The 144,179-nt window shown below is 43.5% G+C and overlaps 6 protein-coding genes across 8 annotated transcripts in view; 5 read left to right on the top strand and 1 right to left on the bottom strand.

The window, feature by feature from the left end:
• Nucleotides 1–15,452, top strand: part of doc2g (double C2-like domains, gamma) — a gene marked incomplete at its 5' end in the record, with an annotated part of 68,754 nt that extends 53,302 nt beyond the window's left edge. Inside the window, 3 exons of the mRNA XM_083765511.1 lie at nucleotides 9,840–9,921; nucleotides 11,229–11,325; nucleotides 14,855–15,452. Coding sequence (XP_083621637.1) covers nucleotides 9,840–9,921; nucleotides 11,229–11,325; nucleotides 14,855–14,994 — 319 coding nt within the window. The 3' untranslated portion in view covers nucleotides 14,995–15,452. The remainder of the gene's footprint in view (nucleotides 1–9,839; nucleotides 9,922–11,228; nucleotides 11,326–14,854) is intronic.
• An 8,437-nt stretch (nucleotides 15,453–23,889) lies between these two features.
• serping1 (serpin peptidase inhibitor, clade G (C1 inhibitor), member 1) lies at nucleotides 23,890–40,502 on the bottom strand. 3 transcript variants are annotated; one of them, XM_083765025.1, is made up of 11 exons: nucleotides 40,392–40,502; nucleotides 37,522–37,572; nucleotides 34,662–34,770; nucleotides 33,924–34,082; nucleotides 33,048–33,368; nucleotides 31,010–31,225; nucleotides 29,973–30,116; nucleotides 29,179–29,382; nucleotides 27,304–27,443; nucleotides 25,088–25,310; nucleotides 23,890–24,218 (listed from the first exon to the last, which is right to left on the bottom strand). In XM_083765025.1, the coding sequence occupies exons 2-11, from the start codon at nucleotides 37,570–37,572 to the stop codon at nucleotides 23,965–23,967; spliced, it is 1,821 nt and encodes a 606-aa protein (XP_083621151.1). In that variant the 5' UTR covers nucleotides 40,392–40,502; the 3' UTR covers nucleotides 23,890–23,964. The 3 variants fall into 3 exon arrangements, with proteins under 3 accessions (XP_083621151.1, XP_083621150.1, XP_083621152.1); XM_083765024.1 differs by lacking the exon at nucleotides 40,392–40,502 and adding an exon at nucleotides 37,652–37,773; XM_083765026.1 differs by lacking the exon at nucleotides 34,662–34,770 and having other exon boundaries at nucleotides 40,392–40,450.
• Nucleotides 40,022–49,918, top strand: tmem134 (transmembrane protein 134). The gene is made up of 8 exons (XM_083765027.1): nucleotides 40,022–40,185; nucleotides 41,282–41,586; nucleotides 42,945–43,012; nucleotides 43,126–43,212; nucleotides 43,946–44,022; nucleotides 44,781–44,825; nucleotides 48,048–48,101; nucleotides 48,577–49,918. Exons 2-8 carry the CDS (start codon nucleotides 41,344–41,346, stop codon nucleotides 48,657–48,659), a joined length of 657 nt encoding a protein of 218 aa, XP_083621153.1. The 5' UTR covers nucleotides 40,022–40,185; nucleotides 41,282–41,343; the 3' UTR covers nucleotides 48,660–49,918.
• Nucleotides 49,919–71,997: 22,079 nt separating this feature from the next.
• LOC310859062 (calmodulin-regulated spectrin-associated protein 3-like) lies at nucleotides 71,998–111,092 on the top strand (the record flags this gene model as incomplete). Its single annotated transcript, XM_083765426.1, has 19 exons — nucleotides 71,998–72,130; nucleotides 77,756–78,075; nucleotides 82,443–82,583; nucleotides 82,948–83,034; nucleotides 83,194–83,229; nucleotides 86,358–86,405; nucleotides 88,190–88,328; nucleotides 89,743–89,882; nucleotides 100,466–100,559; nucleotides 100,680–100,731; nucleotides 101,742–101,803; nucleotides 102,717–102,747; nucleotides 103,255–105,823; nucleotides 106,470–106,591; nucleotides 106,782–107,095; nucleotides 108,116–108,215; nucleotides 108,669–108,781; nucleotides 109,578–109,696; nucleotides 110,333–111,092. The coding sequence occupies 19 exons, from the start codon at nucleotides 71,998–72,000 to the stop codon at nucleotides 110,669–110,671; spliced, it is 4,959 nt and encodes a 1,652-aa protein (XP_083621552.1). The 3' UTR covers nucleotides 110,672–111,092.
• A 9,322-nt stretch (nucleotides 111,093–120,414) lies between these two features.
• gpr108 (G protein-coupled receptor 108) lies at nucleotides 120,415–140,853 on the top strand. The gene is made up of 18 exons (XM_083766131.1): nucleotides 120,415–120,844; nucleotides 121,538–121,645; nucleotides 122,761–122,811; nucleotides 124,622–124,710; nucleotides 124,858–124,928; nucleotides 126,202–126,410; nucleotides 127,556–127,618; nucleotides 127,839–127,940; nucleotides 128,035–128,168; nucleotides 129,013–129,088; nucleotides 132,191–132,264; nucleotides 132,366–132,483; nucleotides 132,827–132,957; nucleotides 133,747–133,790; nucleotides 135,612–135,661; nucleotides 136,631–136,714; nucleotides 136,848–136,969; nucleotides 138,439–140,853. The coding sequence occupies exons 1-18, from the start codon at nucleotides 120,740–120,742 to the stop codon at nucleotides 138,524–138,526; spliced, it is 1,719 nt and encodes a 572-aa protein (XP_083622257.1). The 5' UTR covers nucleotides 120,415–120,739; the 3' UTR covers nucleotides 138,527–140,853.
• A 2,751-nt stretch (nucleotides 140,854–143,604) lies between these two features.
• LOC310859119 (uncharacterized protein) overlaps nucleotides 143,605–144,179 on the top strand; it is a 10,436-nt gene continuing 9,861 nt past the window's right edge. The window contains exon 1 of the mRNA XM_083765510.1: nucleotides 143,605–143,714. Coding sequence (XP_083621636.1) covers nucleotides 143,710–143,714 — 5 coding nt within the window. The 5' untranslated portion in view covers nucleotides 143,605–143,709. The remainder of the gene's footprint in view (nucleotides 143,715–144,179) is intronic.

Below are 144,179 nucleotides of genomic sequence, written 5' to 3'. Positions count from 1 at the left end.
CAAATTATATATATTCTCCTCTGGTGAAAAGCTGGAATTTGCGCGATGGCAGGCTCTCAGTCAAATCTGGTCACATATTGTTCTGATTTATGCTGAGGAAGGCCTGCCCTCCGGGCCGAGACGTCTGTGTGTTGTCTGTTGCTTGCAGCATGCCGGTGGGGAAAAATCCCATTGGATACAGTGCCTTCGGAAAGTATTCACACCCTTTCACTTTTACCACATTTTGTTTTGTTACAGCCTCATTTCAAAATGGACTAAATTCGTTTTTTTCCTCATCAATCTACACACAATACCCCATAATGATGAAGTGAAAAAGGTTTTCTCAAATATAGTATTCACACTCTTGACTTAGTACCAAGTTGAGGCACCTTTGGCAGCAATTACAGCCTTAAGACTTTTTGGGAATGATCCTACAAGCTTGGCACACTTGAATTTGGGGTATTTTCCCACTTTTTCTCTGCAGATCCTCTGCAGATCCTCTCAAGCTCTGTCAGGTTAGACAGGGAGCGTCGCTGAACAGCTATTTTCAGGTCCTTCCAGAGATGTTCAATGGGGTTCAAGTCTGGGCTCTGGCTGGGCCACTCAAGGACTTTCACAGAGTTGTCCTAAAACCAATCCTTCGTTATCTTAGCTGTGTGCTTGGGGTCGTTGTCCTGTTGGAAGGTGAATCGTTGACCAAGTCGGAGGTCCTGAGCACTCTGGAGCAGGTTTTCATCCAGGATGTCTCTGTACACTGCTCCATTCATCTTTCCCTCTATCCTGACAAGTCTCCCAGTTCCTGCCGTTGAAAAACATCCCCACAGCATGATGCTGCCACCACCATGCTTCACCGTAGGGATGGTATTTGCCAGGTGATGAGCGGTGCCTGGTTTCCTCCAGACCGAAGCCTCTCCTCAATAAAAGGCACATGACAGCCGGGCGTCACAGTGCACTTGGAGTTTGCCAAAAGGCACCTAAACGACTCTCAGACCATTATTAACAAGATTCTCTTGTCTGATGAAACCAAAATAGAGCTTTTTGGCCTGAATGCCAAGCGTTACGTCTGGAGGAAACCAGGCACCGCTCATCACCTGGCAAATACCATCCCTACGGTGAAGCATGGTGGTGGCAGCATCATGCTGTGGGGATGTTTTTCAACGGCAGGAACTGGGAGACTTGTCAGGATAGAGGGAAAGATGAATGGAGCAGTGTACAGAGACATCCTGGATGAAAACCTGCTCCAGAGCGCTCAGGACCTCCGACTTGGTCAACGATTCACCTTCCAACAGGACAACGACCCCAAGCACACAGCTAAGATAACGAAGGATTGGTTTTAGGACAACTCTGTGAAAGTCCTTGAGTGGCCCAGCCAGAGGCCAGACTTGAACCCCATTGAGCATCTCTGGAAGGACCTGAAAATAGCTGTTCAGCGACGCTCCCCGTCTAACCTGACAGAGCTTGTGAGGATCTGCAGAGAAAAAGGGGGAAAATACCCCAAATTCAAGTGTGCCAAGCTTGTAGCATCATTCCCAAAAAGTCTTAAGGTTGTAATTGCTTCCAAAGGTGCCTCAACTTAGTACTAAGTCAAGAGTGTGAATACTTATGTACATGTGTTTTTCCAGCTTCTTATTTTTTTTATAAATTAACAAAATATTTGAGAAAACTTTTTTCACTTCATCATTATGGGGTATTGTGTGTAGATTGATGAGGAAAAAAACGAATTTAATCCATTTTGAAATGAGGCTGTAACAAAACAAAATGTGGTAAAAGTGAAGGGGTGTGAATACTTTCCGAAGGCACTGTATGTGTGTGTAGGTATCTACCTGAACTGAACTGTTGCACCCGTGACTTTATTACTTTTGGATTACTCAATGGAGTGCTTCTCTTCTCTTCCTTTCTTCAAGTGCCCAGTAATCCAGTAATAGCCACTTTCTGAGGATATAATTGGTTCTCCAGAGTCCAGACAACTGGAAAGGGATATCCAGCCAGATTGCTGTTTAGCATATATTAGGTTGCTCTTATGAGACAAGGGGTGCCATTTTGAAGATCCGTTTTACAATGGGTTAATACATAAATTGCCCTCGCTCTGCGCACAATCGTATTATGAAAGGCATATCGGCCCGTGTTGAACGCACACACATATGGCATACGGCGTTCCTGAATATTTTAGCATTGTGGGAGTGTCCATATGTTAATTATTTTCGCTTTGCGCAATTTGCTATTAAGCCCCTTGACCTAAAAACACTCGGCGCATAACGATTAGACGTGTGTCTGACCACCTCATAAACGCAAAAAGCACTGTTTGATTTTACACTTGAGCGGCTCTGGGAGGCTGCTGGAGTGTTGCCATGTCTGTTTATTATAAGCGGCTTCTTTTTCTGTGAAGTTGCTTGTAAATATTGGTAGTTGTAGCCTACTAGTTGTGGTTGCTTTTCTTGTTTCTAAAGTGGTTATTTGGGCTTTTCTCCTAATGTTGTTTAAACCAGTGATCCTCACACAGCACATTCCCATGTCAAGGATCCCCAGATGAATGCATTTGCCCAACTAAGGACGGCTAATCCAAAAATTAAATTAAATTTTTCCAAGATTACTTTAGAAAATAGCAGATCTATATATATACCAGCTCACAATGCATCACATTCATTCATTAAAACTATGAACTCTGACTGCAGGGGGATATATATAATGATCATTATAACAATGTGCAAGAACATATTTAAAAAGAACTTCATATTTGTGGACAATCAAAATGTTTTTTTTATTTTAATGTGGTGTCATTAAAATTAATCTGGATATGGCAGACTCACTATCTAGAAAATAAAAACATGGCACTTCATTTAAAATAGGTTACAGACCCCTGTTATATGCGCTTATTTTTATAGACCTATTTACTTGTTTCTATGAGACATGGCAACAGCCTCTTTTTGCGTCTTTTTTTTGTAAAATGTTGAAATTAGAAACGGCCATAATTCTTTCATTTCTCAACCTTAAAAATAAATAAAAACATCTCTTCTTCAATAAAATGCTACGAGCGAAGACCATATACCATCGGGGCCACAGGCACAGCATTAAGCAGCAGCATTCAACTCATTCCTTCATCATGACTTGAATGAAATAAAATATAATAAACGTTATTTTACTGGTGTTTTTCAATAGAAACAAATTATTTTGAGGCATAAAGGTGACAGCATGCAGTGCAATAGGAATAATTAACCCAAATGTGACAAAGTCATGTCATGTCTTCTATGGTGCCAGCCTGAAGAAATGTAATACCACGATCCCCAAAGTGCGCATTCCGTATGTGACATCAGCTGACTGGTAAAGAGAATAGTACGGACATGTTGATTGGGTACGTCTCAAACACTCCTTAAACAGACCCATGACTAATTCAAGGCCGTTTTGCGCAATCCACGGGGTGTCGAAAGCGCTTCTTAACATGCCCAAAATTGCAATATGACATACAACACGCCCCCAGCTCATAAATCTGTAATATTATATGTCATATTATATTAATTGCTTAATGGAGCCCAAGGGGCTGTATTTTGCGTGTCTTAAGTACCAGGTCTTATTCCCTAACTTGAGTAAACTAAAGACCTGGAGGCGTGATCAATGCCATTTGGCTATTCTGAGTGGCCAAAGAGCATTGATCACGCCTCCAGGTCTTTAGTTTACTCAAGTTAGGGAATAAGACCTGGTACTTAAGACATGCAAAATACAACCCATAGGCCCTTGATCCTCCCCACCAAAAACACATGCCTAATAGCAGGTATATATATGGTGGCTGCCAAAAAAATGTGTCAAGAGATGTCACAACAAAATGCTCTCTAAGCTCCAACAAAATGCTCTCTAAGCTTGAACAAATCCGTCAAGACGGACAGAATACACGAGCTAAGTTCCAAAAACATGTTAAATTAATGCCATTCCTGGCAGTGCTTGTTCTGTATATCTTGTTGCTATGGTGCAACTGTGTGCATCTTTCACTAATGGACTCATAACTATATGTCTAGGTCGTCCTCAGACGAGCCCTCCATCGTTGCTTCCACCCGTCATCTCGGTTCTCCGTATACATCTGGCCAGTTCGTTGGTGCTTCTTTGTGCTCCTGCATCGTTCCTGAGTACATCCATTGGGACGTCCTCGTGACCGTGTGTTGGTTCCCACAGCACCAATTTAGCTGGCTGGCACTCTGGCAGCTCTGGGTGTCTTTGGCAGTGTCCTGCTATAGTCTCATTCTCCTGGCTGCTATTCTCTGGCTCACCCCGTGGTATTCCCTCATACAGAGTCTTGTTGGTAACATGTGTATTCTCACCCGTGGTATTCCCTCATACAGAGTCTTGTTGGTAACATGTGTATTCTCACCCGTGGTATTCCCTCATACAGAGTCTTGTTGGTAACATGTGTATTCTCACCCGTGGTATTCCCTCATACAGAGTCTTGTTGGTAACATGTGTATTCTCACCCCGTGGTATTCCCTCATACAGAGTCTTGTTGGTAACATGTGTATTCTCACCCGTGGTATTCCCTCATACAGAGTCTTGTTGGTAACATGTGTATTCTCACCCGTGGTATTCCCTCATACAGAGTCTTGTTGGTAACATGTGTATTCTTGCTGATGTTAAGTACTGCACGCAGCATACTGGTGTAGCACCGGTCTATAGCATTGTTGTTTTTGGCAGCAAATTTTGATTTTAGTTTTAGTAATATAGTCTCTTCAATAGTTTTCATTTAGTTTCAGTCGCCTGGAATGTTAGTCTAGTTTTAGTTGACTAAATACCATAAGATTTTAGTCGACTAAATCTACAGTTGATTTAGTCGACTAAATGTATTTTGGGGGGCCTTGATGCCGTCGTAATGACTGATTTTACACTTGCTGAAAATAGCCGATCTACAAGGTCACAACGTGCCGCAGCGTGACGCGTTGTGAGCTTGTAGATCTGTTATTTTCAGCATGCAACCAAGTGTAAAATGACTTATACTGGATCTCTTGTCCACTAGTCCCTTCCTAACATTTTAGTCTTGTTTTTATTTGTTGACGAAATTGTCAATATATTTGGTCTTAGTTTTAGTCGTCATAGCTTAGTATTCGAACATTTTTCGTCATAGTTTTAGTCGACAAAATCTGACCACTGACCATGCCCTCCATGCAAGTGCCTTCCTCACTTTTAAGATCTTACTTGCGTTGACCCATGAGCCCACGTACTTGAAGTCCTTGACCTTCTTCAGCTCATAACTATCCCTGCTTTCATAGTCATCCGTGTGTGTGTGTGTGTGTGTGTGTGTGTGTGTGTGTGTGTGTGTGTGTGTGTGTGTGTGTGTGTGTGTGTGTGTTGGGCTTGCTTTTCTGTAATTTGATGTCTTGTATTGTTGTGGTGTGTCTTGTATTTGATGAAAAATCTAAATAACGTATGTACTGTAGTATATATATATATAGTCTTATAGTGGCTGAGTTATTCATTTTTGCATTTTAGCAGCCAGGGAGCCTTCAATATTTATTTGAGACAACATACAGCTGTCAAATATTTCCTGCTGACTAAACAGGCTTTCGTATTTCATTTCGGCACTCTCTCTGCCTGCGTGCGTGCGCGCGTGTGCAAAGCCTGGGTTTGCAAAGTAAGCAGTTATTAAAAAAACAAAAAGAACAACTAAATGTATCTCTGCTGTTGGAACATATATCCAACATGTCTATCCAACTTTACACAACTTTACACCACATTCAGTTTTTCCTCTAGCATACCATGCGGTTTGTTGTCTGCTCCCTTCATGCAACGCTCTCTCCTGTCTGCCCGGCCCCGTCGGTTATTATGACTCCCATGCCTCTTTTTAATTGCACCTTCATTATCCATCCTCTTTAACCCATTTCGACCGAGACTGATTCTACAAAGTGCCAACACTCCCCACTGACGGGTAGTTGCCCCCCCCTTTTGATTTACATCAACAGGGCATGTGAGCTCAAACCCACAATTCAACATTTTGGTTTTAAGATGTTGATATACATTTTGTATTCATCCTTAGGACACCAAATCACACCTTGGAGAGCATGAGTGTCTATTTCAAACAAAGTGTTTTTTGACTGGGGGGGGGGGGGGGGGGGGTCATATTTTGACAGCAGGAATGTCATAATTTGACCCCCCAGTATTAGGATGTATCAGGATGTTGATATTCATTCATCAGCCAACACTCCCCACTGACAGATAGTACGAGAGAACATCAACCGGTCAAGACATCACACACAGCAGTTTGTCACAACATGCGATTACGGATATTTGGCTCTTCAAAGGAAGTGTTACGCGCGATAAAACCCTCGCAGCACGCTATTAATTAATGGCGGCGGATTAAGAGTTAATTCTAATGTGGGTATTTTAGTAGCTCCAATCAAACGTATTTTTTTCACGAGTCGTCCATTAATAGTGTCCTGGTACTCACACATGCACCGTTTGTCACCCTCGATCTGCATTTTCAAAAAAGTGTACAGTATTTGTTAAAATGTTGTGGGCAGTGAGCACGCCCACCAGTTCATTAAGTATGCCTGGTTTGCCTGGTGGGTGATCCACCTGAACTGAAGCCGCACCCACAGCTGTAGTTGTATGATAAAGGGGGAGGGGTTAGGGGAGGGGCTGATAGTGTGGTGTCACTATATTACTGTTTATTTCATTGGCCTGTTTGACTGTCAAGGGTTTAGCCTCCAGGAAGAAACCCTAAATACAAAGTTAATACACCATTGCACATAAAAACGACTCCAGGGTGTCAGGGTGTAATGAAGTACTGTCTCCTCATAGACACATGACAAATACAAAAATTGTGGCACTCCATCTTCAAGGCCATTAGGCCAACATGTACTGTATGTTGGGACAGGATTCTAGGCTGATTCATGGGTAGCCTACATGTGCTTTGGTCTGGATTTCTCCTTTAATTGGGAGGTGCCTTGTACCACACATGGGGTGTCACAGGGTATCTGAAGGTGGGGGTGAGATGAGCGTGTGCCGAATTTGGCGTTTTATAAATTTTTGAGTGGTGCAGCCACTCCATTACGGAGCTATGTTTGTCCCTGGGTCCCTGTTGGTCCCTGTGGGTCCCTGCCCGGGTCCGTCTGTCCGAGCACGAAAATAGCTTGGTTGGTTTTCACCACCACATCTCGCTGTTGTGCAGCCTAACACATGCACGCACGCCAGTAAACCTAGACCACTGGGTACTTGGTGCGTCTTGGAAAGTCTGGTGACGCGAGGTTGATTAGGTGCGTCTTCTATTCAATCTAGGGGGACGCGTTCTAGCGTGCACGCACATGCACCGTTCCGTTCCGTCCCTGCGCGTGCACGTCAAAAAATGACTGGTACCACGTAGGGTTGGGATTCGTTAGGATTTTAACGGTTCCGGATCCTTCCCGGATCCCTCTTAACGGTTCCGGTTCCTAACGGTTCCCTTAACGGATCCTAATATTATTTTTTCCCCTTTTTTTCTGACATAAATGATGCTTATATTATACCTAACCTAACCAAGTACATAATAAAAACAAATTAATTAATGAAATTATTGAAAATGCACTTTACAAGTATGAGGTGGCACTATTATTTAAACTTCACCACCACCACCACCAGCTAGCCACCACAACAATATCATTTTTACTCTATATATTGCAATTTGCTGTATATTAAATACAGTACACATTGCAATAATGATATTGTTGTGGTGACAAATGTTGTCTTTAATGTTCAGATTAATTTAATATGAAGGACCCCTTACCCTAATGGAAACAAATTGTGCTTTCTTGGAATAAAAAAATCCTTTTAGCAGACCTTGTATTGAACTGTAGGCTACGTTCCTGTGCTTTTTTCTGCAAACTGTTTATAAAGTAGGCTAATCAATCTATGGAGGTATATGCACCTAAACGCTGGGCTCTCAACAGTCACGCGATTAATTTAAAGCCAAATCAAAAGCAGTTGAGTTGCTTATAAGTTGTAAAAAATAAGTGCAGAAAATTGATTTGGCATGATTCATAAAATATCAGACAGAAAGACGTCGAGACATTGGCGTTCTAAATTAACACCATTAACAGTTGTACAATACACCTAATGAAAAGCTCTGTAGACATTAGTAGTTTTTATTTTCTATTACGTTACTAGCCTGGGGAAAGTGAACCAGCCTTGCATCATCCTCATCCCCCGCCGGCTGTGGTGGAGCTGCGGGGAGTGTGAGCTTTCCGCATGGCTCTCAAACGCGATTTGCCTAGATTATTCTCGTGAGTTGTGGACTCGTGTAGGCGTATTGATTTTGAGTTGTTTCATCAATGTGGACGTGCAACTGGTACAAGTTGCAACAACCTTTGCAGGGAACTATAGCATAACATTTATTCCACTTTGCGTGCTCAGCCTCAGAGTCATTTCCCTCTCTGTTAACCACACTTTGGAGATCTCTTCGACATCACTCGCTCCGTGGCGGTGAGCGGTCGCTGAATGCACAGAACAGTGGGCGTATCCTCCCCGACCCCACACACTCCTTTAGGTGGGGTGACGTCACCTCAGGCTCTGCTTGCATGCATGCACATTGCACAGACACAGCGGAGCTAAATGACGACTGATGAGAACCGTTTGGGGAACCGTTAATAAAAAAACGATGGAACCGGCTCCGGATCCGCAATGTCGGAACCGGGTCTGAAATGGACCCGGTTCCGAATCCCAACCCTAGTACCACGGCGTGGTACTGCGTTCTACGAGCATGACACCACTGCCTGTAACCACACCCCCCACCCACCCTCTCATTCTCCCTTCCTCTTCCCTCCTCTTCTTCATTCTCTCCAACTAGTCCTCTGTCCTCATACACCCCCCTGCATCACTCATTCCTATCCTGGTGATGAGACAGCCCCGAGCCTAGCCCAGAATCAGCTGTCCTAGTGAGGATTTGTCACTGCTCTGAGGGGTGAAGTTGGGGGAGTGAGATATCTCTCACTGCCGGAACATCTTGACGTGGAATTTATGCTGATGATGACAGTCATTGCCCTCCGGGAAACCTTCTGTCGCCTCATTGCTAGATAATATTGTGGAAAATAACAGCATGGCTTTTCTCTCTCTTCACCCTCGCCTGATAAGAAGTCATATTCATTCTGGTGACTTTGTCTGTCAGGTTGCTGTGAATACAAAGTTGTAGTTTTGTTTGGAACAACTTTTCTCTCAACTCTCAACTTTACTGAGTATTTATTATTACTAGTTATTAGTGCTGTTTGTTCATTCTGGTGACTTTGTGTGTCAGGTTACTGTGAATACAAAGTTGTGGTTTTGTTTGCCTAGATCTACGTAACAAGAATTACTGGCAGCTTTGGCACTGCATGTGTGAGAGGATTGAAGACCTTTCTCATGCCTTCTCCCACTGCAGTTCTTGCTGTATCCAATACGTTACATTTTGCAACCTGTAGGCTGCCAGCCTACAGCCATAGTGCATCATATCAAAATCATTACGTTGTGTGTATCTTATATGATAATTTACCAGTTCATACATGGGCAACTGGCGGCCTGGGGGCATATAGTGGCCCTCTGGAGTGAGTGTGACTGTGGAACTATAGTGGCCCTCTGGAGTGAGTGTGGAACTATAGTGGCCCTCTGGAGTGAGTGTGGAACTATAGTGGCCCTCTGGAGTGAGTGTGGAACTATAGTGTCTCTCTCTCTTCATCATCAAAGTTGCCCATCCCTGAACCAGTTGACTCTGTATACTTGCTTTGCCCTTAATTAGTTCTCTGAAAATAGGAGATCTACAATGACGACGTATTGCGTTGCGACTCGCGGCGCGTGGTGTTAGATCAGCTATTGTCAGCGAACGTTCCGCCCAGAACAGGTTCAAGTGGTCAACTGTCTCTTTTGGTTCCTTGTTTTTTCAGTCTCCTGGGGCCTGAAATGGGGAAGAAGTCCAAGTACAAGACCACCGTAAAGAAGAAGACTCTCAACCCAGAGTTCAACGAGGTAGGTATACGTCCCAACCCAAGTCTCTGCACAAACCAGCTATTTATTGGCCAAATTATCCTTTGAATTAGTGACCCATTATTCAGGCCTAGTACTTCTGCACACTTCAGTGTCTAAACTAACCAGATGTTATATTATGTTGTACTTAAAGAATATTAATAATAATGGTGCATTAATATAGCGCCTTTATCCAAGGCTGTTTACAGAGATTGTGCATTAATACATTCACCCATTCACACATGCATTCACACACCAGGAGGAAACCATGCAAGGCACCAACCTGCAAATCGGGAGCAATTAGGGGTTCAGTCAGAGTCTTGCTCAAGGACACTTCAACACTAACTCTGGGGGAGCCCGGGTTCGAACTGGGAACCTTGCGGTTACCATCGGCATCCGGTCACTTTACCTCTGAGCCACGTATACTTTATATATTTCCCATACAATTGTGAGCATAGCCCACGGGAAAGCCCCCTTTTAATCTTTACCGTATAGACAGCATCCAACAGAATATTCTGAACTATATGAATATGGCATTTTTAAAGCAAACAATATATACTTTTAAAGAATAAGTTTGTATTTGAATCAATCTGTGCGGTAAAGTATGTAAAATCTGCAGTGGCTGGAGGTGGTCAACCTGCTCTACTGTTGCAAAATGTCAACCTTTTATTTATTTTATTTATTTGACAGGGACAAAGCTCAGATACCGTGGTATCTGGAAGAACACCTAATGGTCATCTATCTCTCCATCAGAATGAAGCAATGCTTAATGTTTAAACTTTAGCATTGCGTGCATGTTTCGCCTATACTGTATAAGTGGTTCCCAAAGTGGGGGTCCGAGGACCCCCAGGGGTCCTTGAGGGAGTTCCAGGGGGTCCCCAGCTAACTGATAGTTAGGAACCAAATGGACCCTTGTGGCTCTAGTCTGAGAGTGTACAAATGGTACAAATTTGGTTCCATTTCTACACTCTGAGTTAAATTAACATTGATGTTACAATATCAATTGGGGTCTCAGAGATAGAAATGCCATTAGATGGGGGTCCGTTGCATATCAAACCGGGGGGCCCTTGAAATGAAAATGGTTGAAAATCACTGCTAGAGCCGTAACAATCTTCTCTTATGGGGGTCCCTGGCATATATTTTCAAATGGGGCGACCACAGGCCAATGAGTATCAGTTTGGGGGTCCTTGGCATGAAAAGGTTAGGGAACCACTGGTATATACATAGTGACCTGCCCAAAAATACCAGGGACACCAGGTTTAACGCTGAGGCCTCATGGTGTGTTACTGTGTGTACTTGCCTCTGTACAGGAGTTTGCGTATGAAGTTTCCCTGGACCAGCTGGCAAAGAAGTCCCTGGAGATCTCAGTGTGGGACTATGACCTCGGAATGAGCAACGACTTCATAGGTAGGCTGCGAGGGCACGCACACACGCCAAGAACACGGGAAGGAGAGAGGGAGAGAGAGAATTGTGAAGAGGGTGATTGAACATGAGTCTTTTGAATGAACACAGACAAAAGGAGTGACACGGTTGGGAGAGATGGGCTTTGGTATAATTAAGAGAAATAAGGGCCTAAATGATGAGGCTTGAGAGAGGAGAGCGCTTGAGTTGAACAAATTAAGGAGAGCCATGCATGCAAGGGTGAGTGAGTGAGAGAGGACAAGTGGACACGCAGGCATTAGAAATCAAAAGGGAAAGCCCTTGCTTTTCCCTTTGGGCTCCTAGCTCGGCACACCAGAAAGATGCAGCTCTGACTGACTGGCATGCACGATGCACGGCCTGCCTGGTGTGTGTGTGTGTGTATCACAGTCACATGCACAGTCACATGCACGGCCTGCCTGGTGTATGTATCACAGTCACAGAAATGTAGAGCAGAGCAGTGCAGCGCAGCGCAGCACGGGGGAGCGGGGGGAGTGGGGGAGGGAGTGCAGGCGCTGTGAGGTACAGAGAGAATGGATTACCGCCCTGGGAAGCTCCAAGGCCCTGAGATCAAAGTGGGTTCCCTCTCGATCTGGCTCTGCGCGCGTCTGTGAGGGTTGCGTGTGTGTGTGTGTGTGTGTGTGTGTGGGGGGGGGGGGGGGGTGCTGATATATGGGTTGAGTTGAGTGAGTTATTCGTCTTGCTTGGATAAAAGGCTGGTCTAACTTATACAGCCCCGGCGCTCCCCAAGGCCATTATCATTTTACAGAAGCTACGACACGAGGGCCATGATTTCTTAATTGTAGCAGGGAGAAAAAAAGGCAGTTTACCTGTACATGAGAGAGACGGAAGGTATAAGGCAATTCAAGGGAGTAATAAAGAGTAAGTGTGCGTGTGTGCGTGCATGCGTGGTGTGCGCGTGGTAGACGGTATGTCTGTACATCTTCCCCATCTGTTCCGTCGTGTCCATCAGGAGTGGCTCATCGCTCTTCCGTCCCCCGTGTCTGTCACACTCAGCGACCATTCATCACCGTAGCGAGCGCCCGCAGCGGCGCAGCCTCACCAGAACACCGTATCGATCTAGTCCAGCTATAGGTGCGGAGGCAGCAAGAGAAGACATGCAGGGGGCGGGGGTTAGGAGGAGGGAAGTGTTGTATTCAGACAGCTTATCCAAGAGAGAGAGAGAGAGAGTGGCAAAGAGAGAGAGTTTAGTCCAAGGATAGAATATATCTAGGCGCTAAAGCACAGTTAGCCTCGGGGGACAGCTATAGGCCACGCCCACACATCCCATACTGAGTCCTTTTTGGTCTAGAGTTGTTCCGATACTCGGGCCGATACCACCCTCAAGTACTCAGGTAACTGAGTACTTGATAAAAAGAAAATGCAGATCTACAAGCTCATAGTGCACCACCGAGTGGCACGCTATGAGCTTGTAGATCTGCTATTTTCCAATAGCTAAAGTATAACATAATGCTTAGTTAAAACACCAAAAGAGGTTCCCGCCCAGAATGGGTTAAAAAATCAAGACCCTGCGTGTTCTCTCCTCTGCGTCATCAGTGCCCATACCCTATAGGTGGGGTTGGTGAAAGGGCCTTTCTGTGTCCCCTATAGGCCTATTGGTTATAGGTACCCTTACAGAGAACATGCAGTAATCCTGGTCTCTATACTGCCTCCCCCTGGCCAGGGGAAAGGAACTGGTTGGATTAAACATGTTCCTTCCACACGCTATGTCCAACCAGGGGGAAACTCCCTCCCCTGTCAGGTGAAAAGAAGCAGCTTGGACTCCTCATGCATTGAAGGAAGCATGAGGTCAGTCCGTTGCTCTCCACCAGGTTGGCGGAGGGAGTGTATATTGATTGATTGATTGAAATATTTATTAACAGTTTGCAGAATTACAGTACATTTCAAGCACAAACTCAATACAAAGACTGTTAACTGTGAGTGGACGACCCAATTAAGCATTACACTTGTTTACAAGAGGGTCCACCTTGTTCAATTCATCAAAACATTTAGAGACACTTCTATATAGTCAAAGAACAGAACGGGAATTCATCATATTAAAGGGAGGTAAAAAGGGAAAAGAAACGTATACAGTGAGGGGAAAAAGGGGGGGGGCGGTGGGGGGGGGGGATTCAGATTTTACGGATATAGCGCTCAGAATTACATTAGACACTGGGTGAAAGAAAGAAGTGTGATAAAAAGATCCGTTGACTGTGCAAGTCATAGCCCGGAGAACAGCTCTGTAATGATGTGTGCGGTGTGTCTGCCTCCCCCACCTGCACTTCAGCCCTCGTCTCTGTCACACACTGCCATTTCCCATTTCTCTGCTGTCCGTCAAAAGATTTTTTCTCATCTCTGTTTCGATGTTTGTGTTGTTTGTAGTGATTCCTTCTTCTGTCTGTTTTGCCTCCTCTGCCTGCCAGCCGCTACCCGACATAAAGGGACACTTCACCCTTTTTGCAAAAAAAATAAATAATATACTGTATGTTAATGACGTTGAGAAGATTTAGAACACTTTCCTGGGGGTCTTTATGTGTGTAATGTGTGGTTTTAGCTATACTTCCTGGACTACATGTTGTCTCAGTAAGACAGCCCTCCCCCTATCCACAAGGAGGAGCAGTGCACCAAAGCATTATGGGAATTGTAGTCCAGGAAGGAAGTGAGACCAGTGTCGATGACATCAGAGACACTGGGCTCAGTGGCGGAAGGTTCCTATAACGGCAGTGGGTGCCATTTGACCAATTTATTACCAATCTCGTACACCATTGCTCACGAAAGCAAGATCCTTGACCCAATTACAGCCACTGCATCTCAATTAAAAGGTAGGCACCTTTTAATTAAAGTAAAAGTAGTCTAGGAAAGAAACCCCGGACATTGTTTTGGGATATTTTGGCTGAGATGGAGTCTGTTTGTCAAGTCTCAAGTCAGTGTGGATATTACCCAGCGGCCGGCGGTGTTGCTGCCCCTCCCCTCCCTCCCGGCTCATGGCTCTTTACAGACGGGCCGACGGCACACAGACAGCAGCCTCTCCGCTGACCGTGTTAGTGTTGTGTTGCTGCAGGAGACGGAGTGTGAATGAACCGTGCGGTCACTGGAACAAAGCCACTGTATTAGCATTTGAATACCTGTTCTGTGAACACTGTAAAGGTGTGTGCCTATACGTGACAAAATGACCAGGGGGAGGGGAGCTTCAGCCTTCAGTCAGTGGGTGCTTTTCGGCTTATTATTTTGTCAGTGGGTGCCCTCAAGCACTCCCGGAGTTGACGCCGTTGACTGGGCTCACTGCTAAAATCTAAAATATCTAAAACCACACATTACACACATAAAGACCCCCAACATGTTCTAGATTTTCTAAGCGTCATTAACATGTGTCCCTTTAACTTTCCCATTGCCGGGAGGTTTTCTGACAATGTCCTGTGACTTTCACACTCCCCTGTCCTCTCTCCACCTGTCTTTATCTGTTAATTGCACCTCCTCCCCCCCCCCCCCCCCCCCTGTCTCTCTCTCTCTCGTTCAGGTGGAGTGGAGCTGAGTATAAATGCAAGTGGACAAAGACTCAGACACTGGTTTGAATGTCTCAAAAACAAAGGGAAGAAAGTCGAGTACTGGCACACACTCACACAACAATGTGCCCCGAGCAATGACAAGCCAGACTAAATCAATCACGCGGAATCTAACATTTCAATACGCAAACAAACAAACACCACACATGCACACTCACACGCACACACGGATAAACATACATGTGAGTCATTTACACTGCACATGCACTCTCACATGAAACACTTATCACTGACAGGATTGAAGTATAAAGTCTGGTTTATTCTTTGCTTCATGGTGCTGTCGTTACTCATCGAAAATAACCTGATTTCAATCAACGCCGACACCTTCATCGCTTGGACGACGAGTGACACCGCCCTGCGGCAAAGCATGACTCGGGATTAAGGTCGTAACAGGAGCAAGGGAAAAAAAGAATGATGCAATAACGATGTTGATGTGTAATACCAATAATAACAGCAACATACTACTAATAATATCATCTGAATTCTCCTTCCTTCAAGATGAGCTAAATGCGAGAAAATGTCTCTCATTAAAGTATGTTGACGATGAAAACAACTCACACATTCATCCTTTAATGTTTGACATTGTGGAATCACACACACGTTGTCATTCAGATTTTCACCCCCCCCAAAAAAAAACTAAAAACAAGGTTCAGATTGCTTAAAGGACGACTTCGCCCATTTTCAACCTTTCTTCGTATGATTGCGTTAATAAAAGTCGAAACTAGAAAACTACCAAATTCCTACAAAATCTTAATTTAATAATAATAATAAAACTTTTATTTGTATAGCACCTTTCATGACATGAAATCCAGCTCAAAGGGCTTTAATGAGCAATGGAGAAAGAAACAAAAGAAAAGCAAGGCATGAACATTAAAAAGAATAATAGCAGTAATGCAATACAGTGTACAATTCAAAGTGTAGAAGTGAGTCTTGAGCTGTGCTTTAACCCATTTTGGGCGGGAACCCCCTTTTGGTGTTTTAAACATTATGTTATAATTTAGCTATTGAAAAATAGCAGATCTACAAGCTCGTAGCTCGAGCTTGTAGATCTGCTAATTTTGAAAAATCGTGAAAATATTTATTTCAGAAAACTGGAGGATGTAGAAGAATTTCTTTAAATTCTGAGGTCAGGCCTAAATGGGTTTTAAATATGTCTACAGAGGCTGCCTGTCGAAGGTACGTGGGAGTTTGTTCCATGCCGTCGGCCCATAGAAGCAAAAAGAGTGCAGTAGAAACAGTATTTTGTATTAGTGAGGCCCAATTATATGAAGATAGGTCTAAAGTGGGCGAAGTCATCCTTTTCACTGTAACCTATACAGGGTCAGACCATGCAGTGTGTACTGTACCCTGTTGACTCATAAAGTGGTATTATGTTGTACAGTAAGTTAACTGTCAGGAAGTGATCGCATAACAGAGTGATTCTGTTCTCCCGTGTTCGGTCGGGGGAATCTTTTTATTTCCCTATAGTGGTTCTTGATCTAATGCAAAACAAACAAACAAATTCTCTTTAAAGCACAAAAATGATCCATTTTTGTGGATTTGTACCTTTACGTGTGTGTGTGTGTGTGTGTGTGTGTGTGTGTGTGTGTACTCTTTTCAATGTTGTTCCAGTGTCTGTCAGTGACGGTGGTTGTCTAATTACACGCCATCATATCAGCAAATTAAACAAAGTGTGACTTTGAAACGTGTTGTGTGTATGTGTGTGTGCTGTATGTTAGCATGCGCGGCGCGCTCGCTAGCTCGCACATGGTGCATGCAGTACGCGCGCGTGAACATTTTCCCTCTGTGAAGTATGTCTCTCTGTAATCACAGCACGGTCCACTTGATTTTTCTTCATTTATTTTTTATTTTTAGCCCATATGAACTCCCAACAAGAATATGAAAGGACATAGAGGAAACAGAAAATCTATCATTTCAGAATGTTAAGTGACCCTTGCTGAAGGATGCCAGACAGGCGATCAGTCATGTGTGGCAAACTGTGGCTGTCCCTGCGTTGCCCACTGTCAGACGCCATGGGGACCCCCATGGGACCCCCTTCCCTCCTCCCTGCTGCTTCCGGGGACCCTCTTCACTTCTCACCCCCCGTGCAGCCCAAAACGACACGACGTACCGTATATATATATATATATATATATATATATATATATATATATATATATATAGCAGTGGGGGTTTGTTTCTACCTTTATGGAGTTATCGTTTGGGAAGCTGTCAAGCCCACATCATTCACAGAACAACCACAACCCAAGTGGATTCATTCTGATTCAATACTGAGTTAACTTTATAGTCCTTTTGGTTGAGACTAAAACCTTTTTTTGATTGTGAACTATAAAAAACAGGGCTGGGGGGGGGCGAAATGTAAATATAGCGCCCAAAATGATACTGGTGGTGTAACTCAACTGCAGCCATCAGATGAAGTCACTGTCATGTTTTCCCCAGACCCATACAAATGTGGTGTAGTGGAAGGTGTATGACAGTATATAGGGCACTGGGCCTATGAGAGATTAGACCACGGGACAATTGTTCTCTATTTTTGTGAGATAACAGGATTGCCTTTTGGAGAAAAACACAGCACTCTGGCTGGTCCACGCAGAAAGGACCTCTGGACAATGAAGCATCCCCATCATTGGATGGGATTGTCCAAAAGGATTATAACCTTCACTGAATCCCTCTGGAATGCAACGGACAATGAGACATTATAGGATATACACCGGGGGGGGGGGGAGGACACTGACTTATAGGGGGGTGTGTGTGTGTGTGGGGTGGGTGTCTATGTTCTCTCTCTGTGTGTCTCTCTCTCTGTGTCTGTATCTCTGCTGACTGACTGTGTGTGTGCGTGTGTATTTGTTAGCTCCTGAACCTCTCTATATGTAAATGAGGTTCATGGGGTACTGTGTTGCTGAGTAGTCATCATGGCTCCTCCCAGGGTGATGAGTGATGCCTCCTTCCTCCAGATGGGACTACAACTCCCAGAGTTGTAGTCCATCATAGGACTACAACTCTGGCCCCACGGACTGCCCCCCCCCCCCCCCTCCCCCTCAAAAAAAAACCCTTCAAGCTCTTGTTTTCTACACATTTTCAGAACTAATCTAATCCGTTCATATTCTTGTTGAACTTTGACAACTTTGTGAATGTTTAATCATTAACTGGGGAAAAAACAACGAAAAAAAACAACTAAACTTTAAAATTTAAACTTCAGTGTTTTATATGTCAAGATATTGGATTATAGGAATTGGTTGGTTAAAATGTTAAAAAGGTTGGTTAAAATGCAGTGGATTTGAAGTTGAATGGATTCAGAGAGAGAACTGGGTCAGCCTAAAGATGGGGAGCTGTTCTGTAGAGAACTGGGTCAGCCTAAAGATGGGGAGCTGTTCTGTAGAGAACTGGGTCAGCCTAAAGATGGGGAGCTGTTCTGTAGAACTGGGTCAGCCTAAAGATGGGGAGCTGTTCTGTAGAACTGGGTCAGTCTAAAGATGGGGAGCTGTTCTGTAGAACTGGGTCAGCCTAAAGATGGGGAGCTGTTCTGTAGAACTGGGTCAGTCTAAAGATGGGGAGCTGTTCTGTAGAACTGGGTCAGCCTAAAGATGGGGAGCTGTTCTGTAGAACTGGGTCAGCCTAAAGATGGGGAGCTGTTCTGTAGAACTGGGTCAGCCTAAAGATGGGGAGCTGTTCTGTAGAACTGGGTCAGCCTAAAGATGGGGAGCTGTTCTGTAGAACTGGGTCAGCCTAAAGATGGGGAGCTGTTCTGTAGAACTGGGTCAGCCTAAAGATGGGGAGCTGTTCTGTAGAACTGGGTCAGTCTAAAGATGGGGAGCTGTTCTGTAGAACTGGGTCAGTCTAAAGATGGGGAGCTGTTCTGTAGAACTGGGTCAGTCTAAAGATGGGGAGCTGTTCTGTAGAACTGGGTCAGCCTAAAGATGGGGAGCTGTTCTGTAGAGAACTGGGTCAGCCTAAAGATGGGGAGCTGTTCTGTAGAACTGGGTCAGCCTAAAGATGGGGAGCTGTTCTGTAGAACTGGGTCAGCCTAAAGATGGGGAGCTGTTCTGTAGAACTGGGTCAGCCTAAAGATGGGGAGCTGTTCTGTAGAACTGGGTCAGCCTAAAGATGGGGAGCTGTTCTGTAGAGAACTGGGTCAGCCTAAAGATGGGGAGCTGTTCTGTAGAGAACTGGGTCAGCCTAAAGATGGGGAGCTGTTCTGTAGAGAACTGGGTCAGCCTAAAGATGGGGAGCTGTTCTGTAGAACTGGGTCAGCCTAAAGATGGGGAGCTGTTCTGTAGAACTGGGTCAGTCTAAAGATGGGGAGCTGTTCTGTAGAACTGGGTCAGCCTAAAGATGGGGAGCTGTTCTGTAGAACTGGGTCAGCCTAAAGATGGGGAGCTGTTCTGTAGAACTGGGTCAGCCTAAAGATGGGGAGCTGTTCTGTAGAACTGGGTCAGCCTAAAGATGGGGAGCTGTTCTGTAGAACTGGGTCAGTCTAAAGATGGGGAGCTGTTCTGTAGAACTGGGTCAGTCTAAAGATGGGGAGCTGTTCTGTAGAACTGGGTCAGTCTAAAGATGGGGAGCTGTTCTGTAGAACTGGGTCAGCCTAAAGATGGGGAGCTGTTCTGTAGAACTGGGTCAGCCTAAAGATGGGGAGCTGTTCTGTAGAACTGGGTCAGCCTAAAGATGGGGAGCTGTTCTGTAGAGAACTGGGTCAGTCTAAAGATGGGGAGCTGTTCTGAAGAACTGGGTCAGTCTAAAGATGGGGAGCTGTTCTGTAGAACTGGGTCAGCCTAAAGATGGGGAGCTGTTCTGTAGAACTGGGTCAGTCTAAAGATGGGGAGCTGTTCTGTAGAACTGGGTCAGCCTAAAGATGGGGAGCTGTTCTGTAGAGAACTGGGTCAGCCTAAAGATGGGGAGCTGTTCTGTAGAACTGGGTCAGTCTAAAGATGGGGAGCTGTTCTGTAGAACTGGGTCAGTCTAAAGATGGGGAGCTGTTCTGTAGAACTGGGTCAGCCTAAAGATGGGGAGCTGTTCTGTAGAGAACTGGGTCAGCCTAAAGATGGGGAGCTGTTCTGTAGAACTGGGTCAGTCTAAAGATGGGGAGCTGTTCTGTAGAACTGGGTCAGCCTAAAGATGGGGAGCTGTTCTGTAGAACTGGGTCAGCCTAAAGATGGGGAGCTGTTCTGTAGAGAACTGGGTCAGCCTAAAGATGGGGAGCTGTTCTGTAGAACTGGGTCAGTCTAAAGATGGGGAGCTGTTCTGTAGAACTGGGTCAGTCTAAAGATGGGGAGCTGTTCTGTAGAGAACTGGGTCAGCCTAAAGATGGGGAGCTGTTCTGTAGAACTGGGTCAGCCTAAAGATGGGGAGCTGTTCTGTAGAGAACTGGGTCAGCCTAAAGATGGGGAGCTGTTCTGTAGAGAACTGGGTCAGTCTAAAGATGGGGAGCTGTTCTGTAGAACTGGGTCAGCCTAAAGATGGGGAGCTGTTCTGTAGAGAACTGGGTCAGCCTAAAGATGGGGAGCTGTTCTGTAGAACTGGGTCAGTCTAAAGATGGGGAGCTGTTCTGTAGAACTTGGTCAGTCTAAAGATGGGGAGCTGTTCTGTAGAGAACTGGGTCAGCCTAAAGATGGGGAGCTGTTCTGTAGAACTGGGTCAGCCTAAAGATGGGGAGCTGTTCTGTAGAGAACTGGGTCAGCCTAAAGATGGGGAGCTGTTCTGTAGAGAACTGGGTCAGCCTAAAGATGGGGAGCTGTTCTGTAGAGAACTGGGTCAGTCTAAAGATGGGGAGCTGTTCTGTAGAACTGGGTCAGCCTAAAGATGGGGAGCTGTTCTGTAGAGAACTGGGTCAGCCTAAAGATGGGGAGCTGTTCTGTAGAACTGGGTCAGCCTAAAGATGGGGAGCTGTTCTGTAGAACTGGGTCAGCCTAAAGATGGGGAGCTGTTCTGTAGAACTGGGTCAGCCTAAAGATGGGGAGCTGTTCTGTAGAACTGGGTCAGCCTAAAGATGGGGAGCTGTTCTGTAGAACTGGGTCAGCCTAAAGATGGGGAGCTGTTCTGTAGAGAACTGGGTCAGTCTAAAGATGGGGAGCTGTTCTGTAGAACTGGGTCAGCCTAAAGATGGGGAGCTGTTATGTAGAGAACTGGGTCAGCCTAAAGATGGGGAGCTGTTCTGTAGAGAACTGGGTCAGTCTAAAGATGGGGAGCTGTTCTGTAGAACTGGGTCAGCCTAAAGATGGGGAGCTGTTCTGTAGAACTGGGTCAGCCTAAAGATGGGGAGCTGTTCTGTAGAACTGGGTCAGCCTAAAGATGGGGAGCTGTTCTGTAGAACTGGGTCAGCCTAAAGATGGGGAGCTGTTCTGTAGAGAACTGGGTCAGTCTAAAGATGGGGAGCTGTTCTGTAGAACTGGGTCAGCCTAAAGATGGGGAGCTGTTCTGTAGAACTGGGTCAGCCTAAAGATGGGGAGCTGTTCTGTAGAGAACTGGGTCAGCCTAAAGATGGGGAGCTGTTCTGTAGAACTGGGTCAGCCTAAAGATGGGGAGCTGTTCTGTAGAGAACTGGGTCAGTCTAAAGATGGGGAGCTGTTCTGTAGAACTGGGTCAGCCTAAAGATGGGGAGCTGTTATGTAGAGAACTGGGTCAGCCTAAAGATGGGGAGCTGTTCTGTAGAGAACTGGGTCAGTCTAAAGATGGGGAGCTGTTCTGTAGAACTGGGTCAGCCTAAAGATGGGGAGCTGTTCTGTAGAACTGGGTCAGCCTAAAGATGGGGAGCTGTTCTGTAGAACTGGGTCAGCCTAAAGATGGGGAGCTGTTCTGTAGAACTGGGTCAGCCTAAAGATGGGGAGCTGTTCTGTAGAGAACTGGGTCAGTCTAAAGATGGGGAGCTGTTCTGTAGAACTGGGTCAGCCTAAAGATGGGGAGCTGTTCTGTAGAACTGGGTCAGCCTAAAGATGGGGAGCTGTTCTGTAGAACTGGGTCAGCCTAAAGATGGGGAGCTGTTCTGTAGAACTGGGTCAGCCTAAAGATGGGGAGCTGTTCTGTAGAACTGGGTCAGCCTAAAGATGGGGAGCTGTTCTGTAGAACTGGGTCAGTCTAAAGATGGGGAGCTGTTCTGTAGAACTGGGTCAGCCTAAAGATGGGGAGCTGTTCTGTAGAGAACTGGGTCAGCCTAAAGATGGGGAGCTGTTCTGTATGCACATTGAATTCCCTGACATATCAGTCAGTATAGTGAGATAATCAGCCCAAAACATTAACACATTCAAAAGTGACCAATGCTTTATGCTTCAAAGATTGATTTTGGGAGGAATTTTGCAAAAGGTAGTGGTTCCTGAACTGGCAGAATCATATATACCCACACTTCTTGCCGTCAGAGTTACGTGCACTGAACTAAATTCAGGTCATATTGAAAGGGATGTGTTTAGACATTACGTTAGAGAGGGTTAGACGAGCTACGTTATATTCTTTGGTTAGAATGAGTGTTAAAAAGCTCTATATTGTGATAGTAGTCATTGCTATTATAGAGTGTTTGATCAGTAACAGGAGTCTCCCAGCACCGTTTAGATAAGAGAGATGTGACAACTCCGTTCACTTCATGGGGCCAGTCCAATGGCGTCTCTTTTACATAGACGTCTATTGGCGAAGAGCATGGCGAAGTGTGACAAAGTCCTGTCCCTTTATTTTAGATTGTTTTTAGTAATAGTAGCCTACATCATTAACATTAGAGATTTTAGTTTTCACTGTACAACACTTTACAACAGTTGTCATGTTGCACCCATGCCTAAAATTGCTGATATTTGCGCCGCCCTCCAATCCAATGGATATAAAAGTCCAGCTTGTCACACTTTCTGACCCCTCAATGACGCCACTCTCTAGTCTACACCACACTGGAGTCTCCATGTCTCTCCAGTAATATACAATAGTAATCAATAAAGCAATGACTTAACCTTTTAACAGAAACCTTTTTGTTTTAACCATAGAATGTCACTTAGGCCTACCCTACCTTTAAGTTCAGCCATGTGTTTGTGTGGGCACAAACCCACACCTGCCCATGATCTGGGCAGGCGGATAGCCAATGGGATTGCGTGATCTTAAATTCCCGGTTTCTGAGCTTTTTAGAAAACGGGTATAGAGGCCTATAGTTCAGGTACCACAACCTTCAAGTCTGTCCTTTTTTAATGGAGGTCATGTCAACATCTTACCTACAACTAAGCTGCATGTTTAGCAGTTATGAATATGAATGACATGCTCCTGAGTTTAACATTCTGAATGCTGACTTGTTTACAGATTGTTTGTCACCACTGCCGCTAAGTATAATTGTATGTCTGTGGAAAAAAAGGGATAATTCAGGGTATTTTTGCTCAGTTGATGTGCTTTACCACAGTGGTTCCCAAAGTGGGGTCCGGGGATAAATGATAGTTTGCAACCAAGTGGACCCTTATGGGTCTGTAACACTGAGAGTGTACAAATGTACACTGAGTTAAATTAACATTGATTTTACAATATAAATTGGGGGTCCCAGAGATAGAAATGCTATTCAATGGGGGGTCCGTAGACTAATGCATGTCAAACTGGGGGTCCTCGAAATTAAACTGGTTGAGAATCACTGCTAGAGCCGTGAAATTCTTCTCTTATGGAGGGTCTCTGGCATATCTCTTCAAACAGTGGTCCGTGGGTTAATTAGTGTCAATTTGGGGGGTCCTTGGCGTGAAAACGTTTGGGAACCACTGCTTTACCAAGTTGAGCTAGTGCTTTAAAACCTTTAATGTCACATACTGTATATGGAGATTATTAAGAGGGATTTCTTTGAGGGTGAATGACATGAGAAGTCACTACTGGCATCCCTATGTGTATTACTCACTGTCAATGCGGTTCATTACAGTGTGGCTGCTGCCATCATGTGGTGGATTTGTGTAACTTCTTCAGCAAATAAAATGAAGTGGTTTCCATGGTCTTAATTCTGTTTTTATTTGTTTTAGTTTAGTAATATTATATGATCGGGCCGGGATCTTTGTCTGTCTGTGTGTGTCTCTCTCTCTCTCTCTCTCTCTCTGCCTCTCTCTCTCAATCTGTCTCTCTCTATGTCTCTCTATCCCTCTGGCTCAGTGACTCTGCCCACAAACAGGGGGACGTTGGCCCGGTCGCTCCACAGCAGCAGGATGAAAGGCCGCAGGGCGGAGAAGGACGCCAGCGAGCGGGAGAAGGAGACGGAGGTGGCGGCGCCCGCCTCCACGCCTTCCTCGTCCAGCGTGAGGAAGGCCCTGTGGCGCGAGTCGCTGAGAGAGAGCCTGTCCTCCGAGTACAGACCGCACAGGTTGGGCTCGTGGAACAGCGACGACAGGCCTGTGTGTCGGGGGACAAAGGAGAGGTTTGGACTGGAGCAGTGTTGTTTTTGGCAGCAAAATGAGATTTTAGTTCTTGATTTAAGTCTCTCGAATAGTTTTCATTTAGTTTCAGTCACATTTTAGTCACCTGGAATGTTTTAGTGTTAGTGTAGTTTTAGTCGACTAAATATACGGTTGATTTAGTCGACTAAAATGTATTTTGGCGGGCCTTGATGCCATTGTAATGACAGCTGAAAATAGCTGATCTGCTATTTGCAGCATGCAACTAAATGTAAAATGACTTTCTAGTTTTTATTTGTTGACGAAATTGTCAGTATATTTAGTCTTAGTTTTAGTCATCATAGCTTAGTTTTCATTGAGTTTCCATTCGTCAGTGGAAAAAGGTAGTCGACGAACATTTTTCGCGTGCCGCTGACACACATTGACAATAGGTACAAGCTTGTAGATCTGCTATTTTCGGTGCGTGACATCATGGCACGCAACAAAGTGAGAGTGAGTGAGAGAAGGCAGGATTGAAGGACGGGATCCAAAAGACAATGTGGAGCCATAGCAGACTAGAGAGGATGACAGACGTGAAAGAGGAGTTAACGGGCAATTATGGGCACTAGATTTGCCCGTAAACTTCAGGTTTAACAGGCATATATATATACAGTAATATACGGTAATATACAGGTGTGATGGTACAATTCGTTAGTTTACCAGAGTTTGTTGGAAAGTTTAACAGGAGTTTCCTGAAATATAGGCCTACACATCCGTAATCCATGCTTTTTACACAGTGAACGCTGGGCAGACTGACACTTGTCAAAATTAGAAGAACTTGAAGAAGTGAAAGCGCAAAAAAAAGAAAGAAACAAATGTTAAACAAACCTAATTTCCTGAGAAGAGAGTTCATTTCCAATTGGACGTCCAGTTTGAGTTTGGGCAAGGTGACCTCGATGGTCTGGGGAGTGGCGGCAGTCAGCTGTGCTATCATGTGACGCACGGCGGTGTCCGTCAGCCTGTCCTCCACCCGCTGCAGGTCGGCCAGCGTGTGGGTGCGAGGCAGCAGGATGTAGAGGCTGCTGTCGCCAGTCAGAGACAACTTGACAACCTGTTGGCCAGAAAGAGATAGTTTGTGTGTGTGTTGTTTTTAGCAGCAAGTTTCTATTTTAGTTTAGTCGGAATGAAACTCCATTCAGTTTTAGTCATATTTTAGTCACCTGGAATGTTTTAGTGTTTAGTCGACTAAATATCATAAGATTTTAGTCGACTAATTCTGCAGTTGTTTTAGTCGACTAAAATGTATTTTGTCGGGCCTTGATGCCGTCGAAATTACTGATTTTACACTTGCTGAAAATAGCAGATCTATAGCTCACAAAGCGTAGCAGCGTGACGTGTTGTGAGCTTATAGATCTGCTATTTTCAGCATGCAACAAAGTGTAAAATGACTTGTCTTTTACTTATACTGGATCTCTTGTCCACTGTAGTTCCTTCCTAACATTTTAGTCTAGTTTTTATTTGTTGAGGAAATTGTCTCTACATTTAGTCTTAGTTTTTGTCACCATAGCTTAGATAGATACACGTAGATCTTTATTTGTCATTGCAACGTGTACAACGAAATTGAAGTGCCAACCAATCAGTGCATCATATCTCAAAACAACATACAAGCTAAAACAAAACACACATGACTTCTTGTTATTGCACAACCCCTGTAGCACTAATGCACAAACATGTAATTTTAGCTGTTATCGCACAACAAACCCTTATTGCACTTAAAGGTGAGACATGGTAGGTGAATAGGGAAAATAAGTTAAATATTAGCTATCACAATGAAACTTCTCCAGTTGATTACTTATATTAAAACTAAGATTTTTTGTATTACAAGTTTTCTGAAATGATATGTTTAAATATGCAAATTAGGCATTATATGCGCTAATTTGCATACATTTCGGGACGATAAATCTGAAGATCGGATAAAGCCAGGTTCAAAATTATCGTTTCATTTTGTTGACACATTAGAGACAAAGAAAATTACAGATGGGATTTTAGATATCTCTAATTATCACTCCACAAATCAGAAAATAGTGTCAACAGGCATAAAAAAACCCAATTTTCGGCATGTTTTTAGGTATAAAATGTGATGTAAATCAGGCTGTGAATGATATATCAATAAATCCCTCTGTAAATTTCTGCAGAATATAGTTATGAATAAGACTGGAACGTTTGGTGTATGTGAGTTCAACTGAAGTGGAGATTCTTTGTCCCAGGTATGAGGGAGAAGAAAATAGAAAAAAACTCATTTTGAGAAAACGGCCTTTAAAGAGTTGTATTGTAAAATTCCAAAACGTTTTATTTGAAGCCACTATTTTGAGACAAAATATCTCATCCAAACCTTGGCAACAACATATAATGGCATATATCATTGGAAAGGTCTGGACCTCGAGCTGACTGTGGTCCGATCCAAATATGGTCACTTCCTTTGTACCAACAACCAATCATGAAAATAGAGATGGTGGATTTTCACCCAGAAAAACGAGCTATCATTGTCTAAAATCAAATCAAAATAAACATATAAATTTGTATTTTTAATGTTTATTTTGCTTTAGTTTGAAAGAAAACATGTTTAGGAAGCAAAATAGCAAAAATAAATAAAAATGTAAAATCATGATTTCACCTGCCATGTCTCACCGATAGCAGAAAAACAAAACATGTGTCTCAGCAACAGATTTTTAGCAGCATTGAGTGCAACTACCGCTGTGGGATAGATGCTGTTACTGAATCTGTTGGTCCCTGACTTGATCACTCTGTACCGTCTGCCTGATGGCAACAGTTCAAACAGTGAGTGAGCGGGGTGGGAAGTGTCTTTCATAATGATCTGAGTTTTTTTAAGACAGCGGTCTCTGTGTAGTTCTTCCAGTGTGGGGAGAGGGCAGCCAACGATCTTCTGTGCTGTATTTATGACTCCCTGGAGCTTTTTCCTCTGCGTTTTCATTTAGTTTCCATTTAGTTTTCTGCATTGAAAAAAGGTAGTCGACGAACATTTTTCGCAATAGTTTTAATCGACGAAATCAACACTGGTGCGTGCGTGTGTGCGTGCGTGCTACCTTTGCCATGATGTCAGGCACATACGCCATGGGTAATGCGTATGTGGAGCTGTAGAGAGCAGGAGCCATCACTACATCACCATTCAGTTTAGTAAACTGTGTCTTCTTGGACATCGAGTCAAACTTGACCATCCACTGACCTGAAACACAGATGTACACACAGTTGTGCAGAATGTGCACACACACACACACACACACACACACACACACACACACACACACACACACAGGCTATAGCATCTGATTAATCCACTTGACAAGGCCACCCCAGTCAAGTGAATTGATCGTGCCTGCAGGCCCTTTGCAGCGTGGGCCCTTATTGGTGAGTGAAGAGGCAGGAGAACTGGCAGGAGGTGATTAGAAAGTTTCCATATAGGATGGTTTGAGCCATTTAAAAAGCGCATAACGTGGAGTTTGCATGTTCTCCCCGTGTCCCCTATAGGGTAGGTACCAGGGGGGCAGTCAGCCAGATATTTCGTGAAGCCTCATTTGAAATCGGTAGTTCATATAATGGCCTGTTGTGGCGCTGGACTGGACCCAAAAAGCCCCATAGCTCCATAGAGGCCCATGTATTTTGGCCCAACTTCACCTAGACTGTATTACCTTAATAAACATGGTCATGAATACTTTCTTCTTCCAGTCACTAGTTTAAAGTCTCATTTCTAATGTCATAATATTCTTTTTGGAAAATTATGGTCCCATTAATTAAAAAAAATGACCATAAAGTCGCGTATGTTCTGAGGGGTGTGGCTACCGTTACAGTCTATGATCGGGATTCCCCACCCACTCGAGTCAAAATAAAAACCAACGGAGAAGAAGGGGGGAAGTCCCGCCTCGTTGTCTGGGCAGCCAATGACCAGCTGGTATACAAAACGGAGCCAGCCAATGGCCAGCTGGTACCAAAGATGGCGACTTACATCAGGAATTAGCATATTATTACAGGCTTCATTTTACGTTCATGTTAGACCCGGGGAACGCTTTGTCCATATTTTTTACAGTCTATGGTAGGTACCCTCACATATTCTCCCCATGTCACCTATAGGGTAGGTACCCTCACATGTTCTCCCCCTGTCCCCTAGGGTAGGTACCCTCACAAAAAAACATGCAGTAATCCTGGTCTCTATACTGTTTTTAGATCGTTTAGAATTTTGACGTAGCTTTTTATTTGTAAACCATGTAATTCACATGTATAACTTTAGTTTTTCTTTTCCTGATCTTCTGATGTATTCTTGTGATGTTTTTCTATATGATATTGTATTACTCGACGACACTGAAAATGAGTTTGATTACTCAGTGTAATTTCGAGAATAAATAAAACTTGAATGAATACTGCCTCCCCCTGGCCAGCCGGGGCGCCTGATGGTGGGGAAAGGAACTGGTCGGAATAACATGTTCCTTCCACGTGCTACGTCCGCCCGGGGAAACTCTCCCCTGTCAGGTGAAAAGAAGCAGCTTGTACTCCTCATGCATAGAAGGAAGCATTAGGTCAGTCCAGTGACAACCCCCAACCCCCCCCCCCCCCCCCCCCGTTGCAAAATCGTGGGAATTCAGTTTTTTTTTTAAGACCAAAAAAGCAAAACAAAGAAAAACGAGCAAACCGTGTTTAAGAAGCAGCAGTGGGAGGCAGGCTGAGGCTTTGTTGGTGTCTCCCCCCCCCCCAAGATGAGACAGATGAGAGAAGAATACATGTTGATGTATTTTCAAAGCTCTAACATCATAATATTACTTGATGGATTCATGGCACCCTGACCTATATTAATGTAGTAAATACAAATGTCAATAAGGCAGCATGAGAAAACTATGCACATAGGCGCACGCGCACGCACGCGCACGCACACACACACACACACACACACACACACACACACACCTGACCTTTGAAGGAGACCGCGTTGAGGAGTATCAACTGCGTGTGAGCGGGTACTGACTGGACGAGCTGTGTGATCTTGTTGCCGGTCTTCTCGGCCACCCAGCCGTTGATCATGGCCGTGTTGGCTTGGTCGGTGTCCAGCAGCCTGCTGGGCTCAGCGTCATAGAACTGGACTGACTGGTCGGCGAAGGCCTCGCTCAGGTTCATGTCTGATGAGGGGAAACACACAGTGTCAGGCAGGAAATGGTGTCTGCTTAAGTAAAAGTATCCAATACTGCAGTGTAGAACTACTCCGTTACAAGTAAAAGTCCGGAATTCAAAATGTACTTGAGTAAAAAGTACAAGAGTATTGGCATAAAAACTTACCAAAAGTAGAAAGTACTCACTATATATTTTGAAAATATTAGATGTAATATATAAATGTAATATTATTACATTTAGTTTGACTCAGTTCCACAGATAAATATTGTGAAAATAGCCAAACTGCAAGGCATTGTGAGCAGCTTGTAGATCGGCTATGTTCACAATGTTTGCCTCTTTCTTTCGTATAATTTGGTAATGAAAAGGTCTTAAAGGTCTTTACATTGTCTCTTTAGGAATGCACAGATACCCTAGTGTACACTAATAAGATACCCTAGTGTACTGTACACTAATAAGATACCCTAGTGTACACTAATAAGTATGTTGTATAGTACTGTTGAGTGAGAAAACGACGTTGCACATGAAGCTAATCGTCTGGGGACACACCCAAATGAGGTTTGGGGACCACTGTGGCATAGTAGTACCGTACGTCACGTACGTGGATTATAGTAGATCTGAGATGCAATCTGCAAAGAGTCAAGAAGTCTCTCTCTCAGCCTTTTCATCTGGAGGTGAATACAGCTGAAGTCGTGACCCACTCTGAGGGCTGCTTCCATGTCTCTGCGAGTATCTCCCCTCGCACCTAGTGAAGACAGAGGATGGGACAGAAATGGGGGGGGAATGACGCAGAAATGAGTGGAACACGCAAATTCATGGAAGAAGGTTACTGTGACATTTCAGAGTGGAGGACTGGGGTTGTAAATTAGCCTTGGCTACAAACCCATATACAATGCAACGTTTCATGTTTTTACAACTTGATACATTGTTTTTTTGTATATTTTCCCTGTTAAATAAGCATATAAATAAAATGTGTAACTTATTTGAGATCATGTACTATAAGCGTGACCACTGACAACCACACTTTTTAAAAGCTGCAATCCATAATTTGTGTTAATAATAATAATAATAATATACACTCTCTGCCTGAGGTTGTGACCAGGCTTTTCTCTGTGCAGATGAGTAAGGCTGGGACCGAGGCTAGGTTTAACTGGTTTGTTGAACTCCCCCTGGTGTTGTGAGGAAGTATTTAGACAGGTACAACATGGGTATCTTAGTGGTGTAGCGAATCTTATAGACCAGGCCCATTGCAAGTTGCTGTACTCTGACCCATCTCATTCACCGGCTCATTGTGAAATCGATTTGATGACACAGACAGACAGTCTAGATTCTAGACTAGACTCTATAGAGCGTCGCAGTCCCACCCCCTACCAGGGCCCAGGAAATGATTCCCCGTTCATTTTCCTCATAGACAATCCAAAAAGTATTTATTTAAAGACCTTTTAAGCCTTGTACAAAGCCAACTCGAGTTGTGACAACTCATGACAACAAGCACAATGTCTATGGGAAAAGAAAGCATTGGGAGTCTAGACTAGACTATACTCTGTCTATAGAGTCTAGTCTAGTCTCGACTCTAGACTGTCTGTCTATAGACAGTCTAGAATCTAGACTAGACTAGTGAGAAATAAGTGTTCTTACCCAGCAACAGATGGGAGAGGACCATGCTGATGCTGATTGGAGAATACAGCAGGTTCTTGGAGGGCTGTGATTGGCGGAGGTAGGAATACAGCTTCTGTGAGAACTCGGCCATGGATTCCTCCAGCATGGGGGCCCAGGACCGGCTGCTCTGGTCCTGGCAGGACTCCCATGCTGTGGTGAAGCCGCTGCAGGAGTGAGGACGGACGGTAGGAGCAACTAGAAGAAACGTTCAAAGGCACTGGTGTAAAACAGTATAGTTCCCAAACTTGTTCATGCCAAGGACCCCCAAACTGACACTAATTAGCCCCGCGGACCCCCATTAGAAAATATATGCCACGGACCCCCATAAGAGAATATTTTTACGGCTCCATCAGTGATTTTCAACCATTTTCATTTCAAGGACCCCCAGGTTTGACCTGAATTAGGCATTTAATGGCATTTCGATCTCTGGGACCCCAATTTATAATTGTAAAAGCAATGTTAATTTAACTCTGAGAGTACTACAAATGGGTCCATTTGGTTCCATTTGTACACACTCTGACCCCTTTTCCACCGGTTGGTTCCCAGTGGGAACCGGTTCAGTTCTTTTTGGTTTTTAGTCCATGAGCCAGAGCTCCAAAATTGGTGGGCAAACTATACCCTATATGAAATTGTTTATAGGATCAATACAAGTAAATTAATAAATGATAACCCTTCCACAGTAGTAGCTTTTTCATGTTTTTGATTATTTTGCATATTTTCCTACATAATGCCTAATTTGCATATTTAAAAATGTAAAATTTGTAATACAATAAATCATTGTCTTCGTGTAAGTACTCAATTGGGAGAGTTTAATGGTGATAACAATCTAATATAGGTATGGTTTTGCCCACTCAATTCATAATTCACGTTTCAATTTTGGAGCTCTGGCTCATGGACTAAAAACCAAAAAGAACTGAACCGGTTCCCACTGGGAACCAACCGGTGGAAAAGGGGCCTCTGAGTTACAGACCCATAAGGGTCCATTTGGTTCCTAATTATCATTTAGATGGGGACCCCCTGGATGGACCCCACTTTGGGAACCACTAGTGTAAAAACGTAATCTCATTCTTTACTAAAAACGCCTTCTAAATCCTGAAAAACTTCAAATATTTATATGGCAGCATCAACCTTTTGTAATTTTTTAATACTGTACAGTACACATACTGTGTACAGAACCCCAAAATGGGTTCCCGTCCAGAATGGGTTAAGTATCAATGCTGCAATGCAGAAATACTCTGTTACATACAAGTAAAAGTCCATAATATAAAATTGTCTTTAAAAGTACAAAAGTATTGTCCTCAAAATGTACTTAAAGTACACACAAAGTAACGCATTGTGCGGAATGTCCCATTTCACAATTTCCAAATGTTACGCTCTCAAGAGTTAAATTATTGTTAAACCTCTCCATTACTTAATTTACAAGAAGTCTACACAATTAGAGATTGAGAATGTAGAAGAATTGTTACTTAATTTGATCAAAGTATGCCTGCATCTCTGGTACCAACATCAATACACAGCATGGAATTGTGGACAAAATCGTATCGAACCATATAACTAAATATTCAACGTTTTGGTTCTGAAAGGCTAAATGTCATCAGATGGTGGGTCCGTGGCTCCAATGCTGAATTAATAATGGGCAAGGCCCATTATTTTATTCTTTTAGACCTGAGACTAAAGAATATTTTGTTGTTGGTTATTGTATGGTCCACAATTTCATGCTATGTTGAAACATTGATCAAAATAACAATTATTTTTACATTGTTCTAATTGTGTAGACTTCTTGTAAATTACATGTAAGTAATGCAGATGCTTAACAATAATTTAACTCTTGAGAGCGTAAAATGAAACGGGTCCATTTGGTTTAATTTTACACTCTCAAGAGTTAAAGATCTATAGTAATAAGGGTCCATTTGGTTACCAACTCTCCATTTATTTAGCTGCATGGGGACCACCTGGAACCCCCTCCTCAAGTGGTCCCTGAACCACGTTGAAAAACCACTTCTCTAAATCCATATACCTGCCACGATCAGCTGGATGGTGTTGAAGTTGTCCCCCTCTGCAGATTCACAGTGGTACACTCCGCTGTCCTCCGCCACCAGCTCCTTCAGGGTGATGGTCTGATCGGCGTCCAGCGGGTCCACGTAGAGCCATTCCAGTCTCTCACCAGGCGTCGGAAGCTCTACGGGAAACAGCTGCCTCCGCTCGTCATCCCCGGGTTTTCCTTTGAGCCAACGTGCATAGGTCTCAGTCTGGTTGGATGATGATGATGATGGCCGACGATGGCAGGGCAGGTTAATAGTGGATCCCTCGTATGCTTTAAGAGTGTAACCAGTGGAAACTGGGGAGAGAACAAATTAAACGTCCTGTCAGAAGGGCCTTTCTCGGCCCCACCCCTCTCACATTGTTTATATTGTTTTTTTGTTTCCAAGATGGCCGCAGCACCAGGAGGGAGTGGGGCGGGGTTGACATATGCCCTTACTGGGCTGCATTCAAGACACTTACTTGCCTTGTGTCTGACACCTGACTTGTGTCTGAACACAGCTTTGATGGATGTGTTCTGCCCCCCTCTCCCCATCAAACAAAATGTTTGGTCAAACCATAATGGGCTTCCACTGGAAATGCATTGGAGCGGCCATTATATACAGACACAAGACAGACACAAGACAGGTGTCTTGAATGTGTGAACACAGCCCAGTAAGGCCACCCCCTCCTGGTGCTGTGGCCATCTTGGAACCTAAAACACAATATAAACAATGGGAGAGAGGTGTGGCCGAGAAAGGCCCTTATTGACGTGGTGCATTTATAACAGGATATCACAAAACCCTCTTCCAAAAACGCTCCACCACATCACCATTAAGTATACAGAGCAAATACAGCTTTGCAATTTCCTCACCATCAACTTTGACAGTGTACGTCTTCATCCACTCCATGTTGTTTTCCTCCAGCGTACAGACATACTCTCCCTCATTGGCAGCGGTGACATGTGAGATGGACAGATAGAAGTCATCCTTGATCGTAACAGACCCAGAGGACTCGGCAGGAACTGTGACACCTACCATAATGTTTATGAAGAAAAGTCTTTTCCTATTACATTACAGTATGACAGCTTAAAAGCATCAAGCATATTTATCTTCCAATTAAATCTCAAGTATATAGACTATATACTCGTATATAGACTATATATACTCGTATATAGACTATATACTGTATACTCGTATATAGACTCAGTCTATATAATCGTTTAAAAAACAGATAATCAATGTCTAAGCTAAGCCTTTAGACCACTAAAAGACATTCACTTTTAGACCAGACCATGCAGTTATAGCCCGATTTTAGACAGGTAGTTACCCCCCCTTTTGATTTACATCAACAGGGCATGTGAGCTCAAACCCACAATTCAACATTTTGGTTTTGATGTTGATATACATTTTGTATTCATCCTTAGGACCCCAAATCACACCTTGGAAAGCATGAGTGTCTATTTCAAACAAAGTATTTTTTGACTGGGGGGGGGGGTCATATTGACAGCAGGAATTGCCTGTCATAATTTGACCCCCCAATATTCTAATAGCCTCCTTTTGCTCAGTGGGATGCTGTGGTACAGTACGTGGTAACAGGAGTTTGACTGGACCTTTATACTTCCATGTGACGACAGCCCCGGTGAAGTCTCTCTGGACCGGCAGACAGGGGAGGATCAGTGTGGAGCCATGTACAACCCAGACATGTAAGGCAGAGGAAACCTGGCCGGCCGCAAAGGTTGGAGTAGTGTGACTAAATGACACATTGTGATCTTGTAGATGTGCTATTTTCAGAGGATTTTTACACATTTGAAAAGTTGTGAAATAGGACATACTGCAAAATGTGTACTTTTACTTTTGTACTTTAGAACCAAGAAGTTTGTACTTTTACTCAAGTAAAGTTTTAATTTCTCTCCTACACTTTTACTTGTAACAGAGTATTTCATACATTGCAGTATTGATACTTTTACCCAAGTAAAACATTTGAGTAGGCTACTTTATCCACCAGAATAACATATTATTACGGCATTAGACTTATCCCAGCAAGCACGGTCAGGACCTGGACGAATTAGTGACGGAGCGTAGCAGTCCCGCCCCAGTCTCGAGTCCCCGCACAGGAAATGATTCTCCGTTCATTTTCCTCATAGACGTTTCAAAAAGTATTTATTTAAAGACCTTCTAAGCGTCGTACAAAGCCAACTCTTGTCGTGACAAATAATGACAACAAACACAGTTTTTCGGGCCGAACAAATAATTAGAAAGAAGAAGAAAACGGCAAGTTACAACACTTTTTTTGTTGTTTTTCTTCTTTGTAATTATTTTGAAAAATGGATTGGGAATTATTTCCTGGGCCTGGCGTCGTCATGAAAGGGGGCGGGACTGCAACGCTCTATTGGGGCCAGATCAAGTCAAACCAAGACTATAGTCAGATCTGGCCTAGGATATCACCTGATTTCAACCAACATAAATTCTGCCCACTAAGACAGACGTCCCTGGATGAATCAGAGAGAGTCCGATCGGGGCCAGATCAACTTAAGTCCTATCACAAGTAAGACGCGAGAACGCGGGAAGCGAACGCAGATCGTAAATTGCAATAACAATTGTCGTTGTGACAGTATTATTTTTATGTTGGGCCTAGTACAGCAAGTTACAGACAGTGTCGTTGTTAAGCAGCGGCGGGTGGTGTAACAGCGAGCAAGTTACAGACAGTGTCGTTGTTAAGCAGCGGCGGGTGGTGTAACAGCGGGACACACAGACATTCAGTGTCGTTGTTAAGCAGCGGCGGGTGGTGTAACAGCGGGACACACAGACATTCAGCCCTTGCTGTCTAGCTGCGCCCTCTGGTGTGTCGTTGTTGAGCAGCAGTAAACAGGACTGTGACTGCTTAGCTAACGTTAGCCCATATGCACACACTAGTACACATAGCCTAGTTACAGACAGTGTCGTAACTAGTCGTATTATTTTTATGTTGGGCCTAGTACAGCAAGTTACAGACAGTGTCGTTGTTAAGCAGCGGCGGGTGGTGTAACAGCGGGACACACAGACATTCAGCCCTTGCTGTCTAGCTGTCAGCCCTTGCTGTCTAGCTGCGCCCTCTGGTGGCGGGCGGGTGGTGTAACAGCGTGACACACAGACATTCAGGCCTTGCTGTCATACTAAGTGGCTCACTGCGTTCGCAATAACTAGTCAGATCTGGCCCAGAATAAGCTATATTATTTCAACTGGTGAAGACGTCTTGGAAATGACGTAAAGATCATCCCCATATAGGCTGTGATCTGGCCTAGTCCTGAACATAAAGATCATCCCCATATGGGCTGTGATCTGGCCTACTCCTGAACATAAAGATCATCCCCATATAGGCTGTGATCTGGCCTACTCCTGAACGTAAAGATCATCCCCATATAGGCTGTGATCTGGCCTAGTCCTGAACGTAAAGATCATCCCCATATAGGCTGTGATCTGGCCTAGTCCTGAACGTAAAGATCATCCCCATATAGGCTGTGATCTGGCCTAGTCCTGAATGTAAAGATCATCCCCATATAGGCTGTGATCTGGCCTAGTACTGAACACCACTGGAGGACGTTGTCATAACGTCATCATCATGACGTCATTTGGCTTGCTGGGATTGAAACCAGTGTTATTTTCACCATGTCCGGCCTGTGATTTTTAAAATACTGTGCTGTAATTTTTCTTTTTCTTTCTTCCTGATGATTTATAGCTACCAGTATGCACATTTTAATATGTTTTCTTATTGCTAGATGTTTGTGTTTTTTATATGACTTGATGTATTCTTGTTGTAAAGTGAACAGAGACCTCTTTGGGGTGAATTTGTACTATAAATACAAATAAAGTGAAACTGAAAATAAACCGATATATATATATATAGCACTGGTTCTCAAGTGGGGACTGTGGGGTCCACGCAGGAAGTTCCAGGGGTCACATTACAATTAAAACAGTACTGTTTAAAGTCCTATTTTCTTTTCTGCTATTCAAAATTTGCATGTCTACATGCAGGTCTACACATTATATGAGCTTTAAATGTTTTGGAAAATGACAAATGTTGACAAATCTACTCTTATGGGGGCCCCAGCCGCCACATGTTACATTTTACTGTCCTTAATTGGCATGAAAATGTGGTATAGACAGTTAATAATAAATAATCTAACAATAGCCTAATAAAAAGATAAAGCGATATGTAGGCATAATACAATATAGGCCTACAATAATAATGAACTGTAGTTATTATAGGCCTACAATGAAACTTACAGACACAGATTTACATTTAAAAAACAACATTGTTGATAGTCTATTCATTTATTTTATGTTTACAGCAAAATACACAAAATGAGTCTTGCTGGAAAAAGTATGATGAAATGCTCCAAACAGATTCTTAATAGTTTGTAAACCTAACTTTCCGACGTTCTGCTTTATACACTTTTTCTTCAAATAGTTTAAGAAGAAATGTGGATTTACCTGGAAGAAGAGCAGCAGCAAAAGCCAAGGTAAGCCGCTGTAATGTGTCATCTGAAGGAAACATAAAATACATTTCACCATGTTAAAACAGACAGACTATCTAAACAAAATATAAAAAACAAACACTCACTGCAAGAATTTCCAAGAGCAACAGTTCACTCTGAGCTTGTTTCAGTATGACTGCCACGGCACCCACCGAGGATATAATGACTAATCTTCTAAATCTAATATTGTTTATTCGCAGCTGTGTGTTTGCTCTGTGTGGGGATGGGATGTGTAGCCTCGATACCTATTACCCAGGCTTTCATTTCATGGGATGTGTGACTTACTGGAAATCACATGGTTTAAACCTTTTCTTTTTTTTCAGTGCCTATTTCACTGCCTTAGATATTTTACATCTTCAAAATGAAACTCCTTTCTAATCTCTAGCCTATTTCTGACTTTTCTGACTCGAAAGTGATGGAAAAAATAGTCTATGAACAGGTTGAAAAGTATCTTGCCACTAATAAATTGCTGTACGAGTTCCAATCTGGTTTCAGAACATCCCACTCCACTGACACATGCCTCCTCTATTTGAGCGACCACATCAAACACGAGGTGGACGCTGGAAAATACTGCGGCATGGTCATGCTGGACCTCCAAAAGGCTTTTGACACCGTGAACCACTCCATACTGGTTAACAAGCTTAAAGCTATTGGTTTTGATAGCACATCAGTGAGCTGGATGCAATCCTACCTGGAGGGGAGAGAACAGATGGTGGAGGTGAACGGAACACTGTCCCCTCCCCTCCCAGTGAGCTGTGGCGTCCCACAAGGAAGCATACTAGGGCCTTTACTGTTCCTAATATATGTCAATGACATGACTTCAGCTTGTGACTGCAACTTGTTCCTGTTCGCAGATGACTCAGCACTGCTGGTCTCGGACAGGAACAAACTGCAGGTTGAAAAGACCCTCAGCTCTGAACTCGGTAGAATCTGCACCTGGCTCGCTGATAACAAACTATCCTTACACCTGGGAAAAACTGAATCCATTCTCTTCGGATCAAATAGTAATCTCAGCAAGGCAGATGGCTTCTTGGTTAGAGTGGGTGACAATGTTATCACACGAAAAGATGAAATTACCTACCTAGGTTCCATCCTGGAGGCCAATCTTTCCGGTGATAAAATGGCCACCAACGTAATCAAAAAAGTCAATCAAAGAACAAGATTCCTTTACAGGATCTCCTCACTGGTCAGCGAAAACACCTTGAAGACCTTAACAGGAGCCCTCGTACAAGGTTTCTTTGACTATGCATCCACCTCTTGGTACCACAGCACCTCAAAGGCCCTTAAAACAAGGCTCCAGACCTCCCAAAACAAACTGGTCAGGCTCCTACTTGGCCTCACCCCCCGAACCCACCTCACCCCTGCCCACTTTGACAGGCTGGGATGGCTTAGGGTCAACGACAGAGTACAGCATCTTGCAATGGGTCTGGTCCACAAGATTCGTTACACCACCAAGATACCCATGTACCTGTCTAAATACTTCCTTAATGTAAACGAAGTCCACACCCACAACACCAGAGGGAGTGCAACAAACCATGTACAACCCAGATTCGGCACAAACAAGGGACTAAATTCTTTTCGCTCCTATGCCACCAAAATGTGGAACGCCTTACCAACAGTCATTAAGACATGTGAATCCCTTGACTCCTTCAAAACCGCTCTCAAAGGGCACCTACGGATGGCTGCAATTCGAAACTGGCCTCTGTAAGATCTGAATCCCCCCCACCCCACCCCCCCCCCCTTTCCCCTCACTGTATATGTATCTTTTCCCTTTTTGCTTCCTATATGATGAATTCCTGTTCTGTTCTTTAGCTACATAGAAATGTCTATTTGTATGTCTCTAAATGTTTTGATGAATTGAACAATGTGGACCCTGTTGTAAACAAGTGTAATGCTTAATTGGGTCGTCCACTCACAGTTAACAGTCTTTGTATTGAGTTTGTGCTTGAAATGTACTGTAAATTCTGCAAACTGTTAATAAATATTTCAATCAATCAAAAAAAAAAGTGTAAATAATCTTTCTATAAATATGATTGATTGATTGATGGATTGAAATATGTATTAACAGTTTGCAGAATTACAGTACATTTCAAGCACAAGTTGCACAACTCAATACAAAGATTAACTGTGAGTGAAGCATTACACTTGTTTACAAGAGGATCCACCTTGTTCAATTCATCAAAACATTTAGAGACGTATAAATATTAAATAGACACTTCTAGCCAAAGAACAGAACAGGAATTCATCATAAATTCATGCACAATGAGTATATGGAAGAATATTGAGTTAATCAACAATTAATCATTGATTTCTGTTTAAATTAAACTGCTTGATTTTGATTTGTAGCGTATTGATTGTCGCCACCAAATCGACATCGCGACGTTCGATTACATGGACTGGCCGTTAAAGTCCATCCATCGGGGCGGAATCAGTCGCAAGTAATCGAGCGACGGATGTGAAAGAAAAGAAAAGAGGAGATTCCAAAGTTTGGGAAAAGTTTTCTCGCATCAGAAAAACAGACGTTCGTTGGATGGACTTTTAAAAAAAACCAAAATTCCAATACGATCATGTAGTTATTTAACACGGGCACATCAACGCGGAGAGGCAGAGCGAACAGGCAGTAAGTTTGACATATTATAATACATCTTTTCAAAGAGAGAGCTAAGTTTTACGCCTTGAATCTAATCATCTGATCGCAGCATAGCTGTAAAAAGAACAAACAACAATGGCAGAGAGAATATAGCTTACTGGTAACTGGTTAGCTGAAGTTAATTTATTTAGAACGACAGTAATTTACATGGTTAATCTTTAATGTCGTTTGTTTACCTCAAGAACAACAGTGCTGGTTCGGGTTAATGTTTGTTTTTTACCACAAGAAGAACAACACCATTACTCTGGCTGGGTCTCTCTCAGGTTATTTGCTGAGCTAACGGTCGCCTCTGGCTTTCAGATGAGTGTGGGGGGAAAAAACGGGACGGGTTTCCATTTACAAGTCCGATCATCAGACATGTGATAATATTACTAGCATTTATTTATGCTCGTGGTAATGTTACACACATTTCAGCATGTCATTAAAGCATTTTGAAACGAAAATAATAATACATGCATAATCCATAATAATCAAACGGATCAAAGACACACACACACACACTCGATGATTTCTTTTACTATTTAAATAGTTTTGCGGGAAAATGCTGCTATTTGTCCCAAAATAACTGCAAAAGATTGGTGCTATTTGTTTAATATACCCTATATATAACATGTATAATAACAACGCAATGCGACATAGCTCTGTTTACACAATTAATGCTTTACCAAGTTTACCCCCTCCAACTATATATACTTTACCTTACTTTACTATACTTTATATTTTGACACTTGCTTTGGCATTGTAAACGACAAAACGTATGTTTTCTCATGCCAATAGAGGGTATGCACATGCATAAAGTGAATGGCAAATCGAGTGGCAATGTGAATGACAAAGTGAGTATATTGTCGTTTTACGTTGTTTAATGCAATCAGATAGGACTTTTCTGTTTGGATGTATGTATGGACTGTCAAGAGCTAGAAATATCTTTTTCCTTTTGTCCCTGCATAACCTCCGGGTATGAAGATGACATCACGCGCATATACACCCTATAAAGCTCGGCACAAGCTTTCTATTGAATTGAATTGAGTTGAATTGACATTTGACATCCCTCTGCCCCACACCACAGTGTGCATCACTCCACCAGACCAGAGGGTCTGACTATAACGGGCGAGGAGGAGTCGGGCCACCATGATGGCAGCACAGTTCAGCATCGACGATGCGTTCGTGTTGGAGGGAGAGGAGGAGGAAGGCGGCGTGTCTGATGGAGAGCCGGAAGGTTGGAAGAGTGTCGGAGGAGGAGGCGGCAGGGATAAAGACGCAGCAGGAGGAGGAGAGATGACGTTTGGCACTCTGTCTTTCACTAAACCCCAGAGCCTCCCGTCCCCCGCTGCTGGGGCCGGTTCTCCCGACCACAGCAATATGAAATACCAGGTGTGTGTATAGCTTTTAATTATTTCAAATGTGTGTGGCTACCAGCTAGCAGAGCTAGTTCAGTCAGGTATACTTGAGGAGTTAATACGCGGCATTACTATGTAGGCAGAGCCATTGAAATACGACAACTTCATGGGGCCAGTCCAATGGCGGCTCTTCTACATAGACTTCTATTGGTGAAGAGCATAGCGAACAGTGACAAAGTACTGGACCGGAAGTTGGCAGAATGCACTGGACTCAGGCAACAGCCCAGCTTTAATGAGACTTTAGTTGTCACTGTGCAAGACTTTAAGTTGACTTTCAGTTGTCATGTTGCACACTTGCAATGTATTTCAAACTCCAGCTTGTCACACTCCAGGACTGCAATACTGCATGAACAGCGCTTGAGTGCTCAGTTTTCTGCCCCCTCAATGGTGCAACTCTCTTAGCGACAGTATACGGCTCTGTACGTGGTTGTATTCAGTGTAATGCAAGACCCATGTATGACGTGGCAAGCAGCTGACCAATTGGGCGGGGTATTTAAGCTCACCTGAGTCTGTGTTCCTGGTTGTTATGTGCTGTTTACTCCCACCGACACCCCAGCACCACAGGTGGGCTCTGCTGTTAGTTCTGTTCCCCATGGTTGTTATTGTATATCGATCTCCCTGCTCTTAATGTTTAATGATGGCTGTCTAATATTGTCCCAAGAAAAATGTAGCAGAACCAAACCCCAAAGATGAAATATATCCACACTCATTCTATAATAAATATTTGTTCAATCTATTCCTGAGTGTTGTGGCCATTTTGTTGGTTCCAAACATTTCTACCATAGCCAACAAACCCACTGATGCACTCAGGTATTAAGGATGTACGCAGACATAAGAAACAGATTGTCCACAGGTTCAATGTCTTTTTGGTTTGCATTTACTTTCCAAAGTGCAGTGAATGATACATTACAAACAGTCACATCTTCTCTTCCTTGTTATGGCATGATCTCTGTTCTGTCTGTCAGGTAAAAACCATTTGTCCACCAGGTGCATGGATGCCGCTCCCCAATCACCCAGGCCTACTTATACCCTCTGTCAAGCAATTAGGCCTGGGGAGGCGTGCCCCTGTTGTCCAAACAATAATTCAGTTATAGCCCATCAAACCAATGCAGTAGCTACAACAATTGTGACAATAATAATAATAATAAATAGACATACTAAACAGTGAGGATGGCTTCTACACTGAGTTATCTGACTGAAATATGTATACTGTATAGTATACAGTAGCCTATAAAATAAATATGTATACAGTGTATACATATTTCTTTTGAAATGAATGTGCTGCTTTTGAATCCCTAACTCACCTGCAGCCTTCTTTGTTTACTTATGTAGAATCTGGAAAATGAAGATGTATTGGGCAGCAGTGTCAATTCCACTTTCAATAACTTCTTCAAAATCAGGTAGGTCATTGATATTGAGATTGATATTCTGCACATGGCTTGTGGTGATGAGATTTTATATATTAATTATTTTACAGAAGACATACATAATCTTTTCCTGTTTTTTTGCACAGCGACCCCGCTACCCTGTCATACTGCAGCTCCCAGTGGTCCTTCAGCACCCTGAGTTCTGTCACCCAGCTCTCTGCCCACTGCTGCGGGTAAGTTCAGGAGTGCACACACGCAATTAGCAATTCGCTAAGTCCCTCCCCCAACCCGTCCTTGGTCCAATAGGCACGATGGCAGCGAGGAGACAGGACAAGTTGTCCTTCTCCCCCATTGAGATGCATGTTAAATGACGGGATTTCTCCATATAAAATAAATAATCGATCATTTCGGTAGCAAAACCTTCAAAATGTCTTCTAAATCTAGTCAACCAGGCCTGCAGTAGGCTATGCACTCGACAAAACTGCATGACGTCACATTATTCAAATAAACTAGAAATACGAGGAAATGACAGAGGGAGAAATCAACTTTTAGCGACCTCCCACCGGAGTTTTCATGTTGCACGGTAAGACTACGGTCATTAGTATAATTGCCATCATCTGCAGGGTGGGTCAGTTCATGTAACTTTCTCGATGTTAAGCTGTGTATGTGTTCAACAACACAGCCATGCAAAATAACACTGACAGCTATGAGGTGGCGAAAGCGTGACCTGCATAGCAAGAGTTGCTCAACTATTTTGATTGGCACCCATGGACAATTGCTTTTTGGGGTGGGATTTAGGGAAGGGCTGAAGGGCTAATTCTTGTTAATGAAGCTTAAAAGTCTAACATCTAATTTGTATCTAATAAAATATGTTCCAATGTTGAATGCCCAGAAACACAGTCAACGTGTTCATGAAATGCAATGTTGTACATACATTCACTATTTTTGTTTTGTTCTATTGTTCAGGTGGTCGTCTCACCCGTTAGTCAAGAAGAACAGAAAAGTGGTCCTGGCTTCATTCCTTCTTCTTATCACTGGACTAGGTAGGTCTGGTCCTATACGCATATTTGTACTAACAGTTTGACTGTTTTTCACGCTTAACCCGCATTTTAATCAACCCCCCTTCACTGCCGAGATTGTTGTATTACCTTTAGAGCATACGCTGAATTATTTGGGCTTTTAATCCGCGAAAATCCAGCAAAAAAAGCTCCAGTGGTTTGTTATGATTCGAGCGTATCATCCACCATCTTGGTGCACCCGGAAGACGCACACAAGACTGGTCTCAATGAGGCGTTGCACCCCATGCATTTCCATTGGCCTCAATTTCCCAGAAGCCCTAGCAGCACACAGCATGTGACGATTTCCGGTTTCGTCATCAAAGCGAATGCATCTAGTATCTTTCTCCGCGACGAAGACGGATTTTCTTTTTATTTATAACAATACAGCGGATTAGACACATAAAACAAAAGTCGCGATTAGCGAGGTTGGCAGCGACAGTAACCTGGAGTAATCCATTCCCGGCACGGAAACTGTTTTAACATGGTTTTATTGTGCTATGGGTATGTTTTTCCATATGAACTTTAGGGGTTGAATCAGTGTAGTGGGAGCGGCTATCTTTGGAAGAGCTTTTGTCCTGTTTGTCTGTATGGTTGTATTGTATGTAGGTATCATGCAATATTAAACTGCAATTTGTTGGCATTGCCAGCTATGATATGTTTTCGTCAGAGAGTGAACTGTGTCCCATTCCAAGTCATTATAATCAGTGCTGTCTTTTCATCTCACTGTTTGCTTTCATCCACAGCTCTTATTTTCGCAGGTATCGTCATCCAGTTGAACCCAGAAGCAGGTAAGATGATAGAAACATTGAGGTGACTTGTTTAAACCATTGCACTAGAGACCGTATCCATGTGGCGCTGAAGTCACGCCAATCCTCTGCCCCAGATGCTATGGCAGCTTTGGAAAATGAATTAGATTAAAGTGTATATAAAGTTATAAACTATAATAATAAATGAAACAAAAGTAAGACATTGGCAAAGAGATAATTGTTTAAATGTTGCAGGCCTCACTACAATTCATATGGGCTTAAAAGATAATTCAAAGGAATAAGCAGCTCATTCATGTATCTATGTCGCTTGTGCAGGACAAAATATCTATGTACATAAAATAATAAAATAAGTCTGCACCTGCTCTGAAACGACTTTAATGTGCAAACTACTATAATGTTCCTCAGGTGAAGACAATTTGGTACCTATAATCCCCAGCGTCACGTGAACACTGAGCATAGCCAAATATTTTTAAGATACTGAAGATAATCAATGTCGTTTGGAGCCACTAGAGGCGAAATAGTACACAAATCCTACAAATGGTCTGCTAAGTAGTCGTGGTTTGCTTCTCCTCTGACAGATTGTTTTAAAATTATAATTACAGCCTACTGTTGCACAAAGTTTTGGCATTGTGAGGTGACATAGTCAATCAAACTTGTCTTTATATAAAAAAGCATTTATTCTTTTCACAGGTGTTGTTAATGACCTTATTGTGAAATTGAGAAATTACACATGACAAACCCCATCAACCAAGACAGTTATGGAACATTATAATATTGAGCATAGGAACACACCTTTTATTTAATGGTCAATATGTCCAAGTCCATACTGATTTCACGTAGGCTACTATATTCACATTGTCGTGGTATCGTTTTGTTCCAGATCCATGAGGGCCTTTCTTTCATCTTCTGTCATGTTATTGTCAATCATGGAACCCATTGGCAAAACGAAAGAAAAACAGTGTCCTTAACAGTCTGCGTGGACTTTATTAAGTTTTCTTATTTACGGCTGCATGAACATCTCTCTCCACCAGATGGCAGTATGTCACAAGTGAGCCATTCATTCCTTTTGAATGGCGTAAACTTGGACTTACTTAGGTTGGAAATTATTGCTCTGGTTGGTTACCAAGCCCCCAGAAGGGTATGCCAAAGTTGAAGCACTCGGCCCTACTGGTCAGAGCTGGCACTGCAGGCGGGCCCGTGCATTTTAGTACGAGGAAACCCTGTGCAGCTGTTGGTTTAACATTGAACACTTCCGCATTTTGGGCACCAAATTTTGGAAAGATGAGGAAGTAGAGCCTTCTTCCGGGTGCTTCAAAACGCCACTGAGAAACTTCCATTGAAATGAATAGCAGCGGGTGGGGCTATCCGCCCTCTATCCTTTATAACTCTATGGTGGTTACCCATCACATTTTGTCTCTGCCCATCAGTCACCTTCCAATTTTAAAGTTTTTAAACAGGCTGGTGTTATGTACAAGACCCTCCATGGTCTGTGCCTGCCTCCCCTGAGGGAATTCATAGAAAGGAAGCCTGAATGAGGCATCAGCACTAGGGCAACCACTAGAATGAACTAGAACCACTAGTCTAGACCACTAGGCGGTTTGCCTGGGCCGCAAAACCGGCTCCGGTGAAAACATCCTCTCAGTTCAGGGCTGTTTAATCTGGAATGATCTAGTGATCTTCCTTTAACCATGAGAGATTGTATACTTCATTTCCATCCTTTAAGTTCAACCTAAAAACAAATTGTTACTCGACAACCAAACCTGTGACCAATTGTATAGTCTAAGGTGGTGTCCACATGAGGACGTATTCTGCGTTACCCGGGCAAGTATTTAGCCGATCTGCCCTTTCTACCAGACGGAGACAGCGTTTTTGGGGACTTAACCGGCTCTTTTTGAAACCACCTCCCAGAGTGGCAAACTTTGGAGACGCGACTTTGTCGTCTCCGTGTGTACCTATTTGCTGAAACGGTGACGCAATAGTCCCCTCCAAACTAACCTCACGTCACCAGACTTTCCACCTCCAGTATCACAGCAATAGCCGATCTGCAGCCAGTGCATGAGCTTGTAGATGAGCTATTTTCGGAGAACAGATATAAATTATGGTGATTACCAATCTGGAAAGACTGATGTAGCAGGTATTCCTCTATACCTGCCCATTTTCACTGTTACTAATTCCTCTTTTTTTTATACTTTTGTATAGCCTATGTGCAATTTCTCTTGTTAACTAGCTGCAGATTAGGCAAAATGTTTAGCGCTGTGCAGGCAGCAGGTGGAATCAATCTATTAACGAGCAATTATCTGACATTCAGCGGTGTTGCGCACCGGCGAATATATTCAATCTCCAAAGTCAAACTCAAGTTCACAATGCATCATGCCGCCGCTCGTTGTGAGCTTTAAGATCTGCAAACTATGAATCTCATGCTTATACATGTACACATTACATTACATACATTGTAGCCTACTTAGGGGCCGATTCATACTCCTATTTTAGAGCCGAATAAAAGTCGGTTCGGCGCTGTAGAGCCTACAATTTGACGTCATTTGAGGTTCGTGGGGGCGGGTACCGTCCTAAAGTCGGCTCTTCGGTGCTACTGAAAATTTCTGACGAGCCGAAATCATTTCGGCACTACAGCGCCGAAACAGAGGTAAAATAGGAGTATGAATCGGCCCTTAGTTATGAGAATATAGGCCTATGTAAAATTTGTGATGAAAAGAAAGAAAAACATCAGCTATAGTTGATTATGCCCCGTAGCCTATACTGAATGATTATGCCACATAATATGCATGTTACATGCCGTGCATAATACAGCCTACACTACACACAGCTTTCTCTGGGTGTCCGGAGCGCCCGCCGCTCCCGTGTGGACTACATGCATAATTAACATAAACCGCAATGTGGACGTCTGGACGATTGAAACTTTAATGCCGTTTTCAAACTTGAACGGGTAACAGCCCGAGCCGTTCTCGTGGGGAAGGCCTCTAATAGTCTAGTGCACCTTGACAGTGTATATGCACAAGTTTACTTTAGTTACAAATCTGTATTGCCCTATATATCTTGTGTGTGTATGGTTTTATGCTGTGTTTCCTAATGTATTGGTGCTCCACTGTACTCCACTGTACGTACTGTACGCCATGTCCATTAATATGCAATGTCCTGTCGAAATAAAGTAAATAAACAAATTGTCCAGTTTTGTCACTGCTATATACTTTGTGTACTTAAACTGAATCACTATTGTCTCTGCAGGTGTTTCAAGTGCCATTTTCTTTGTTCCTGGATTTCTTCTCTTCATTCCTGGGGGTAAACATATATTTTTTTATTCCAACTGAAATGTTTTTAACTTGACCTTGGCCGCTTTATTTATTTAACCCATTCTGGGCGGGAACCCCTTTTGGTGTTTTAAGCATCATGTTATACTTTAGCTATTTAAAAATAGCAGATCTACAAGCTCACAGCGCGGCTCAGAGTGCCCCGCTACGAGCTTGTAGATCTGCTATTCTTTTTTAAATCCTAAATATGTGGTGCAAATCTTTGAATATATATTCTTCCAGAGTGAATGTTTTAACTAAAATCTTTGCTTCTGGGGAGTCCTTGACATGAAACTGTTTGAGAACCACTGACATAGAAACATAGGTTTTTCATAAACATAGGTCATGATTTAGAAGACATTTGTAGAATCATCTTCGGGTCTAAATGGGTAGCCTATATTCAGCATTTTCACAATGTTATTGCTTCAATGTGATCTATATCACCTGTGCTTCAATCCCCACTCTAGTGTACCATGTGATCTATATCACCTGTGCTGTCCGTGGAAGAAGAGGATTCAGGTTCTTCTACTTGCCTTATTTTGAAAAATGATGTTATGCTACATGTTGACTATATGAAATTCTTCTTTCAGTAGCAGTGTTATGAATTTAAACTCATTAAGGCCTGGGACGCATCTGTGTCACCGTAGCTTTTTAACCATTATTTTTAAACTGTAGCTGTTGAAATATAGCATATTCTTAAAAAATAGCAAATATAGAAGCATGTAGAACTGCTTTTCATTGTGTGAAAACGTGTTCAAATATATATATATATATATATATATATATATACACGGTATATATATATATATTCTTTCACAGCAAAGGTTTTAACTCAAATCTTTGCTTCTGGAGGGTCCCTGGAACAACATATTGGGGGTCCTTGACATGAAATAGTTTAAGAACCACTGATAAAAACACATTTTCCAGAAAAATGTTGTGATTTAGAAGACATTTTGTAGCATCTGGTCTCAGGTCTTAATGGGTTAATATTCTCGTTTGTAAAAACTATGATTTTGTTTTGTTTTAAAGATACGCTCCTGTTGATGTTTTGTATGATTTGTATGGCGTCGTTATAATGACCACTACTAACACAACCACTCAGTGCCTTGATGACATTTCCACTACGAAGGGTCAGAGAACATCGTCAGAATAATGTCAAATCTGGGAATACATTTCATACCAAGAAGTTTCTTCACCAAAGTGTTTGTGAAGGTGCCTACTAACATATCCCACATTGGTTTATATTCAGCCACCCTAGGGGAATTCTTTTGTTAGCTGCTGACGTCAAACTAGGAATTTTCATGATTCTAAATCCATTCCAAGCATTAGTTAATTTGCACGAAAAACACAGTTTGGGATACAAACGGCAATAGCCGTCATCACAATGTGATGAGGTTAGCACATTTGGGCAAGTGGCTATGGCCGAATTTAGCTCAAGGAGTGTTTTTCGTGCAAAATCAATGCTTGGAATCGATTCAGTATCATTTAAAGCATAATGAAATTTAGAACATTTTGCCTTATAATGGTTGTATGGTACCCCAACTTTCAGCAGCTGTCAAACATTCCCCTAGGGTGGCTGAATAGAAAGCAATGTGGGATATGTTAGTAGACACCTTTACAAACACATTGGTAAAGAAAATTCATGGTAAGAAATGTATTCCCAGATTGTATTAATATTCCCTGACTAGAATGCCCACTGCGTCTGTGAGTGTGTGTGGAAGAGATGGAGACTCGCTCTGCCTGCGTTTATGTCACATGTGTGAATAATGACTGTGAAATCGGAATAAACATTTTGTATTGTACACTTGACACTGTTGTTGATTTCATTTTCTAAAATCTTTATCTATATACCTCTCTTTATCCAGTGCCTGTCGTACACTGTGCTGCCACCAGGAGGCCATATTTCAGCCCATAACTCCGGAAATGTATTGATTCTGCCTTTGTCAGGCTACAATTAGCCTGGGGTCCACCTATGCTTTCTATGGCATAGGCAGCTCCCGGCTGGATCCGCCGGTGTGAGTACCAGATACGTGATGACGTCGGTCTCCTGCGCGAAGGACCCCGAGCACATTTGGCGAGAGGCACCCAGGCCCAGCTGCAGCCTCGCAGACGAGACGTGGTCCGTGAGGGGGCCATGCTCCGTGAGCGGGCCGTGCTCCGTGAGTGGGCTGTGCTCCGTGCACGTGCACAAGCGCATGTGCACACGCATGCGCATCGTCATTGCCGGAAGTGTGTTTTTTTAACTTGCTGGAACAGCATAATCCATTTAGATATAATTTTATTAATGTTATTATTTATTTATCTTTTACACACAAACATAATGGGTGTTGTAGAGCATCATTTAAACGGTTAATGTATAGTTTTAATGCGCAAATACTCATTGTCTAGACTAGGGTACTCTTATTTTGAAGAGAGTGCACTGGAAGTCATATATTTGCTAACCTACTGTAAACACTGCCCTGTCTTTGCTATTGGGAGAATCTACAAACGACATGGAAGTAAGGGCCGATTCATACTCCTATTTTACCGCTGTTTCGGCGCTGTAGTGCCGAAATGATTTCGGCTCGTCAGAAATTTTCAGTAGCACCGAAGAGCCGACTTTAGGACGGTACCCGCCCCCCCGAACCTCAAATGACGTCAAATTGTAGGCTCTACAGAGCCGAACCGACTTTTATTCGGCTCTAAAATAGGAGTATGAATCGGCCCTAAGTTTGTCTCTAAAACAAAGTATGATAATTCTAGTTTACAACACCTACTCAGGCTTTTATGTGCATTCCACACCAAAACTCAATTGTAACCTACATGTTGGACTTGGATTTTGTTATTACATTAAAACAAATGTTTGAAGTTCAATAGTTCATATAAGAGGTAGGTGTTTCTGTTAATCTGAAAATAAAGTATTGAATTAAGAAAATGAAGTCTGGTGCACACAATGGCTAGAGAATGTGAGTGTTTTAAAGTTAAATAAGCCTTTCACGTGATTCATAGATATATGCACCAGTACTTTGAGAGTTTTCTTTTTATGCCACAATGTTTGTATTACCCACTCCACACTTACATCACTCCCAATCTTCCGCCGTAGCCTGAAAACCCACCTTTTCAGACTCCATCATGGCCCATAGCACTTACCCTAACCCCTTAGATAGCATTTCTGTTGGCTTAGATAGCATTTGACACAGACTTATAGCATGTTATGTAGACAGCACTATAATTGTATTGTATATAGTTATAGCACGCCATAGTACATATGTATAGCATAGTAGTAAATATGTATAGTTTATATGTATAGTGTATGTATAGTTTCATTATATAGATATTCCACTGTTACTTTCTTAGCTTACGCATGTTTCATGATATTGATAAATGCTTTTATGTGATGTATTCCCATGCTTTTGTTCTTGCTTAAATGTAAGTCGCTCTGGATTAAGAGCGTCTGCTAAATGCCTTAATTGTAAATTGTAAATTGTATTACCCCCCTTTTTCATCCGGTGCCAATTTAACTAATGTATTGTGTACACATCCCCTAACTATCTTTACCTATAATGTGATAACTAATGGCTATTATGACATGATAATGGACTTCACTATTAATTACAGCTACAACTCATCATCATGTTCTGTTAACTTAATTTACCTGTATTAGCAATAGTCTTTGGTAGTCTTACAAGTTCTGTTGGTGGTGGTCTCTATTGTCAAACTTTCAGACTGATATGACTGACCTATTTTAACATACTCCTGAATATTGATTTAGCACTTTTTTCCTTTTCTTTTCCTTCCTCTTTTGTTGTCCCAGGCAGTCGTCCTCTCTGGACCCATCCTCTGTCCAGCATCCCCTGGACCCCATCCTCTGTCCAGTGTCCCCTGGACCCATCCTCTGTCCAGCATCCCCTGGACCCATCCTCTGTCCAGCATCCCCTGGACCCCATCCTCTGTCCAGTGTCCCCTGGACCCATCCTCTGTCCAGCATCCCCTGGACCCATCCTCTGTCCAGCATCCCCTGGACCCATCCTCTGTCCAGCATCCCCTGGACCCATCCTCTGTCCAGCATCCCCTGGACCCCATCCTCTGTCCAGCATCCCCTGGACTCATCCTCTGTCCAGCATCCCCTGGACCCATCCTCTGTCCAGCATCCCCTGGACCCATCCTCTGTCCAGCATCCCCTGGACCCATCCTCTGTCCAGCATCCCCTGGACTCATCCTCTGTCCAGCGTCCTGTAGAGCTGCCCTGTCCAGTGTCCTGTACAGCTGACCTCTGTCCAGCATCCCGTGGACCCATCTGTCCAGCATCCCCTGGACTCATCCTCTGTCCAGCATCCCCTGGACTCATCCTCTGTCCAGTGTCCCCTGGACCCATCCTCTGTCCAGCATCCCCTGGACTCATCCTCTGTCCAGTGTCCCCTGGACCCATCCTCTGTCCAGCATCCCCTGGACCCATCCTCTGTCCAGCATCCCCTGGACTCATCCTCTGTCCAGCGTCCCCTGAGTTACGTCCTCTGTCCAGGGGACAGATGACGTAACTCAACTAGCCCTCTGTGCCCTGAGTCACTTAACTTCTGACTTGAGATCCATGATGACAACTGGTGGATGGTCCCCACAACACACAGTTGTAACTGTAGTCATGCAAGGTACTCGTGACGGATTGAATCGGCCAAGGGAAACTTATTTTCTGTGAGATACTCCAGAGCCATTATAGCACTACCAACTGACTGGTCTGAAAGGGGGACGCGACATCAAAGCATTGTAAGGCATTCACTCTGCTTGCTGCCCCCTATGCCTGCTAAAGCATTTGTGCCCTGTATACCTATGATTTAATTAATTCCAATGAAGAAACAATATTTAACCATTTTGTTGACCAAGTCGAATAAGAACTAAAATTATACTATACTTGGTAGCGATAGTACATACCACACATGGGACACCTCTTGCAGTATGTAGTTATGTCTGAAAGATAATACTGTATATTCTTAAAATCAGGTTTAAATTTAATATATTCTTAAAAAATATTCGACCATCACCCGTCCAATACGACTATAATAAGAGACTGATGGCTCATGGACAGAGACAATATTTTTGAGACATCAGAGTGGAGTCAATGGAGTTTGCTGTGCACTGGCAGCCTGTTTTCCTTTCATACACTCCCTCAACTCCCTCAGCCGAGCAGCTGAGGTACTCGCAAAGAAGCTTGTGGTCTCTGCCCCAGAACCTCTGTTGCATATGCAAGGGAATAGTGCAGCCATGCAGTGTCAGCAGAACAGCAAAAAAATAATTTGTGGCATCTATATACGCACTCGCTTTTTAGTAGGTGATTGATATTGTGTTCTGAATTTTTTTGTTCCAGATGTTTTCTGAGATTTTTTGCATTCAATACCATACTACACTGGCCACAGTGAACCGACTTGACCTTCTTACTTGTGGGAACTTTAAAGACTGTTAATAAAGTCGTTAACTTAATCAAATGTGCTTAAGACTTAATGGCAAATGTATACAAGGTTTAGTGTATTGTCGTACAGTGGGTAGGAATTCAGTCAGTATAGATTACATATTTTTTTCGGTAACACTTGGTAAAACATTTATAAATGTTTAAGCAGTTTGTAGACAAGTAATTAATCATGAACAGTTTGTTCACATTTGTAAACTAATAACAAAGAATTAGTTTACATATATTATTAAATATGTTACCAGGTTTCTTGCAACATTGCTTTACCTTTCTTTTGTGAAAGCTGGATAATGTAATAAGATAATTCAGTAGGGCCTATCATACCTGCTAAAAGCACTCATTTGGAAACTAATGCATGATGCTGCATGACCATGATACTGACTTTGCTATAGACAAGATAGTGACTACATCCCCAGAACACTAAACACAGGTGATTTTCACCCGGACAATATATTTGTGTAATTTTCATAATTTTGCTGATCTCTGAGGTGGGTGTTCATGATGCTCAGCTCAGTGACAATGTAGGTTTGTTTCCCTTAGCGTTCACCAAGTGTCACTGTTGCACAGCCTAACACACAGACACACAGGCCAGGGAGGAGGGACAGGACAGTACAGTACAGCACCACTCACTTAAGACGGGTCTGATTTTTGAGGGGCGCTAGCCCCTCTTATACAAGTTTAATGTTTGACAATGAATTTACGTCATCTTGTCACACAACACAAACATTAAATGCCATTAACCATAAAGACAATTTAATGTTTGTTTTGACACTGTTTGTTTTACATCATCATTACATCATCTAATCACAGCAACATGAATTAGACTTTAATATATTAGTTAGATTAATATAGGTTGCGTGTAAAACATACCTCTATGTATTAAGTTACTGCAATCGGTGCAATGCGCACAAGTCGGTTGGGTATGTATGTCAGGATAAAAATATGCAGCTTGGCATGAATTGCACTACTTAGTTAGTTAGTTTAGTGATACATCTGATATAGGCTATAGATTTCAACAACAACAAAATGTAATGTATGTAATGTGTGTGTGTGTATATATAATTATGTGTGTGTGTGTGTGTGTGTGTGTGTGTGTGTGTGTGTGTGTGTGTGTGTGTGTGTGTGTGTGTGTGTGTGTGTGTATAAACGGTAATCAAACAGACAGAAACACATCAGACACAAATGGACATAGTCACATCAAGTAGGGTGACCAGATGTCCCACAAATTGAGACCCTGTCCCACACTGTGACTGGCAGGCATCAGTGTTCAAATGCCATAATAGTTAATACCACTCATGAACAAAATTAGCATTTTAAAACAAAATGTGCGACACCACATTTACCACGTTTAATAATAAAATGATATGCAATAGGCTATTAGGCCTATATGGTCGAATATGACATCAAGGCATTTAAGTAATAAGTTGCTATAACCCCGTCCCCCCTGTCCCACACAAGTGATACTTGTCCAGACCATAGACCACAGACACAGGACCATAAGCATTGGGGGACAAAGTTCTTAAGAATGTGTTGTTGTGACCGTAGCCCATTGTTTACTATGAAAACCTGTTTTTCCCGTCAGACAGTCAGTGATTGTGTCATGTCACGCCTCCATATATGGTCACGCCTCATGACATCACGCCTCGTGACACGTCACACCACCATATATGGCCGTCTCCATATATGATATAAGATCACGACACTGACCTCATCAAACCCTGGATAGCCATACATGGAGAATACTGGATAGATCTCCATATATGGAGCCGAGCCAGCCAGCAACTCTACATCTGACTTCAAACCTCAAACCCTTAGATCTCCATATATGGAGCTGACCTGTTCTGACATTCCATATGTTGATCCCTCCCCACCCGTCCTTCCTCTTCGATGTCTCCCTTTTGACTGATCCATTCAAACTCTAGACGGGCCCGCCCCAAAGTTATTAGAGTTCTCAACAGGCCCAAAAATGAAGGCCCGGCCCTACCTGGGCCCTCATCAAACCCTGTACACTCAAGACACTGCCCCCGCTGCCACCCTTAGATCTCCATATATGGAGCTGACCTGTTCTGACATTCCACATGTTGATCTGACCTCATCAAACCCTGTACACTCAAGACACACTCCATGGCCAGTACAGAATTAATTCCATATGTTGTCCTGACCCCCCCATGCCAAAGCACCAGCGCTCGCCCAGCAGTCTGCTGTCACCCAAGCAGATGTGTGCACGTGACCTCGCTTCTCGCCGGCCTCGTTGGCAAGATGGTCTACTGTTATTTATCTTTCTATTCCCACAACAATAGTCTACAGAAAAATATGGCATATTTTGGACATATCATTGATCATGACTAATTCATTTTTAAGAATTAAAAATGTAATGTAAAACATTAACTGGTTGCCCAAATATAATATTTTATAATATTATTATTATGTGGCTAAGGAGCTATTAAACCAAGGATTTTATATATATATATATATATATATATATATATATATATATATATATACACACACACACACACACACACACACACACACACACACACCTGGTACTGACAAGCTCGTTGTAAAGGTGACTAATCAACGATTAGAATTATATAAAATACAATATCAATTGGTATTATTAAAGTGGAGAAATCATGGACCAAAGTTAAGTTTACGTTTAGCAATGTTGCTCATTCCACGGGCGCGTGGTTATGACAAGCTGTACCTCGTTGTAAAGGTGACTAATCAACGATTAAAATTATATTATTAAAGTGGACCAAAGTTTCCGGTCCCTCACTGACCACCGCTCCCTCATCACCGCCCTCACGCTCTCTTATCACCTACCTCACGAGACTACGAGACTGCAGCAGCACATCTGGTACTCACAACGGCAATCGATGCTCAGACGCAAGATCGCTAGCCTCTGCAACACTATTTATGCGAACTTTACTTTACTAACTACTTTAAAGAGCGTTATTGGTTTCAATCTTTGAGGGAAGAAGCCTGGTGAGTGAATGATATCCGAAATTAAACACCACACTTTATTTAGAGAGAGAGCGCAAGCGCGCGCGCCTGCGTTTGTTTTCCAACAGTAAAATAAAAACAAATTCAGTTTGTATTTTATTCGTCTCACATTTTGGACCTTGCAAATGTTACACAACTATGTTTACACCGATGATGATGATGATGTCTGTTGACATAGTTTACATACAGGCGGTTGCTAATGTCTCCGCATAGTGGTGGATGTGAATCCCCCGTACTGTCGGTTCGCGAGTGTAGGATAGCGTTACGGGACTCTGTTGGGCTGTCTTTCCTGCGCATGGCTGACAGATGCTAAGCTAGCACGGCTATACTGTACGTCTCATGTTCTTCAGTCTCCTCTTTCTACGTGTGTTAGGGCCAGGCTGGAACTGAGTTCATGTAAGTTTAATAAACATTGTTTTATAGTGTATATACGCATTATAGCACATTACAGCCTCTATGTATACTGTCTTAACTTATCCTACATCGACATTTGAAAAATGAGCTGCCAGCCAGATCCTAGCTATATACACACGTTACTGACTGTAGTAGGCTAAGCTATAGCATTTAAAAGTGATTTGACTATGTGTAAATATATTCTGAATGGCTAAATATAGCGAATTCAGTACCACATCCATACACCATGTAGTTTCAATCCGATTCATGTACTGGAGGGCCCATCGAATCTCTGTGTGTATTGGCGGTCGTGTGTAGGCATCGGCGTCCCTGATTGGCCAGCCAAACTCATCGACTACACGAATTGTGTTTGTGGCACTGTGCCAATATAACGTTTACGTGGTTGCATATACAATAGAACTCGAGTAACGTATGTTTATGTCCATCATCAACATGTCATCAGCAGTTTGTGACGACATCAGGATCCCTGTAACTACAGTCGATCAGACTTATATAAGGCAGTGCAGAGTGCACTGAGAGTGCACAGTGCAGCACTGGGTAGTACTCTGAGAACGGGTACAACGGGTACTATAACAATAAGATCATCATAGGGTATTGCATAACGTGTGGGGCAATCAGGGGAATACATTCCTATAACTTGCATCCTTGCCGACCTGCATAATTCCCGAGTGCCCGTATGGTACTGAACTTTACTACTTGTAAATGGTGCATTTATATAGCGATTTTATCTAAAGCGCTTTACATGGATTGTGCATTACATTCACCCATTAACACAAACATTTATACACCCATGGCGAAGGAAACCATGCAAGGCACCAACCTGCACATCGGGAGCAATTAGGGGTTCACTTCAGATTCTTGCTCAAGGACAGTTCGACACTAACTAACTTCACTCCTGACTCGGGTGATTCCCAAATAGGCTGGTGCCTGTCTAGTTAAAATAAATAACAAAAAACTGGTTGTGATCACAAACGGTAAAATAAAGCAAATGATGAGGTGTTGCTTTTCACAGCAAAAGAATACTGTAGCGGATCCCTGAGCCTAAGTAAGTAAAGTAAGTAGCCTTGCCGAGCCATAGGGCCTATCTCCTGTTTCTGTAGCGTGACGCAGCTTGATGTACAAGTACAACCCCTGGACATGACGCTAGTATGTCGCAGGGACTTACCCCCAATCCAACCCTTGATGCCGAGTGTCAAGCAGGGAGGCACTGGGTCCCATCTTTAGAGTCTTTGGTATGACCCGACCCATAGACGTTTTTTTCAATCACGTCAAATAAGTACTGTGTTCCAAAAATAAACAAATGATCCCGGCAGTTTCACTCATGACTGCGAGAAAATGCTAATGTTACTACCGCCAAATTTGTAAAAGTGAGTAAACATGTCAACAGCATTTTTGCATATGTCAGTGAGTACACAATACACATGAGTGACTGATTGTCGTAAACGATACAGAGACACCTGAGTCCCGACAATACCGCAGAGACTATTTTTGGACCACAATGCTGCTCACATGAGACGATTTTTAGATGCCACCCAATGTTATTCTCCATAGAGAAATTACTTCCGCAAATCAGAGGATGAGCGAGTGACATCAGGACTTCGGTAGTCTATTGTCTGATAGCTTTGCCTGACTACTAAGTTTATACAGACATAGTGAGTAGAGACAAAACTAAAATTGAGCCAAAGCCCTGCATTCTGAAGTGCACATGAAGTTGAGACATCTTGCTTTTTAATGCATGTTTGCTTTACTGAGCCACCTGATGCAGGAAGGAAGATTATATCATTTTATATGTAATAATGTTCACTGTATACATTGCAATCTTAATGAAGAGCAGTAGTTGCATGATTGAATATTGGCCGCCACTTTAAGTCAGTTGTGAGACTTTTTCCATTGAGCAGGTCTTGACTTATTTTATCCACTTCCAGGTCATATATTGACAGATGCTTTAACAGTGTTAACACATCCAACTTGTCTGTGTGTAATAGAAAGCAGAAATGACCTCCGAGTCGAGCCTCTCTGCTGTGGGTCCTACCCCAGTCGCTGCACTCATTCTCAGAGAGGTTATCCAAATGAGAGAGGCCTTATTGTGGCTCTTGTTATTGCTCCACCACTGGTCCCGTTTAAATCAATTCAGCTCTTCGAAACGAAAAAAATAAAAAAGCAATGCTTTGATCCTCGATATTATCAACTCCAGCTCTTATTGTGTTTCTAATTTCCTCGTTCCCCAACATTTTGTTTTCATCCCCAGCTGTTGTACTATGTGTCAGAAGTTTTCCTCTCCGTGCTTCAGCCTTGTAAAAATCCCTCTTTCCTCTTTGTCAGAAGAAGTAATTTGCCAAGCTCAACATGTCCGAGGCACATTATAGCCAAACCCAAACTGGTGTCGAGACCGTTTGATCCCCATTTAACACAAGGCTGATGCCAAGTAGGTTTACAGGCTAGACTACTTGTGCCTATAAAATACAGATATAAATACAGATTTCATTGACTGTCAACTGGTCGGCCTCTTTTTGCTGCATCTTTGGAGAATTTGGTACGACTGGCTTGACCTGGAACTTGTCAAGTTAATTTTGCAGTTTAATGATTCTCTTTTTGAAATGCCCAAACTCAAAACCGTGTGTGAGTCTGGGGTAAAGGAATTTGGGGATTTAGCCTATTTTTATACAGCAATCAATATATTATCCTATGATTTGATCTAGGCATGTCTTGGGAAGGGATCCCCTACTTAGACACTTGACAACCAGCCACCTCAAGTGTGACAGGCAGCATCATGAATAGTCCTGCAGCATGAATGTACTGTTGGTTTGAATTGAAATTAATAGCTTCTTATATTTCGAACATTATGCACAGTTAATTCTATATTATAATGAACTAGTTTATACACAGGGATGTGGAAATGGATGACAGAATTGAATGAAAATTGTAATAAATCAGCCCTGCATATGGCAGTGCTCAATGCTCATGTATGTCAGATCGATTGGTCAACCCACTAATGAGAAAAATGCGTGAGAAAGAATGGACTAAGAACTAACAGAGTTTTCGTCATTAGAGTAGGATAATCTATCAAAATGATCAGTATTATCATTTTAGGCACAGTCATGCAACCCTACTACTGTCAAGACATTTTTTTAAGCAATCATTGTTTTGCAAGAGACAGATGTGAGTTCATAGCCTAACTCAACCTTCCCAAGCAGTTCCATGTGAACATACATGTGTATGTACTATTATGTTAAAAAGTACGGTATAGTACAGATACAGAATGTTGATGATCTGTCTGTCCTCCAGGTTTCTGGCTCGCTCCTTGGTCAAGATGTCAGACCACACTCCCCTGGAGGAAATGGATCGAGAGGGAGTCGAGTTGGACCAGCTCTTTGAAGACCTCAAACAACAGATCCAACAGATCCAACAGATCCAACAGATCCAGGGACTCGAGGACGAAGACAGTAAGAGATTGCATCAATCACTGAAAATAGACTGTGTTACCAGCACGTACAGAACACAGTTGTGAACCGTAATCAATTTATATTAAATAGGCGTCAAAAGTCGAACTTGGCGCAGAGGGCGTTTGGACCAGGAGGCATCAAAGGGCGATATCAGTGGTAAATTAGTTAAAGGTATATTCAGTGATTTCACTTAATTCAAATATCACTTATTTTTTTGTTTTGTTGTGATAATCCTCCCTACTATAGAGTGTGCTGACCATATAAGGAGTTCCTCCCTGTCCCCAGTTAACCCCTGGGGGTCAAAAAACCTTAGGTTTCGTTTTTGACTCTATCATGATTAAGGCTGGGTCCCACAGCCAAAAACGAAACCTAAAGCTAAATTCCAATACCTAAAATCTCGGCCACTCGCTCACTCCCACTCGGTCACTCGGGGTCATTCCAGCGTGACCCGGAAATGGTTAACGTTCCATTTGTTAAAGTGCTCCATCGAGGAGGAGAGTGGAGTCGAGTGGAGGAGCCGAGTGGGCTCTCCGAGACCGCATAGAGCGAGTGTACATCAGGTGCAGGCTCGGTGGGGTATGTTGTCTCCTCGCAGCGGATTTCCGCATCACGTGTACATGTTTTTTTTCCTTCTCCAGTGACATAAGTCCGCCTCCTCCACATGTGGCACAAAAACACTGCTTGAAACCCGATACTATGAACCCCCCCACCCCACCCCATCCACTAGTTGCCGGCCGGCTGACTGGCTGAAGTCGCTGACCCAACGTCCAACACACACATGCACGCACTGTTCAACTGTTTGTTGAAGATACACATTTTCGCTGAATGAATAGAGCTTCAGAATGATAAAGTAGCCTATCTAGCCTACTTATGTGAAAGTGAAAGGACCACAACAAGCCACTGGCTTTATTGCGTTGTGTGATATAAGCATAATAAAAGTAGGATATATAAATTAGGCCGGCTATATTGTGCGCACCTCAAAAGCTATAGTTAATTTATCTCTGTGCATGCCTGAATGCACAGACTGCTATGAATGACGGTGACAAAAATGTATTTATTTATGTGGACTGAACTGAATATGTAAGTCAGGGGCGTAGTACATTCCGATTCTAGAGGAAAATTCGACCACCACTCTGTCCTCGCATGGAATCCTCTCCTCCTCCTCTCCTCCTCGTTGGGGGCGGAGCCGAGGAGCGAGTGGAGGACACGAGGAGAGTGAGCGAGTGTGAAAGTTGCGGTATTGGAATTTAACTTAAGGTTTTTTGAGTGAAATCACTGAATATACCTTTAAGCAGCGTTTAGGTTATGGTATCAATTATAAATGAAGCTGTAGGCCAAATTTTCTGGCAAAAGACCAATTGTGTTGCGGTGGAGTGGGTGTCAAATGCTGCTTTGGATATGGTTTTCTGCTCAAATATTTGGCTACATGAGAATTAGATTCATAATTTTGAGACTGAATGACTGAATTTTGAGAATGAAAGTGCCAAAATAAGTCAATGAGACCGTCTCCATGGTACAAGGCCTACCGTATTTCTTGCTTATCAAATCGTTGCCCAGAATTTCTTTGTGTTCATTGGAAATTACCGTGCCTTCTAAGAGACGGAGTAAGGTCTAACCATGCCAGACAAATGTGCCCCACATCAGAATAAATCTTTTTTTCTATTTTCAACCTTTTGGCCAATTACACGTATATAAACTATATCAGATTTGAATTTATCTGTGATATCCTTAAAAGATCATATCCCTGTTTTAGGATGCTAATTGTCCTCCTTAAGTGCTGGTACTATATGTGGAATGACCCTGGCAGTATTGTTTTTGCCTCTAGATGACAAGGCCACTGGACTGCTGAAGGAGCTGAAGGAGCTGATGGGGGAAAATGACGAAGTGAATGCATGTCCCCATGGTACAAGGCCTACCGTATTTCTTGCTTATCAAATCGTTGCCCAGAATTTCTTTGTGTTCATTGGAAATTACCGTGCCTTCTAAGAGACGGAGTAAGGTCTAACCATGCCAGACAAATGTGCCCCACATCAGAATAAATCTTTTTTTCTATTTTCAACCTTTTGGCCAATTACACGTATATAAACTATATCAGATTTGAATTTATCTGTGATATCCTTAAAAGATCATATCCCTGTTTTAGGATGCTAATTGTCCTCATTAAGTGCTGGTACTATATGTGGAATGACCCTGGCAGTATTGTTTTTGCCTCTAGATGACAAGGCCACTGGACTGCTGAAGGAGCTGAAGGAGCTGATGGGGGAAAATGACGAAGTGAATGCAATTATTAAGAAACTGAAAAACCAGCTGGTTCAGAAGAGCAGAGGTATAGTATGTTTTGCCTGGTTTTCCACTAAGGGCATGGTCCCCCCCACCCCACACACCCCACTAGGGCTGACCCAAAAAAATCGATTAATCGATGTTCAATCGATACGCACGGGAATCGATTTTAATTTTTTTAATCGAATAGTCATTAAAAAAAAAGCGGCCGCTTTTGGTCCGCGAGACGGCCCCATTTGGTCCGCGAGCCATGCTCGCGCCTCGCAGCACCGCAACGCCTCCTCCCCTCTCCCCCTCACTCGTGGTGGTAACAACAAGGAAGGAAGTCAACACAGCAGCCTGCAGTCATGCCGCCACAAAAGAAATCTAAAGTGTGGTTGCATTTTAGAATATGCAAGGAGAACAAAGAACAAGTGGTGTACAGTGTCAACTATGTGACAAGAAATTGGTGTATCACATACGGGATGGCCCAAGACAGGCGAAATTTCACGCATGGGACCGGGGAAAAAGCCCCTGACCTCCTGGGCTCCGAGGGACTTCCAGGCGCGCTAATTTGAGCCGCGGTCATCCACACTTTTCTACCCCAAGAAAGAGCCTCGTCGGAAGGGTCTGAGAGCGGCGTAGACCGCGGCGCAAATTAGCGCGCCTGGAGCTCCAGGACTGGTGCTTTTTTTGGTGTTTTCACATCTGAGTTTCAATCGGAAGAGAAGCTAAATCCCTACATTTTCTGGATTATAGGCTATATATATATTTTTTTGAGAGGTAATGCCTGTGTCAGGCAGTTGACTTGTTACAGTCGGATGTTTTATTAACCCTAATTATTTGTGCGTCACTGCTTTCATGAAGGCTGCAACAGTTGTTGCTTCAATGCTTATCGTTTCAAATAAATGAGACCAATCCAAGCATGCCTTTCTCTCCGCTATTGTTGAAGGTGCGCGCCTCGCAGCGCGCACCTCGCATCGCGCACCTCGCATCGCGCACCTCACAGCGCACCCCCCCCCCCCCCCCCCCCGTTGGGTTTCGAAGCGTCGACGATCGAAACAAATTTATATCGAAGCGTCGATCATCAAAAACGTAATCGAAGGTCAGCCCTACACCCCACACACACTGACAGAAACGTCAGCTTCCCATTCTCTTCCATTTTATAGAAAAGGTGTGGAACTTCCCGTTGCAAACATTGGCAGGGTTGATGCATATGGCTATGATACAATGATGCAATGGCAACTCTCAGCGCTGCTAGTGCAGTGAGTGCACAAACCGGGAAGTGGGAACAATTACAAACTAACAAAACAGGTCAATGTGACGTGACTGGTCAAGTACCTGCAGTGATTATAAGCTGCTGCCAACTAGTGGTAAGTGGACGGACATGATGAGACTGAATAATTGACAAGGCTGATTGGAAGGCTGCGATGCAATATTGCATTGCATCGCAGCCTTCCGGTCAGGAACGAGACAAAGTCGAGTTCCGCAAGCATCACTGAAGTGGCAATAATCACGTTAAACAAAAACCCTCTCGTGTAATATTGCTTAATTATATTATATTATATATATAACAGTTACCCTTAAAACTAAGAAGATCGCTGAAAAATATTTTTTTTTAATGACAGATGTAGTCACTACGACCACAAATGTCACTGAAGTAGACATAAAATAGTCCCTGTTGATTCAAGTAGCTGCGCTCTGAGGCTCCGTCTAATCAACACAGCTGAGCTGTCAAAGCCGGCCCGGGGAGGAATTCAAGATAATATGCGTCGTCGTATAACCGTGTCGCGTTATCCAAATAACTGATGTACAAGCTAGCTTACAACTCGTCGCGACGCGTTGTGAAACTATAATCCATTTCTGAACGGGGTGCTGGATGTTTGAATTTCCCTCTAGTAGGACTAGGCTAGTAAAGGCTACGAGGTGCGCGAGAGGTGCGGAGTGATTTATTCAATGTGATTAGGCCCAGGGCTAGGTGGTGAATGGTGTTGGTTTGATCCACGGCTAGAAGGCTGTTTCAACCAATCAGATTGCTTCCTCTTAACAACCTGTTGTAGAATATAATATATCCATAATCGTACATACATTTCGTATTTATTGTTTATTTTTATTTAACTTGCATTGGCCATTCATTGAAGTGTGTGTGTGTGTGTGTGTGTGTGTGTGTGTGTGTGTGTGTGTGTGTGTGTGTGTGTGTGTGTGTGTGTGTGTGTGTGTGTGTGTGTGTGTGTGTGTGTGTGTGTGTGTGTGAGAGAGAGAGAGAGCGTGTTATTCCATTTAACACATTTAAGAAATGTTTCACTCAGAATAAAAAAAGACAATGTCAGAATCATCATCATCCACGCTGTCAAGGAATTTCGGGGTGAAACATTTAAGAAGCACCTCAAGGCAGTGTTTATGTAGCTGGAAAACACAGCTGTGGTTTACTGTGTTCTTCTCTCTTGTTATAGCTATTACCTGTTGTAAATCTTTATCATGGACAACGCCAACGAATGAAGACTGGAAGGACGCCCACAAGGCGCTTGGCAAGTGGCGGAATAGGTGAGTAGACTCGACTAGAGGTGGCCATCAATGTTAATACTGTATACATTCCCGGATGATACTACAGTCAATAAATGTTGAAGAGTGCATGCCTGGCCTGCCCTATACCCAACTCTTCGTTACATTCAGGCAGTACTTTATCATCCTGCTATATATTAAGGAGTTACTGCAGACACAGCCAGCTGATGAATTGTAAACAAGTGTAATGCTTAATTGGGTCGTCCACTCACAGTTAACAGTCTTTGTATTGAGTTTGTGCTTGAAATGTACTGTAATTCTGCAAACTGTTAATACATATTTCAATCAATCAATCAAAAAGGCCCAGCACTATATAGGACTTTGATTGGAGCTGTGTCCACTGTCCACACTACAGAACGCATTGTAAGCGGAGAAGCACTTTGGATATCATTAAAAAGGTTTTACAAGTCCTTAACCCATTTTGGACTGAGGCCGATTCTAAAAACGCCCTCTAAATCCTGACCTAAGTTTTCTGAAATACTTCAAATATTTATATAGCAGAATCATTTTATTATTATATTTTTTTAAATAATTCTCGTCCAGAAGGGGTTTCCGCCCAGAATGGGTTACATTGTCACTTTAGAAATGTGCAGAATCTGCATACCCTGTATACACCTACTGTATAGCCTACTGTTCTTTGTTTAGTGTTTTTTGTGAGAAAGCAGGTAAATGCATAGAATTAGTAATCTATGATCATAGGTAAACCAAGAACCTATCATCAGTCTAAAGTAAACCGTATAATATAAAAAATAAACAATCTGTACATTGAAACTATACACACTATAGGATGCCAGGTCTACAAATGACAATTCTTTTCAGTTTTGAGGGTAAGGGTACTGAAGATCTGAAGTGGATTTTGTTCAACTCGTTTGTGCCTTACCGGGAACAACACAAGGTGGAAGAAGGTGGAACGTAAGTTAATAATCATGAGCAACATTCTAATACTAATTGCTAATACTAATAAATGTGTGTTATGTCATTTATCATCATGGCTGAGTCAGAGCCAACATAATGTAGTCGCCAACGTGTAACATTAAGTTTAATGTGCCTGTGCATAGGTGTGGCCTGGCGGCTTTGTGTATGGCTGCTCATTCACGAAAGCTGCAGATTGCTAAAATCCCAACGGTGGTCGAAATTTTCAAATCTGCTCAGAAGGAGGGTTACAGTAGATGGGGTGAAATGCTTTCAGGTAACCTGTTTTTTTATTGAATAGTCAATCAAAAGAAAATAAATCAAACTACAAAGGTGTGCTCTCCACCAGGCAGAAAAATCTAGTTGGACAGACAGAAAATTAGCAATATCAAGGTGTCTGTTTGGGTTCTGATTAATTTGAGCAGCAGTTACCATAATGCATCTAGTCTGGTTTAACCACTCCCCCTTGAAATCAAATTTCATAAATTTAGCTGAAATGAATGTGATTCCAAGGGGTAGTGGTTAAACCAGGCTATAATGTATCTACCATATACCATAATGTACCGTAATTTCCGGACTATAAGCCGCACCTGAATATAAGCCGCACCAGCCAAATTTAGGGAAAATCCCATATACAAGCCGCACCGGACTATAAGCCGCACCGGACTATAAGCCGCAGCTACGTTAGCTCAGAGCCTGAGATGGCTCTGCGTTAGCTGTAAAAATCCATAGATTAGCCGCACCGTTGTATAAGCCGCAGGGTTCAAATCATGGGTAAAAAGCCGCGGCTTATAGTCCGGAAATTACGGTATCTTGTTTTACCATTATGTTATGGTCAAAACCAAGTATGTACTTTAATTTAATTACCGGCATCAAAAAACAAATAACAGAAAAATTAAAATAAAGTTGCAGGGTTTAGTTTTTTACTTCACATGCTGGTGAGGCTACTTAACATAAAGTTGTTGTAAATTAGTGAAGAACTTGTGTATTTATGAATATGAGTGAATTTATGAATATACTGTATATACAATATATTTCAGCCGACAACATGGCTCTTCTGGCAACGGACATTTGTGGCTGCAAGGCAGAAGTCCTGGCTGGCGGAATGGAGATGCATCATTCAACCATTGTTGAACAATTGCGTGATGGTGAACATCTCATTCTTATTCCGTATCCTTTAGTTTACACTTCAACATACAATGTGACAATTCTTATTAGTTTTACTATTAGCTGTGATATTTATATACATAGCTATGTATACAATATACCATATATTATATACTGTACAAATTACAATATTGCTATTTGCCTGTTTGTATAGCTATTTTGTTATCATTGTTTTAATTACTATTTTAACTTTCTATGCTATCTAATTCTTATTTTACTATTATTCACACTGTTGAGGAAGCTTCAAGTACAAAAATTGCAATGACTTTGACCGTGCTACCAACTGTATTGTACACAGTATGTGACAATAAACACCTTGAAGGCAGTTGAGGCAGTCCATACTTGAGGAAAGTTCCATAACAATATATATTAAGATATGATAATTGTATTGAAAATAAGCCAACCGACCGTCGTGGCCACGGAGCACACTGGGCAGTAGCTTCAGGTAAGACTCTTCACTAGTTGCCTGTGAACTCCAGGAGCGACTTCAAAAGTCCTTCTCATCACCTATAAAGCCCTGAATGGACTGGCCCACACGTATATATTTGATATGCTCCCCCTTCCCAAATCCGAACGTATCCTTAGATCCTCAGATAAGGCCCTCCTTGAGTAGCCTGGTTAATAAACCAGACTAATATCGCACGGATCCGCGGGATATTAGTCTGGGGAGGCTCAGCTTGGATTTCATTTCCAGGGAAACATTTTCTCTTTGACGCAATTGGTCAGAGCTACTGTCAGTCAAAGGTCTCAAGCATTGAACGTCACTGTACCAAAGCCCGCCCATATTGCATACCGTGTCCCTATTGGGCGCCCACATTCTCGTGTGTAGGAAATGGGCGTAAAATTGAGCCTCTCCAGACCGAAATCCGCCGGTAGGCAATTTGTTTTGCCAACGGCTGATTCGGTCTGGTTTATTAACCAGGCTACTCCTTGAGGTCCCCAGGACAAACTTATACCCGGGGTGATCGGGCCTTTGCCGCCCGGGCACCTAGGTTATGGAATGCACTGCTAAGGTTAGCACCCTTCCGTGCCTGTGTTGAAATCACATCTGAAGACCTACCTCTACACCGTGTTTTTTCTAATTTGGTATTTAGGAGAATGTGTATACCGGTATGTAATTACTGCTATTTGTTTTTTTGTCTTAACGATTTTTTTCTTTTGTTTTTAACCTTGCTATGTGAAGCACTTTCGAACATTTGAAAAGTGCTATATAAATGAAGTCCATTATCATTATACAATGACAGAGCCAATGGATGAATAAAATCAATCAGGCATACATGTACCATCTCTGTACCTCCAGGTATTGTCTTTGGCCTTGAGAAGAGAATAAATCTGAGCCAAAACCACACGCAGCCTGATGACAAAGTGCCTATATACCTGCCCGATTCTGGATGCATTTGATGCATGAATCCTGAAGTCATGCCAATCCAAAAGATTTTGGTCCTCGCTAGACAGGGCAAGGCCCAGCATTACAAGCTATTCGATTGGGACACTTTAGCAAAAAGCAATAATCAGCTGAAGGAATTGTCAACAAAAAGGATGAAAGAAGACAAAATGCGTCACAAAGATGATCAGTTTGTGGTTCATGATATACGTGATTTAGCTAAAATACGTGGACAAGTGGTGGTACTCCATACCAGCGAAAAGATCAGCATCTGAAGAACAGCTGTGAAGACATTCATTTCCATATGCTTTTAGCATTGTGTTGATTGTCTGATAGTCGATGCAATGCAGACTATGGACTACATTAATTGCTTGAGTGGCTTTAATTTAATTATTGTGCTTAATGTCACCTTTACTGCCACTTTGCTCTGAATACAAATAGAGCAACATTTTGAAGTAGATTGATTCAATTCCTGATATTTTCCATCAATACCTGTACTCCTGGAAAAAAGCACACTTAAAGATGACCTTTAGTGTGTACTATACTCTGTATAGTGTTGTGTGAGGAAAAATTGGACATCAGAATAGTAAACATTCAAAAGCTCCTAATTCCAGTTTATTGCAATAAGTTCTAGAAAATGCATGGATAGGACAGTTTTCGCAAGTTTGTTTTGTCACTTTAAAATGTACCGCTATTTAAAAACAGCACATTATGGTTACATAGAATTACTTCCCCATACCACACAATCCAGTTCTCAAACACAAACAGCAGCTTGAAAACTGATCATTTGTTAGTTATATAAAAAATATAGCATACATGGCTAAACAGAAAATGTTCTTTTCTTCTAGAATGTGTGCATTTCCCAGGAAACCAAACAATTCCAAATAAATAATACCTTTTACATGGTGTCAATCTTTTCGCAGCAGTTTCTACACTGTTGAAAGGACAGGTAGTTTGAAACTGGGATGTTGACTGACATGGATAGACTGACAGTCATGTGCTTTCACTTCATATTATTTGAATGGACTTTAATTTGATAATGAAATTATCAAAAGTGTTTGGTCATATTCTCATGTAATTTGTAAACAACTAGTCTTTTCTATGTATGAGAGTTAAAGAGGCCAAATACAATTTATATGCAAGTATGTCCTGTTAATAAAAAGGGAAGGGCGTATCAATCAGCTATTAAAGAAACACTATTAAGACATGAAACACCATCTATGAGGAGGAAACACTATTAAGATAGGAAACACATTTAAAGGTATATTCAGTGATTTCACTTAATTCAAATATCACTTATTTTTTTGTTTTGTTGTGATAATCCTCCCTACTATAGAGTTTGCTGGCCATATATGGAGTTCCTCCCTGTCCCCAGTTAACCCCTGGGGGTCAAAAAACCTTAGGTTTCGTTTTTGACTCTCTATCCTGATTGGACGAAAGGCTGGGTCCCACAGCCAAAAACGAAACCTAAGGTTTTTTGAGTGAAATCACTGAATATACCTTTAAGTTTTCCAGTTTGTAGTTTAGGATGGCCGAATGAACAACAGTTACTTAAATTCTCCTTTTCGTTTTGTGAGATTGGCTATTTTAGGCAAAGATATTTAGTGTAGACCAAAAACAGGAGGAGGCCTAGTATAACGTCCTTCGGAATCCAGTGAACTACTATAGGCTTAAGTTGTTTGATTTACTGTCGTTTATCAGGCATTGGTAAATATAAAAGTATTGGTTAATCAGAATCATAAAATCATACCCGATTCAACTTTTGTTACCGTCTACCAGTGAATCCAGGAATAGGCCTACTGCAACTTGGCCAAATTTTTAGATTCTAGTAGAGGTTTTTTTCTATTCTGACGAATCTCTCGGGGCCGGCTCTCTCGGGGCTTATTTTTCAATAAAAAATGTATTTTAATCAACTCTGTCTCGGAATCTGGCGGCCATCTTGCTTTTCTCTCCATTGTAAATGCGCAAGAGAACCCTGGCCGCTAGGGGCGCGGGCAATATTCTGTTGCGCCGTTTACCGCATTTACAATGGAGGATTCAGAAACTGAGTTGATTAAAATACATTTTTTATTGAACAATAAAGCCCGCAGGTGTTTAATATGGTTCCGTAGACGTCACAAACAAGTGGGGCAACATTAAAAGCAGCTTAGATTTTGCATTTGTACAAGGTAAGAGTGATTATTATTGAGTGAGCTATTCTTATTATTTATTATTAAAGGCATCAAGGTTGCTTCTTCGACGTTAGGGGCGGAGTTATCTTTTAGACTCTCGTAGAGAGATTCGTCAGAATCGAAAAAAAAACCTCTACGAGAAACTAAATTTTTGGGCTAACTTCAACCCATTTTAAGACACACCGGCAGAGCTTGTTTTGTTCAGTGGATAGAGAGGCTCCTTAGTGCAATACATTCCAGATACATTAGGCATCGCTCACAAGCTGCATTCTGTACACAATAACATGAAAGATAAAGAAACATTCTTCTTGTATTTCAAATACCTTCTCTGCATAAGGAGACCACAAGTCCACGACCCAGTCAAGAAACAACCTCAGTTTCCAGTTTAACGTAAATTCATCTTTGGGGATAAATGTTTATCAATTCATTCTTGCAGTGAACTAGTAGAGGGGGAAAAAAAATGTCCACGACGGAATGGTAAAAAAAAAAGAATTCCCCTTCCAAAAAAAGAATCTCCCATTACAGAAATTAGGTACAGAAAAAAGTTAAAAAAAAGAAAAAGACGACGAGGAGGCTGTATCAAGGCAAAATGATAAAACTATTTACAGAGAGACCATACAGACTGAGTTAGATTGACAACTTAACCAGTGTTGCTGTGTAGGTAGGCTACTTGTAGTACACTTTTTAAGTGGCCTTTGCAGAATAATTGAATGGGAGATATGTTTGTTTTAACCAGTATGGGTAATGTAGGCCTAACCATACTGGTTAAAACAAAACATATCTCCCATTCAATTATTCTGTAAAGGCCACTTAAAAAGTTATTTTTCTTTTTCACGGACACGGAGCACGGCCCGCTCACGGAGCACGGCCGCTCACGGACCACGTCTCGTCTGCGAGGCTGCAGCTGCAGGGTGCTCTCCTCTCCTCCTCTCTCCCCTCCCTGCACAGACAGAGATGGGGAGGACCCCATCCATCCGTCCACAGTACACCCACTCTTCGCTCATCCTCGCATCATCATCACCATCACATCTTCCCGGACCGGTGCGGGCGTGGTGGTGGTGGTGACTGGCTGGTGAGGTGTCCGTGTGCCCGGTGGCTCCTCTCTGTCTGTCTAGGTGCAGATCGGCTCGGCAATGGTGGATGCTAACGCGATGAAGAAGGCGTTCTCCGTGCCGGAGATCAAACCGCTGGATCAGTATGATTTCAACCGAGCCAAGATCTGCTCCAGTGTCCGCTGGCTGCTGGGGAAATCTTACGGCTCGGCAGGTATGGTAATGTTTAATGGGCGTCTTTCCTCTGAGCCTTTAGCAGTTATTATCCCTGAGAAGATTATGATATAGCCTTAGCCTAGCTATAATAATGCAAAAAGGGGCAGAAGAAGCAGCCGAGTGCTTGGGCAGGGCACTACTTAATAATTAATCATAGCAGGGATAAATGGGTCCCAGAGTTAAATTAGCCTTTGGTGTGTGTGTGTGTGTGTGTGTGTGTGTGTGTGTGATGGATCCATCCAGCTGGGAGGCTATATCCTGCTGGCGGTGTGTGCTGCTACCGGCGAACACACACACCATCCCTTCTTGACAATCCAGTACCATAATTGTTAATTCCCTTTCCACAATGTAGAATGATTAACAAGTTATATCGTTCCCCCCAAAAAAAATTGCAAGCCACAGACAGAACAGCCAATTGGAGCCAGGTATAGCCATCCCTGCCTTTAGTTGCAACAAAGCCCTTTGTCAGTGTGCTTGGATATTTGGCCTGTCTGTATTTTGATGTAGCCTATGTTGAAACTGGCCAAACAATAATATAGCCATTGGAATTTGGAAACAAATGTGTAAATGTAATGAAGTAGCCATTAGCCAATGTGAAAAGGCTACAGCTGCATCTTATGCAAAGTGGACCGTGGGTGAAAATGGGCCAGTAAGCCGCATAACATTTGTGTCAGTGTTAGATTAGAGCTTTTGAGAACTGGATGTAGGCTATATTTTTACTTTGCTACGTTGAAAAGGATGCAATTCAATTCAATTCAAAGGGCTTTATTGGCATGAGAAAACAAACGTTTACATTGCCAAAGCAGAAAGAACAATACAACAATACAGCAATACAATCAAAACAAAAATGATGTACATTTGAAGGTCAGAATCTTCAATATATCAAATTCTATGCACCATTCTATGTGGTTGTGTTCCATTTGATATCCTCCTATCACAGCAACTCACAAATCTTGCTGCTTGCTTGCTGCACATTGTTGTACTTGGCCCAGCAGATATGGGAGTTTTTTGTCATTGGTCATGTTTTCAAAATCTCTGTGTGTGGTTGTAATCTGTGGGAAGTATGTGTCTCTGATGTCTTGGTACAATGGACAGATGGTTAGGAAGTGTAGCTCGGTTTCCACTTCATTTTGTGTGCAGTGGGTGCATAGTCTGTCTTCTCTCGGGATACAGGTCTGCCTATGACGGCCTTTCTCGATTGCGAGACTGTGCTCATTGAGTCTGTACCTAGTTAAGATGCACCGATGCAGTCATACCATAATAACGTGATTGTTGTGGGTTTATTCTTTCTATGTGTCACCTTCTGTCTGGCCTCGCCTACCTGTCAATGGAGAGAGAGAGAGAGAGAGTGTGTGTGTGTGTGTGTGTGTGTGTGTGTGTGTGTGTGGGGGGGGGGGGGGGAAACGCATATAATTGGCTTTGCAGACCTTGTTTTAGCTGAGGTTTGGCTTTATTTCACCCAAGAAAATAGACAGACAGAGGTGTGTGTGTGTGTGTGTGTGTGTGCGACTGTGACTTTATTGTATCTCCCTTCAGATTTCTTTAGTTTTACTCTCTATATTCAAATTCTCCTCTTAGTTTAAATGCATACGGTTTGTGTGTGTGTGCGTGCATACGTGCGTATGTGACAAGGCTTACTTGGTAATATGTCCCATAGTGTCAAATTGTCAATGCATAGCTTAGTTTTATTGTGCCATTCTGGACTATAGCATTCATTCTATTACGGTATTAGTACATGAGTAAAGTTGAACACATGTCAAGTCGTTGCAACACTCCACCATGCAACTATGCAGTGTCCGTCTCTGGCTTTGTTTGTTACTGAACTATACATTGTTTAGGCCTTGTTTCTGCCGTATTAGATTAGCATTAAGCTAACTGGGTTAGTTAGCTGGCCCTCACTCTGCAGTCCAGTCCAGTCCCACAGCCTCTGCATTTTACTGGGACAAAATTACCACCTCTCTCTCTCTCTCTCTCTCTCTCTCTCTCTCTCTCTCTCTCTCTCTCTCTCTCTCTTCCACCGTTTCCATAGTGATATGGCTGGCAGCTCTGTTTCACCTCCAGCGCTGTGGAGTGTGAAAGAAGGACAGGGAAGCGACTCTAGAACACGGCTCTATTTGTGTGTCACTGCATCACTCTTTTACATAACTCTGTGCACGCCCCACCAGTTCTGCATCCCATAGCTACGATTTGAAGAAAATGTATCACACTTGGACTCAAAGCTTGCGTCACTTGCGGCGCACTCACATGATCTATAACGTTCTAGCGTTTATGTGGCAGTGCGATCTGAGTGACACACACACACAAACCACCCGCCGATTTATCTTTGGCGACTGCCTGTGCATTTTTTCTCAAGAATGAAATGTCTGCAGGTGCAACGCACAGGTCCTGGACCTGGTGAGAGCAGGAGTGGACCTGGTGAGACGTATAGGAGGGGCCCGGACAGGAGTCAACCCACAGAGCCTGGCTATAGTCCTTCCACGCACCAGACCTACCCAGTCCCGTGGCAGAGTAGTTCCGGAGCAACGGATTGTAGTGGCCCTGGTCTTTCCCTAATGGGACTGATCGTGGGTATACGCTACTGGGACGTAAGTCGGGACTTGATCACCCCCGGGTGGGGTCACCTGAGTGAGGGGTATGATGTTGTTGAGACCGTAAACCCCCGATGACCGTGGGATACATCACTGAGGATACGTCCCGTGTGCATCTTAGAGTATATAGAGACGGCACCCGGAGGAAACCCTGAGGCCAAATGGACATAGTGGCTGAATTTGGTAGTGCAGCTCGAGCCAGCGCTGGTCCGTTGACTATGATAGTCCGATGACACGTGAGCACGTGCAAACGGCGCAATGATAGTCAACGGCCAGCGCGTTCATGTGTTTGGGAAAATCCATCCCAGAATGCACTCTGTTCCTACCCGGAAGGAGGAGTGAGTCACGGGGGAGTGGCGTGAAGTGGTGTGTGTGTGGGGAGAAGGAACGGAGTGCAGGAAGAGTGCAGAGACCGCAAACACAGAATCATTTTTTCAAGATTTCGAGCTCACAATGAAAATCTTACTTGTGTAATATGTTCATACCTACCTATAGCAGATAACGTCCCATAGGCTGGGGGGTGCGAACATATTCATGCAGAGAAAGAATTCATCTGATTGTGAAGAGCTATGAACTAATTTAGCATGGGGACCATCGTGGAACCGCCTCAAGGACCCATGTGGAGTCCCCAGACCAGACCAGAACCAGACCCGCCTCAAGGACCCATGTGGAGTCCCCAGACCAGAACCGCCTAAAGGACCCATGTGGAGTCCCCAGACCCAGAACCGCCTAAAGGACCCATGTGGAGTCCCCAGACCCAGAACCGCCTAAAGGACCCATGTGGAGTCCCCAGACCAGACCAGAACCAGAACCGCCTAAAGGACCCATGTGGAGTCCCCAGCCCAGACCCAGAACCGCCTCAAGGACCCATGTGGAGTCCCCAGCCCAGAACCAGAACCGCCTCAAGGACCCATGTGGAGTCCCCAGCCCAGAACCAGAACCGCCTCAAGGACCCATGTGGAGTCCCCAGCCCAGACCCAGAACCGCCTCAAGGACCCATGTGGAGTCCCCAGCCCAGAACCAGAACCGCCTCAAGGACCCATGTGGAGTCCCCAGCCCAGACCCAGAACCGCCTCAAGGACCCATGTGGAGTCCCCAGCCCAGAACCAGAACCGCCTCAAGGACCCATGTGGAGTCCCCAGCCCAGAACAAGACCCGCCTCAAGGACCCATGTGGAGTTCCCAGCCCAGAACAAGACCCGCCTCAAGGACCCATGTGGAGTCCCCAGCCCAGAACCAGTGGATTAGAGAGGAGAGAAGAGGAATCCTTCCTCTCCACCCCCCGCATGTGGGAATGGAAGAGTCCGTTCCAATCTCAAAGATAATCCTGACTCCCTGAGCAGCCATTCACTGACTGCAGAGTCCAAATATGGGTCAGCATGATGTGTGTGTGTGTGTGTGTGTGTGTGTGTGTGTGTGTGTGTGTGTGTGTGTGTGTGTGTGTGTGTGCGTGTGCGTGTGCATGTGCGTGTGCGTGTGACTGTGTGTGTGTGTGCGCCTGTGGGATGCAACTGACCTTTTCGAGTAGTGTTGTTGGTTTTTAGATGGGAATTCAAGATTTTTGCCTGAACCCATAGTGAAAATAGCAAATTTTGTGCCACTTTGCGAGCTTGTAGATTGGCAATTTATGCAGTTTCTTAGATTTGTTTGTTAGTTTAAAAATAATATATATATATATATATATATATATATATTTAATGTACTTTTTTTTTCTTATGTAGGAAAAGAAAATGGGATTTTTACTCGAGTTGTGACTTCTGTTGTACTGTTTGTGTCTGTTGTCTTCTACAGTACATGAACGCAAGCATGTGCATGCACGCTCGCACACACACACACACACACACACACACACACACACACACACACACACACACACACACACACACACACACACACAGAGAGAGAGAGAGTTTCCTGGTTAAAGTATAGCTGAGCTGCTCATGCAGATGATGACATTATCCGTGGAGCAGTTCGTTCCTCGTATCCCTCTGCAGAGGCTGTCATTTACTGTCACCCAGTTTCCGTTATATGGAAAAACTTCCCTTGTTTTCAGTCCAGCAGAGTTAAATGGTAAAATGATGCATTTATATATAGCGTTTTTATGATTTTATCCGAAGCGCTTTACAACATAGATTGTGCATTTCATTCACCCATTCAGTGCATATATTCATAGGCCGATGACGGGGGAAACCATGCAAGGCACCAACCTGCACATCATCGGGAGAGGCGTTTGAGAGTCTTGCTCAAGGACACTTCGACACTAACTCTGGGCGAGCCCGGGACCACAGCCGCCCCAGTTTTCCCCTCATCTCTCCCCTAGAGCAGAGATCACTCACAGAGACGCAGCATGCAGGAAGCTGTTAGCAGGTCTGAAGGTCCCATAAGAGACACTGTTACTGCTACTAATGCTAGTGTTATATGCAGTTGACTCAGTGTTATAGTGGGAATGCTGACTCTGCTGTTCTTTTTGTGGCTTTCTGGTATTGCATGCACAGTAAAACCCCTAACTGTTAATTTTACTCTGAGAGTCCACAAATGTAACCGGATGGACACGTCAAGGAGTGCTGTGATTCTTGTACTTATTGTGGTTAGAATATTCAAATATGTCTTGCCTATGTATTTGTTATGTTGTCCCCCTGTGGACAACATAACATATACATATCTCTCGCCTTATTAGAAAAAAGTAGTGGTGGAAAGTACATTTACTAAAGTACAGTACTTAAGTAGCCTACAATTCTGAGGTATTTGTACTTTTTGAGTATTTCCAATTTACAGTACTCTTACTTGCAAATATTGTATACTTGTAATTCACTACATTTCAAAGGGTTGGAGTCACTCCGCTACGCTCCTGTGGCTTATTGCTTTAATCTACAAGCTCACAATATGCGTCGCATTTTAGTAAAGTATTCAAGTACATTTTTAATTTACTTTTAACAGGTGTAATTTCGATATTGCAGTACGGATACTTTAATTTAACAATTGTGTACTTTTTCCCACCACTGTAAAAATGTCTCCCGTCTCTCGCGCCCATAACAGAGAATGTTCCGGTGGAGCTGCGCCAGCCGCTGTACAAGGACCAGTATGAGCAGGAGCATCTGAAGCCCGCCGTGGCCACGCTGCTCGTCTCCGCAGACTTCTACTGCCGCGTGCTGGCCTTAATGCTGACCTGTGGGGGGGTCTCCCAGCGCGGGGGGGTCTCCCAGCGCGGGGGGGTCTCCCAGCGCGGGGGGGCGCAGCAGGACTCCCCCAGCAACAACGCCTCCCTGCTGCAGCTGCTCACCAAGAAGGGCTTCACCCCCAAAGACCAGGATGTTGACGTCACAGAGGAAGACCTCTGTCATGTCCCCATCAGGACGGTGCGTGTCTGTGTGCGTGTTTGTGTCTGTGTGCGTGCATGCGTGCGTTTCTGTGCACGTGTGTTTAAGCATGTAGCCGTGCTTTTTAGCCTCGCCAGCGGCTCGGGCTCTAAGGGCTTCAACACCTTTGGGTCGATTATGCAAGTGGAACCATATTACATATAATATTACAGTTTTAAGAGGTGGGGGCGTGTGGAATGTCATATAACAATTATGGGCATGGTAAGAAGCGCTTTCGACACCCCGTGGAGTGCGCAAAACGGCCTAGAATTAGTCATGGGTGTGTTTAAGGCGTGTTTGAGACGTACCCAATCAACATGTCCGTACTATTCTCTTTACCAGTCAGCTGATGTCACATACGGAATGCGCACTTTGGGGATCATGGTATTACATTTCTTCAGGCTGGCCTGGCACCATAGAAGACATGACATGACTTTGTCACATTTGGGTTAATTATTCATATTGCACTGCATGCTGTCACCTTTATGCCTCAAAATAATTTGTTTCTATTGAAAAACACCAGTAAAATAACATTTATTATATTTTATTTCATTCAAGTCATGATGAATGCTGCTGCTTAATGCTGTGCCTGTGGCCCCGATGGTATATGGGGGTCGATTATGCAAGTGGAACAATATTACATATAATATTACAGTTTTAAGAGGTGGGGGCGTGTGGAATGTCATATAACAATTATGGGCATGGTAAGAAGCTCTTTCGACACCCCGTGGAGTGCGCAAAACGGCCGTGAATTAGTCATGGGAGTGTTTAAGGAGTGTTTGAGACGTACCCAATCAACATGTCCGTACTATTCTCTTTACCAGTCAGCTGATGTCACATACGGAATGCGCCCTTTGGGGATCGTGGTATTACATTTCTTCAGGCTGGCACCATAGAAGACATGACATGCCTTTGTCACATTTGGGTTAATTATTCCTATTGCACTGCATGCTATCACCTTTATGCCTCAAAAGAACAGACCCACCTATACCTTTCAGATCGGAATGGAACTGCGAGTAGATAGCAGCATATTGGCAAATTGGCAATCCATGCGTAATGTTCCCAGAATCGTCTAACCCCCGAACATGCAAGTTCGTTTGATATTGTTTAATTCGATAACGATAGAACCATCTACCATACAGCGAATGAAAGCAAGATTCCTAAGGAATATGGAGATTTTTACATTTAATAAAACGGTTGAGAAATGAGAGAACCATGAGTGTTTATAGGCTAATATCAACGTTTTTTTATGAAAGACAAACGGGCTGTGAACTTGAAGAGCTCAATCACCATCCCGACACGGAAGAAATATAGCCTAGTGCATGCATGTATATGCACTGTTGCACTTGCACACAGTAGCCTACACACGCTCTTTATTTGTTTCTATTGAAAAACACCAGTAAAATAACGTTTTTTATATTTTATTTCATTCAAGTCATGATGAAGGAATGAGTTGAATGCGTGCTGCGTAATGCTGTGGCCCCGATGGTATGGTCTTCGCTGAGTTCGCTCGTAGCATTTGATCGAAGAAGACTTGAATCGGGTGTGATACAGCGTATGAAAGCAAACTTCCCAAGGATTATGGAGATGTTTTTATTTTTTTTAAAGGTTGAGAAATGTAAGAATTATGGCCGTTTCTAATCTCAACATTTTACCAAAGAAAGCCTCTCTCTTTGCCGCAGCAGAGAGCTCATGTTGCCATGTCCCATAGAAACAACTAAATAGGTCTATAAAAATAATCCCAAAAGAAGCGCATATAACAGGGGTCTGTAACCTATTTTAAATGAAGTGCCATGTTTTTATTTTCTAGATAGTGAGTCTGCCATATCCAGATTAATTTTAATGACACCACATTAAAATAAAAAAACATATTTTGATTGTCCACAAATATAAAGTTCTTCCTTCTTTTTAAATATGTTCTTGCTCATTGTTATAATGATCATTATATATATCCCCCTGCAGTCAGAGTTCATAGTTTTAATGAATGAATGTGATGCATTGTGAGCTGGTATTGGTATAGAATTATAGATCTTCTATTTTCAAAAGTAATCTTGGAAAAAAATAATTTAAATTTTGGATTAGCCGTCCTTATAATTTAGGCATTTAGCAGACGCTCTTAATCCAGAGCGATTTACATTTAAGCAAGAACAAAAAGCATGGGAATACATCACATAAAAGCATTTATCATGAAACATGCGTAAGCTAAGAAGGTAACAGTGGAATATCTATATGATGAAACTATACATACACTATACATAATAAACTATACATATTCACTACTATGCTATACATATGTACTATGGCGTGCTATAACTATATACAATACAATTATAGTGCTGTCTACATAACATGCTATAAGTCTGTGTCAAATGCTATCTAAGCCAACAGAAATGCTATCTAAGGGGTTAGGGTAAGTGCTATGGGCCTTAGTTGGGCAAATGCATTCATCTGGGGATCCTTGACATGGGAATGTGCTGTGTGAGGATCACTGGTTTAAACAACATTAGGAGAAAAGCCCAAATAACCACTTTAGAAACAAGAAAAGCAACCACAAATAGTACAACTACCAATATTTACAAGCAACTTTACAGAAAAAGAAGCCGCTTATAATAAACAGACATGGCAACACTCTAGCAGCCTCCCAGAGCCGCTCAAGTGTACAATCAAACAGTGCTTTTTGCGTTTATGAGGTGGTCAGACCCACGTCTAATCGTTATGCGCTGAGTGTTTTTAGGTCAAGGGGCTTAATTGCAAATTGCGCAAAGCGAAAATAATTAACATATGGACACTCCCACAATGCTAAAATATTCAGGAACGCCGTATGCCATATGTGTGTGCGTTCAACACGGGCCGATATGCCTTTCATAATACATACATAATACAATAGTACGCAGAGCGAGGGCAATTTATGTATTACCCCATTGTAAAACGCATCTTCAAAATCTAGGCCCTTATCCCTAAACTTCTTTGCCTTTTTTTTTTACTATTTTGCAAAAGATTTTTGAATAGTTAAAATGGCCAGTCTACAAGCTCACAATGTGTCAATGTAGATTGGCTAGTTGAACTATTCAAAAATAGTAAAAAAGGCAAAGAAGTTTAGGGATAAGGGGTTTAGCGGTGACGAAAATGGAGCCGTAAAGGTGCGTTCAGACTTGGATGGTTACAGCGGCGCGATTACATACAAAGTCTATGCAAAGATGAGAAGTTGCGCGAGCACCACGGACGGACGCGGCGCGACCTGGTGCAGCACATACGTGATGAACCGAGGCGAGTATTTAAATTCAAGTATGAACACACCGTAAGGGTGACAGTGCATGTCGCTTCGTCTGTCCGGATTCGTCCGTCAACCGAAACGAAGACTACTGGCTGAAGTGCCATGCAATTGTTAACCTTTTATGATGCAATTGTGGTGCCCCTATGGCTTTAGCCCCTGCCTATATATGGCTTTACCTGTAGTTCCAGACAGTGCCACCTTTAGACCAACATGTCTAGTTGCACAAGATATCTCAAAATGTAGTGGCAGATTCATGTGGGACCTTGAATTTGTGGTGCACCTTCATGGCTCATAAAGAATGAACTATACTGATTTGCTAGCACGGCGTTTATAATCTTTTTGTTTTTAGCTTTTATGCCTTTATTGATAGTTACAAGTGAAGATAGACATGAGAGAGGGAGAGATATGCAGCAAAGGTCGTCATGAACGGGACTTGAACACACGTCCATATGTGGCATGTGCCTGGACCGCTAGGCCAGCGGGCACCCAGGGCATTTATAATCTTAACCTATATGCCTTAGTATAGCCATTTTGTTGTGGATTTGTGTGTGTGTGTGTGTGTGTGTGCGCACTTTTTTCCCATATAAGAAATTTGTGTCAGATGGTTAGATTGGATTGGATATCTAAGGCAGTGGTTCGCAAAGTGGGGTCCAGGGACCCCTAGGGGTCCTTGAGGGAGTTCCAGGGGGTACCCAGCTAAATGATATTTAGGAACCAAATGGACCCTTATAGGACTGTAACTCTCAGAGTTAAATTAACAGTGACTTTACAATATACAATGGGGTCCCAGAGATAGAAATGCCATTAAATAGGGATCCGTAGCCTAATTCAGGTCAAACCGTCGGGGCCCTTGAAATAAAAATGGTTGAGGATCACTGTTAGAGCCATAAAAATCTTCTCTTATGGGGTTCCATGGCATATCTTTTCAAATGGGGGTCCGCGGGCTAATTAGTGTCAATTTGGGGGACCTTGACATGAAAAAGTTTGGGAACCAGTGACCTAAGGTGTCGCTATACTGCCTGCCTCTTCCTCCTCCATCATATATTGACTGAGAGTTTATTGTATTTCACCTCCTATACCACCACTGGTGCAGAGGGCACACCTGGCCCTGATTGATGCCTTGATGTTGCTGACTGCCAAGGAGACGGTGGAACGGGTGAAGATGGCGGAGGAGGCGGAGCAGATGGGTGCCGGCGCCCCGTGGGAGAACGGCCTGCTTTTCTGGGTCAACAGGGTGAGAACCACGCTAAAACATAAAAACACTATACAACCACACTGAGAACCCACGCTAAAACACTGCAACCACCATTTATATATATATATATATATATATACATATATATAGGGGCTTGTCTTGTGGTCTATACCGCCACAGCCTTTGTGATCTACTAGTAGATTGCGATCTAACTTCTGGGCACCCCTTCTGTAGTGTACTGTATAGTAGTGATCATATACGTCTGATGAGATAAAATCTCTGTTATACATTAAGTGACTGAGCCAAGCAGATATAGTTTTAGGGTCGTGCATGTGGCTCAAAATCTCAACAGATTAAAGAGGCTCCACAGTGAAATGGTGGTTGTCTATGTTTGTGCACACAGCTGAACCAGATGCTGAGAGAGAGCACGGAGGGCGAAGAGCCTCCCAAATCACAGACGTGTACAGACCTGCAGTCAGCTCAGGATTCGGTGAATGCACGCACGCACGCACGCACGCACGCACGCACGCACGCAGAAACAAAATGTCTCACTACTACAGACTAGATGGAATTGTGTCTTATCTAACATCTCTACCTTGCTCTGCTCTTCCTCTGTGTTCTTTCATTCCTTCATGCTTCTATGTGCCAGTGTGCCTCCACCCGCTGGTACTGGAAACTAGTCCCAGTAAGTGTAATACTCTCTCTCTCTCTCTCTCTCTCTCTTATTTCTCTCTCTATCTCTCGACCTCTCTCTGTGTCTCTCTCTCTATGGGCCCCATATTTTGGGTGTAAAGGAAATTTCCAAACTTCCCACGTTAGTAGTCTGATTCAGTATTCTTTTTTTGTCTGTGGATTTTGCGTAAGGCCGCTCTTAAGTCTTTTCGGATGCAGACTTACATGGGACCAAAGCTTGCTGTATGTCATTAGCAGGGCCGCTTTTAGGGTAGATCGAATGGTGCCGCCGCACAGGGCCTTGCGCATGCTGCGAGGCCTCGCGCTAGGCAGTGTTTTCTTCTTCTTTTTTTATAGAAACACTTTCCATCTCAGAGTCAGAGCTAGAATAGGCAGGGGCGGTTATTAGCGCTACGCACGGCGGCTAGAGACCCGAGAGTTCTCCCTGAAAAATATTGCATCGCAGATCGCAGCCCGTTCCGTCGCAGTTGATTTTTCACCTATTTACGCTGCGGTCGGTTTGGGGCCCCCCATGGGGGCCTCTGACGGCCGCGCGTCGCCACCTCCTTCCAACCGCCGTCACTTCTTCATCCTACTGTCCGGTCGTGGGCCCCCCTGTTGTCCCCCTGCTGGCTTGCACTGCAGAATTAGAGCATATCTACAAGCTCACAATGTGTTGAAGCGCGACACGTTGTGAGCTTGTAGATCGGCCGCGCCACCGCGCAACGCATGCAGTCGAATTATACACACAATGGAAACGAAACAACAACAAGTTGAACATGTAGGCTAATTGAGTGCACAACGGCTCCGCTCACAGACAAAACGACTCCTCACTCGAGTGAAGTGAAAAGGTATGCTATCATGTCATGTAGGACTGTGTGTGGACAAAAGAAAAAATGTATTTCAAATAATTTGTCACGCATGGACCGACGACCTCTCTCTCTCTCTCTCTCTCTCTCACTCTCTCTTTCAGTCTCTCTGTCAGTCCAGTCAGTCAGTGTCATGATTTCACAATTTTCTAATTGAATTTTGAATTTTGATCGATCACAAACTGTCTGCAGGCAATCAAGCAAATGTGATACTTAATATTTATAACAAATAACAGCAACACAAGCAGCTGTTCATTTTACTTTTATAACCAGTAATTTGAGCTGCACTGCAGGGCAGACTGGTTGGGTGGTCGTTTTATATCAGTTATGATCAGGGCAACAGGTTTGTGTTCCATTGGTATTCGTTGTAGAGTAATACATAGACAAGTTAAATTGCTCATATAGATCATCAGACAGTGTCAGCCCCAGAGACCCCTCCTGTGACAGATCGCTTGACATGACTCATATGTCATGTTAACTATAGCTTCCTATCTTCCTTACAACAAATAAAATAACATAATGTGGAGGACCACAATCTCTGCATCACACTGTTAAGCTGCTAAATTAGGCAATGCATGTCAATTTCTTACTCATTTAAGATGAGAACCTGGCATAATATTTGTAGGAAAGTGAAGACAAAAGTAAGTATTAATTAATTCATTAATTCAACACATTGTTCCCCCCGACATCTCGCACAGGGCCTCGCATTTCTCCCAGACGCCTCTGGTTATTAGAATGCTTTTATTCTAGAATCTAGACTTCTAGACTACTAACGTGGGAAGTATGGAAAATGTCCTTTACACCCAAAATATGGGTGTAAACAGCTTAGTGAATCAGGCCCATTCTGTGTGTGTGTGTGTGTCTCTCTCTCTCTCTCTCTCTCTCTCTCTCTCTCTCTCTCTGTCTCTCTCTGTCTCTCTTTGTCTCTCTGTCTTCTGTGGCTGAAATCCCCCCCCCCTCCCCAGAAATGCCTACATGTCTCTATGCCTGTCCCACTCTATAGAGCCGTGGCTTATGACGACAACAAGGTAGAGAACGTGGTTCTTCGCCCCTCCGCTTTACAAAGCAGAGATGTATACCGTGCCGACCAATCAGATGTGGCTTTACAAAGCAGAGATGTACCGTGCCGACCAATGAGATGTGGCTTTACAAAGTAGAGATGTACCGTGCCGACCAATGAGATGTGGCTTTACAAAGCAGAGATGTACCGTGCCGACCAATGAGATGTGGCTTTACAAAGCAGAGATGTACCGTGCCGACCAATGACATGTGGCTGGTTTTGTTTAGCTGGGCCGGCATGTCGCTAACGCCAGGGCTCCACTGGGCGCTTTTGGGCATGTTGCGTCAAAAAACGAACCGGTTCAATTTTATGGTGACGGAGACGCGATGCAACGCGGGCAGTGGAGCCACCCTCCATTGATTAAAAGGGCACATTCCCGACGTTGACGGAGACGCGACGCAGACGCGCCCAGTGGAGCCCTGGCGTAACACAGATGTAATCGTTTATATGGGACAGCCTGGGCCGTGGCTGGTAGTCCAGTCTGGCAGTGTGCCGCGGGTTCGTCTCCAGATCCCTTACGGCAGGGACGTGCACACATAGACATCAAAGGGGGCTTCAGCCCCTGCCCTTTTACCCGTCTGTAAAACAACTGCCCTTTCCAGACCACAAATGCAGCATTTACTACATGGTGAAAGAAATGCAAATGCCACTCCTCTCCATGCCATGCCAGGAGCATTCAGGAGAATAGCTTTGAACGCATTTTGCGTTCAACAATTTATTTTAGAAATAAAGGTCGTTACACCGCATCTCCAGAGTGCTGTGTTGCGCTCCGAAGATAGCTGATCTAAAAGCTCACAACGCGTCGCGCTGCGGCGCGTTGTGAGCTGGTAGATCTGCTATTTTCTTGTCCAAAAGTTCCCTCTTACGGGATTTCAGCATGTCCCTGCCTTACGGACTTTACTGGACGTCACCCCCCATCTCTCCCCCCCATTTCTTGTCAGTCTACCTATAAAAAAATATATAAAATAAAGGCGAAAGTTTATATGGGACTCGGTTCCTTTACCATGATGGGCCATTATTGCAATCAGCCATCATCACAGTGTCTTCTTCTCCCTGTAACTGTCCGGTTATCAGAGCTGACAGCTTCTTCCTATCCCTGAGCACTTTCTTTATGTCAGTCATGTGATGTCTCACGACTCTGACTCTGGTGTAGCAGTTCTTCCCGTGATGTCATTTACGCTTGTCTCCCTCTCTCTACCTCCCTCCATCCAGCATGCTATCGCTTTTTGTTTGAAGGAGTCGGGAAATAAGCCTCCTGTGGTAAAGTATAACACGCCCACTTTACTCTCCTCTACTCACTCTCCTCGTCTTGCATAGTATACTGTAGCTGACTGACTGACTGACTGACTGACTGACTGACTGACTGACTGACTGACTGACTGACTGACTGACTGACTGACTGGCTGGCTGGCTGAGTGGCTGACTGACTGACTGACTGGCTGACTGGCTGGCTGACTGACTGACTGACTGGCTGGCTGACTGACTGACTGACTGACTGGCTGAGTGGCTGACTGACTGGCTGACTGGCTGGCTGGCTGGCTGGCTGACTGACTGGCTGGCTGGCTGACTGGCTGGCTGAGTGGCTGACTGACTGACTGGCTGACTGGCTGGCTGAGTGGCTGGCTGGCTGGCTGCGTGCTGGCTGAATGACTGACTGACTGACTGGCTGACTGACTGACTGGCTGGCTGCGTGGCTGGCTGACTGACTGACTGACTGGCTGAGTGGCTGGCTGGCTGACTGACTGACTGACTGGCTGGCTGGCTGGCTGGCTGACTGACTGACTGGCTGGCTGGCTGGCTGGCTGACTGACTGACTGACTAGCTGGCTGGCTGGCTGGCCGACTAGCTGGCTGATGGGCAGACAAACTAATAGCCACTCCAATCTCGTTGTTGGATGGTCCTGCATGACTAACCTAAATTCTAATTTATGTTCTAAAAAAGAAAACAACACTTAACTTCTGATCTTTCACTTAAAAAAAACTGTTATTTTCTACGACACGTCATATGAGGAAGTATACATTTGGCTTTATTTTTTAGAACACATTTGTTATCAAGCCATGCTGCGGGAGGCATCGTACAGCTGAACATTAGTCTTATACTCTAATGATTTGATTATCATCCATCCTTCCAGTTCATGCACACGTACGGACATGCAGCAGTCGTTTTCTGTCTAATCATGTATTTTGGCACTTTTGTTTCGTTGATCGTGAACGGGGAACACAACAACGGGTCAAAGTATTCTTGACCTGATAGAACTGGCTTGCTGTGTACGGGCCGGTCGGTGGCCACCTTTTCATTTGGCAACCTATTTTTGCTTGATAGTTTTGCTTCATGTGATTATTCAGGGGTCACCAAAAGTGCCTTTTAATGCCAGATTCTGCTGCATGGACACCGCGGGGCGATGTCCCTCATTTCTGTATGAAACACTTTGTCCACGTTTTTGTCTTTTCTGCAATGCCTTTCCTTCTTTATGTCTTTGTGTTTGTATGAACGTCACGTGTGTGTGTGTGTGTGTGTGTGTGTGTGTGTGTGTGTGTGTGTGTGTGTGTGTGTGTGTGTGTGTGTGTGTGTGTGTGTGTGTGTGTGTGTTTGTGTGTGTGTGCGTGTGCGTGTGCCACTGTGCGTGTGTGCGCGAGGCACCTTTAATCTTGTGCTTGTTTTCCGTGCATCTTATATTCACTCTGTTAACGTTATGGGATGTTGGATGGCTTCACAGTGCATCTTACTGTATATTCACTCTGTTAACATTATGGGATGTTGGATGGCTTCACAGTTTTTTTGTGTGGATCATCCCATCATGTTAGTGTGTTTTTGCTCTGTAGCAAAGAGGACGATCCATCCTGTCTCATTTGATTTGTTATTTGCCGCCTGTCTGTCAACCACCTGCTTTTAGCTCAGTGTTCTGTTTTCATGAAAATGAAAAGAATCTTCATATTTTGTTTTGTCTGTTGCTCCCCCTCAGTGTCTCTGCTCTCTACTGTTCCTTCCTGCGCCCCGATACTAGTTTATATTTCTTCTTCCTCCCCCTGTTCTCTCACCCTCAGATCCGCTACAGGAAGGACAAAGTGCAGTCAAAGTTGACGCCAACTTTTCCTCTGGTTTCTGGGGTCAAGGATCTGTCGAATGGCTGCGCCATAGCGGCCGTATTCCACTACTACTGCCCCAGCTTGCTGCCTCTTGAGGGTACACGCACGCACACACACACACACGGCATAGATAAAGGTACGGCTCTGGGGCGTCTGTATTTCAAGGGAAGGCAACATGGAGGCTCGCTTTCCCGAGATTCCTTGTGAAGCATAGTGGAAGCTTGCCAAGCTTAAAGCCCAGGTTAAATTTATGAATGAATCGTGATGTAGGACGTGACATAGAGGTACCACAAGAAAACTTAGAAAAGCATGAGGTACTATGATAGGAGCCAACCAATTACATCGACGCTCAAGGGTTAAAACGCCACTGAGCACTGAGGAGACAGGTCGATCCAAGGAACTGCAGCGACCAATGAGTCTATAGTTTTAACCGAATCGGCACCAGAACGAGATAATCTCGTGAATAGCTATTGTATCCAGCGGTGCCATACACGAGTTTAATAAGCATTAATCCAGCATTATATATATATATATGTGTGAGTCATCATGTGTACTTTCATGGACACTTTCATGGGAGCCAAACTCACACAGGAAGTGCAATGAATACATGGCAATGAATGGAGCCGGCTGGACCAGCTCACAACAAACATTATTTTTGAACAATTGAGACCTTTTGTAAAGTAATCACTTCTGGAAAATAACAGAAGACATATCACAGGTTGTTTTCTAATAACTTACTTTTCGATGTGCACAGAGTGCACAGTATATACTTTTATCTGAGGATCTAAACAGCAGCAGGTATCGTTTCTGGCTCCGAAGTATCGCAATATTTTGCTGCCAGACAGGAAACGGTGGGAAGTCTTGTGATACTTGGTGCGTTCAGAAAGGTACTTTGTGCTCTTTAGATACCATACCTCTATAAAAATTACACTGTGTACACATTGAATAACAACACAGCAGACAATAATGTGTTACATGTCTTCTGTTATTTTCCAGAAGTGATTACTTTACACAAGGTCTCAATTGTTCATAAATAATGTTTTTTCATGAGCTGGTCACTGAGCTCTCATTGACTCCAGTGCATTCTGCCAAACTTCCGGGTAGTTTGGCTCCCATGAAAGTGTCCATGAAAGTGTCATGGCGCAGCCCAGTCACGTGACCACTTCACTTCCTTCTCAGAGCTTCCTTGCCTAGAATAAGGATGTGGCTCAAATATGGAGGGCTGTCACTTCCGTGAAGTGGTCTCTTCTTCGCTTTCCGTGCGTTCCACTGGCACTGGCCTCACGACCCTGCCTATAGTAACGGGAGGGAATGTGTTTATCTCTGCCTCCCCAGATGTGTGCCTGAAGGATGTGTTAATATCTATGCCTCCCCAGATGTGTGCCTCTCAGGTCTAAATGTGTTAATATCTCTCTCTGCCTCAGGCTCCCCAGATGTGTTAATATCTCTGCCTCCCCAGATGTGTTAATATCTCTGCCTCCCCAGATGTGTTAATATCTCTGCCTCCCCAGATGTGTGCCTGAAGGACACCATGTCGGTGGCTGACAGCCTGTACAACCTGCAGCTGATCAAGGAGTTCTGTGAGAACAGCCTGCAGAGCTGCTGCCACCTGGCTCTGGAGGACCTGCTCTACGCCCCGCCAGCTCTGCACGTAAGACCCGCCTTCTGCCACATTCCGCCCCTTTATCAACCAATCAGTCAGTCAATCAATCAAACAAACAATAAGGGCCTTTCTCGGCCCCACCCCTCTCCCATTGTTTATATTGTGTTTAGTTTCCAAGATGGCCGCAGCACCAGGAGGGGGTGGGGCAGAGGTGAGCGGGCGTGGTCTACATAATGACCTTACTGGGCTGCATTCAAGACACTTGCCTTGTGTCTGACACCTGACTTGTGTCTGAACACAGCTTTGATGGATGTGTTCTGCCCCCCTCCCCCCATCAAACAAAATGTTTGGTCAAACCATATGGACTTCCATTGGAAATGCATTGGAGTGGCCATAAACACAGACACAAGACAGACACAAGACAGATGTCTTGAATGTGTGAACGCATCCCAGTAAGGGCATATGTGACCAGTGCCAGTGATTTCAACCACAAGTCGGCACAGTTGATATACAGTTATAGATGAAAATACAATTCATTTCTTTTTTTTGGTGGTTTTCGTTTTTAGCCACATTAACACAGTTGGAATGTTAAAGAATGTTTTTATTCCATCAGAAAGTCGTTTTAGTGTCATTAAGTCGTTGCAATTGCTTAAACAAGTCACTATGTCTAATGTTTTAACAATTGGGTTAAGCAATGCTAACCAATGCTAATCAGAAAATCAGCTTTCCTTTCAAAGTATGCAAATTCCGCTAAAATCCGCTTTTTTGTACACAATCGTTTTTGAAGATAATACTAGTCTTTTACTAACTGGCTAACAAAAATAGCAGAGAAAGAAGTATTAACCATCGTATTTTGTAAAAAGTGTGTTTATTTTCGGTCCGCCTAAAGCTAATGTTCCAGATGGGGGCACTGGTGAATCAGAACAATGGAACATGCTTCCTGTTTCCAATAGCAGAAGAAGAAGACAATGTAAACATTGTAACATTATGTCACCATAACGTGGCTATTATTAGTTACTTTGAAATGTACCTGCCATGAAAATTAAGGTCATAATAACGCAGATCACATCGATATGTAATATAGCGCGATATGTACTTGTTCTAGCTACAGGATTGATATCAATATAATGCTAAACGTAGCTAAAAAGCTATCGCGGGGTTGCCAGGTTCTGAGAAATAAGCAACCCGGTATATGAAAACAAGCCCAAAATAAGCGAAAATAGCCGATCTACAACAATACAAATCTTGTCCCTGGACCCTGGCATACATTATTTTCTGCAGACAAATAATAATAACAGGCGAATATAGCTATTTTATTTGTAGGCTACTCATCTGGAACATTTACATAGGCCTGATCTAATAAGGGTCCACTTGGTTACCAACTCTCCATAATCAACTACACTTTAAAAATAAGCCCAAATAATCAACTACACTTTATTTTTGTCAAATACATTTTTAGTAACAGGTTATAAATTATTATAAAATTGGTACAGTAGGCCTATGCATTATTTTTCTTTAGAAACAAGGCCAACTAATTATAATAAGCAGACATGGCAACACTGCTGGTTGAATAATGGAGGAATGAAGGGAAAACAGCGCCCCCTAAAGTCACAGATCACTGATGAAATCTTAGATGGGCAAATTATGTACTTTCAGGTTTCAAATTCAACAAGTTTCAAATGGTCATATCTTCTTCATTTCCCCCCCAATTTCAATGAGCAATACATCATATGAAAGGTTACAGTGTGCAGTTTCATAATATGTAAAGAACTGAAAGATGACCATGGCCCCCTTGTATATTAAACCACTGGCACTGGTCACATATGTCAACCCTACCCGCTCACCTCCGCCCCACCCCCTCCTGGTGCTGCGGCCATCTTGGAAACTAAACACAATATAAACAATTGGAGAAAGGCCCTTATTCCCAAGTCCAGCATGTAAAAATACAATACAATACAACAAAGCCAATAATAAAATAGGAAATGGCAAGTGATGAAGTAAACATAAACCCCCCACAACACAGACATGCTGTTAATATATTTGAAGTGATGAAAGGTAGACTAAAGACAATTGTGACACCATATGTTTCTAGTGTAGTGCCTGTGACTTTGGCTGTCTGAGCCTACAGTGTTGGATGCTGTAGGTCTCTGTTTTGTCCTGCTGGAACTGAAGGAAGATTTGCAGTATGAAGATACAGCAGTATGTAGATTTGGGTGTAATAATGGTGCATTTTATATATGTAGCCTACTGGACCTATAGGATTTAGTTGATGTTATAATTCTCAGAAGAGTGTTCTTCTACCTTTGAGTCTGAACCAGCTTTGGACAGAGTGTGTGTGTGTGTGTGTGTGTGTGTGTGTGTGTGTGTGTGTGTGTGTATGTGTGTGTGTGTGTGTGTGTGTGTGTGTGTGTGTGTGTGTGTGTGTGTGTGTGTGTGCGTGCAGCACCATGGGAAGAGGGGTGGACACTAGTAGGCTAGTATGAAAGCTGTTTAACACATTGATTGCTAACGCTTGAAATTCTACTCAGGATTGCTTGTGCTAAGCGATTAACATTGGACTTTTGAACTTTTTAGGGGCCCACAGCGAGGGGCCTCTTATAGCACATCGCACATCGCATAAATCAAAATTAAGCCAAACTAGTCCACTTCAATTTAAAAAAAAATATATGATTCTACCATCTTCCATTCTGGAGATATTGACCTTTTTCTAAAACCTGCTTTTCGCTGCACGCTGCTCTTTTGAAAAAACAGCAGAGATATGGAAGGTTGAAGTTGACAGACATTGACAGACAGATATAAAAATGAACACAAATAATATCATATACATACTACACACTGAATGAAAGCCCTGAATGTCTACTTTTAGGAGGAAAACAAATACACATGGTCCCATGTATAGTTTGTCAGTAATTGGCTGTTGAATGCAGCTTGCGCCCACCAGAGAGGATTTCAGAAAATGCATGGACCTGAAGAACCATTATTCTAAATATTCACAAAATAAGGCCTATAGCGACATGTACATACTATATACCGTATGAAACAGAAGACTCTCTGCTTTCATAAGAAAAATACTTCTACTGTAATAATAATACAAATCACACCCCTGTGAAGTGAGCAGTGCAATGTTGCACAACATTGCACTGCTCACTTCACAGGGGTGTGATTTGTATGCATTTTCTGAAATCCTCAGAGTATTTTAGACAAGACAAGGAACTGACAACTAAATATTCACAAAATAAGGCCTATAGCGACATGTACATACTATATACCGTATGAAACAGAAGACTCTCTGCTTTCACACCCCTGTGAAGTGAGCAGTGCAATGTTGCACTGCTCACTTCACAACATTGCACTGCTCACTTCACATGGGTGTGATTTTTATTATTATTACAGTATTAGTTTTTTTCTTATGAAAGCAGAGAGTCTTCTGTTTCATACGGTATATAGTATGTATATGTCGCTATAGGCCTTATTTTGTGAATATTGAGCAGTTCAGGTCCATGCATTTTCTGAAATCCTCTCGTATTTTAGACAAGACATGGACCCGACAACTAAATATTCACAAAATAAGACCTATAGCGACATGTACATACTATATACCGTATGAAACATAAGACTCTCTGCTTTCATAAGAAAAATACTTCTACTGTAATAATAATAAAAATCACACCCCTTTGAAGTGAGCAGTGCAATGTTGCACTGCTCACTTCACAACATTGCACTGCTCACTTCACATGGGTGTGATTTTTATTATTATTACAGTATTAGTTTTTTTCTTATGAAAGCAGAGTCTTCTGTTTCATACGGTATATAGTATGTACATGTCGCTATATGCCTTATTTTGTGAATAATAGTTCTATAGGTCCATGCTTTCTCTAAAGTTCTCTCTGAAAAAGAGAATTTTATGCCTGAAATGGATTCAATAGCCTAGTATTGACAAACAGTATATGGGATATGTGTATTTTATTTGTTTTCCTCCTAAAATTAGACATTTAGGGCTTTCATTCAGTGTGTAGTATGTATATGATAATAATTTACTTATGTTTATATCTGCCTGTCAATCTCTGTGACTTTAAACCTTTATAACTCGCTATGATAACGTCATGATGATGATGATTCTGTGCACATATGTGATCATTGTCTCAGTAAACAAAATCAACAGATCGTTTCAGAACGATAGCATAACAGTGACTTGAGAGGTTGACATGTCTGGACATGAACCACAGGAGCGACTCAACTCGCAGTGGGGGGGGGGGGGGGGGGGGGTTCCACGACATGTCTGGACATGAACCACAGGAGCGATAAGCGAATCCCGGCTGGCTGTGATTTCGACAAAATGACAGACAACTCGATGGCTTCCGCAGTTTAGGATTGTATTCGTTATCCATTACAAACGGGTCGATTACGTCCCAGACGCCTTATCACTGCAATTGGCTGGCGAAGGCGCTATGGCGATTATGGTGATCAACTGCCGAGAATCTTTTTTCCGAGAATGAGAGAGTAGCATTGCAAACTGCAAAGCGATCGATCGCAACTCGCAGTGTGGGGGGGGTTCCACGGTGTGATATCTGCTAGCCTAGTATACTGCTTCTTTGTCCAAACATGGCTGACGCGACGGCGAAAAAAAGACAGTTGGTCATATCTATACTGCTTCTCCTATGGCGGTCCTTCGAGAATACGTCATTCGTTTCGCGTATACCTGTCCGTGTGCGTGAAATGGCGATCGACCGTTGGAGATTATTCTTGGTTTATATACGGGTTTATATTTCCGAGAATGAGGCGGCAGACCGGCGTGTTGTCGTTGGAATGGAGAGGGCTGTGTCGAGTGGATCTGTGTGAATGAGTGGGGGGGGGGGGAGAAACTGTAATGCGATGGAGAGATGCCTCGGGAGAAACCATGTAGAAACAGGAGGGGAAGGGGAATCGAGTGTATTCACACACACTAGAATATGGGTAGCTCCATTTTAGATCCCCTGATCTGCGTTGGTCTATGCCGTGTGCAGGACGGCGAGGCCGCCTCCCCAGTACGTCGTAATGGATACGGCATGCCTGGAATGTGGTTAGACCAGGCCTCTTTTCAGGAGGTGGGGGGGTTTTAACTCCCGGATCACATACCGGATCTTTCTGGAGACGATCGGTGTCACTTTCTTTGTTGTCCAGGCGGATATAAATATGAAGCACATTAATCATAAAAAAAAACAATAAAACGCTTTGGTACGTTATGCGCAGACGGCGTTCGAGATTAATAAAGCGCTTTAGAGCGTTTTGCGCAATCGATGTGTTAAAAAGATTTGTGATCTTTTGGCGCCCCCTATCATTTTCTGAAATGACGCTGCCAACAGTTACATCGAAATTAATATGGCGTTAATGAGAAACAGCTCTTGCTCCGTCTCTCTCTCTCTCTCTCTCGGATTCTGCTGAGGGCCCAAAAAAGACCCTATGTCTTTATCCCTTACTTTTTAGCTTTTAATCCTTAATTTTCACTTAATTCAATACTAAATTACATTTAAGCATGGATCAATATTTCGGTGCCTTGGAGTCGAGGAGCCAGGAAAGAAGCAAACCCAGTGTCCAAACACTATGCCTATTTGCTTAGACACTATGATGTAAATTTCTCCATTCATTGTCGATGGGAATTTAATGTTTGTGTAGAACGGAAATCAACACTAATAGCTGAATATAGGAGGGGCTAGCGCCCCTCAAACACACCCAGAGGATTTTTGTTTTGATCTATTTTTCCCTATTATTATAATAATTGTATAATAATACAGACAAGCACTTGGAATTGTAGGAGTTGAGGCATAGAAAGGAATATTCCATCCACACTCTGTAGTAGTCTTAGGAAAGTTGTTGCATTTCAGTTTATTTAATTTGGACGGATGCTACAGTATGCCGAAAGGTAGCCGTTTAAAGTAATAAATAGCACCAGAGTCAAATGGTGAGGATGAGAACATCTGCACAAATTGGTGTCGTTAAGGCGTGCATGGAAACGGTTTGTGTCGCGTATGATTTCACCCCAGAAGATATAGGCTGATGCACCGTGTTGGAAATGACTGTAGACGTCGAGAGATTGAAGAGAGACACAGACAGAACCAGACAGAAAGACAGAGACAGACAGACAGACAGAGTGATGTTGTCTTGGACCGTTTCCAAAGCAGGAGGACCAAAGCGAGCCAGAGTTCCTGCTGTAGCAGTGAGGAACAAACTGTATTGCTTTGGAGGCGACTATAACAGATACAACATCATGGAACAGATGGATGTCCGTGTCTTCAACACAGTGTCTTTATTCTGGAAGAAGTTACCTCCAGTGAAATCTGGAAGAGGAGGAGGCCATCTAGAGGTTCCATCCAGCCGCAGTGGCCACACAGCTGTGTTTGTTGAAGATGCAGTCTACATCTGGGGAGGGTGCACTTGTGGGTTCCTGTGCTCCTGTACTCCTGTGCTTTATGCATTTGATGTCGACGCCCACAGATGGTTCAAACCCAGTGTTTCTGGGACTGGTCCAGAGAAGACTAGGTACGACCACTCAGCCTGTGTGTTGGATAAGCTCATGTTTATCTATGGAGGTCGTACCTGTATCCCGTATCGGAATCCGTGGGGACCAGCCACTGACAATGACATCATTGACATGTACAAGTTGGACACCAGCACAATGGTCTGGACTTTAATTAACACCAGAGGAACTCCACCACATGCTTCATATGGTCACACCTCCACCACCATCGGAACAAAGATGTTTGTATTTGGGGGCCAGGCGGGGCAATACAACCGCATCAGTGTGTTTGACACAGAGACCAACACTTGGCTGAACACACCTTCTGTAAATCTTCTACCAGGAAAACAATGGTTTCAGCATTCAGCATTTACCTACAATGGAGAGCTGTACATATCTGGTGGCTACAATAACATTATGGTGGCTTATGATGAACTGGGGAATGGTACGTGGAATGATCACCTGGGGAATGATGTGTGGAAATTCAGTCCAGAGACCTTATCCTGGAAGAAGGTTGAACCCAAGAGGAAAGGACCATGTCCAATGTATGGTATGTGCAGCGGTTGCATTGTGGGAGATCGTATCATCCTCTTTGGAGCAAGTGGGAGAGAATTAACTATCTCGAATGATGTGATCATCTTAGACTTGAGTCCTAGTCTGAAGACGTTATGTAAGCTAGTAGTTATTCAGTACTACCTGGACCAATCAGAACTCACACACAACATCAGGTGGGAATTGGCAACCATGATGGGTAAAGGGTAAAAAAACCCACACTTGTGTGACGTGAGGGGCGCTCTTATCATTATACATCATCATGGATCATCTCATGAACAATTGAATTTGTTTTGGTTAAATGTATGTCATGGCGGACATTTGACCTAATTTCTCCTTCCATTGTCAATGGCAAATATTGAGACGTGTGGGGACTAAAGCTGTATATATGACGTCTACATATGACGTAAATTTTCCCTTTCATTGTCAATGGCATTTAATGTTTGTGTTGCCACAAATTTACGTCATATTTGGCGGACATTTGACCTAATTTCTCCTTCCATTGTCTATGGCAAATATGAGACGCGTGGGGACAAGATGGTGTAAATTTTCCCTTCATTGTCAATGTCATTTAATATTTGTGTTGCGTTACATTTTGTGGGGAAAAAGCTGTATGTATATAGGAGTGGCTAGCGCCCCTCAAAAATCACAGTATCACACCTGTGTGAAGTGAGGGGCACTCTTATCATCATACATCATCATGACGTAAAATAGACACTATGCCTATTTCCTCAGACACTATGACGTAAAATTCTCCATTCATTGTCAATGGGAATTTAATGTTTGTGTAGGACAAAGTTTGTGAACGTACACTAAGGCCCTCATTTGCGTACGCCAACCGTGCATACGCCAAAATATGGGTGCATGCCGAAATTACCGCAATTGTCGGCATTTACCATTTCCGCCAAAGCTTGAAATTGTTAGGGTTTAGTAGGTAGGACCCAAAAGCAGAACACAGAACCAGATGAATACAACTCAGGTATTTATTCACAGGAAAAAACAAAAATAGGCTTGGGACTGTATAGGGCTATGTTGAGCTGGTCGGCAGGCAGGCGGCGTAGAACACTGAGGGCACAAGGAGACGAGGAATTAGAAAATATATTTGATTGTAAGCAAAAAACGTAGAGCTCAGAGGCACAGTGACTTTACCGATAGTAACTGAATAAACTGGCAAGGGCTGGAGTGAAGAGCCAGGTCTTATAACAGCTGGGCTTGATGAGGAGAAGGTGTGTAGTTCCACAGGAGGTGGATACCACGTCACAGCCCAGGAAGCCAGTCACACGCCCATGCCAGACCATATAGGGAAAAGGAAAAAAACAGAAACACAACAGAAAAACAGCCCGCCCATAACAGAAATGGAACTTGTGCCAGGACAAAAATCACGTCTGGTCGGGAGCTGTCGTACGCTTTGTCCTCGGCTGATACACAAGCGGAGCAGCATTGTCTGAACTGCTGACACGCTGTCACAGGCATCTAAACATATGTTTTCACTCCTAAAATGTTAATATAAAACTGTAGCCTACATGTAAAACTAAAAGAAAAAGGGAGATTTCCAACTTTACAAGTAATTAAAATCGCGCAATTAAAAACAATATAAAATGTTTACAATGTATTAGTTTGTGCTTAATCAAACAGTGCTTTACTGGCCTTGTTATGCGAGCGCACTTGTGAGATGATCTGGGAGCGCATGCGGCATGAGCGTGACATCAGATGCCTATATAATCACTGTGATAAAAAAGGCATAAATGGACTGCACGCCTTTATTTCCAAGTGACAATGACAAGCATACAGCTTCCCTATTTGCAATTGTAGCAGGCTATAGGCGTAAGGGGCTTAATCATTCACCATTTAAATAAGTGCTTTGACAGTTCAGATAAAAGTGAGATCATTTTCGGGGGCCAGGAGGACGGGACCACGGCGTGCGTCGCCAACACATACCAGCACTGTGCACACATGCAAGCTTTCATCCATATGTTTATGATTCGTTCATCAATGATCAAATCACTCCATAAACGTTGATTATGACTGCCTTGACGACATGGTAGCCTATATCTCATGCAGGCATTGTAGTGATATGTGGTAGGAACTGATAATGCGCAGCGCGCAACACGGACCGATATCTATGTAGGAAGGACTGCAGGCGGACCCGTGGATTCATGACAAGGAAACCCCGTGCAGCTGGGCTTTAACATTGAGCGCTCGGTTGCACTTCCGCATTTGACCTCCAAATTTTGGAGGTCAAATGCGGAAATGCACCAAAAAGGCGGAAATAGACGGTCCCTCCGGCTGCTTCAAAACGCCACTGAGCAACTTCCACTGACATGAATAGCGGAGGGGGCGGAGCTTGGCGCCAGATCAGTCTCTATCCTTTTAATACTCTATGGGAACAACAGGCGGTGGCAACTTCCTTTTCCCTCTCAATGAAAGCTACAGGCTACGAGAGCTTTTATTGAGAGGGAAAAGGAAGTTGTCGCCGCCTGTTGTTCCTGTCTGGCGACTACAAAACAATACTACAACATGACGTAACCATATCATCTGCTTAAGCCCGGATCATACGGACTTTTGAAACAGAGACCAGGCTTTCCTCCGAGGTGGTGGAAAGCCTGGTGAGGCGAGGTTACCAACTGTGAACTGGGCTGAACCAGATCTGAGTGAGGCTATATCATTGTTTAAGCAGAAAATGTCCCTCTACCTAGAAGATGAGGAAATAACAGATGCTGCCAAGCATTATGTTTCTAGTGTAGTGCCTACAGTGTTGGATACTGTAGGTCTCTGTTTTGTCCTGCTGGAACTGAAGGAAGATTTGCAGTATGAAGATACAGCAGTATGTAGATTTGGGTGTAATAATGATGCATTTTATATATGTACTGGACCTATAGGATTTAGTTGATGTTATAATTCTCAGAAGAGTGTTCTTCGAGGGCAAAAGTTACCTCTCTACCTTTGAGTCTGAACCAGCTATGGACAGTGTGTGTGTGTGTGTGTGTGTGTGTGTGTGTGTGTGTGTGTGTGTGTGTGTGTGTGTGTGTGTGTGTGTGTGTGTGTGTGTGTGTGTGTGTGTGTGTGTGTGTGTGAGTGTGAGTGTGAGTGTGTGTGAGAGAGAGTGTGAGTGAGCGCGCCAGTAAGATGTTACTACTGCTAACAGTTCATTAAACCACTACATGGACGCTACAAGGCCAAAGCTCAATAATACAATTAACATTTAGCAATTGAAGCATTTATCCAGCTCACATCCAGTTTATCCAGAGCTATATGCAAGTGTGAAATGTAAATGAGCAGAGTAATGAGCTCTAGTCAATAAATGCAAAAATGGTCACATAAATAGAGAAACAAAGTAGTGCCTCAAAGAAACTAACATCTAAAACACATTCTATGAAGAGTTGATTTAAGTCCATGCTTATTATTCATCATTTATAAATTATGGATAAGGGGTCTGGACAGCTTCTGGGGGATTTTTATTGAAGACAAAGACATAGCCTACAACGTTTTCGGCCTAACCGGCCTTCGGTCAGGTATATGAACATGAAATTAGCATCACAAATAAATACCTGCACAGTTGTAACATTGAAACTGTTCTTTTCCTCAGGTGAATATCATGAGCTTCGTAGCTGAGCTGTTGGAGTGGTTTGAGGTTCAGAAGCCTGACTTTGTCCAGCCCATACTGCCAGTCGACCTCACAGGTCTCTTGCTTCCATTGCATTCAAAGTTTTGGCACCAATACAACAGTATTATCTTATGTTAATGAGTGACATATAATACCTTCACCTTGGCGACCTGACCTGTGATTTTGTCTGTTTCAGATGCTACAGGGCTGCTGGACTGCACAAGTCCAATCAGTGGGAATAGCAACAGGTAGGTCTACCATATCGCCACCACCATCTTATCTACGGTAACTATAAATGCACAGTACGTACGTCTGTAATCCACGTAACTCGAGAACCGTTCGCCCCACCGACTTCAAATCCGACACATGCGTTCCACACCCCCACAGGGAGTGCAGTGCCCGGTGTCGAGTCGGTCGGACCCACGGTTGTCCAGAACCACCACAAAAGGCCTCTGCCCCCAGCTCTGGACCTGATCACCGCGATATCTCCATAATATTACTGTATATGGAGCTGGTCTTAGTTTCTCTGAACATTCTTACCGGGTGCGAGGTCGAGGAAAGTTAACTTTTACAAGAAATTATCTCAGGAAATACCAGCACTCACGGACATGTCATTTGGTTTAAGGCACTTTTTATTATTTTATAATTCGCACAGTATGCTGCAGAGCAGACAGCACAACGTACGCGTTTTGGCGTATAGCCTTCGTCAGCGTTATACTATGCTGTCAACAACAATAGTGTCACATTGTATAGTGTCCGTAGGGTGCAACACCTTCCTCTGTCCGTGTTGATGCAAATAACATAAGCCAACAAGAACCCAAAAGTGCAGTCATAGTAGACAAATTCACAATATTGTATATATCACTTTGAAAATCAATAATGCACTGAATGGCAATCTCTGAGTCCTTTAGACAACGAAGGAGTATAAATACTAAGACATCACAACACTTCATATTTGGGCATGCCTGACACAGAACTCCATATATATATAGGAATAAAGGGACATAGAGAGACAGATGAAAGAAGTCTCCATATATCTGGCCATAATAGGGACACAGACAGATGGGTGGAACGGGTACTCTGACACGGGTACAAGGCACGGGTATTGCATACAGCACCGGTCTAGTGACTCTGTGCTCTACAGCACCGGTCTAGTGACTCGGTGCTGCACAGCCGGGCACCATAATGACACATTTCAGTAACTTAGCAGCAAATGTGTTGCAGGTGACCGTGGTATAACTGTGTTGTCCTTCTACAGCTGTTCGCCTGCCTTCATCTTCAAACAGCCCTTCGTGCCCATCTCCTCCCCAGTGTCACCTGGTAAGAAAGGAGTGTGGGATCTTGGGAAATGAGCCTTATTTCTGACTTGGCATTTTCAGATACTTTCAGGTATTGTTTGTATTTTTGAGTGGTGCAACCACTCCAAGGAACAGCAATGTCCGTGTTCACCTATGTGTTGGTTAATGAGCACCAGTATGAGTACCAGTAGAGGCGCTGTTGTGCCAGAAACAGAAAGAGAGACAGTGCTGCACTGTTGCCTGCTAATGAGAGGAGGGGGGGGGGGGGGGGGGGGGGAGAGAGAGGGGAGTTGCAACACTCGGTTTACACGGGTGTGATTTTTATTTTTAGGGGCGCTAGCCCCTCCTATATGCCCATGCTTTGTGTGTCTGTGTGAGTGTTACCCCATGTGTACCCCATCGCAATGATTTGATTGGCTGAGCAATATCTGTACCCCATAGCGATGATTTTCACTCATTCATTCAAACCTTTATTTATTCTCGAGAGACATTGAGGTTTCCCTCATTTGCAGTGTCGTCGAGATACAGTACAACATAATACAACATTTTCAAAGCAATAAACAAAGACAACAAAACAGAACAGCAACATTTCCTCATTGTGTGATCTAATACATGTATGTTTAAAAACAGTTGCAGACACGTGGGGGTAAGATTTAAACTGACCGTATGTAATGGGAGAGCAGATCCTTAATCTAAGCTGTAGGTCATTCGACGTGGTTGGGGCACTAAAACAAAAGGCTGTTTTCCCCAGTTCTGTGTTTACATTTGATACCTTTAGTGTAAGCCAGTGACTGGAGCGTGTCCTATATGTTACATGATTCCAATCCAGCAGAGCTTTAATATAATATATATTTGATTGGCTGAGTACGGTAAATATGATGTATGATGATAAGAGCTCACTTCACACGAGTGTGATTTTTTTTTTGTAATTTCAGAGAGCAAAATATGGACCAGGAAGCAAATCAGGTAGCCACACTTTTGAGTTTGACACAGTTTATGTATGGGGGGGTTATTACTTTTATATTATAGCTTGAAAACGGTGGACCCTAGCTAAGTGTAAATGCTTTATCATCAATCTGTATTTAAGCATTATGTTATACTTTAGCTGTTGAAAAATAGCAGAACTACAAGCTCATAGCACGGCACCGAGTGCCACGCTGCGAGTTTGTAGGTCTGCTATTTTTTTTTATTCGTGAAAATGTGACCCAAATGTTTGAATATATATTCTTTCAGAGCGAACGTTTCTAACTCAAATCTTTGCTTCTGGAGGGTACAACATATTTTCAGATGGGGGGTTGGCGGCCAATTACTTATAGTTTTTGGGGTCCTTGACTTGAAAAACTCTGAGAACTGTCAGGATTTGGAAGACATTTATAGAATCTGTTCTCAGGTCTAAATGGGTTAACAAACACCGTTTCTCTCCCTCTGTCTCTTTGTACTTGTTCCCCATTGGTCCGGTCACCCTCCCTGCAGCCGTCCTCTCTCGTCCGTGACCTTCAGCATTCCGTTTGGCCTAGACAGCGACGTGGACGTGGTCATGGGCAACCCCATAAACCTTCGCTCGGCCAGCACCGACAGCCTGACCGCCATGGTGGCGTCGCCCGCGAGGTCGTCGGGGCTGACCTGCATCCCCTACTGCCCGCCGGAGGACGTCGGCCACCTGCTGGTCTGCGCCTCGGCCCCTTCATGGGGAGGAGGAGGAGCGCACACGCCTCCTCCCCTGGGAGAGCTCCCCACCATCGAGGAGGGTCCGCAGGTCATCCACACGTCCGGGAAGAAGGGCAGGAGGGACGGCGGAGTAGGAGGAGGAAAGGGAAAGCCAGACGTGAGCGTGGAAATATGGGGACGAGGAGGAGGAGGGCTGGTGGGGGGGGGGAGGGTCCCGGAGCCCAGGCTGCGGCCGGAGGGAGCCCCCGCGGGGTTCTTCCTCCACTCCCCCGAAGAGAACTCGGCCCAGCTCAGTAGCTCCGCCCCCGGTCGCTCCGGAATGTTCTACCGACCCGTGGGCAGAGGAGAGGAGGGGAGCGGGGGCGCCGCGGGAAGGCAAGGGGGGAGGGGTGGTGGGGGGAGGAGGGGGGGCGAGAGGCCAGGCCGCCGAGCCTCCGATATGTCGCGTGACGACGACTCAGTGCTGCGGGACGGCAGCATAGACTCTTCGGAGGCGTCGGACGACCTCCCCAGGAATGCCCCGGGCAACGTTCGGCCCGGCAACGGCCACAGCAATGGCGGCAACAACAACCAGCGCATGACCAGCTTTGCAGAGCGGCGCGACAACAGACGGAGACAGCCGGCCGCTCCGGGGGAGGAGTCGGTCCCCACCCCGACCACACCGGGGACCCCTCACACGCCCTCCACCCCGGCAGGAGGTGGGGGGCCATCTGGCCATCAGGACAGCCCGGGGAGCCACAGAGGGCCCGAGCCGGGCTCCGAGGCCTGGGAGCTGGGGGCCCGTCTGGAGGAGAAACGCAGGAGCATCGAAGCCCAGAAGAGACGGATCGAGGCCATCTTTGCCAAGCACAGGCAGAGGCTGGGGAAGACGGCCTTCGATCAATTGAAGAGAGAGCAGGGAGAGGGGGACGGAGGAGGAGGGGAGGCAGCGGAGGAGGAGGACAGCCTCAGCCTGGAGGACCGCCTCGCTCACATGGAGGAGCACCTGAAGAAGGAGGAGGAGACCGAAGGGAAAGAGAAAGGAAAGGAGAGACCCGCTGAGGGAAATGCCCAAGCTCCGCCTCGCCTGGAGAAGCAAGTCACGTTCTCTGTGGAAACGAGGAAAGACAACGCGAAGGAGAAGGGAGGAGAGAAAGAGAAGGGATCGGAGAAAGTCGGGGAGGCCGCCATAGCAGACTACAACGAAGTGGTGCACAAACTGACCAACGCTCTGCAGTCACTGCAGAAGGACATGCAGAAACTGACGGAACAGCAGCAGCAGCTCATGGGCAAACCGAGAACCACGGGCAAAAACAACTCAATGTCGGCCCCTAAGAACAACCTCAGGACACCGCCGAGAACCCCGACTAAAACACCACCTCGCACCCCGACTAAGACTCCTCCTAGGGTGGCCAGTAAGGCGTGGCACATCACCGCTGGCGGTCAGAGCCCTTCCTCCGTCGCCTCGCCCTCTCGCCGCTCTCAACTACACCCCTCAGCTTCCCCCAGCAACGCCCCCATGTCGTCCTCCTGCCCTGCCCCCCGCACTAAGATCCACTCGTCCTCCGCCACCCCTCGCAGCCCAAAGCAGCAGCACCACCCGCGTCCGCCGCGTCCCTCGGAGCTGAAGTTCCCCCCGCTCGCCCGCGTCCTGACGCCCCCGCAGAACGTGGACACCCTCCCGCACCTGCGCCGCGTGTCCCCGAGCAAGTGTCAGGTTCAGACCTCCTCGTCCTTCCGCATCGGAGGACCCCGCACCCCGCAGGAGCCTCCGTGTCCCCCCCAGGCCGCCGCCACACAGCAGCCCGAGGAGAGCGCCTCGGAAACGGCCAGCTCCAGCGAGACGCCCACTCAGTTCAGCTTGGAGCTGGAGGAGGGGGAGGCGGCGGGAGCCGCAGCTCTTCCTCCGGTCAGGAGAGAGCGCTCCAGGGCAGCAGGCGGAAGCATCGCCAGCAGCATCGCCGGCAGCATCGGCGGAGGCAGCAGCTCCGGCGCGCCGTCCGAGTGTTCATTCGAGAGCGAGACTCTTCCGATCTCTGCCGCGTACAGTGCGGGAGGAGGGAGAGGACAGAGTGTAGCGGCGGGGAAGCGACGCAGCGTCATGGAGGTGTCGCTGTCATCCCTGGGAGAGCCGGAGGGCGGCAGCGACGAGCCGACGGACGAGGGGCAGGAGTTTTCATCGGATTCTATGAGCGACCACGCAGAATCCACCACGGAATCCACCGCGGAATCCACCACCGCGGAACCAAGCGGTGAACAGTTGGTTGTGGAACCTGCGGGTTCCACAGAAGAGGCCACACCAACGCACCAGACAGAAGTGGAAGGACAACAGACAAGACAGATGGATGCTCTGGAACAGAGTGCGACGCGAGGAGGAATAGGTCTTTTCTTTAGGGTGAGTGTGCGCATTCGATGAGGAAACAGCTTCGTTGTGCATTTATGCAGCTTGTTGTGACAGTAATTCAAACATAATTACCCCACCGCGGAAGTCGTGACTTTCAAATCCATCGTGTTTGGGCCGGGGAAAGGTGAAAATTGGCACTGCATGTGATCCTATGGGCTGGGGCGGCACCTGTCAGAGGGGAGTGCTGGGCGGGAGGAGTAGGACAAAGGCTCTACGTCCTCTGTCCTCCCGGTGGGGCCAACACACTGGCAGGTGAGTCAGTATAGGATACAACAGTATGTCCTCCCGGTGGGGCCAACACACTGGCAGGTGAGTCAGTATAGGATACAACAGTATGTCCTCCCGGTGGGGCCAACACACTGGCAGGTGAGTCAGTATAGGATACAACAGTATGTCCTCCCGGTGGGGCCAACACACTGGCAGGTGAGTCAGTATAGGATACAACAGTACGTCCTCCCGGTGGGGGCTCCTCACTGGCAGGTGAGCCAGTAGGATACAACAGCAGTGACAACATGTGTGCGGGCAGAAAGATGTGGTAGAAATGTTAAACAAAAAATGTATACTAAAATAAGAACACCTTATTGTCAACCTTTTTCAAAGGGATATGTGTGATTATGACACAGTGTTTTGTGTGCAGGGGGAGGTGCACAGTGAGGATGAGATGGCCCAGCGTAGAGCTCTGCTGTTGGTGAGACAGCAGAGGAGAGCCGAGGAGATGAAGAGTAGGAGACAGTGCTACGATCAGGAGAGGGAAAACAGGTAACGACGCACAAACGCACGCACACACACACACACACACACACACACACACAACACACTCACATGCACATCAGATATAAGGGCTTGAATCTGACATACTCAGGCTTGAATTTGTATTTCTGTTAATTTAAAGGACAACTTTAGGTTTCTTTTCAACAAAGGCTCATCTTAGGTTTTACATGATTTCCAGACCGGCCTCCTCCTCAGAGGGCGGGGAGAAGAGGGTACGGGGAGGGTCTCCGTGCACCCCTACCCCTCCTGCTGGCACCTCCCCCACCCACCCGGCCACCCCGGTGCGCTGGGGTGAGTTCACGCGGCAGGAGCACGCTCACCGCCACCAGCTCCGCATCATGTCCGACCTGGACAAGGTGCTGCGGCAGAAAGCAGCCTCTCCTCCCCCCAGGCGGGGGGCCGCCGTGAAGAAGGCTCGCTCGCGGCCCCGCAGCATGACCAGAGAGCTGGGAACCACCCAGCTGTCTCGGAGCCCGGCCAAGGGGACACCCGGTAAGTTAGTTAGGGTTTCAGGTACGGTCGCCGCTAAACCATCTCGCCCCTCGATTATTTCCGCCGACCTCACGCCGACCGCTCGGTGCCGTGGTTTTGGTATTCTTTATTTTGTTTTACTGAGAATAAGGTTAGAAAAAGGTTTAGGGTTAGGCATAGTTTTACTGAGGTTAAGTTTAGGTATAGGGTTATGTTTAGGCATCGTTTTACTGAGGATAATGTTAGGTTTAACCGTTTAAGCATAATTTACTTAGGTTACTTAGGCGCAGTTCCGCCGGCTGTACGCCCGGGGCGAGTTGGTAATGGGACGAGTTGTTTGGTAGTCTTATTTAGTACAGTGGTTCCCAAACTTTTTCATGTCAAGGACCACCAAATTGACACTTAATTGGCCCGCGGACCCCCATATAAGAGAATATGTTTACGGCTCTCTAGCAGTGATTCTCAACCCGTTTAATTTCAAGGACCCCCAGTTTGACATGCATTAGTCTACGTTCCCCCATTGAATTAGCCTGGCGCAGCCACACTTCACCCGCCCCTATTGCATATGCATATGCCCCGAGGCGGATTACGTAGCCCAGCGCAGTGGTCTAATTTATATTGTAAAATCAATGTTAATATAACTCTGAGAGTGTACAAATGTTTTATCACTCTCAGAGCTACATACCCATAAGTGTCCATTTGGTTCCAACCTATCATTTTAGCTGGGGACCCCCTGGAACTTCCTCAAGGACCCCTGGGGGTCCCCGGACCCCACTTTGGGAACCACTGATTTAGTAGACCACCGTTTCCCCAAACACTGGGTCGGGACCCATTTCAGCCCATTTGTGGGTCTGCTATTTTCACTTAAGTTTGGGTATTTTCACAAGGTTTTGGGTTTGGGGCTAAAACGTTTGGAACCACTGATTATACAATGGACCTATTCATACTCTACTGTAGATATGTGTGTTTAATATCAAAAGATTACACTCCCTTTAATGTCCCGTCCCCCCCCTCTCTCTCTCTCTCTGTGTCTCTCTCCAGTCTCTAAGTTGACTAAGGTGTACTCTCACTCTTCTCTCAACCTGGCAGCCACGTCTGATGAGCCCGACAACAATACCAGTGACCCCGCTAAACCTCCCAGGTAGACATCATGTACTGTACAACACTTGTCCTTCTCTCAACTCTGCTGGATTCTCATCATTCTGTTTTGTCTGTAAAGCCTCATTCACACCAAACCTTTTTATTTCATTGTAATCTATGCAAACCAGCATTTTCTATTTTATTATTGGCTTCTAGAAGCTCGATAGGGAGCCTTCGGCTTTTTAAAGCTGCTTCTAGCCAATCAGAGGGCGGGGAGAAGAGGGTACGGGGAGGGTCTCCGCGTGGTCTGAACTGGGCTTGCTCTCCTTGTCTCATAGTCTCCTATTGTCACTTACCGGTAGTTTGTTTCCGTCCTGTCATTTGCAATCTATTGTCTAATTACATTTATTCACTATTTGCTTGACTTATAATTTTGTGAGTTGAGCTAGAGCACAATTTTACAACGGCTAATATTTATATAGACCTGTCTGATGCTTTCCCTCTTTCTCAACAGCCGCCCTGATTCGCCTGCGCGATGTATGTCACCAAGCCAGCTGACCAATCGGAATGGAGACAAGGACTGGGAGACTGGGTCCAATGGCACCTCGCCTGCTCCTGAGTACACTGGTATAGACCAATTATTTGTTTACAAACATTGGGACTGGGTGCACGGGTGACTGTTTCATGTAATTAATTCCCAACAGATCTCCAAACCTGTTGTTTTGGGGTGCGCTGGTTTCAGTCCATTCAACCTCCTCTTATGTGTTGGCTAGTGAGATGCACCCTAGGAGACATTTATACTTCAAAGCGCAACAGTGTTGCGCACAGAGAACAGCTGATATACAAGCTCGCATCGTGGATGCAACTATTGTGAGTGTAGAGATCTGCGTGCGCGACACCATCGCGGGACGAAGCATACATTATACTTGATGGGCTGCAGGTGCGTGTGCAGCCGTGCACAAACAGGCTCTGCTGCCGTGATCATGAGCGCACCTCCCGTTCTTATGACAGCTACTGGAGGTGTGGTTTTGAGGACAACTGTTTTTAATTGCTATTATTGTTCACATTCACACACAACAGAAACCAATGGATTATATATTTCAAGAGTGAGACAATACAATAAAAATCCTAATCATTCTTCCTCCACACTGGGAGAAAAACAGCATCTGAAAGTTTGATGGGGCATTTTTTTACACGTGAGTGCAGTTAGAACTTCTCCATTGCATCTTATGAGAGGAAGGGTTCTTCTGCTGCCAGTATGCGCGAGCATGCTGTTTCTCATCAGTGTGACGTCGTCTGTTAAGTTGTCTATAGGACACGTAATCTGTCAGTTACTGTGTACTAGTTTGCTTCTGTATGCATAAATAATGTGTTATGTGCCATAATGTATTTGTGTGCGTGCAATGTGCATTTCTAATTGCAGGACCAAAGCTGTTCAAAGAGCCAAGCTTCAAGTCCAACAAATTCATCATTCACAATGCTCTGTCACGCAGCTGTCTGGCTGGCAAAGTCAACGAGGCACAGAAAAACAAGATAGTTGAGGTATAGATTTACAGTTCTGCGTAGCCGTCCTGTATTCTACCAGCTATACTTGATCATCTTGTGTATTATGTTCACGACAACCATGAAATTTTGTTTTTACGATCACGTTTATTTGCTCCCGATCCGATTCTGATTGTTTGATTTTGAGTATCTGCAGATACCGATGTTTCCCGATCCAATATTTATATTTTTATAGAACACTTATGCCATATCACAATAGTAAAATATCCAAAATCACAGACAATATCCCGTCTAACGTCATGATATGGATATAATACTGATACCAGGGGTGTCCCGATCGTGTTTTTTTTGCTCCAGATCCGATTCTGATTATTTGACAATAATGTGATTGGCCACCGATTTCCAATCGCGTGATCGGATCGGGACAACCCTAGTTTATTTAACACACACACACACACACACAGTAGAAAACTTTAAAAACTTTTATAAAAAGACGAGCTGCGTTCGCTTCCCGCTTTTGCGCGTCTTACTTGTTTAGTGCTTTATTGAGCATTGAGCTATAGTAGTTAGTTACACTTCATCATGACCACTAGTCTACGACACAAACAAATTTGCTGCCAAAAACAACAACTGTTATCAAACCTAGTATTTCCTGTTCCATTCCTATCCCTCAAGGAGATGGAGAAGAGCCCCGCCAACCACTTCCTCATCCTGTTCCGCGACGCCAGCTGCCAGTTCCGCGGCGTCTACACGTCGAACCCCGACACGGAGGAGCTGGTGCGGCTGACGGGCGTGGGTCCGCGGACCATCGGCCCCTCCCAGGTGGAGTGCATGTTCAAGTACAGCTCGGACAGGAAGCAGTTCAGCGCCATCCCGTCCAAGACCTTGGGCATGAGCGTGGACGCTTTCACCATCCCGGGTCACCTGTGGTACGGAGGAGCAGGAGGAGGAGCAGGAGGAGGAGGAGTAACCAGGAGAGCGAGCATTACTAAGAAGGCTGGCACGTCCAAATGAGCACATGACATTAACAACTAAAACCAAACCCAAATTGACACTAATTAGCCCGTGGACCCCCCCCCCCCCCCCCCCCCCCCCCCCATTTGAAAAGATATGACCCCCATGAGAGAATATCTTTACGGCTCTATAGCAGTGATTCTCAACCCGTTTAATTTCAAGGACCCTCAGTTTGACACGCATTAGTCTACGGACCCCCATTTAATGCCATTTCTATCTCTGGGACCCCCAATTTATATTGTAAAATCAATTTTAATTTAACTCTGTGAGTGTACAAATGGGTCCATTTGGTTCCATTTGTACACTCTCAGAGTTACAGACCCATAAGTGTCCATTTGGTTCCAAACTATCATTTTAGCTGGGGACCCCCTGGAACTCTCTCAAGGACCCCTGGGGGTCCCCGGAAACCACTTTGGGAACCACTGCAATAGAGATACATAGAAATGTATCTGTATCTGCTTCGAGCGATTTACACACACACAAAGATGTATGCCAATTCAGTCATACACACGAGTGTGTGCGCATGCACGCATGCAAGCACATGTGCACACACACAACATATACACACACACATCCTTACCTCCTCTCTTTGCTCTTGAATTTGATTTAAAATACTTAATATAGGATTTTAATATCGTTCTGTGCATGAAAAAGGTCCAACAGCACCTTCCTCCTTAACGAAGAGCTCATTCACATCAGTGTTGTTTTTGTCTAATAAAACTAAGACGAAAAATGTTCGTCGACTACCTTTTACGATGACTAAGACTAAATGTATTGACAATTCGTCAACAGATAAAAACTAGAGGAAGGGATGTTAGGAAGGGACTAGTGAACAAGAGATCCAGTATAAGTAATTTTACACTTTACACAGTCATTACAACGGCATCAAGGCCCACCAAAATACATTGTAGACGATTAAATCAACTGTAGATTTAGGTCACATTCTCACCTAATACTTCGGTAGACTCAGATCCGTATGGGCGGGGATTTGAGGTTCTTGCATATTTAATTGGCTGCGGTTTGCCTTCACACTGTCATTCGCAGCAATTGGAAACGCAGCAGGGGGGACCTTTATCAATGTGTTCCATTCATAAACTAGCCTACACAGTGAAATCTATGGTGATAAAATTACACTCATAACGTGCATGTGTCGTGCCGTCTGGGACCCCCTCTCTCTCTCTACGCACGCAGCCGCGACACACTGTTCTTTTGGGCATGCAGCACAGCGCTGCATGAACGCACTGATATAACTCCCTCCCCAGTCCCACACAGTGACAGCACGGCACGCACAGACAGACAGACAGACAGAATATTATGTAGGCTATAATACACTGCAGTGTTTTTATGTGTTTTCTTAAGCAATTGATTAATGTAGCCTACACGTCCTCATTTCGATCAGGGCTTCAGTCTCCTTATTCGACCACGTCTATCCACAGTAACGGGACATCTTTGCGCTGCGTAAAATATGCCTTAACCGTCTCCAACTGTGTTCAGCTCCTCACCCGCCACATTATGTTTGCTTCATTTCCTTTATTTACTGCGGATTGCATTCACACCTGCACCGAATCGTAGTCAAGTGCGATTCGAAGTGAAGCGAAACCCACGTTTTTGGGCGGAGTAAAATGCGGTTATTTGCTGCGCATTAGGAGTCGAATGAGCCTTCACACCTGCCAAACGAAGCGCACTTTCTGACAATGCGCAGCAGGATTCGTTTTAATCGCAGCAAAGCTCTCTGGTATGAATGCGACCTTAGTCGACTAAAACTAGACTAACACTAAAACATTCCAGGTGACTAAAATGTGACTAAAACTAAATGTAAACTATTCAAGAGACTATGACTAAAACTAAAATAGAAATTTGCTGCCAACAACAACACTGATTCACATCCCTTATAAAGACAAAAATGTTGTTTCACATGTTTCATAATAATATGAATAGAAAGAAAAACAAAACAGCCAAAAATGATTGCTTGGACCTTCATAAATGGGATGAAAGATATGTGTGAGAATGCATTTCGGGGGTCAGAAATATAATTTCAAATACATTTATTGTCATCTACACATTTTGGGTGATTATTTATGTATCATTTTGAAACACATGACACATTGCTATAGGTCCATCTCCTTTTCTAGCATTTACCGGTTAAACCCAATGGCAAATCTTTTTATGCATACAATTATTTATGATTTCATTGTTTGAAATATATAATGAAACAATGTCATTTTTCTTTCAGTAGAGAAGAAATATATTGTGTTTATTTAGAAACACTGACTCTTACAAAAGGTGGAAGAATACTGTGTGATCTTCACTTCCGTATCCGTTTTCTATTGACTTTTAGCCAATCAACAAACACAACTTTTAAACACATTATTGTGTCAGAGGGACTTGCAGGACTTTTATTTTGTACAGTTTCTGAGTTTGATTTGTCATTGCAAGGATCAAAGCACATTTGATTTTTTAGATTCATTTTGTAAAACGAGGGCGAGCCATATCTGATATGAAAGCAGTGTATTCTGAAGAATATACTAGAAATGGACCTTGTTAGCCGTATAAGGTCTAAGATCTGTAAATATACAGTAACTGTGGTTGTCAGGTAGCTCTGGTCCATAGCTCTAATGCCGTTACATTTAGAGCTATGTTACCAGACCAGCCTCTTGTCTGTATAGCGTTAATAGATAATGTTTTACCTACTCACCAATACAAAGGCTTTCTAATTACACAAGCCGCCTTTGTATTGGTGAGTAGCAAAAACGTTCATTATATTTACGCTACAGACGAGAGGCTGGTCTGCATTTACGCGAGCGCCGGAAGTCGACAGTGACATGGCTCTAAATTAATGAGCTATGGACCAGAGCTAGTTGTCGGAGGAGATAATGACTACTAGAGCATTAAGGGTTATGTTGTAAAACCTTATACAGTATCATGATGATAGCACATCGAAAGAAAATCGGTTTAAGGTCAATAGGCCAAGCCCATCTATTGGCATCAGATGCTAATTGAGAGGCTTGAAAATAGTGAAATGGGGAGGTATACAGGTTATATGATGGTAAATGTAAAAGTGTCATACAATTGCTGCTAATGTTACGAGGTTACACTGGGCTTAATGTGGCCCTTATGATATGATAGGCTTAATGAAACAATTGTGTCTCACACACGGCTGGTTGTGTGTTCATGCGTATGCATGCCCACTACCTCCCACCGTGGTATGTCAAAGGTTCAGATTTGCTCAATCGCCAGTGTATTCTCAGTCTGCAATGATTCTCAATGCACAATAAATTGATACAGAATTAACAGCTGCCATACAGAACTTATTTGAATGAATAAACATGTTGGCATGCAATCTACAGTAATTATAGTAGCACATTTGCAGAGGTTGAAGAGGTTGTCTATACTCTTTATTTGTGATGTCAGAACAGGCCGGAGGCTGGGCAGGCCGGGGCCCTGTCCAGAGCCCGGGCAGAGGCCTTTTGTGGCGGTTCTGGACAACCGCGGGTCCGACCGAGCACTGCACTCCCTGTGGGGGTGTGGAAAGTGTGTGTCGGATTTGAAGTCGGCGGGGCGAACGGTTCTCGAGTTACGTGGATTACAGACGTACACACACACACACACACACACACACAGAGAGAGACTTGGTGCATTTATAGATAGGTAAGATATATACTGATTGTACCGGCATCATTTCAGATTCCCTCGTATTTTTGGCCTGACGTTCGCTCGTCTACCCTGGAGGTTAAATAATCGCATGCTCTTTAATATACACTTTGCTCAATTTATTTCCTTCCAAATTGACGGTTAATGTGTTGTTGGCGTCAACATTATTATTATAACTACTCACAGCACTCTCTGGGTATCATTTAAAGCCTGAGAGGACAGGTAAAAGCTTACTCATCACTTTAGGAGACACATGCCGGCTTAAATATTGACAAATAGCATCTCTCAATGCCAGTCAATAAAGGTGGAGCAAAGTTTAAAGCATTGGAAAGTGACGTTTCATAAATTCACATTGATTTCAATGTTTCCCAGTGTTTATATTCCCAAATGCATGACGGACTCCGCCTTTCCTAATTTGTATGAAGCCATACACCTGTCTGAATTCAGAAGAATTCTACACTTAGCATCCCAAAGCCATAGACGGTTATAGCTTTGCCAAATTTGTAATGGTAGGCCTACTACTGGACCTCTATTTTATTCAACCCATCATGGCTCTCCATTAGATCTTCCTCGTGCATGCACAAATGTTGGAGCATATGCTACTTTAAAATGTAAAGAAGCTAAACGTAAATCTTCATAAAATGTAACTGACCTATACACTAAAAGCTCCCTTTCAAAATAAGTTGCTAGCGTAGCACACAATACGAGTTGCTACTTACTACTTTGTCCCTAATGCACGCCACTTAGTAATGTAGCTGAGGTCATTAGGCCTACTCATTTTGATTATGCCATGGATGGACTGAATAAAACATGACAGTGTAAAAGCTACAAATGGACGGCGAGAGATGGAGAGTTCTCTCTGATGTGATGGACACATAACCTGACGCTGCCAGATGGGGGCGGTATTGGGTAACCATGTTCCCCAACACGGCTGAAACAAATTTGTGTAGCAAGCTTCTTGGATCTGGCAGCGTCAGGTTAATGGACACACAGCACGCCACTCAGAACTCATCTGTTGTGCTGTTTTAACGTTGATATGCCTATGCCGCTGAGCATACTGTATGCTCAGCAGGCTTTTGTCAAGCTATCCCCACTGTTCCCCAGCTACATGTTGAAAAGAAAATGTACTGCTGTACATTAAACTCCCTAGTGTCCCCTATAAAAGCCCAATGGGAAGATTTAGATAATAATTTCAGTTTGGATCTGGGAAATCATAGCCTATACTGCATATTCCCAAACTTTTTCATGTCAAGGACCCCCAAATTGACACTAATTAGCCCGTGGACCCCCATTTGAAAAGATATGCCAGGGACCCCATAAGAACATATTCTTTACGGCTCTCGGTGATTCTCAACCATTTTAATTTCAAGGACCCCCAGTTTGACATGCATTAGTCTACGGACCCTCTTTTAATGGCATTTATATGGGACCCTTCACCCCCAATTTATATTAAAATAATATTTAAAAAGATCACACGTGAGGGGCGCTATATTAAAGTCTAACTCATGTTGATTAGGTGATGTAATGGTGGTGTAAAACAAACCAATTAAATGCCATTAACAATTATGAGACAATATGACGTAATGAGGGACAATTATATGACGTAAATGTTCCCTTCATTGTCAATAGCGTTTTTAAAACAAACATTGAACAAAAAACAAACATTAAACATGTATATAGGAGAGGCTATATAGCGCCCCTCAATAAATGCTAATTTAACTTTGAGAGGATATTGGGTCCATTTGGTTCCATTTTGCACTCTCAAGAGTTACATACCCATAAGGGTCCATTTGGTTCCAACTTCCAAACTATAGCCTAATTTAGCTGGGGACCCCCTGGAACTCCCTCCTCAAGGACCCCTGGGGGTCCCCGGACCCCACTTTTGGAACCACTGGTATAGATCATAGACTGTAAAAAATGGTATAGAATAGATACACATTTTGTCAGCATTGTAGGCCTACACACTGGGACATTTTAACCAGGTTTCAGTGGTTCTCAACCAGCGGTCCGGAGACCACCAATGGTCGGTGAGCACGTTTAAGGTGGTCCCCAGCTGAAAGACGAAGAGTTGGTAACGAAATGGACCCTTAAAGATCTTTAACTCTTGAGAACGTGAAATGAAACCAAATGGTTGACCTTACATTTGTTTTGTTGCAAGTTGCAACTGTGGTTGTTTGGGCTCTTTCTACTAGTGTTGCCAACTGGCCATATAGTGACAACTCTTCATCTGACGTGTAAGAGGATCACGTGAACGTTTCTAAAGCCACACACGTGATAAGACCCATAGGCTCACTAATGCAAGGGAACGACGTCAAGTTAGATGCAAGCTAGATTACAAATGAGACACGTACATCTTGTTACAAATCACACAAAAACAATCGAAAACAGGGCTGACAAAACAAGCGTCAGAAAAATGTGCTGTAGTGTAATATAATTATATAAGGTAAGGAACACTGATTGTGTTCGCAAGCCGCTGCAAGCCACTACAAAAAGTTCTGCTTGTTCGACACGGGGCACTTCCGCATTGTGCAGCGGTTCTGTTTTGACCTTACCTTGATCATTTTGAAAACCGTGATCCAAGACCAGTGTTGCCATGTCCGCTTATTATAAGCTATTTGGGGCTTCTTTTTCTGTAAATTTGCTTGGGTTGTGAAGGTGAGTTCAAGTTCAAGTATGAGGGGAGTACCAAATGTCCAAAAATAGCCGAGATCAGCTATTTTGTCAACATTTTGTCAATGTTTTCAACAGAATGTCTGGAAATGTTTCTGTGAATTGGGTCCCGACTCCCGAGTCCCGACACAGAGACACTGGTCTAACATACTATCAATCCACCTGTATGATATTAAATGAATATTTCCCTTCATTGTCAATGCGTTTACAAAACAAACTTTGAACTAAAGACAAACATTAAACCTGTGTATAGGGGCCCTCAAAAATATGTTGTGCCAGAAAGAACCCCAAGCCATAGATTTGTGGTGTTAAAATGTTTAAAGGACAACTTTAGTTTTTTTCAACCAATTAAGGTTCATGTTTTAGGTTGTTATTAGAGAAAGTAAAAGATGAGTGTTAATTTTTTTTCATTTGCTGCTTCCTTTCGTTTTAGGGATTTTAGCTGTTTTTGACAGGGGGCGGGGGCATTCGAGCATGGGGCTAAATAGAGCACCGAAGTCCTGACGTCACTGTCGGAAGAGGGCGTCAGTCCCCAGGTTCATGTATTATTTATTTGCATTGAAATCCCCATAGGGGGATTTTAGATCTCTTCATATAAGAACTGCGTTTGAAAAATAAACCGATCATCCCAGCCTTTTCACTCATATGGATATGAAGCATCGACTGAAGGTGGAAATGTACAAATATACCCAAAGAGCAACAAAATAAGCGTTAGAAACGAGTCAAACAACCCAGAGACTACATTTCCGGGTAGGCGGGTGGCTGCATCTGCCCGTCGCACAACAGAAACTGAATGTTAATTACGTTTATTTTTATTTTTATTTTATTGATATTTAATGTTTTATTGTTTTATTACATATTATGGCGATTTTTTTTATTATTATTTACTATACCTCGGGAAATTACATCTGGCCACAGAAGATCACAGGATCTACTGAATGTGACAATATTATCACACGAAAAGATCAAATTACCTACCTAGGTTCCATCCTGGAGGCCAATCTTTCCGGTGATAAAATGGCCACCAACGTAATCAAAAAAGTCAATCAAAGAACAAGATTCCTTTACAGGATCTCCTCACTGGTCAGCAAAAACACCTTGAAGACCTTAACAGGAGCCCTTGTACAAGGTTTCTTTGACTATGCATCCACCTCTTGGTAACACAGCACCTCAAAGGCCCTTATAAAACAAGGCTCCAGACCTCCCAAAACAAACTGGTCAGGCTCCTACTTGGCCTCACCCCCCGAACCCACCTCACCCCTGCCCACTTTGACAGGCTGGGATGGCTTAGGGTCGACGACAGAGTACAGCATCTTGCAATGGGTCTGGTCCACAATATTCGATACACCACCAAGATACCCATGTACCTGCTGTCTAAATACTTCCTTAATGTAAACGAAGTCCACACCCACAACACCAGAGGGAGTGCAACAAACCATGTACAACCCAGATTCGGCACAAACAAGGGACTAAATTATTTTCGCTCCTATGCCACCAAAATGTGGAACGCCCTACCAACAGTCATTAAGACATGTGAATCCCTTGACTCCTTCAAAACCGCTCTCAAAGGGCACCTACGGATGGCTGCAATTCAAAACTGGCCTCTGTAAAATCTGAATCCCCCCACCCCCCCATTTCCCCTCACTGTATATGTATCTTTTCCATTTTTGCTTCCTATATGATGAATTCCTGTTCTGTTCTTTAGCTACATAGAAATGTCTATTTGTATGTCTCTAAATGTTTTGATGAATTGAACATTGTGGACCCTGTTGTAAACAAGTGTAATGTTTAATTGGGTCGTCCACTCACAGTTAACAGTCTTTGTATTGAGTTTGTGCTTGAAATGTACTGTAAATTCTGCAAACTGTTAATAAATATTTCAATCAATCAATCAATCAGGCCTTCTGGGGTGAAGCCACACTGACCCCTTTTCCACCAGTTGGTTCCCAATGGGAACCGGTTCAGTTCTTTTTGGTTTGAGCCAGAGCTCCAAAATTGGTGGACAAACTATACCCTATATTAAATTGTTCATAGGATCAATACAAGTAAATTAATACATGATAACCCTTCCACAGTATAGTAGCTTTTTCATATTTTTGATTATTTTGCATATTTTCCTACATAATGCCTCATTTGCATATTTAAAAATGTGAAATTTGTAATACAATAAATCATTGTCTTCGTGTAAGTACTCAATTGGAGAAGTTTAATGGTGATAACAATCTAATATAGGTAGGCTATGGTTTTGCACACTCAATTCATTCAATTTTGGAGCTCTGGCTCATGGACTAAGAACCAAAAAGAACTGAACCGGTTCCCATTGGGAACCAACCGGTCCGGTGGAAAAGGGGCCACTGTGTTTCATAGGCTCAAAATGTCAGTTTGACACATTCAGTAGATCCCGTGATCTTGTGTGGCCAGATGTAATTTCCTGGGGTCTAGTAGGACTATATAATGAATAAATAATAAAAAAGTAAATCGCTATAAAATGTTGTAAAAAAATACATATTTAGCCCCATGCTCGAATGCCCCCGCCCCCCTATCAAAACAGTTAAAATCCCTAAAACGAAAGGAAGCAGCAAATGAAAAATAATTAACACTCATCTTTTACTTTCTCTGATAACAACCTAAAACATGAACCTTGGTTGAAAAAAACGAAAGTTGTCCTTTAAAAGAATATTCCACATTTTGTCACATTTCCCCACGATCGTTTTGAAAATAGCAGATCTCGCTTTCTGAGCTCCTAGATCTGCTATTTTCACACAGCGTCGCAGTCCTGCCCCCTTTTATGACGATGACTCGACGAGAGACCCGGAAAATTATTCCCCGTTAATTTTCCTCATAGACTTTCCAAAAAGTATTTATTTAAAGACGTTTACGCCGCGGACAAAGCCAACTCGAGACAAGAAATCATGACAAGAAAAACAAAAAGTGTTGTATCCTGCCTTTTTTTCTTCTTTCTAATTATTTGATCAGCCCAAAACATTGTTTATTGTCATGATTTGTCACAACTCAAGTTGGCTTTGTCTGCGGCGTAAACGTCTTTATTTAAATACTTTTTGAAAAGTCTATGAGAACGGGGAATTATTTTCTGGGTCTCTCGAGGGGGTGGGATGCGACGCTTTATAGTAGTCAGGCTTCTTTTGGGCTTGTTTTCATGGACCTGGTTGCTTATTTATTTGGAAGGAGACCCCGGGGCAGACCAAGGTACAGTTGGAGGAAACGCATCGACTCACTGGCCTTAGTTGGAACGCCTCGGGATCCCCCAGGAGGAAGTCACTAATGTTGCTCTGGAGAGGGAAGTGACCCGTCACCGGTCACCCGACTACGGATAAGTGGTTGAAGATGGATGGATGGATGGATGGTTGCTTATTTCTCTCACACAACGACCACAATCTGGCAACACTGTCCCAGACCAGGAAGTGAGTGAGATGTTTGGTCCAGCTTCCACATCGCTCAGCTCACATCATCTCTCTGCGTTATCAAAACACAACGACATTCATTCTTCTCACAATATTGTGGCACGGCGCGTTCGATTCAGACAGAGTAGAGATCCACTCAAATTCATTTAAAAGGGATCATATACACACCAATCATCATAGTTTGGGAGGCTGTTTGTTTGGGGGAAAACACTAGTCGGCTAGCGTTAGCTGGCTTGCTAGCTAACATTTAGCCACGTCCAAGCTAACGTTGGCAGCAGGTCGACGTTAGTTCGTTTGCTAAACGTGAATATTATATTAAGTGGCGATGGCTGCGACACCGAGGAGAGGTCAGGTTCTTCTAAGAGGCTTCTTCTTACTCGTACTGGCGTTGGCAGGGTGCCATGCACGGATACACAAGCTGGCTCTAACGGTAAGCAGCTGGCTAATAGCCTATCAGACAGCAACAAAGCTAACGTTATCGTTAATACGTCTTACGCCACAGTCAAAAATGTCTTAATATGACTGTACTGTCGTAGCTTGTGTTTCATATAGGCCAAGTGGTTCTCAAACTTTGTCATGTCTTGTCATGGACCCCCAAATTGACACTTAACAGCCCGCGGACCCCCATTTGAATGGATATGCCAGGGACCCCAATAACTAAGAGAAGCTATTTATTTACTGCTCTAGCAGTGATCTTCTTAAACCATTTTCATTTTTAAGGACCCCCAGTTTGACCTGCATTTATTAGGCTACGGAACCCCATCATGCGATGGCATTTTGATCTCTGGGACCCCAATTTATATTGTAAAAATGTTAATTTAACTCTGAGTGTACAAATGGATTTCTACACTCTCTGAGTCACACACCCATAAGGGTCCATTTGGTTCCTAACTATATATCATTTAGCTGGGGAGTGGGGACCCCCTGGAGCCTCCTCAAAAGGACCCGGACACCACTTTGAGAACCACTGTCATAGACTATGTTATCCGTTGATGCTTGAGATGTAGTCTGTATAATTTTAGACTTATGTTATTCACTCGATCTGCCACCATATGTTACTTGTACAGTACTACTCGTCATCTCCTCCTCAACCCTCTTCCTCCTCCAACACTTCCCCTTTTAGAATGAAACTCGTTTCGTGGTCCATCTCAACACATTTGGGTTTTATGCGAATGGAACCCTGGATGTTACCCTGAAGTCTCTGCGCCTCGAAACGATGCCCTCGGACCTGGTGCGTTACTGTGTGTGAGTGTGAGTGTGAGTGTGAGTGTGAGTGTGAGTGTGAGTGTGAGTGTGAGTGTGAGTGTGTGTGTGTGCGCGCGTGAGTGTGTGCGTGCGAGCGAACACGCATCAATGTTTAGGTTGGCATTGTTGTCTCTGAAATGGATAATCTGATGGAACCAGGGCCGTTCTCTGTGTGGAATTCGCATTGTGTGTGGGTTTCTTCCCCTTTGGATGCTCTGGTACTTTCCTCCCACACCAAAAGTACATGGATGGGACAGGACATTCCTGATGGGACATTCCTGTGCATGATGTGACCTTTGATGGATCTGGGAGCAGTTGGCCAAAGGCTGGCCCACTCCTAGCCTCGGAAACCCAGACGTTTTTATTTTGGAATGGGCCAAATTAAGACATCTGGGAGCAGTTTGCCAGAGGCTGGCCCACTAGCTGGCTCCTAGTTGGAATGGGCCAAATGCAGAGCATGAGGTTCTCCTCAATAAAACAATTTAACCTAACTTAAATTCTCTTGTTGTTACACCGTCTAAATGGCTAGATTAAGCTATCTCTGTGGCATTATTTGAAGACATCACTTTCTTATTACGGTATGAGTGCAAATAAATAGTTTTTTTCCTTGTAATTATTGTCTGTAGGATCGTGAGTGCAAAGTAAAGAAACCTGGCAAAATAGTCGGCCTCTTGATCAAATTATGCGGTATGATGAATGCAACTATGTCAAATTATTAAGCATCAACATTGTCAATAGTTTTTTGTAACCTGCTACCTTGGGTAGCAAACAAACAATTAAACATTTAATTCTGCCTATTTTAAGGTCCTGCCTGTTTCTGCATTCCACAGTTCAGCAATATTTCTCCATTACACATCGGTCATCATCAGGTTTTAATAAACCTCTGTGTAATAATTGTAATGGGTCATACTGGTTTCTCCCGCTCTCTTTAAGCTGAAATATCAGGTCAATTTGCAATAAGATTGCTATAAACAAGGAACGTGAGCCCCAACATGTTTCATAATGTATACGACACTGTATATTATGTCATGAGGGTCTCTAAAGCTTAATATCAAGGGGTCTTTGCATGTGTCATGGACTCACCTGTATCTCCCTCTCTAGGTTGGTTTCACTCTATCCAAGTCCCGTGTGAATGGAGTCCTGTCTTACACAGTAAGTACATTATTAAATTCAGGAATCAGGCTTATCACGACCAACTCCATGATGTTTGGCCCTTGTCATTCAGAGAATGCTAAAGTGAATTATACAACAGGTCGTTTCGAGGAAGCAATCTGTTTGGTTGAAACAGCTGTCTAGCCGTGCTTTAACCACGATATTGGAACACCTAATCAATACAAAGAATTCAGCCGTGCTTTTCTCCCAGAGCGCAGCAGACTCGGTGGCTAGGCTAGCTAGTTTCTTGGGACATTTGTGGTCGTAGTGACTACATCTGTCATTAAAACAATAACATGTTTCTGCGATAATCTTAGTTTTAAGGGTAACTGTTGTATAAGTAAGATATTACACTCGAGGGTTGTTCTTTGTCGTCATTAATGCACGCCTGCGGTTCCGAAAGGCATCGCAGTATTGCATTAATGACGATAAAGAACACCCTTGAATATTGCTTAACACATTTTGGGGCGGGAACACCTTTTGGTGTTTTAAGCCTTATGTTATGCTTTAGCTGTTGAAAAATAGCAGAGCTATTTTAGTCCCTGGAACAACATATTTTCAGATGGGTGTCGGCGGCCAAATACATATATTTTTGGGGGTCCTTGACATGAGAATGTTTGAGAACTATAGACATAGAAACAGGGTTTTTCAGAAAACTCAGGATTTAGAAGACATTTTGTAGAATCGAGCTCGGGTCTAAATGGGTTAAATATAACACCTGCGCAAGTGAGATAATGATGACACATTATTTAGTATAGAGGGTATGCGTGTGACATCATCACCAAACCCGGAAGTTATGCAGGAACGCCTACTGAGTGGCAAAAAACGACTTTCTGGACTTGACAGCCCATACATCCACACAGAAAAGTCCTATTTGATTGCATTAAACAACGTTAGACAATGTTAAACTCACTTTGCATGTTGATTTGCCACTCGATGTACCATTCACTTTAAGCATGCGCATACCTTCTATTCAGTGATTCCGATGGGCCTTTGAGGTTAGACATAACAGTGAGATGTACTCGCACTATGAGCTTGTGTGGCCGGCTGTGGCTCAGGAGGTAGAGCAGGTCGTCCAATGATCCATGGGTCGGCGGTTCGAATCCCGGCTCCTCCTGTCTACATGTCGAAGTGTCCTTGGGCAAGACACTAAACCCCAAATTGCTCCCGATGTGCTGGTTGGTGCCTTGCATGGCTTCCACCGCAATCGGTGTATGAATGTGTGTGAATGTATTGCACAATCTATGTAAAGCGCCTTGGATAAAGGCGCTGTATAAATGCACCATTTACCATTTATCTTGTAGATCTGCTATTTTTCAATAGCTAAAGTATAACATAATGCTTACAACACAAAGGGGTTTCTACCCCAAAATGGGTTAAAACCATAGCGTTATATTATGCCAAGAGGAAGTGTAACTGTTAACCCATTCAGTAGTCCACGCTGTTGACTACTGTACTGTCTGTTTGCACACATTTTGGACACCCATGTGGATCTGTGGACCTAAACACATCCAGTATTAATATTTAATCATCTGCATTGCTTACTAGGCATGTTTTTTAACCTGAACCGGAAAACAAACTGATTTTGATATAAAATCATGAAATCATCTGCCCAAGAATAAATAGTAGCCCTGTAAATGACAAAATGGTGTGGCATTGAAACTTGAATTGAGTTTTACATCGTTTGTGCACACACACAAAAAATCAAAAATATTTTTTCACAATGCACGCTGAAAATGTGAGAATTCCTATTATAACACACAGTAGCTTTCTAAAATAGATGTTGAATGTGTTGTGGTTGTCTTTCCAGGCAGAGGAAACTGAGATTTGCCCGCTCAAAACCAAGCCATCCAACACTGAGCCGCTTGTCTTCTTCATCATTGATTTTAAAAACCTCCGGTGCGTATATATCTGAATGATAATGTGAAGAGAGAAAAAAACATTTCTGATGGCTACTGACAACCTCATACCTATATTATTAACTCTGTGTGTGTGTGTGTGTGTGTGTGTGTGTGTGTGTGTGTGTGTGTGTGTGTGTGTGTGTAGTGTAAATGTCACATCTTTTGGGCCCCAAGACAACGTCTTGACAGCAAAGAGTAAGCCTTTCAAAGACCAAGGTGAGTGACATCCATACCCGCCAGCTAGGAATTAGTACATCGCTAATTTAATTTTACAGCTATGACTACGTTATTCACATATGCACCATGACCTGGCTTTACGTTAAGGCTGAGGGAAAATCACTGGAATCGTTTTGTAATTGATCTTTGCCGGCAGCTGGAGCCACTCTTAGGTGCTATTTACACGAGGATGGTGTTCATAGAAAACGGCAAAATAAAGTATCGTTTGCTGTGGTTGTTTAGACGAGAACCGTGTTCTCATGAGGTGAAAACGCAACAAAGTGAAACCACCTTCCAGAGTGGAAATCTTTGAGAACGCCGTTTTATCCCTTCTCCGTGTAAACGGGCAAAACGGTGAATCCGCAAAACTTATGACATCATGGCTCACGTTGGCTCACAGCGCATATGTTTATTACATTGATGCAGAGCCATATAATTATGATATAATGGAGTTCCTGAACAAGCCTCCCTCCTCGCCTACAAAGTGCTGCTCATCAGCGATGGTGAATGTAAAACCATGATGTAAATAAAAAGCCTTGTGATAGGCGGCAGCCGCGTTTATGTAGCCTAATGTATTATAAAATATATACCATCCCGTGGCGCGCTTTGCCTGCATGCTCTGGGCTGCCTGTCAGCCCAGAGCAGTGTTGCGCCGCTTGCGCGGCACTGTTTTTTGGCAAATCTAAGCTAGCAAATTTAAGACCATCTCTTCAAAATAAGAGTATCCTCTAGAGTATTGAAAAAAAGTTTAATTTGCACATTAAAACTTCAAATTAATCATTTAAAAGATGCTATAAGACACACATTATGTTTCTGTGTTATTTAATTACTCATTTTTACACAGAAACATGTGTGTCTTTACAATAACTGTAATGTAATAATAATACTAATAATGTAATGTAATCATTTAATTAACAACACTTTTATTCTGAAAGCAACCGAATGTCTTAAATTTGCTAGCTCTCAAACAGGAAGTTATAGATTTGCCAAAAAGACGGAGCCGTGTTGCGCAAGCCTGCGTGAAGGGGTTCTTCTTCTTGTACGTGGGTGACTGGTCTATTTGGCAGCCCGTTATCGCCACCTAGCGACATTATAGCATAATAGCACATTATAGCATAACGTGTGCGTTCTCGTGTAAAAGGTAAAAAAAAAAAGAGAACGCAACGGGACTTTGCCGTTTTATCTGGAGATGGTCGCCATCTAAATGATGCCTTAGTGTCGTTATACCAGGGCAGTGGCACATGACAGTTGTTTGTTTCTTTGTCTCATTCAGGTGTGAGGAATACGAGGGACAGTGGTCCTGAGAATCCAGCAGAGAAACAACAGCCCAAACATGTAGAAGACATAGTTAAGAAAGATGATAAAGTAACTGAGCTGCAGCAGGATGTAAAGGAGGATGTAAAGGAGGATGTAAAGCCAGTGAGTGGTAGTGAGGTGGAGAAACCTAAAACTCCTCCAGCTCCAGAAGAGAGTATGTTCCCGGTGAGCAATGCTTTATACCAGGGGTGGGTGGGCAACTTTGGAGAGGGCTACTATAGTTCCACACTCACTCCAGGGGGCCACTATAGTTCCACACCCACTCCAGAGGGCCACTATAGTTCCACACTCACTCCAGAGACCCACTCCAGAGGGCCACTATAGTTCCACACTCACTCCAGAGGGCCACTATAGTTCCACACTCACTCCAGAGGGTCACTATAGTTCCACACTCAATCCAGGGGGCCACTATAGTTCCACACCCACTCCAGAGGGCCACTATAGTTCCACACTCACTCCAGAGGGCCACTATAGTTCCACACTCACTCCAGAGGGCCACTATAGTTCCACACTCGCTCCAGAGGGCCACTATAGAGCGTCGCCAACTCGGATCGTGACAAATCATGACAATGAACACAATATTTTGGGCCGATCAAATAAGAAGAAAAACAAAACAAATAGTCTTGTCTCCTGCCTTTATTTTCTTCTTTCTAATGATTTGATCGGCCCAAAATATTGTGTTCATTGTCATGATTTGTCACGATCCGAGTTGGCTTTGTCCGCGGCGTAACCGTCTTTAAATAAATACTTTCAGAAACGGCTATGGGAATAATGCATTGCTTTTCATTTCCTGGGCCACTCGCCGTTCTGAAAGGGGGAGGGACTGCGACGCTCTATAGGGCCACACTGCTATAATATCTCAGTATTCTGATATTAACCTGCGGGCCGCATTAAATGACCGTGGGGGCCGCATGTGTACCGCCAGTAGCCCATGGATGTATGTTTTATATATATACAGTAGTATATCGTCTGTCGGGTGGAAAACTCATATGTTCAAAACTGGTACTTTTCAGGATTCAAATTCAAAAGCAGCAGATCTACAAGCTCACGTTTCAAGCTTGTAGATGATATGTGTAGGTATAATGTACGAATTTAATTTACAAAAAAAGTTAAAACACAAACTTAAAACATTGAGATACCTGTAGGTTTCTGCCCAACAGCAACGATGTACAGTATTATATACTCTTATTTGTCTATATGCTGTGCACGCAATACAATATATACATATACTGTACTGCGTGCACTGTATATTATGGAGAGAAAGAGAGAACTATGTGCATAAAACTAATGACTGGTCTTTTCTCCACTAGTTGATGACGATGACTAACTTCACGTTGGCGCTAACTAAAAATGTCGACGCGTACAATTTCAGCGTGAGTACACAAACATTCAGTCAGTAATAAGTTGCGCATATCTATTCAATTTGTTGACAAAAAACATATAGCAATGTATAAAGGATTTGACCTTGTTATGTATGCCCGTACATCACATTGATTGCTCCCTTCATAGTTTGTATTATGAGAGAATATTAAGCCAGAAATGTAACAATACTATTTGATGTCCGAATGACCTTGGTCTCTCTCGCTCCCTCAGTTCCTCATGGTGTTCGGCGAGCAGGCTGAGGGTCTGTACAACCTGGACTTCCACTATTGCCAGAACATGTATCCTAAAAGGGTCGCCCCCTACTCTCTTGATGTAAGCATATTTGTTTTACTTAGTTCTGTGTGTGTGAGTGTGTGTCTGTGTAAGCCATGTTGTTAATGAGGATGTGTGACCTATATATATATAGGTGATGGTCACAGAGAGGAATCCAGGAGGCTACCTGTCGGCAGCAGAAATTCCCCTTTCTCGCCTTTACATTTGCATGGCTGGAGTGTTCTTCACAGCTGCAATGGTGTGGGTCTACACTCTCATGAAGCACAGGTATTTTCTAACGCACATGCTCCCTCTTACTTAGGATGATTATTTTATTTGCAAAGCGTAGTGTAATTCTCTAAAAAAGATGTGCCTTGCCAGAAATCACAATGCTGCTTAACCTTTGTAACGTGGCGGATGCTTCCAGGCATCACTTCAGGGGTAAAAAAAAAACAAAGTACCTTCGCACCCAAAGACGACTAACAAAAACCTCACAAATGGCGGATATCAACATGTACAATGCTCTACAATGCACAGCGTATACTGTGTTGGTGTAAGCTTGAATGAATGTGCACAGAGAGGGTGGAGTAAGTGAGCCAAGGAGGGCAAACATGGTTCCAGTAGAGGCATCACAATGTAAATATGTCAGTGATATACAGTATGTTCTACTGTATGTACCTTCTGTATTATATGCCGCATGTGCAGAATGTGTATAACATGATTTATTATGCTTGTTAACTTAGACATACACTCAAAAGAGATTTTACTTTTTTTTGTGTGTGTGTACTGTGTGCATAAATCAGTGCTATAATTGAACACCCTTTACGTCTGTGTTTCGAAAATATTGAACCAATGGAAAGTAGTAAAAAACGCTTTGGACAAAACCTCTTAACTCCATTGGTCCCTCAAACTGTCTGCTAAAGCAACTAACTCCACCACCTCTCCCACTCTCATGCAAGTAATTGACAATATATACCAACTTTGATGAAGCAATATTGCTTTGTTTTCAAAATATAAGGTTTTCTTAATTTCCTGAAAAATGAACATTTTGGAGTTAGGTGGTTTCTTCCCAACAACAGAGATATAATGTATAATATGATATATTTAATATTGTTGCTTGTTTTGTTTTTAGATACAGTGTGTTTAAGATCCACTGGCTGATGGCAGCTCTGGCCTTCACCAAAGCAGTCTCTTTGGTCTTCCATAGTGTGAGTACACTAATGCGCTCCAATTGCACTTATTGTGCATGCCAAAAACAAAAACAAAAATCTTGTGGAAAAGTGAAATTTCTTTCCCTGTAATATAATTCAAAAAGTGAAACTTTCATATATTCTTCTAGATTCATTACACATGAAGTGATTTTTATCATGATTACACTATCGAAATCATTGAAGACCATCTGAAAAGTATTTTAATTTCTGCACAATACTTTGTCGGGCTGCTTTTATTTGGTTGCAAAGACTGTAAAAATGGGACCCAGTGCCTCCCTGCTTGGCACTCAGCATCAATGGGTTGGATTGGGGGGTCAAATCAACTAATCAAATGATTCCCGAGCGCGGCACGGCTGCAGCTCACCGTTCCTTGGCTGCGGCTCACAGCTCCAAGAGATGGGTCAAATGCGGAGAACAAATTTCACTGCGGTAACGTGTGTGACAAATCGCTCGACTTTTAAAACAAATGCCTGCTTGAATGTGGCGTGGCATGTTGTGAATGTGGCTCGTTTGCATTGTTGGGTCTGGTGCTCTACAAAGCCAGTTTTCTTTTTGACACAGACTTATTTGTGTATCCCCAAAGTTAAGTTAGCCTTCGTGATAAACAATTTACCTCAAGAACAGATTATTACAATTGGTGTAATATCACTTATATGCCGATATCTCATTTGGCTGACCAGTTGAAACACTTTTAAACCTATTTTTCAAAGTTGTCTACTCTCAAGACACTTTACATATAGAGCCACAAAGCTCTGTCTGTGTTTGCAAACCAACAGAGCAAGCACCATTGCGACAGTAGTAACGCAAAACTCCCTCCCTTGTTTTGGCACTGTGGGAATGTGCCAAGTCCTGGGTTCTATCCCAGCCCTAGTTGCGTATGCCTTCCCTGGTACTTTATACATTTTCACATTCATGCACTCACCTTATGGTCCGCCCACCATAGGATTTTTAAGGATGGGGACACCTTTCCACATAATAGAACATGATTAACCTTTTTTTGAGTGCTGAAAACGAGTATTATTTTAATTGTGGCAAATACTGGAACAATTTGACATTTTTATATAGTGTTTATACAGTGCTTTATATGCCGTATATAAAAGAAAGAGGAAGCCTTTTTTCCTGATAGCCCTATATTTGTCACTCAAAACTGTTTGCAGAGGCTCTGCACACTTTAGCAAGCCAACACCCGCAAGCTATAACAATGTGACAGCTATTTTCAAGGGGTGTGTGTGTGTGTGTGTGTGTGTGTGTGTGTGTGTGTGTGTGGAAAAAAAATGCAGGTTACTTTCTTGACTTTGTGTGTGTGTGTGGGGGGGGGGGGGGGGGGGGGGGGGGCTGTGGGCAGAACACTACTAGGCAGGATTGGCAGAAACGATAACATGGGTAAACCTAGGGGTGTAACGATACATTTTAACAGCGATGCGATACGTATCACGATACATGGTTGACGATACGATACATGGACGATATTGGTTCATTATGGCGACACGATTCAATGATTTAAAATCGATACAGTAACTATTTAGAAAAGACATGAAATCTGAGTGAAACATGTGGATACAGCAGGTTTTAAACTGGATCGACGCCGGGCCCGAGAAACCGAGATTAATTTACCTTTGCAATGGATGCCATGCCTGGCATCCCGAGATTAGTTTTATTCGGAAGTCAGCATATTATATCACATTTTATGCTAACGGACCATAACGTTTACCTAAAAACAGCCAAAATACTCGTGTGCACGTTCGTGCACGCACGCGGTCTTTTTATGTGCATTATGACGTAAAGGGAAAGTATGGTAAAGAGAAGAGTATGGAAAAAGTGTTTTCCATCAAGGCATTTTGAGCGGGCAGTCAGCATATACATAGGCCAGGGCAATTATTTTGTTCAACTCCAACTACAACACAGAGCTGCCTCTACAACTGTAAAATGGCTCTTCCTTTACAGTAAAAGCCTTACAACTCTACAAAATGACATTCAGCGAGCACCTCCCTAGGGAGACGCTCGGGAGGCATCCATAGATACTAGATGCCCGAACCACCTAAGACGGCTCCTTTCCAAGCGAAGGAGCAGCTGCTCTACTCTGAGTCTCTCTCGGATGACTCATGGTCATAACAACAATGTTTATACTTTCAGTGTAGCATTTGCAACGAGACTAACCACAAGAGGGCGGTCATGCGTTTGCTATTGAGTCGATTGCTTTCTGCTTAAAGGTGCAGTGAAATGAAAAAGACGTTTTTCACACTTTTAGACCATATCCGTGGTCATTATATGGGCATACCTAACAACGGATGCCAAAAAAATGTGAAAATTCTCATTTCTGTGTGTTTTTATATCAAAGGTCCATAAAAACGATTGCATTATTTATTTATTAAAACGAAAACGTGCTGCGTGATGACGTGTAGAGATACACATCGATAAAAGCCAATAACAATGAAGCTCACCCGTTTAATTTCCCATATTTGCGCGTCCGTCCATCACAGCTGCTACTGATTACAGAATACTCTGTTTTTATTTCCATTCCAGATAACATCCAGACAGTGTATTACTCGCTTTCAACTTAATCATCACGCTAGAATATGTATCTGAAAACATTATATGGAAGAAATAAGCCACATAACAGTAAACTGGTTGTGCTGGCCGACCATATGATTTATAAACAAACAACACCACGCTGTTGCGCCTAGCATAGCTACCGTCCCTAGCTACCGTCCCATCGCCTGAAGGGATGCGACGCTCTGATTGGTTCAGAAACTTCAGACCGGTGTTTCATGTTGAAACACCATTTTCATGTTGTTCACCATTTCCGTTTCACTGCGCCTTTAAGTGGGCATGTTTTGGTTTGACATTATGCTGATTTTCACTTTAATGTACGACAGTTCCAAGAGTGTGTGAGAGATATGGCCTACTTTCAGCTGAGCTTTATGAGCTTACTTATTAACCTCTGATGAAAAGCGGCGTAAACGTCTTTAAATAAATACTTTCTGAAAAGTCTATGAGGAAAATAAACTGGGATTTATTTTCGGGTCTCAATGGTTATGATGGCTTTTTCGATTCATCAATTACGGGTTAATGTTGTCATTTCTTTCCTCTCCCGTTCAGATCAACTATCATTTCATCAACACTGAGGGGCATCCTATTGAAGGCTGGGCTGTCATGTACTACATCACTCATCTGTAAGTAGGATTGTTACATATGCGGGGGGGGGGGGGTCCCATGTATAACATGTATAACGTGTTTGAGGTGACCGAGACATTGTTGTTTGTGCACCGAACAGGCTCAAGGGTGCTCTCCTCTTCATCACTCTGGCGTTGATTGGCACCGGCTGGGCTTTCGTCAAGTACATCCTCTCTGACAAGGAGAAGAAGATCTTCATGATTGTCATTCCTCTACAGGTGTGTGTGTGTGTGTGTGTGTGTGTGTGTGTGTGTGTGTGTGTGTGTGGCAACACACACAGGCTGCAAACGGCGTGCGTCAAAACAGCCGTCTCCATTATTTCGTCTGCATTTGCGGGCGTTCACGCATAGCACGGCTCTATGGTGCGGCAATGTTCTATTTCCAGGCGTTTTTATTTATTTATGTATTAACTGTACAAAGTTGGCAGCGTCCTGTTGGTGCTTATGGGCGGCACTTCACGCAAGTCGATACTGTGCTGCTACGCTGCGCAACCTGTGTTTGTTGGGCTCTAGTGTGTGTGTGTGTGTGTGTGGTTTTGATGGTACCGTATCTGTCCTCCAGGTGCTGGCCAACGTGGCCTACATCATCATTGAGTCCACCGAGGAAGGGTCTAGTGAGTACGCTCTGTGGAAGGAGATCCTCTTCCTCGTTGACCTCATCTGCTGTGGAGCCATCCTTTTCCCCGTCGTCTGGTCAGTGTGTGTGTGTGTGTGTGTGTGTGTGTGTGTGTGTGTGTGTGTGTGTGTGTGTGTGTGTGTGTGTGTGTGTGTGTGTGAGAGAGACCAAAAATAGTTCTATATAATATATTTGGGATGTGAACAACTCTGTATTCTGCGTGGAACGCCCTACCAACAGCCATTAAGACATGCAAATCCCTTGACTCCTTCAAAACTGCTCTCAAAGGGCACCTATGGACGGCTGCAATTCGAAACTGGCCCCCGTAAAATCTGAATCCACCCCTGCCCCTTTCCCCCTTACTGTATAAGTTTCTTTTCCCTTTTTACCTCCTTACATGATTTCCTGTTTTTTATTTAGAAGTGTGTATATATATATATATAGATAGATTCTTTATTTTATGTATATATATTTGTACATCTCTAATTGTTCGGATGAATTGAAAAGTGTAATGCTTTATCAGTGTGTTGTCCACAGTTAACAGTCTTACTTCTATTGAGTTGTGCTTTTCATGTGAAATGTACCCATTCTGCAAGCTACTTCCAAAATGGCGCGGAGCCACCTTGAAATAAATAGGTCCTGAAGAAACAAATCGCTGGGCGTCCTGATTTGATTAATGGTTACAAATCCCCCCGGGTGTCCGTGGTGCTAAACACTGCACGTGGTGCTTTGCATTGCGCCGTGCATCTGTTGTACCAAAACAGAACACAACAAGGCTGTCTGTATCTACGTCACATCCCCTATATAAGTTAGAGAAGTTTGTGCCTGTACTGTATTCTGTATATAAAATTATTCTTTATTCACAGGTCAATCCGTCACCTGCAAGAGGCTTCTAGCACTGACGGCAAAGGTAAAGACTGATGAATACAGGGTTCCCCGTTTTGACCACACATTTCAAATGAAAAGTCCATTTCCTGCACAAATGGCTAGATGTGTATTATGTACTTAGTTTACTGTTTACTATGTCCTAGACCTAGAGCAGGCCTACTCCATATAAGATGGTAAGGTGGTTCAGGGGCCACACAACAAAACGCCGAAAGTCCAAGTAAAAATCTCAGTCTTTTGTTGGACGTTTTCAAATTGTATTTTGTAACATGACTAAAATTAAAGGAGAATTCCATACTAGAAGGCTTTCTTACCTTTATTTGTAGTTGTTACCCCACCAAAGAGGTCCAGGTGTTATTTTGTGCAAAAGTGCATTATTGGCTATTTCCCTTAATATAAACCCTCAATAGGGGTTGGGTTTTTGTGCTAATTCGCTTATTTCCATCAAAATAAGTACCGTAGTAAAGTGTGCCGCTTGGGGAAACTATTTACATTATGAAGAGAGGATTTATGCAAAAAAGATTATTTTTGAGCGATGGCAATAAGCGAATTAGCACAACACCCCATAGCCCCATTCAATTCAATGCAATTCAATTCATTTTGGGCTTATGGTAGGGGAAATAGCCAATAAAAAACTAAATAACACTGGACCTCTTTGTTGGGGACGTAACAACTACAAATAAAGGTAAGAAAGCCTTCTAGCATGGAAGGCCAAACCTCTATGAACAAACATAATCATTATAATATTATTATTGTCATAACAGTGGTTTTCTTTTAATGCCATGGTCCATTATTTATTCTGCATTTGAGCCACGGAACCACCATTTGATGACATTTAGCCTCTCTCACCCAAAACTAAAGAATAGATAACAGAAAAAAGTTGATTCTATAAATTCTATACATTCTCAAATTGTGTAGACTTCTTGTAAAGTAATAATGAAGATATTTAACAATAATTTAACTCTTCATTTTACACTCAAGAGTTAAAGATCTTTAACAGTCCATTTGGTTATCAACTCTCCATCATGTAGCCATGGGGACCACCTGAAAACCCCCTCACGGACCACTGTTGGTCCCCGGACCATCGGGTGAAAACCGTCATAGAATGATTAAAGATTAAGTTACAAATGAGGCTTTATTTATTTTATTTTAGAGAACATAATGAACAGATTGCTGTTCCAGGACAATTTATCAGAGGTTAATAAGTAAGAATATTAATAAGTAAGCTCAGCTGAAAGTAGGCCATATCTCTCACACACTCTTGGAAATGTCGTACATTAAAGTGTAAATGGCATAATGTCAAACCAAAACATGCCCACTTAAGCAGACAGCGATCGACTCAATAGCAAATGCATGACTGCCCTCTTGTGGTCTTGTTGTAAATGCTACACTGAAAGTATAAACATTGTTGTTATGACCATGAGTCATCCGAGAGAGACTCAGAGTAGAGCAGCTGCTCCTTCGCTTGGAAAGGAGCCGTCTTTGGTGGTTCGGGCATCTAGTATCTATGGATGCCTCCCGAGGGTCTCCCTAGGGAGGTGCTCGCTGAATGTCATTTTGTAGAGTTCTAAGGCTTTTACTGTATAGGGAATAGCCATTTTACAGGTGTAGATGCAGCTCTGTGTTGTAGTGTGTGCGTTGAGTTGAACAAAATACTTGCCCTGGCCTATGTATTGTATATGCTGACTGCCCGCTCAAAATGCCTTGATGGAAAACACTTTTTCCATACTCTTCTCTTTACCATACTTGGACCCTTTTAAAAAAAGAAGTCTTATCAGTCTTGTCAATATGTCTTTATGGCATCACAGTGTCAATAATTGTTTATATTTGTGTAATCTTTCTCAAGCTGCCATGAACTTGGAGAAGCTCAAGCTGTTTCGCCATTACTACGTCATGGTAAGTAGACACTGGGTCTATCCAGACTCAGGCATGGGAAGTCTGGAGCAGCAGTTCTCAAACATGTTCATGTTGCCTAATGGCAGCAGACCAACATTTGGAAAGGTTTTGTTGTTGGATTTAGTACAGAATGTTACAGCTGTATACTGTAGGTGGGGAGTTAACAATGAAACGTATGATTTGAGTTGCCATCCTTCTAGCCAGTGAAATAATAGTGAGTTTAAACCTTTCCTGGTTTTGCTGGTGGCTGTCTAGTCCCGGGACTACATTTACTTGCCTGGATTTCGATGGGCGCTGATGGGGTGCTTACAGCGCCGGCTACTACTAGTAGGCAGTGTTTTAAAACCTCTCAAAAACCCTAACCTCAGTAAAACTGCCTAACCATAACCTATAAAACAAGCGCCCCCTCGGCTACCATCGACTCCCAGGCTTGGCCAAAAAGACTCTCCCGTCTGGTCCCAGCTCAAGGACTCCTGAGGGTCCCCAGACTCCACTTTGATAACTATTGGTTTTAGACACTGACTTCCTGTCTACAGTGTTGATTTCGTCGACTAAAACTAAGACGAAAAATGATCATCGACTACCTTTTTCCCCTGTCAAAAACTAAATGGAAACTAAATGAAAAAAACAAAACACTGCTTCCTAAGGTCTGAACAGAGTCATGAGACAAAGTCGAATTTACTAGTTTGTATCCACTGCGTGTTTGGATCAAAACAGTGTTTTTTTTTTTTTTTAAGATATTTTTTTGCGGCTTACGCCTTTTATTGATTTTTGAAGGGACAGACAGTAGGCTGACAGGAAACGGGAGAGAGATGGGGGGATGACATGCAGTAAAGGCCGTGTCGGGTCTGGGAGTCGAACCCGCGGCACACTGCGACTGGATTACCAGTCCGGTGCCCAGACCGTTACGCTACGGCCTGGGCCACAGGGTTGTTTTTTAATTGAATTTCTGCTTTGTATGTGTTTTAGATTGTGTGCTACATCTACTTTACACGGATCATCGCCATTCTTCTCAAGGTCACCGTGCCTTTCCAGTGGCAGTGGTGCTATGAGGTACTGCAAATCATTGTTTCTGTATTTGAAAGCAAAGTTGTTTGTTTTCACAAAACAACAATTCATCACAGTCCTGCTGGTCTATTGATGTCCCTGTCCACCCCCTCGTCTACTCTCTTGTCTTCCTCCACAGTTTCTTGTGGAAGTGTCTACTCTGATCTTCTTCGTGTTGACGGGCTACAAGTTCCGCCCTGCGTCCAACAACCCCTACCTCCAGCTTCCCCTGGACGAGGAGGACGTAGAGATGGATGAAGTGTAAGCGTTGATCCCGTGTGTGTGTGTGTGTGTGTGGACCACCCTCTTTTGATTGATACTCTGTCCAATTTAGGCATGGGTCAAAATGCGAAAAGCTGGTTTAAATGTTACTTGCTGGGTCGGACACAATGTGTCAAAATAGGCGACATTGTGTCTGATCCTGCAACTTTGGAAAAAGGTGTCCCTCAGGGTTCGATATTAGGTCCCCTACTCTTTCTTCTGTACGTGAACAACATCTGTAGTCAATCAAAGCACTCTAGGTACCACATGTATGCAGATGATACGGTTCTGTGCACCGACTCTTGAGGTGGCTGTTGCTAATTTGTCCTTTGATTTCGTCTCCCTGCAGCTGCAGCACAAATTAAGTAACAGAAAATTATTGCTAAATGGCACCAATGTTCACCCCACCTCCACTCTCGATGGAACTCCCATTGAATGGCTGGAACGCTACAAATACCTTGGCTTTTGGTTGGATAAACACCTTAACTTCAAATTTCATATTGATTCCTTGTGCAAAAAGCTTAAATTCACTCTGGGTTTCTTCTACAGATTGAAGGCTTGTTTTGCTTGTTCAGCTCGTAAAAAACTGGTCATTGGTCTCTTTCTGTCCCAATTGGATTATGGTGATACCATTTATAGGTTTGCCTGCTCCTCAACCTTGACCAAATTGGATCCCATGTACCATGCTGCATTGAGATTCATAACTAATTCACCTTTCAGAACACATCACTGCACGTTGTATGCTGCAGGTTCTTATTGGCATCTCGCAATCTTCAGCATTGGCATATTTTCATTTATAAAGCTATTCTTGGTGACCTGCCGTCTTACATTTCATCCAAATTCGACCTGGTCCAAAACGGCCTAAACCTCAGGTCAAATGCTTGGCTGCGGTGTGTAGTACCAGCATTAAAATCCGAGGGGGGTAAAAAATGTCTGGCCTTCTTTGGCCCTTGGTCGTGGAATGATCTACAGTCCAGACTAAAATTGGCTTTGAAAGTTCCCTTGAGAAGTTTCAAAAGGATCATCTTTGATGTACAGTCCAACACCTGCACATGTTTGGATATGTACTAGCCTATGTTCATGCCTATATATTTATTATATCGCTTCAGATCGTGTAGATTGTGTATATGGTGTATTTTTCCCTGCTACTAAAATGTAGGATAGGTGACTTGTTGTATTTATGCATAGGTACTTTAAGGTGTATTATGGATGTTGTATTTGCTGGTTCAAAATGTAACATTGATGATGTGGTATTGAAGTGTAATTTTATTTCTGCCTCTTGGCCAGTTCCCACTTGTAAAAGAGACGCAGTCTCAATGTGATTTTACTGGTTAAATAAAGGTAAGTGTGTGTGTGTGTGTGTGTGTGTGTGTGTGTGTGTGTGTGTGTGTGTGTGTGTTGCCAAAATCTTTCACTTTGGAAAGAAAAGTCATAAAATCAGCCACTATACTTTGTCTCTTGTTCTCCAGGGTGACTGAGTCAGGTGCATTGGAGGGCATAACTAAAGTAAAGAAGACATCTAATGGACGTGAGCGCCAGAGAGAGTCCACGTTGTGAGCGAGTTGTACCTCCTGTACCTTTTTTGTGTTTGTCGGGAGGGGACCAGCTGGTAAAACGGGGTGTAGGATGGACCAAGGCTCTTCTCCCTACTAACGGCTTCTCTTTGAAACTCTGTGCGGCTCTGTCAGTGCCCACCGTCTGGCTATGCAAAACAAAACAAAAAATTACTTTGTTTGGACTTCCATTTCCTGGAACATTTTTCCTTCCAGAGACTCAGAATGGTTTATTCCAGGAAGAGAGGGAGGGGGCTCCTGCTATACACAATGGATGGAACAGTCTGGGACACAATGGAAGGGAGACTTGATGTTCTTTATATTTATAATTTTGTTTGCCTCTCTTCATAGGATCTTCTTTCCACTCTTCCCTCTCTCTCCTTAACCCCCACACCCTCCCTGTTTATTTTTTTCTCTGCCTCCAAAGATGACATTGATTTTAGAGAAGATTTAGCTTTGGGTGTGTTTATATTGGCTATTTAAATGGTACTTGTGTGAAGCTGCTTAAAGCTGTACCTTTTTGTGCACGGTGGAGTGTTATGTGCCGTTCGTATGAGAGAGGCAGGGAGAAAGTTTGAGTTGACCAGCTATTTTCCCTGTGAGCGGTCAAACAGCCCATACTCAGGTAGCAGGCAAATTACGTTTCATGTGGTAATCATGCATAATAGCCCCCGCCTTACGTTTCGGTGCTGCAGATTCCCCCCCCCCCCCCCATAATAATGCCCACGCTGGTCAATCTCGATCATACAACAACCATCACCGCATATATCGTTGCTTACTTTCTGTTATGTATTTGGACTTGTATATTGAAATATATTTGAAGTTTTATGTTTCAGTATATTCACTTCATATTGAAATATGTTTCTTGTATTTCAGTATTATAACTATTTTTATTGTGTGTTTGAGAGCCCCCCCCCCCCCCCCCCCAGCCTGTCATGAGGACCACTGCTGTAATTTAGTGCTTTTTGAGGTCATTTTTACATCTCTGTAAAGATTTCAGTTCAGAAAATGTGTAATGATGGAAGTCCAGCACAGTTGGATCTTTGAATGAATCCAAAAGGCTAACATGGAGCGACCGGATCAATGGGGCATCCGTCCCTCACGTCCTGGTCTTCTCACTGATGGCTTGTTTCGTCACAATCGGCTCCCGTTTGGCTGAACACGGTTGAATGAATGATATATACTAGTGTTTTCATTTGGTAGTTTTTTTTGTTTTTGTTTTAACCTGGTGTTAACTGTTGATGTTAACACCTATTCCAATAATTTATTGATTATTGATAACGGATGTGCGTGCAATGAGGAAAATTTGTAAATATAAAACAGAGAAACTAAAGACGGTTATGTATGGGGGGGGGGGGGGGGGGGGGGCTCCATTACCTACTCTTGGATAGACGTTGCATAGAGGCTTCATAGATGAGCTTCATTTATGCTCTGTCATGTGACAAAGTATAAGTGTGGCTACACAGTGCCTCAGACATTATCCACAGGTTTGCTTTGAGATCCTTTTTTATTTTATTTCCACCCCTCACCCCCTTTTTGCCTTTTCTCTCAAAAATACAGATGAGACAGTTACGAAGGAAATCTGTCTCATGTTCCTCTGGGTTTTTGAGACGGACTGAAGAGTAGGTTGGAGGAATCAAGAAAAGAAAAGACCACTGAGATTTCACCAGACACTCCTCTCTGCAGCGGACACCCCCACACAGCCCACAGGTCTGTGTGGGGTTGATGAACATACACAGTAAAATCCTGAGTTCAGTTCAACTCTTGAGAGGGTACAAACGTGGACGCCAAAATGTGGACACTTACATTTGTACACTCATTCACATAATGGGTAAATGTACACTTGAGAGGTTTCTGTACAAGATCATAGGGGTACAGGCTTTAGTTCTGACATACTATTGGTCCGACTGTCATTAGACCGACACCCTACCCAAAACCCTAACCTAACCCCCAGCGAATGTTGGACCAACGCATTGTTGGGAGCGACGGGTGATTTCTAAGCCTGGTGGAACCAGTCAGGTTTAGGTGATTTCAGCATGTCAAACCTTTTGGTGTGTGGGATCTGCGTGTGCATCTGGAATGGATTCTAGTACGGCAGCTCAGAGGGTGGCGCTCGGGCCCTGAGCAGGTATGCTCATGTGCTTTTGCTTTGTTACAGTCAGAGCCTGGGGTGTTTGATGTCTGTGTGAACTGTTCAAATAAAAGCTGATGTTTAAAGGAGGTCTGAAATGAAACTCGTTTGCTTGGATATGTCTTAAGCCCAAACCACACCAAAGGGTCGCCATGCATGCAACTCCTTGGGTCCAAACGGTGGCGAGGAATTGCATGGTCACCCTTTTGTGTGGTTTTAGGGCCATTGAATTTAACCAGTTGAATCACGTGGGTCAACGTGCAACAGGACATATCACACCGCGGCGCTGGGACAACACTAAAACTGCCTCGACCCTTTGGTGTGGTTAGGGCTTACAGTTCCTGGGGAGTTATTATTAGGGATGTCCCGATACACTTTTTCCACTTCCGATCCGATCCCGATACCTCAATGTTAGCCAATACCAGTGTCGTGATCTCATGTTGTGTTTATAGCTATCTAGCTATATATCTCGTGTTGTGTTTATAGCAGACTCCTCACTTAAATGTGCACTTTCAGTTTGGGCAACTCCAAAACAAACTCCACATGCCCCAACATTGTATTTACCTGCCATAGTGTCAACTGTCAACCCCTTACCCCTGTGTCGGTTAGACTGGAATATTCACCGATACCGATATGACCCCATATGACAAATAAGGGCCGATCCGATACTTTTCCCGATACAGTATCAGGACATCTCTAGTTCTTATCTGACATTATCTTGGAGGTTTTCTACAAGTGCATTTGTATTGTTTAGAAATAGAGGAATGGAAGCGCTGCAGGGATCTGTTAGTGGCTCTTAGATAGGTGCTCTTTGGTGATACAGGTAAAACCATATAGACAAAAGGTATCCTTCCTCCAAGTAGTACTGCTTGTCAATAATGTGAATTGCAGACAGAGAAAAGAATCCAAGGCACTCCGTCTTTGGTGAAAAATGTAATAATTTATTTTGAAGATGATGAGCAAGGCAAATAAATAACAGGACCAACGCGTTTCGACCAAAAGGTCTTCGTCAGCGTCTATCTGTCAGCTTGGCTGATTAGTCACCCTTAAATACAGCCAGGTGGTGGGTGTGACTCAATTACATCGATATTATTTCATTGTCATATAAATTATTTTAGTTACATTATTGTGTTATATATATATATCATGTTGATTATACATCAAAAGATGTTCAACTAGAAAAAGTGCCCTTCTGGGCACAGGTCTCCACCAGGATAGGAATGTAGGACATTGCAGCTTGCCTTCATCTGGTGGTTGGATAAAAGGGCAACAAAAGTAAATTAGAGGTAAAAACACTTTTCGGCCAGTTATAGCACCACCTTGAGGCTGAGTTGAAATTGTTCATGTGGCATTTCTTCCTCGGCCTAGTGGGAATGTGCGTGCACAATTTCACGGAAATCACGCGATGTGTTCATGATTTGCAGCATTTTGTTTGAAACTGAGCACTCCTGTGAACTTTGGAAGCCAATCTTAACCAATCAGGATGGAGTCTGAGAAATCTGAAAGACCCGTTTTGTTGAATGGCTCTAGAGAGACTGTGTACCAATTTGTGCGATGTTTGGACAAAATCTGTAGGTGTACTGTGCAAAAACTTGTTTTGCACAAAGCGGCCTCCTGGTGGCGCTATAACAGGCCGTTCTGGAAATTTTGGGGCAGAGGTTCATCGTTGGCATCCAGGGAGTGTGTGCGCAAAATTTGGCATCGACCGGGTTAACGGTGCCGGAGATTAGCTGCTCACGGACACACACACGGACGGACGGACGGACGGAGTGCAAAACATACTCTCCCCCCATGCCTTCGGCCTGGTGGAGACAATAAATCAAAAAATAATAACAAAACACCCAAAGTGACCAGCACCAAGTGAAAGGAAAAAGACAATAAATGGGAAAAACAGAGGAAAAAATATAAAGTAAATATTTACATTTAGATAGTAACCCACATCTCAAAATATAAATATATAAATGCAGGACCATCAGAGGAAAGGCAGGAAATCAACTTCATCATTATGCATTTGTATTGTTACAGAAACTCAGCCATCCATGCCACACTTCATTCCCTTGGCTCACGGTTTGCTGACAGGCTCCATGCTTCTTGGCTCATTACACTTTCAGGAATACTTATTTCACATTATGTGAATCTCTGATTAAGCACATCATGATTAAGGCTGTCCGGTCCATTTCTGATGTTCCACTGGAACATATAGAGGGTATGTGCATTGCGCATGCATAAAGTGAATGGCAAATCAAGTGACAAAGTGACTTTAACGTCGTTTAATGCAATCAGATTACTTATTGGCAAGGTAATTAATAGATCTTGGCCCAATCTTCCACAAGACTATCACCTCTTCAGACCCCCCACCTTATCCCAACTGATGATATGGCCTTGACTTGGTCTATGAATCATGATCCAAGATTGGGTTTACCTTGCTTTTACTTTAAATCCCTCTGTATTAAGAGAGTGTCTTCCAAATGCCTAATTTGTAGGCCTATTTCCAATTAATACTGTGTGCTCTTCACCACCACAGCTGGAGGGAGTGGATGTGAATGCAGTGCTTTATTGTTGGTAGGCCTACGCTGGAGCTTCCCTTCCCCCTAGTGAAGTCTAGCAATGCTTTAAAACGGTCAAAAAAGCATTAGTCATTTTGGGGTCGTCTTTCTGTGACAAAAAAGCGCTGATGTTTGGATTAAGGAATCCTTGGCCTGGTGGTAGCCTATTTAGTGCTCTTCAAACTGCTGCGCTGGTGTTGTTGTTGAACTGTCTAGAATGAGAACAAGCCCCCCCCCCACCCTGAATTATTTTATATACTAAAGCCGATCTACAAGCACACAGAGCGTCGCGTGCTTGTAGATCGGCTGTTTTCGGGTTAGGTGCGTGCGACACCGCCGCACGGCGGAGTATAAACGCAGCCAGCCCAGCCAGCAGCACTGCTGCAGTCTGCAGTAAAGCCAGTCAGACACTCAGACTCACAGAGCAGCACCTTCACACTGCAGTCACTGTCTGTCTGCTCTATACTGTCTGCTGGACCATAAACCTAACGAACTGACTGACTGCACGCCATGATGTGAGTATTGTTGTTTGTATATTTGATGAAGACTGACTGATCATCACTGATTGATTGATGAATGAATGCTGGAGGAAGTTGTTGTTCCGTGTGTGGTTGGTTTGTTGATTTGCTTTTTAAAATACACGCGTCTTTAATGTTTATTATAAAAGTGTGAGAGAGACTATTGATTGCATGTTTTGCTCACCGTTATGCGACGCATGCTGATACTGTCCCCTGATCTGCATTTCATTTTGATGATGACTTTTGCGTCGCCCTTGGCTTGCAGGTATGCGCCTGTTATGCGGGAGATCTTATAGGCTATATACTCACACTTTAACGTGATATATAATTTTTTATTATAGCTATATAAATGTAAAATGTAATAACCTATATTACAGGCCTATACATTCATCCACAACAACAGTCTCAGAACAATTAAAGCTATACCCTCCCAAGTTCATATTTGCTTATATATGCATTGTC

This window comes from Protomyctophum parallelum (genome assembly GCF_964188405.1).
Source record: "Protomyctophum parallelum genome assembly, chromosome: 5".
NCBI lineage: Eukaryota > Metazoa > Chordata > Actinopteri > Myctophiformes > Myctophidae > Protomyctophum > Protomyctophum parallelum.
This window is presented reverse-complemented; position numbering and strand designations above follow the sequence as displayed.

Bases quoted from the DNA above. Each gene is read 5' to 3' on its own strand.
- serping1 (XM_083765025.1), bottom strand. From the start codon at position 37,572: ATGACACATTACAGCGGCTTACCTTGGCTTTTGCTGCTGCTCTTCTTC. The intron at 34,771-37,521 runs GTAAATCCACAT...GCGGCCGGCCAG, and splicing joins TGCTGCTGCTCTTCTTCCAG to GTTTCCTCTGCCTTACATGT. The intron at 30,117-31,009 runs GTAAGAACACTT...TGTCTTCACTAG, and splicing joins CCTCTCCCATCTGTTGCTGG to GTGCGAGGGGAGATACTCGC.
- tmem134 (XM_083765027.1), top strand. From the start codon at position 41,344: ATGATGGCAGCACAGTTCAGCATCGACGATGCGTTCGTGTTGGAGGGA. The intron at 43,213-43,945 runs GTAAGTTCAGGA...TCTATTGTTCAG, and splicing joins CTCTCTGCCCACTGCTGCGG to GTGGTCGTCTCACCCGTTAG. The intron at 44,023-44,780 runs GTAGGTCTGGTC...TTTCATCCACAG, and splicing joins TCTTCTTATCACTGGACTAG to CTCTTATTTTCGCAGGTATC.
- gpr108 (XM_083766131.1), top strand. From the start codon at position 120,740: ATGGCTGCGACACCGAGGAGAGGTCAGGTTCTTCTAAGAGGCTTCTTC. The intron at 124,711-124,857 runs GTGCGTATATAT...GTGTGTGTGTAG, and splicing joins ATTGATTTTAAAAACCTCCG to TGTAAATGTCACATCTTTTG. The intron at 133,791-135,611 runs GTAAAGACTGAT...ATCTTTCTCAAG, and splicing joins TTCTAGCACTGACGGCAAAG to CTGCCATGAACTTGGAGAAG.